Here is a 121,232-nt window from a genome sequence, read left to right on the forward strand (position 1 = left end):
AGAGCACGGACCGCAGGTGGAGAGAGGAGGTGGAGAGGGGACAGGTGAGCCACCATAAAGGATGATGAACCATCTCATACATTAACATTTAGGCCACTACACAGACCCTGTCGACAAGAATTTCACATTTTTGCTTGATTAAGATAAAACATTTCACTTCAATTTGACAATGGAAGACAGGAAAAATAAAATCCTTGTATTTCATGTAAAAAAAACAACAACAAAAAACTGTTTGTTCCCATTTTCAGTGTTTTTTTTTAACTTTAGATATACAAATTTAAATTATTTTCCAGTTGTCTGCACGGCTAACAACTGATAGGTTTCCCATGTTTGCCACATGGGACACACGTGATCAAATGGGGACATGTGGAAACATATAGCTTCACACATTACATCATGAAAATGTTCCAAGACAACATGTTTCTCGAGCAAAAACACACGTGGACATGTGTCATGGGGTCACGTGATCACATGAGAAATGCATGTGTTTTTTCTGTAAGGGTATGTAACCAAATTGGTGGTCGACTGTAAAAATAAATTTAACACCTTTGGAGAAGTGAATATCAGATTCTTAAAATCCATTGAGCATTTTTATGGTTGAAATTAACTCTCCATGTCACCCTCGGATAACATCGACTGGAAAATGTCATGAAGAACTGAGGCATATACCCTCTCAATTGAATTCAGTTTTGCTTTATTGATGTTAATGTTTCAAAATACACCTGTAAGAATAAAAAACACAGTTTATAAAAAAATTGGGACAGTAAACAATAAAATTAACATTTTAAACAACATGAGGATTGATGTCTTCACCCTCTGCCTGACAAAAATATGGGGAAATTTAGTCGTCACAGCAGCATAGAAACACAAAAAAGGTGCACACAATATGAAAGAATTTACAAATACGTATACATGAAATAAAATAGATAAAAATAATTATTTTAGAAAAAAACAAGAGCATTGAATAAATACACACACACACACACTATATACACAAAAAAAACAAATAAAATAACAAGGAATAAATACAGTTTGGGATGAATGGAAAGTGTTAGGTACTATGAAATGAAATGAAATGAACAGTGCAACATTATTTTAGGATGGTGAGAATCAGACACCAACTTCTGTGGTGTACTTTTCTTATTACTGCAAGAGATGTTGGACTCAACATGAGAAACTTCAGATGAGGTGCTCACAAAAGAGAAATAAACAGAAATTTAAATTTTACAATTTTATTTATTGGGAGTTTTTTTTTTCTTTTTTTTTCTTTTTTTTGTAAGAGGAAAAACCGGAGCACCCGGAGTAAACCTCGACAACCTGAGTAGATCACATGCAAACTCACAAAGGTTCAGGACCGGGAAGGATCCATCGTCTTCTGACTGAGCTGCTGACTACTGAGGAGGCCCTAACATCTATATTTTATCTATATCTATTTTTTTTCACAACAAATACAAATCTAAATGTAAATGTTTGTATTCCTAAACTAAACTGAAACATGGCTAAATTTAAATAAACTAATCGGAGTCTTCGTCAAATCCCGGGCAGAACGGCTTGGAGATGAGTTTGAACGAAGCGCGGAGGAACCGTTGCATGGCGTTAAGCTTTTTTGGAGGCGGAGCTAAGACGTTTGTAAAACCGATAACGATCTGGTCTCCTAATCTCTGTTCCTGCAATTCTAGTGAAACCAGAAGGTTTTCTACACAGCCCCAATTCTTACACAGGTCTTTGAAAATCCGTTTGTCTAAGTTTTTGAACACTTTTGTTGGAATAATAAAGCGTTCTTTCTCGACGGCTAATATCATTGACAACAGCCACTCCCTAGTGCGTTTCGGTTGTCCACTACACGTGGACATCTTTGCTTTCCTGTAGACTCTGGAAACCAGCTTATCGACCGTTACTCTGGCGTAACACATCGACTCTTCTATCAGCGCAGCTTTCTTGGACATTTTCTTGTCTGGCGGACGGCGGTTTTTTTTGTTTTTCTTCTGTAGGTTTGTCTGGAACTCAGCGTCTCTTAAAACCACGACCACCCTGCAGCTGTGTTTGGTTTGAGTGTTGAAAAACCATCTCAACATTCCCATTAAAACTTTCACTTTGTCCTCGATGTCAGCATTTATGTTTTCTTCTATCTGATCTGCAGGTGCTGCTCCTGCTTCAGGAACCAGCCCGAGTGAAACGTTGTCATAAATGATCTCACTACATTGTTTTGTAAAATCTGAATCTTTGCCGTTATAAATTTTTGTAAGTTCATTTGTTCCTTTGGTTTTAAGCAGAGAGTCAACTTTTTTTATGAGTGACTTCACTGACTGTTTCCTCTCAACTTTGGTGTCACTGTGATATTTGGCTCTAAGTTTTGCCACGATCCGAAATATTGAAACCTTCGCAAACTGCTTTGTAAAAAACGCATTAATCTTTTTGCCCACTTTTTCATACGAAGTACCAGCATCAGTATTTTTGTCCTCCAAATTCTGACTTGATTCACAAATCTGAACAATCTCATTGGAAAACGATCGGCTCGTGGAAAAAATGTAAGAGCTCACCTCTTCATAGATCGGGTCTGACAGGTCATCCCAAAACGGTTCTGTAATTTCATCAACTGTGGTCTTGATGGATTTGTGTACCGATGACATGTTGTCCGTAGATTCTTTGGAAATGCTCTCCTTAATTTCCGGTCTGATTGGCTGCTCTTCCTCCACATGTTTTCTCCGTCTCATTAAGTTTCTCACCATGTCACAGGCATTTTTAATCATCTTTTTAAGTCTAATAGGGGGAGTGGTACGCCCCTCGACAGAAACATTGGCATCGTTGACGCTCGCGGAAATCTCTTTCACTATAAACTCAGTCAGCTGTTTTGAGCTGTCACTCTTGACCCTCTCTGAGACGTTCAGGGCCTCAGCAAAGGCCTGAGGAACTGTGTTGCCCAGAGAAGATAAAGCGTGTTCGCGGTCAGTCTGAGAAACATTTTCACTTTTAAGAGCTGTCACGAGGTGTTTGGATAAAATTATAACTAATTCCAAAAGCAGCTCTGCCAACAACGTTACCGTAAAGAAGTCCGGTTTACCGTTCTCCATCAGACGCCACTGATCAGATGTCATCCTGTTAAAAAAGGACTCGATCACTGGGCAAACAGCATCCATTGTAGCCTGTGGTGTCTCCCCTGATTTTAAGTTTCCCTTTGTCTGCATTGTGGCTGCTTCTTTACTAAAATCAATCTTCTTCATGTTGAGTTTGTTTTGTAAACCAGCTAGCTTTGTTTTCTGGTACTGCTGTATCAGTTCAACGCCTCCAGAAACAGGAGAATGAGCTAAAAGAATGTGTCTGGTGTAAATCAGTAGGCAGATTGTGGCATCTAAGTAATTCTGCACTGTGACGTCACAATGGACAAGCTACTGATAAGCCCCGCCCTTTGGTGACTATTGCTATGGAACGACAGAAGTGCGCTGATAAGCTCCGCCCCTTTGGAACTGTTGCCAGGCAATGATAGAACTTTGGTGACTGTTGCTATGGAACGACAGACCCGTGCCGATAAGCCCCGCCCCTTGGTAACTGTTGTTATGCAAGGACAGAGTCCCTATCACAATAAAATTCCTGCTTTAATCCCTTTCAAAATAAAACACCAGTGCAACTGTTTGTGTACATTTGGAACTGAATTTGCACCAGTGCCTCCTCCACAGACTTTATATTTCTGTGTTTATATTCTGAATGAGAGTTTTCTTGTTACCAAAACCAATTCTGAAGTTGCCTAAAATTGCACGAGTTAATCTACACAAGACATCTTGTGTCATATGTCGTTTGGTTTATTCTCATCAATTGGATTTTAATATTGAAATGTAATTTTATTCTGGAAATATAAACTGATGCTGTTATCCACATATTTACTCACAGTCTAAAATTACAACTGAAATGAACTGCAGTGCTTTTTAGCAACACCAGTAAAGTTTTCTCACACTAGACTTTAGACTTTATTAATCCCACAGTGGGGAAATTTAGTCGTCACAGCAGCATAGAAACACAAAAAAGGTGCACACAATATGAAATAATTTACAAATACGTATACATAAAATAAGATAGATAAAAATAATTATTTTAGAAAAAAATAAGAGCATTGAATAAATACACACACACACTACATACACAAAAAAACAAATAAAATAACAAGAAATAAATACAGTTTGGGATGAATGGAAAGTGTCAGGTACTATGAAATGAAATGAACAGTGCAACATTTTAGGATGGTGAGAATCAGACACCAACTTCTGTGGTGTACTTTTCTTATTACTGCAAGAGATGTTGAACGCAACATGAGAAACTTCAGATGAGGTGTTCAGAAAAGAGAAATAAACAGAAATTTAAATTTTACAATTTTATTGAAATAGTTGTTACATATAATCAGAAGAGTGTTTTTCTTTGTCAATGCTCTCCTCAGTTTCCGGTCTTCGTGTTTGTTGGCCATCTTCTATCTTTAGATCAAACACACCTTTAAGGATAAAAAAAAACAAAAACAGTTTATACAAAAATTGGGACACTACACAACAATATTAACATTTTAAACAATATGAGGATTGATGTCTTCTCCCTCTGCCAGGCGTCTACTTTTCAATTATTTTTTTACATTTTATATTTACTCTTTGAAGTGGTGAAATAATCAACGAAATGTACAAACCTTTTCCCTGCTTTCCAAAGAGGTCAGGCTCCTATTTGTATTTTCTGCATAAAAAGTTTGATCTGACTGAAACTGAATTGGCTTCAGCAATAAGAGACATAAACAGAAATTAAAACTGCAAGCAGTGATATGCCGACCCTCACATGCTGCACGTCGGGGAGCCGGCGGCCCCGACCCGCTGGATCCTCGACGTGCAGCACGTGAGGGTCAGCATATTCCCGCTTGCAGTTTTAATTTTTTTTCTCGATCTCGTTCCCTATTCTTTTTTTTTTTTCTTTTTTTTTTTTTAAGGCTTTTTTGGCAGCTTTAACATCTTCAAAAACGGTTTGGAGCATCGTTTGACTTTAAACATCAACTTCCTGTCACGGCGAAACATCAAACGTAGCCGCATTGCCCTGGCTATACTACATACTGTATACAAAAATTAATTTTGGGTCACTTTTTGGACGACACGCTATAGTATGACTTTCATATCATATTTTGGACGACATGACTTTTCTTTGAATATTTTGGACAACATACTTTGAATATTTTGGATGACTTTTCATGACTTTATGGAGTATGACCTTTTTCTGAACTGAAATGACATGCATGCTTCAAGTTACTTCTCACTGTGAGGCAACTGCTCTAACACCACTGTGTCATACTATATCATGTCTGAAATATGAAAAAAAAAAAAAATAAAGTAACTTTTGGACTTTTATTTTTGTATTGTTGTTGTTAGTATTACTGCACGTACAAACCCGAACCTGTGTGGCTTACCCTTTGAGGGACTTGCCTTAGGATGTCTCGCCCTCCTTGAACCACGTGGCTTACCCTCAGAGGGATTCACTCTCTGTGAACCTTATTAAGTTTTGAGTAATAACTCTCCCTCAGTAAACCATGAACCTTGCGTGTTACCTCGGCGGGTAAACCATGAACCTTGCGTGTTACCTCGGCGGGTAAACCATGAACCTTGCGTGTTACCTCGGCGGGTAAACCATGAACCTTGCGTGTTACCTCGGCGGGTGAACCATGAACCGTGTGTGTTACCTCGGCGGGTGAACCATGAACCGTGTGTGTTACCTCGGCGGGGTTCGAACCCGTGTCTTCATGAGGTTGTGTCCAGCTCGGAGTCAGCGTTGTAGGCCGCTGGACTATCTTCGGCGCTGAGGAATGAGTCGCGGCTGTTACTCAACAGGTAAAATGTTCTACTTCACCGAGGTTGCTATTAATGGTTTAAATTCCACCTCGGCCTGTTGATGGTGATTCAACTTTCAGTGAAGTCGAAACTTTTGGAGAAATTTAAAAAGTTTTGCATCCACAACACATTATAGGAAGATATTTAATATCACTGCAGACCCCATTGAAAACACGTATATCTACTATCCAAAGAATGTCTGCTGCAATTTTGGTCGCATTTGAATGAATATTTATGGAGAGTGGAGTTATAGGTGTCAGTGAGCCAAAAATTTGTCACAATGCTGTTTAATTCCTGGGAAGATTGGTGGTGCAGTGGTTTGCACTGCTGCATCTCCACTACAAGGTTTGGGGTTTGATCCCCCACCTTTGTCATGACTTTAAAAAAAAAAGAGCAGAATTCATTTTTGACTTTGAAAATGCCAGTAATTTTTTGAATGACATGCCATAGCATGACTTTTGGGTCACTTTTTGGCTGCCACACCACGGGCACACCGATCGACGAAAACCAATTCTTATGATAACTTTTAATTCCAAACATGTTAAGAGGGCACAGACTAAATTTCAAGTCGGTCTGACAAAATCTGAAGGAGGAGTTTGTTAAAGTACATGTGCGAATTGCCAAAAATGGCGACTAAATTCAAAATGGCAGACTTCCTGTTTAGTTGAGGTCATCCTGCCTCAAAAAGAGACTTTTTTGTACATCTCGGTGTTATAAACATATCCAAAAATGTTTCTGCATGGAGGTGAAACTAGGTATCGGGGCTGCAGTTTAGGGGGCGCTAGCGAGCCGTTTGGCCACGCCCACTCACAAAACACATTAGATGTATGGTCTCACCACGCCGGATTAATGTGACACGTTTCGTGAGGTTTCAAGCATCCTTTGACCTTAATCATCAAGTTCCTATGTCACGGTGAGGCATCAAACTTTGCCGCATTGCCACGGCGACGCCCATTGACAAAGTCGAATGAATTTCTCAATATATTATCAACCACATGTCTAGGCTATTCTAACCCAGCTTTAGGTTCATTTGATCAACTAGCTCGATGTAGCTTGTGAAAGTATGAAAAGTGTAATTTTGGGTTGTCAGTGGGGGCCGCTATAACTATGAGTGAATATTACAACAGAAGTGTCTTCTGGGCGGGGCTGTTATCATACCTGTAACATTTGGAGAAGGTCGGTCCATGGAATTTCGTTCACGTACGTAAATGTAGCCACTGGGGCATCTCTTTAGGGGGCGCTAGCGAGCCATTTGGCCACGCCCACTCGTTTGAAGATTAGATTTAGTTGTATTTGTGAAAAGCAATATTTTTATATCCATTATCTTTCATATATTACTTTTTCTGTTTATATAGTCATACTTACTTTACATGCAATGTTTAGTTTGTTTATCACTTTGGGAGGCTTTCAATAAAGTGCTATCTTAGTTGAGTATTGTGTTGTTGTGATGCCAATAAAAAGATAAAGAGAATACATTTGCAAACAAAGTTTTCTTTAATTGAGTAATAGAACAGACTATGTACAACTATGAACAATAAGTTAACTACTTACAGCAGTCAAACTCTGGTGACTCTCTCTCACCCACCTACAGCTACAGCAGCAATTTAGCGACAACAAGCACGTGCTACAGATATGTCCACAACAAGGGCTCTGATTGGCTGATTCTCTCAGTCCGTATAACCACAAGTAAAGTCCTTCAATACAGTAATTTTATTCTGGAAATATAAACTGATGCTGTTATCCACACATTTATTCACAGTTTAAAATTTCAACTGAAATGAACTGCAGTGCTTTTTAGCAACACCAGTAAAGTTTTCTCACACTAGACTTTAGACTTTATTAATCCCACAGTGGGGAAATTTAGTCATCACAGAAGCATAGAAACACAAAAAAGGTGCACACAATATGAAAGAATTTACAAATACGTATACATAAAATAAGATTGATAAAAATAATTATTTTAGAAAAAAATAAGAGCATTGAATAAATACACACACACACTACATACACAAAAAAACAAATAAAATAACAAGGAATAAATACAGTTTGGGATGAATGGAAAGTGTCAGGTACTATAAAATGAAATGAAATGAACAGTGCAACATTTTAGGATGGTGAGAATCAGACACCAACTTCTGTGGTGTACTTTTCTTATTACTGCAAGAGATGTTGGACACAACATGAGAAACTTCAGATGAGGTGCTCACAAAAGAGAAATAAACAGAAATTTAAATTTTACAATTTTATTTATTGGGAGGTTTTTTTTTTCTTTTTTTTCTTTTTTTTTTTAAGAGGAAAAACCGGAGCACCCGGAGTAAACCTCGACAACCTGAGTAGATCACACGCAAACTCACAAAGGTTCAGGACCGGGAAGGATCCATCGTCTTCTGACTGAGCTGCTGACTACTGAGGAGGCCCTAACATCTATATTTTATCTATATCTATTTTTTTTCACAACAAATACAAATCTAAATGTAAATGTTTGTATTCCTAAACTAAACTGAAACATGGCTAAATTTAAATAAACTAATCGGAGTCTTCGTCAAATCCCGGGCAGAACGGCTTGGAGATGAGTTTGAACAAAGCGCGGAGGAACCGTTGCATGGCGTTAAGCTTTTTTGGAGGCGGAGCTAAGACGTTTGTAAAACCGATAACGATCTGGTCTCCTAATCTCTGTTCCTGCAATTCTAGTGAAACCAGAAGGTTTTCTACACAGCCCCAATTCTTACACAGGTCTTTGAAAATCCGTTTGTCTAAGTTTTTGAACACTTTTGTTGGAATAATAAAGCGTTCTTTCTCGACGGCTAATATCATTGACAACAGCCACTCCCTAGTGCGTTTCGGTTGTCCACTACACGTGGACATCTTTGCTTTCCTGTAGACTCTGGAAACCAGCTTATCGACCGTTACTCTGGCGTAACACATCGACTCTTCTATCAGCGCAGCTTTCTTGGACATTTTCTTGTCTGGCGGGCGGCTTTTTTTTTTCTTCTTCTTCTTCTGTAGGTTTGTCTGGAACTCAGCGTCTCTTAAAACCACGACCACCCTGCAGCTGTGTTTGGTTTGAGTGTTGAAAAACCATCTCAACATTCCCATTAAAACTTTCACTTTGTCCTCGATGTCAGCATTTATGTTTTCTTCTATCTGATCTGCAGGTGCTGCTCCTGCTTCAGGAACCAGCCCGAGTGAAACGTTGTCATAAATGATCTCACTACATTGTTTTGTAAAATCTGAATCTTTGCCGTTATAAATTTTTGTAAGTTCATTTGGTCCTTTGGTTTTAAGCAGAGAGTCAACTTTTTTTATGAGTGACTTCACTGACTGTTTCCTCTCAACTTTGGTGTCACTGTGATATTTGGCTTTAAGTTTTGCCACGATCCGAAATATTGAAACCTTCGCAAACTGCTTTGTAAAAAACGCATTAATCTTTTTGCCCACTTTTTCATACGAAGTACCAGCATCAGTATTTTTGTCCTCCAAATTCTGACTTGATTCACAAATCTGAACAATCTCATTGGAAAACGATCGGCTCTTAGAAAAAATGTAAGAGCTCACCTCGTCATAGATCGGGTCTGACAGGTCATCCCAAAACGGTTCTGTAATTTCATCAACTGTGGTCTTGATGGATTTGTGTACCGATGACATGGTGTCCGTAGATTCTTTGGAAATGCTCTCCTTAATTTCCGGTCTGATTGGCTGCTCTTCCTCCACATGTTTTCTCCGTCTCATTAAGTTTCTCACCATGTCACAGGCATTTTTAATCATCTTTTTAAGTCTAATAGGGGGAGTGGTACGCCCCTCGACAGAAACATTGGCAGCGTTGACGCTCGCGGAAATCTCTTTCACTATAAACTCAGTCAGCTGTTTTGAGCTGTCACTCTTGACCCTCTCTGAGACGTTCAGGGCCTCAGCGAAGGCCTGAGGAACTGTGTTGCCCAGAGAAGATAAAATATGTTCGCGGTCAGCCTGTGAAAACAGTTCATTTTTAAGAGCTGTTAAGAGGTGTTTGGATAAAATTACAACTAATTCCAAAAGCAGCTCTGCCAACAACGTTACTGTAAAGAAGTCCGGTTTACCGTTCTCCATCAGACGCCACTGATCAGATGTCATCCTGTTAAAAAAGGAATCGATCACTGGGCGAACAGCATCCATTGCAGCCTGTGGTGTCTCCCCTGATTTTAAGTTTCCCTTTGTGGCTGCTTCTTTATTAAAATCAATCTTCTTCATGTTGAGTTTGTTTTGTAAACCAGCTGGTTTTGTTTTCTCGTACGGCTGTATCAGTTCAACGCCTCCAGAAACAGGAGAATGAGCTAAAAGAATGTGTCTGGTGTAAATCAGTAGGCAGATTGTGGCATCGAAGTAATTCTGCAATGTGATGTCACAATGGACAAGTGACTGATAAGCCCCGCCCCTTGGTAACTGCTGCTATGGAATGACAGAAACACCTTGATAAGCTCCACCCCTTTGGAACTGTTGCCAGGCAACGATAGAAATGCGCAGATAAGCCCCGCCCCTTGGTAACATTTGTTATGCAACAACAGAATCTCTATCACAATAAAATTCCTGCTTTTATCCCTTTCAAAATAAAACACCATGAAAACATTACAACTGTGTCCAGTTTTAGTTTTCCCTTCTCTTGTAGGGAAGAAAAAGCCTCTAGTTTCTTGATCTCAACCATTTGACCATTTTTGGCCCGAACAGCACTTAGGGCCAAATATCAATGAATGAAATGAATAATGGATGAATAGTGAATGAATAAAGAGCTGAGAGATGGTTGATATGCCGTTTACTTCCTTCTTAACGTCTTCCTCCTAGGACAGCTATTCCAGTGCTCATGCAGTAACAGCTTAATGTTTGTGAATGCAGAAATAAACACAACAACAATATTGAGTGACTACATCATTTTTAAACTGCAATAATTCAATGTAATTTTATTCTGGAAATATAAACTGATGCTGTTATCCACACATTTATTCAGTCTAAAATTTAAACTGAAATTAACGGCAGTGCTTTTTAGCAACACCAGTAATGTTTTCTCACACTAGAGAGCATCAGACACCAACTTCTGTGGCGTATTTTTCACATTACTGCGAGATGTTGGACTCAACATGAGAAACTTCAGACGAGGTGCTCACACTGCCAATCACACGTCAGAAGAGACAATAACATCAGGAGTCATATTTTCAAAGCTTAAACGGAGCGTTTATTGAATCAAGACAATTTTTACAAAACATTTTTAATCAGGAAATATTTCTTTGCAAACTACAACTTTGCATGAAGATTGATTTTGAATTACTTTTCTTTTTGTTAAAAACATCTTTACCTCTGGATTAGTTTATAAAACATGACATTTAGACACCTTAAACCATACAAAGTGCAGGTGATGCCGTTAAACACACAAAGGTCCCCATTTCTTCCAACAAACAATGTTTTCCACCTTGCACTTTTTTTTTTTTTTACTAGAAATCTCACAAATACATTGCTTTTCTCAGGAAAGAACAAAATCACACTGGCATCATTTAAACTGTGGCAAATGTAACATTTCAGCGCTCTACAACAGGTCTGCAATTTAACACTTAACAGGTTAAACATGGTAACCATAATCACTGATTTGAGATACACTATGAGCTAAAGAAACAGTTCTTGTGTCATAAATGATAACAAATCAATTACTAAGCACCAGCCCAGACCAATATTTAATAAAGTAGGCTTATATCTATTGAGATGCTTTTAAACTAATTCTGAAAAGCATCTCAGCCAATAAGGTATATTTGTTTTGTGCCTTAAGGTCCAAAATCTCCAAAGTACTGTATCTCTGTTACCTTTGCTCAGTTACTGAGAGCAAAGGAACAAGCAACATCATGGGAGGTGACACATCATATACATAGACGTTGATCAAATATATATATATATGATCAACGTCTAACACAGACTCAGTGATAAGACTTTGTGAAATGTAGTTCAGTAACAAAACCTGTGTCACTTAAAAATACAAAGGAGATTAAAATATAATTAATTAATACTGAAAATTTAAAATAATCTAGAAAAGTTGAAAAAAAAAATCTGTACAAACATAAAGCAACGGGTAACCCAAAAATAAAATTTCTGAAGACTGCTGCGCCAAAAGATTAAAATAAATCCAGTGAAAATATCAACACAAGACACAAATAAATAGCCAGTGTACACATCTAGGAGACCGTTTTTCTGATATACACTCCTTTTCAGTGGTTTCTAACCTTCCCATACATAACAAAACAGAAAAAAATTAAAAAGCATAAATATAAAAGCATCTTCTTTATTTTTCAGGTCAAAAAAAAAAGCACATAAATAAATACAAAATTACTAAAACTGTTCTTATCATTAGTATAAAAACTGATAATAAAAAAGGAGCATCTTCAGGCAGGAGACAAGTTTGTCACTTTCTTTCTCTGTGAACTTTGTTTGTAGAAACTGTATATTGTTTTCCACCCAAGAGTTCGGTCCATTTTACAAGTCTCTACTTGAACTGGTCTGGGATTAGATTCATCTGCGAATGGATACTTGTAGGCGGGCTGGAGATGCCCTCAGACCAGTCGGACATGTTGGAATGTGGGGACGAGCTGGACCACTGGTCGGGGGAGCCCGGGGAGGGAGTTAGAAACGGGTGGTCGGGCACCTGCAGCTGGTGGTTGGGTGTGTTGTCCATGGGGCCTGAATAGCTGTGCTGAGAGGGAGGGGTGAGAAACTGGGTGCCGAGGATCTGCGTCTCCTGCGGCATCACCGTGTGGATGGGCACGGAGCGGCCCGAGCCGTTGTTCTGCTGCATGTCGGGGCCGTTCAGCTCGACGCTCGGGAAGCTCTGGTTGAGGGACTGGCCGGCCGTGGTGGAGTTGGAGTTCTGGTGCTGGAGCTGCCGCGAGTGAGCCTGCTGCATCATGTGTGCAGACGAGCCGAGGTGGCTGGTCTGCAGGTTCTGGTAGCCCATAATCTGAGACAGGGTGGCAGTGCTGACGCCGTGCATGGCGCCCATCATGGTGTGGGTTATGGGCGGCACCTGGGCGAAGCTTCCCTGCTGGCCTACGCCTGGGTGCATCCTGGAGACCCAGTCTAACTGGCCTCCCCTGCTGCCACCTATGGATGTTGTGCCCTGACTGTTGGGGCTGGACACAGGCAGGTGGGAGAGACGGGGTGGGTTAGGGTCAAAAGACATGCAGCCCATATCCTTACCCATGTTCATCTGGCCCATGTGGGAGTCTCCACTGCCTTGTAGGTGATTTAGAGACATGGGTGGAGACTGCTGGAAGGGTGACGGCATGGGAGGAGAGGCCACATCAGACAGGTAGCCATGGGGGGACTCCAGGGAGTCAACTGGGGAGAGGACTGCCGATGTGTCTAGCAAGTTACTCTTCCCATCCAGTGACTTTTTCTTCTTCATCCTGTTATCTTTGCCCCCGTCCTTCCCTCCTTTTCCCCCGGAGCTGAGCTTGCGAACCTTCTTGACAGAAAGGGAGGGCTTGAGGTTGCTCAGATAGTCACTGGGCGAGCAGAGAGGTGGGGAGAGGCTGGAGGTGCTTAATGTGACGCTGTGAAGCCCGGGACTCCGAACTACGTTGTACTCATCCAGAAGGTGGACAATGTCGTGGTGCATGCGCTCCTGGGCGATATCCCTGGGAAGCTGGTCAAGATGGTCGGTGATCTCACGATTGGCAAAGTGCTCCAAGAGAACTTTTGCTGTCTCGAAGCTGCCTTCACGGGCAGCGAGGAAGAGCGGTGTCTCTTCCTAAAAAGTAAAACAACAGCTGTGAGTCTAACAATGTCCATACTTTTCAGAAAGCTCCACCGTAGTCATATCAATCCACATACCTTGTTGTCCTGCATGTCTTTGTTGGCTCCGTTTTTCAGCAGCACAATGGCGGCCTCCACGTTGTTTACCGCCGCAGCCCAGTGAAGAGCAGATTTACCTGCAGACAGAGCAAATACAAAGGATTTGTTATCATATCCCCCGGCACAGGGAGGCACATGTGGATGCGTGGAGATGACAGGTTGATAAAAAAAAAAAAGTTAGCTACCAGAATCATCAGTGGCGTTAGCATCGGCGTGGCAATTGATAAGCTCTTCAACCATCCCCTCAACTGCCAGTCGGGCTGCCAGAATCAGCGGCGTTGTTCCGTCGTGCATGCGGGCGTCGAGATCAGTGGCGCGGTTTCGGATTAAAATCTGTAAGGACACAGACTTTGTTTAGTGAAATGCTCCTGGAAAAACTTTGACAAAAAAAATAACACTTTAGAGAGATGTGGGACTCGTGAAGAGGAGGCGGTTACCTGGAAAACTCCCTGTGCATCTGCTGCCACGGCGGCATGAAGCGGAGTGCGGCCCATGTTGTCCTGAACGTTGGCGTCGGCGCTGGACTCCAGGAGGCGTTTGGCGGCGTCGGAGCGGGCGTAGCGGGCAGCAAGGTGGAGGGCGGTCTCACCCGTGCGGTCAGTCTGGTTGTGGAGGTTGGCGCCCTGGTAAATGAAGTCCGAGATTATTTCCGCAGACGGGTCCTCTTCCTCTTCACTGTTTCCGGTCTCCAGTCCTCCACCGCTGCAAGAGGCGATCATCAGGGGAGTGAAACCATCTGAAAAGGAAAGAGGGAGGAGGAGAGCGGGTTCAGTCATGTGTCTGTAGCTCAAAAGAGAGAAATCTTTGAGGGAGTTTTCAGGATACCGAATGATGTACTGTTTTGTAAAGCACGTCGGTAGTGCCGAGTTTGTCGGTACACACACCTGGTCCTCTGACATTCACGTCCATGCAGTCGTTCTCTATCTCCCCCTGAGGAGGCGTAGGAGCGATGGAAGCAATACGCAGGTCAGCGGCATCCAGGTGCTGCTGCGTCCACTTCCTGTGGTCGGTGTGATCAAAATCTAACATGGCCTGCTCCTCACACTGAAAGACACAGCAATCATCACAGCGTCAGTATCGGCAGCACACATTTAAAAAAAAAAAAAAAAAAAAGGTTGTAAACAATAGAGAGTTTGGTACATTTAGAGTCATATCAAACGTTTCATCTTACCCTGAAGCGCCTGCAGTCTGGATCCTCGTCACCCCATTCGTTTTGATTGTCATCCATGAGGTTGATGTCAGAGTTTTTCATAGGCCTGTTTAAAAAGAGGAGGCAGATTAGACCACATCAAAAACAAATCATGCAAAAACATTAACTGCTGCCAGTCAAGGATATAATAACACAGTTAAAGATTTAAATTCTACAGAGTTTAAAGCATAGCTGCCTCGATAGTCTACTTAAGAGTTTGGGTTAAGGGTTGTATAAAGTCGACTTACTTCAGTCCAACAGAATCCTCTCCCAGCGGCTCTCTGCGTTTCTTTTTGCTCGGCTCCGATACTTTGAATCCCTCAGGGAACCAGAGCTGGCCGTGCTCTCGTCGCCGCTTACGGGACACCAGAACACCCAGGCAGATGAAACCCAGAGCAGCCAGGCCCAGGAAGACCACGTACATGGGGAAGAGCTCGGAGCTGGGCGGAGTTGGTCTCACACCTGGAAAGACAAAAAAAAAAAAAAAAAAAAAAAAAAAAATTGCCATATATTACTCGAGATATCATCATGGGGCCCATTATTAGAATATACATACATATATATATATATATATATACTGTGTGTTTATGTATTAAAATAGGCTTGAGGGCTGGATATAAGTGACATACTTGTGACAGCTTCAATGTAGGGAACGTTGAGATTCCCGCTGGAAGCCATCGCTCCGAGGAACGCAGCAACATCTGTGGCGCTCTGGAAGCATTCAGTCGACTGCTGGTAACACTGACGGTTGTCGATCTCCAGGTACACGACAGACCTACGAGCAGAAACACGTAGAAACATTAACAATGTGCACTTTTTTTTGCAACCCAAATATAAATCATTATACTGCTTAGAAACATTGGGCTCTGTGGTACCCACCCTTTGATTTGTACCGGATCCAGCTCTCTGCGTTTCCGTGGGCTGACCATGGACGACACGCTCTCCTTCACCTGACCCAAAACATTGGCCGGCATCGAAGCCCACTCGGGCCAGCCGTCTGCAGAGCGCTTCAGTACGTTGTGTTTAACCAGGTCTTGCTCGTTGCCGTAGTAAGGGAAGATCATGGGTTCTCCTTTGGCGTCGCGGCGGAACACCACGTTAGTGTGCAGAACACTGCTGATATCTCTGAGGAAGGATGAAGAATGATTTTTAAGCTGTTCTGGGGGGATGTGGACCACCAGGACTAAATGTCCGTCAGCCAGCTTCTCGGGCATGTTGTTGGCACAGTCCAGGCCGTCCCATTCGCATTCTGCGTTGTTGCAGCCCTGGTCACAGTGACCGTCGGCGTAGTGGTCTTTACAATACTGGTCATACAGAGGGCTGGAAAGAAAAAGAAGAAGACTGGGTCAATATTCTGATACATGAATCTATGATAAATTCCCACGGAAAAAAAATCTATGAAACAGATGGACTTTTTCCAGACTTACTTGCACTGTCCTTCCTGTCCTTGGCAATCAAAGCCATCATAGAGACACCCTGGGCTGTTGCACTGGCCGTCGCACTTGCCGTCATTGAAGTAGCGCCAGCACTGTAGAGCAGCGGAGCAGTTTTGCCAAGGATCATCAAAATTAAGCGAGCAGTCTCCTCCGTCCCAGCCGCAGGCGTGGTTGTTGCAGAGCGAGTCGCAGATGTGGTTCCCCGCCCACTCGTCACACTGAGGAATCTCGCAGCTCACCTCCACCTCCGGAGGTGGGGTGATGTCCCGGCCGAACCCTCCGACGAAGGAGTAGTCCAGTATGTGGCACAGCAGGCCGTTGAAATTGCTGGGGCAGCTGCACTGGAAGAACGGAGCGTCCGGGGTGACCTGGCAAGTGCCACCGTTGTAGCAGGGGTTGGAGATGCAGAGGCTGTCGGTGGGCGTTTGGCACTCAGGCCCAGTGAAGGCCGAGGGACACAGGCAGCGTGGGCCGAGGTGGCCCGACACACATGTACCACCATTCTTGCAATTCAGACTCCCGCAGGAGTGAGAATCATACTCGCAGGAAGAGCCGGTGAAGCCCTGCAGCGACAGAAATTGACAGTCTGTGATTATTGTGCTATACTAGAGACAAAAAAAAGGACAGTGAAAGTACTTTTTGGAGAGCAACTGTCTGAGTAGATGTTTTTGTTTTACTCACAGGTGGACATTTACAGATGAAACCATGAGGTGTGTTACTGGCAACAGCGCAGGTCCCTCCATTTCTGCAGGGTCTTCCTTTGCAGCCATCAAACACCTTGTCACAACGCTGACCTGAAGAACAGAGACAAAAAAGTAAGTCCCAGCTACTCTTGCGGAGATTTTAGCCTCTTGCAGTTTTGTTGCTGCTGGAATGACATCAGTACCTGTGTATCCAGTGCGGCATTCACAGCGGTAGCTGTTGGTGAGCTGGATGCAGTTGTAGGACCCTCTGGGGTCACACGGGTCCGACAAACACTCGTTGACATCCCCTTCACAACGCTCGCCCACGTAACCCGCCGGGCACACACACTGATAGCCTCCAATGCGATCCACACACTTGCCGTTGTTGAAGCACTTGGGCTCGTTTGTCAGAGGGTCACTGAAGGGGTTGCAGTCGTCCAAATTGATCTCACAGTGGACACCTGCGGAAGACAAACGTTGGATTAGATATTTATTAGATATCGTGTTTGTTTTGGACACCTTGTTTAACAAATATACTTGATGTGCAGGTACTTTATGTACCTTGTGTTCCTCTGGGACAGGAGCACTTGTACGTGTTGATGAGATCGATGCAGGTGCCTCCATTCTGACAGGGCTGAGACTGACATTCATTGATCTCTTTTGTGCAGTTCACACCGTGGTAGCCAGGGAGACACTGACAGAGACAAAAAAAAAAAAACACAAGTCGAGTTTGTTATTTAGATCACATTTTGTACAATATTTCAAATTGAGTAGAGATTTCAGTCTTAACAAGTGTTACTAAAACAGCAGCCTTGTTGTAAAGCTATAAAAGCTATACTGTATGTGCATTTGGGTGTCTACATGGTGACTATAGTTCTTTTATGATAAGCAGGCTTAGCTCTTAAACCCAATGAAAAGGACCAACCTAAACTTTGGTTGCCAACATTTGAGATGTATCAACAAATACATATCCCCATCTCCCAACATAGCTAAACATTTCCATGTGCTTTATTTTATTTAAACTTTGAATCAGTCTTATATGACCTACCTCACAACTGTAACCTCCGAGATAATCAGTGCAGGTTGCTCCGTTCTGGCAGGGATTGGGTGAGCACTCGTCCACCTGTTCCTGGCAGTAACTCCCAGTGTAGCCGGCCTGGCAGCGACAGTAATGTGTGTTTCCAGCATCCAGACACTGGCCTGAATTCCTGCACAAGTGAGCAACTTCAACACCTGCAATTAAAGACAAAAGATGGAGTTAGACAATGTACAGATCCCACAGCCGACACACCACATAATTTATATTAAAAGCATTTACTACATGATGGAAATGCCTGTACCTTGCTGTTTGGCTGCGACCTCACAGGAAACACTTGGAATGTCACAGTAGAGGCCGGTCCATCCAGTCTGACACTGGCAGGTGTAAGACGCTCCCTGCTGCCAGCAAGAACCTCCGTTTTTACAGGGGGAGGAGTCACACCAGCGCACCAGATTCTGAAGAAAGAGAAAACTTAATATGCTATATATACATTGAGGCAGCGCATGAAAGTCACGACAGGTTTACACCCAAAGAAAAAAAAACAACAAAAAAAACAGGAATATTTCTGCCTACCTGACAGTTAACTCCTGTGTAGCCGTGAGGACAGGTGCACTTGTACGTCCCGTAACTGTCAAGACAAGTGCCTCCGTTGAGGCACGGCCTCGAGTCGCACTCGTTGATATCATACTGGCAGTAGCTGCTGGTGAATCCAGGTAGACAAAGGCAGGTGAAGGCGTTGATTCCATCCACACAGGTGCCGCCATTGAAGCAAGAGCTGCGAAAAAGACGAGAAAATATTTAATTATTATACTCGCTTCAAGGTTAATTATTCAGTGCGTTTAATGGTTAAAAAAAAAAAAGGAGTATTTTGACAAGGTGAGCTACCTGTCAGTGCAGTCGTTGGTGTTGACCTCACAGTTGATGCCACTGAAGCCAGGCGGGCAGGTGCAGGTGTAGCTGTTGACACAGTCAGTGCAGTTGGCGCCATTTCTGCACGGGTTACTCTCACACTCATTTATGTCCTGCTCGCATCTGACACCACGAAACCCGGGCAGACAAGTGCACGTGAAGCTGTTGATGCCATCGCGGCAAAAACCGCCATTACTGCAGGGATCTGAAACACAGAAAAGAGGATGTGAGATTTATTGATGAAGTTTTCAAAACCATAGATGAGATGGCTTCCCGCAATGTTACGGATCTGTTGCTTACTTGGTTTGCAGTCGTCGATGTCCGTCTCACACTTCTGGCCAGTGTAACCCGGCTGGCACTTGCACTGGTAGCCTCCCATCGTGTTATGGCAGAGAGCACTGTTGCGGCACGGGCTCTTTACACATTCGTTGATGTCAATTTCACATGTTTGACCTTGGGATAAAGGAAAAGATAGTTGAAGAAATAACCATCACACCGTCTAGCGGTTCGATAGATTGATGGACAGGTACACACGGAGACAAACCAGAAGTAGATGGATAGATGTATACCTTGCCATCCTTCAGGGCAGATGCAGGAGAAGCTCTGGTAGTCTTCAGACTCCTTACACATCCCACCGTTTTTACAGGGTCTGGGGCTGCATGGGGCCAACAGGGTCTCACAGTTTTCACCTAGTAGCAGAAAGAACACCAGTGTTTACATTTCTCTTTCAGTATGCAGCAGCTGCATCAGCCTTCAATATCGAAATGCCAAATCACAAATAAATCGTATTTCACTATAGTTGCAAGTAGTGTAAAATACTTTATTTTGACATTGACATCAGTTTCTAAAGCCTAGTTTCCATGCCACTTCCTTATCCACTTCCATGACAACTTAGCTAAACAGGAAGGGCCTTCCTGTTTCCTGCTATTATGTGATCACAGACAGGAAACAGGACGTCGCGGAAGTGGGAATACGGCTGGACAGCAGTGTCCAGTGTTCTCCGGCTTATGTATATACTGTGCCATGTTATTCCAAAAAACACACACTGTTATCCCTACGAAGCAGAGAAGCAGATCTTTCCACGCGGAGACGCCAAAACACAAACATCCTTAGCTGTAGCTGTAGGGTGCTGGTTTTTTTTTTTTCTTAAACCACAGAGGATAAATCTGTTGTGTGGAAACTGGAAGATTGTTTTTACTTCGTCAAGACCCGTGCAGGCAGAAAAGACAGCAGCTAATGAAAGTAACGGTCCGGGTATTAGTGGGATTCTTCTCCATGTCGTACCAGTGTAAGGCAGCAAACAGTTGCACTTGTATCCAGCCACGTCGTCGATGCAGGTTCCCTGGTTGAGGCAGGGATTGGAGGCGCACTCGTTGATGTTTGTTTGGCAGTTAGGTCCTACAGTAGCAGGATTAGAGAACACTCTTGGTTAGATGTGGGCCACTCAGTCTCTATGACTACAGGCAGAGGAGAGTGACACGGAGGGTCGTAACTGACCGGTGAAGCCGGCTCTGCACGTGCAGTGGTATCCGCTGGTCATGTCCTTGCAGGTTCCCCCGTTCATGCACGGGTTGGACTCGCACTCGTTGTTATTGATGTCGCAGTTCGGGCCGCTCCAGCCAGAGTCACAGGTACATTTGTAGCTTAAGTAGAAATAAGAAACGACAGATTAGTGATGTTTTTGTTGTTGTTTGTTGCACTTTCTGCTGCTTACTCATCTTAACATTTGTTCTGTTCTCACCCATTGATGAGGTCCTGGCATTGGCCGTGGATGCAGGGGTTGCTCCCACACTCATCCACCTGTGACAAACAGGTGGGATCATTGTAGCCCTCTGGGCACAAGCAGGTGAAGCTGTTGATGCCGTCAACACATGTGCCCCCGTTGTGACAGGGGTTGATGGCACAGTCGTCGATGTTGATGTTACACATCGCTCCTGTAAGACAGTGACGTAGGATTTTAGGACAGTGTAGCAAATATTCCTTTTGATAGATGGCGGTTGATAAATATGTACACTGGGGGGCCGAACAGCTGGATGCTTTGCTCACTGCTGTGGTATTCTTTAAGCCTTTATAAGCTGCGAGCTGAGGTGAACTGTGTAGCTTTTGGACAATAGCGAGCAGAAGCTTTAGCAGCTCCAATGTGTGCCTGGCCTGGTGGCCCCTGGAGGCCCTTTTACTTCTTCTCCATTGATTGAATGAGGCCCTGTTGAATAGGCAGAAGGAGGGCTTCAGCTGGATCTGAGAGAGGGAGGTGCTGCCAGGAGAGAAAGGGGAGGAGAAGCAGGGGGGGGGGGGGGGGGGGGTTGTAGCTACTCTTCCCTATTCACACACACACACACACACACACACACACACACACACACACACACACCACCCCCCATCCAGGGAGAACTAACCTCACCCAGGACTGTTTACAGGGACAGAAGGCCAGACCCATTTCACACACGGCCGAGTAACAATTAAACCCCCCTCTGATCTCCTACCCACCTCCCTCCTCCTCTGCTACTCATCAATCAGGAGGGGAGGGCCCAACTGCCTGATCTTCAGTTACAATAGTCCTCTGTCCCTCTGTGTCTCAGTCCTGCCTTGCCTTCCACACTCACCCCGTCAGCACAAAAAGATGGAGGGGAGGAAGAGGAGGAGGAGGAGGAGGAGGGATGCACAGCAGCCTGCACACACACACTTGTTCCTCCTTCCCTGCCCCCTTTTTAGCATAATCGCACAGCCATTACCAGTCAGAACCGGCTCTGTTGGGCCATGAAAGGGAGGGAGACCAGAGCGGTCCACTTGTTGAGATAAGACTTTGCCACCAAAGCTCTAAATGCCCGCACATGAAAGGTAGATGAGTGACAGCAAAATAAATAAAGTGAAAACACTTTAATCTGAGTGGGATTTGTCTGGCAGTTACGCACTAATAAACATCAGATATGTGATTAAAGGCTGCTCTCTTTTCCTTTTAAAGTATCACCTTACAGAGTCTTTCCAGGATCAACGTCACCGTCTTTTCAAATGGCAAACAAAGTTAGTGCTTTGTGTGTGTGTTTGTGCATGTATCAGGTTGGGGGCTGTGTTCCCTTTCTCTTTCCCTCATCCCACAACAGGCAACCTGACACCATTGTTCCTCAGGAGTGGACCCGCCAGCCACCTGTCCTATCTGCCCCTCCCAAAGCTCAGGGGACCACCCCGTGCACCTGTAAACTCCACCCAGCGCTCACCTGTGTAACCCGGCTCACAGGCACACTCGTAGCCATTGATTTTGTCGATGCACCTCCCGTAGTCGCAGGGCTTGCTCTTACAGTCGTCGAGGTTCACCTCACAATTGAAACCTGTGCATTGGAAGATAAATAGGGAGAAACATAAGGAAACATTTTCACTTGAAGACCTTCAGAGGTTTATGAGGAGAGCGGAAACCTCACCTGCAGTGCCTTTAGGGCAGGAGCAAATATACGTGTTCTCCCTGTCCTGGCAAGTGCCACCGTTCTTACAGGGCTGGCTCAGACACTCGTTGATGTTGGTCTCACACAAGCGGCCGGTGTAGCCGGGGCGGCAGTAGCAGGTGAAGGAGGCCAGGCCGTCCTTACAGGTGCCGTAGTGACAGGGATCAGAGTAGCACTCGTTGATGTCAGTCTCACAGTGCTGCCCTGTGTAACCTGGGAAGAGGGAGAGAAAAGACTTAACAACTGCAACACTTTTTGGACCGGAGAAAAAGGCAATATATTACAGGAGAAGAAAAGTTTGGTGTACCTTCAGCACATTCACAAGTGTACTTGTTGGGACCATCTGTGCATTTAGCTCCGTTCTTGCAGGGGGTGCTGGCACACTCGTCAATATCCACTTGACACAGATTTCCTGAAAAACCTGCACACGCAAAACCAAAAACTCAAGACTTCTCTTTATATTTCTAAACAGATACGTGAGATTTTCAAAATCTACAATGTGCATAATGTGAAAGTGATCGTGCATCTGAAGTAGGTCTGCAGGACGCTGAAAGTCCTAACAGACCATTCCACAACACTCACTTCACCCCCCTCCCCACCCCCCCACCCCCACCCCTTTCTCAGCTCTTACTGTGCAGTGAAATCTCTCTTTCAAACCACAACACAATGGCCTCCAGCTTACCGGCTACCAACCAATCCCTGCCCCCAGTTTTGGCGCTAAGCTCTTACACAAACTCCGGTGCCCGCCAAATATGCTAATGTTTCCGCGGTCTGGGCACCCCTAAAAACCCTTCAGTGACACTATTAGAAGAAGTAAATCATTGACACTCAATCTGTGAACCAGGCGTGCTATACTCATTGACAGATGGGTTAATGATCCACTCGTTTATAGCCTCTTCTCTGTTCCCATTATCGCTCCCAAAAAGGGCTTGAATGAGGCCCAAATGATCCAAGAATCTATTTCTTTACACCGTCATTCATCTTTTTCTTACCTTTGGGGCACTCGCAGTGGAAGGAGTTGATCTTGTCGATGCACTTGCCGTTGTTGAGACAAGGCTGGCTCGCGCACTCGTCTGTGTTGATGTGGCAGAACACGCCCTCGTATCCTGAAATGAGAGATAAAAAAGTTGTTTTCTCATCCTAGTGACTGACAGACTGCATAAACAAAACAAAATCTTTAACAAAATTCCTAAAGATGTGTGCACTGAACGGTCTCTTTCTTTTTGTCTTACCCGGCATACAGATGCAGTGGAAGCCTCCAATCTGGTCCAGGCAGGTGGCGTCGTTATGGCAAGGATTGGACATGCACTCATTGACGTCCATCTCGCAACGAGGTCCTTCGTATCCTTGAAGACACTTACACTGGAAAGAGCCCTTTGTGTTGAGGCAGCGACCACCATGCTCACAAGGGTTGGCACCTGGAACATTTAAAAGGTACAAGTTTTCATAAATCTCAGTCCATCTAGGAATGAATTTGTAACCAAAACCAGACGAAAGAAACATCTGACTTTATAACTTACCCAGGGAGCACTCATCAATATCCAGGTTGCATGCGGATCCGGCGTAACCTGGGGGACAGGTACATATTGCCTTGCCATTGACAGGGTTGGTGTCACAGTTGGAGCCCTTTTGACACGGGTTGCTGATGCAGGCGTCGTCCAGGTGGCACAGCAGACCTGCAGGCACCAAAACGTTACATCAAACTCTCTTCATAAAGACCACGATCCGCCCGCACAGTCTGTCCTGGAAGGGCCACAAATAGTCGTACCTGTGCGTCCGTGAGGACACTCGCAGAAGAACGAGGCCACGCGGTCGTGGCAGATAGCGCCGTGATAACAAGCCGCGCTGGCACAGTCGTCAATGTTCTCGCTGCAGTCGTCGCCCATCCACCCGTTGACGCACACGCAGTGATAGCTGCCGTGCGTGTCGTGGCAGGTGCCTCCGTTCTGGCAGGCATTGGGCATCAGCTCACACTCGTCCACATTTTCCGTGCAGTATTGACCTGAAAGAGTTTGGAAGGAAGTTTGTAAATGTTTGTTGTGTGTTTTAGTTTTCACGTTGTTGTTGTTGTTGTTGTTGTTGTTTTTTTAAAGAGGTCTGTAAGTGAAAGGTCACCTGTGTAATGAGGGGGACACTGGCAGTTGTAGGTGTTCACCCCGTCTACACACACACCAGCATTCTGGCAGTTGTGGCCTGGACAGTCATCGATGTTGTGCTCACAGTGGGGGCCTGTAAAGCCTGACGAACAACAAGACACAAACAGTCGAGGTGTGAAGATGCAGAGTAAGAGAGTGACAGAAAACGTTCTGGCAACACTTAGTTTTGGTTAATAATCACACCTTTCCTTCCTACTGTCATCACTGTGTAGCAACATTAAAAAGATAAGCTCTTCACGTCCTCAAGGCGGAGTGTTTTAATGTCCCGTAGATGACGGTGCAGCTTCTCAGACATCAAAGGCTGAGTGGGTGTTTAACAGGCGCTATAGTCTGATTAACAATCAACCCGCAGCTCTGCAGGTGCCCGTGCAGCTCCGCTATCTAAACGCATTCCAGCACAGACACCCACGAGAGCCACACAGCATGGATTAAACTTTAACACACAACCCTGCAATATCCCTCATTCATCTGCATATCCAAACAACATGTTCTGTGCTGATCATAAGCATACAATTAGACAAAAATGCAGGCGACTGGCAGCTTAAATGAACTATATTTATTGAACCTCTTGCAGAAAGAAAAAAGGGTTCAGTGCAATGTGGTTTTTGGGGGGGGGGAGAGAGTTTCTCCACAGCTTGTGTCCTGAGTAACAGCAGCAAGGAGAGCTCTGCAGCGGCCAACACAATAAATCTGGCAGGCAGACTGGCTGTATTTAGCTGAAAAACAAGATATTTTTGTGAGTTTGTGACCTCGTGAATAGGGTGTGTATATCCATAGGTTTTATGTGCATGTGTGTATCTGTGTGGGTCTGCCGGTGGTTATCAGAAGGAAACGTCTGTGTGACTGCATCCCGCCAGTGGAGGCTGGCAGAGAGAGAGGGGAGGGGGGGTAACCAGAGATTAGCCACCCCACCCAATCAGATTTTACAACAACAAAAGACACATTTTTTTAGGTCAACTGATGTTAACAGTCACTAACTGTGTGCGACTCCATATGTTAACAGAAAGACGTTAACTTGCATTATTCTACTTGTTCATGTGTTGATGTTTGTGTGTTACCTGGAAGGCAGCTGCAGTCGTAGGTGGTGTCTCCCTTCTGGACGCAGGTGCCTCCGTTCTGGCACGGCGAGGGGCTGCACGGCATGTAAGGGGTGTCACAATGCTGGCCGGTGTACTCTTGGGGGCAGCGGCAGTGGTACGAGCCCACCTCGTTCACGCACACGCCACCGTTAAGGCAAGGAGAGGAAATCTGGGCACACTCGTTCACGTCTTGCTTGCAGGTTTGCCCGTGGAAGGCGGGTAGGCAGGTGCAGATGAAGGTGGAATCGAAGGCCGAGCATTGGCCGCCGTTTGCACATGGATTGGAGGCACACGGGTTGGGAACCTGGCAAGATTTGCCTTGAAAAACAAAAAAGACAGTAAAAGAGAGTTAATCATAATGGTTCATGGTTGAATCGGGAACAGGAGAAGTATACTCGTAAAGTTTGTAGCTACATACCTGACCACCCGGGTGGGCAGTGGCAGCGGTAGGCAGTGAGAGTAATGAGATCACATGTTCCTCCATTGCGACAGGGGGAGCTCATGCAGGCGTGGTTGGTGGGCGTCAGGCAGAGCCGGTCGGTGAAACCCAGGCGGCACACGCAGCGGAAGTCAAACGTGTTGCCATGGGAGACGGCGCGGCATTCGCCACCGTTGCGGCAGGGCGACGGGCTGCAGGGGCTCGGATACTGGCAGCGGTTGCCTACGTAGTCACTGGGACACCTGGGGAATAGACAGTGAGGAGGAGGAGGAGGAGCAGGGATGATTAGAAAAAGCAGGATCTTTTTTTTTTTTGTTGTTTGTTTTGTTTAAATCATGGGAACAATTATCGAAACAAAAGGGGAATAACAGGAGGGAGGGTGAAAGGGGGAGGAGTGGAAGGGCACTGAAAGTTTCCCGCCCAGCAAAGTCCCACTGCAGCGGGACTGGGACAGCATGTTGTTCTAGTGTGTCTCTCTGGATTAGACTCCCTCAGAACCTTGAAAACACATTCTGCCGGGACAACAGACGCCACAAAACAGTCTAGCCGTAGCAGCCTGTTCCCATCTACCTTTCGTGCCCACGCTGTCCACACTCATCCTGAATGACCGGAGAGATCAAGGGGACTGTGCCGCCTATGGATGTCCCATATTGAAGCTCTGCATTCAGGCCCTAAGCCCTCGGCTGCTTCCCTCCCATCCAGACCGAGGACGGTTACTGCTACCCTCACATACCTCAGACCGGCTGATCAGTGAAACAACAGGTTAGAGATGTTTGAGATGATCATCCACCTCTTTTAATAGTGTTACATTTCCAAACAAAAAATGAGGAATCACGAGGAATTTCACTAAATCTGATTTTGCCAACTGCTCAGACATCATTTGATTTGCAGCTTGTACCTAACAGTGAAGTCCCATCTGTCACGTAAAGGAGCATTTAAAGTCAGCAGAAAAAAAAGTGTTTATGTTTGAATTGGGGGGCTTGTGTGAGTGTGTAGTTGCACTGCACACGAGCGTGAGTGTTTATGTGTAAGGGAAGGCATCTGTTGGCCTCCTAGTATCTCCATAGGGAGCAGGTGCGCATGTTAATGAAGGCAGCTGTTGGACAGGACTCCTCCTCCTCCCCCAGCCTCCTTTCTCCTCCTCCCTCCCACCCCCACCCCTCCTCCTTCTCCTCCTCCCCTCTGTCCCCTTCTCAGATGGGGGTGCTGACAAGCCAACCTCTCCTCCAGGGACATAAAGAACCCATGTGAAGTCAGCTGTTGCAACTTCTGTCTCTTCAATTCCTCCTCCTTTAACCATACCACTCATTCTTAATTCCTCTCTTCCTTACCTGTTCCCTTTTTTATTTCCCTTTTTTTTTATACAATTTCTGCCCCTCTAGTTTCATCCTTTAACATACATTTAGGCTTTCATGGCTCTATTTTCTCGTTTTGCACCAGCATGGACTTTTTATATGTCGGAGCAGTTTGTTTTTTACAGCGTTCCCCCTTATGTTGCACGGCACTGCGGAAAACTGTTGTTGACTTAGTTAGGTGAGACCAATCAGGGAGTTTTTAACAGTCTCGTGTGCTCCACAGGGAGTCCAGACAGTTGCAATTGGCAGAAGATTGTAAAAAGCATTTGGGGTGGGTTTTGAAGTTTCCCTGTTTCCTGTGAAAACACACTGAATATTCACAAAGGCAAGTCATTGTTGTAGTATAAAAACCCCACCCGGTAGAACGAAACGGAGATGTTACTCATGGATTAACGGCGCGCGTACTCGTGTGTGTGTTTGTCACCCCACGCTAACTAACTGTAATAGATCCTCTTTGTCCTGAAGTCAGTGCAGTCTGAGATAAAGATCCACCCACACGCTGAAAAGACCAGCAGCACACAACACGGCAACAGGTCTCTCCCAGCGCTGCAATGTCCCCTCAGGCCAGAGCAGATGCTTCCCCGACCTCTGACCCCGAAACACTTTTGTGACTGTGGGATGGCCTCTTTGCCTTCTCTCCCCGCTGGGCCCGATCTACCATCTGTCACTCTGGGGTGACTTTATCCTCCGACACAAAAACCAGCCACACTGTGCGCTGGAAATGCCACCGCTGAGGAAAATGTTATGTAAAGTGGTTGAGGGGTGCATACAGTAATCGTGCATGTGTGTGACTTTTGTACTCCTGGTGTTTCCTTTCATGCTGCTCACAAAAGTATTATATGATCACCATCTCCTCTCTCGCCCCCCACCCTCCACCCACTTCTCGCCTCAACTTTCACTCCTCCTTTTTTCTCTCTTTGGTGTTTGTTTCTGCCCCGTCCTCCTCATTCATTTTGTCTGGTTAGCTGATGTTCCCTTGGATGTGTCTAATCATTAGCCAAGATCTGACCCCTGCGGTCCACATCTGTTAGTAGGACCAGAACAGAACAATGTCGCTCCGCTGGACAAAATGAAAAATGTTCTGAATGTGGAGGGCTCTGAAGTCCCACTACAATTAATTTACTGCACAATACAATGATCAATGGTGTGTAATAGTCATACTTACAGTGAAGTTTATTCATCGCGGCCTGGTAAAACTGCTAATCGGATATTTTGTAACATGATTGTCAAACTCAAAACTTAATTACAGACTAAAAGCATCACTAAGAATCCCACTAAGAGACGGCTGAACCACAGCTGAGAGTGGTAGTGTCATAATAAACCGTATTTGTGATAAGATCATTTCATTTTTGTCGGAAATAAACTCATGCATGAGATTTCTTCCACAAACATTTCCCTTGTTCTACACCAACTTGGTCTCTTAAGTTGTACTCTCCTGACATCATTGCGTTTCGTGTGTATTGTACTGTGTCTGCTTTGTAAAAGACAGCAATCAAGCCTCCTGCTTTAAACAACTTTCCTAAACTGTTATTAGGGACAAATAAAGATGACAAGTCCCTACGATATCCTGTCTCCCCGTCTAAAATGAGTGAAGGTGGAAGATTTACGAGGGTCAGTCAGGGTGACAAGAACTGAGGACCTGCTGGACAAATGACCGTGAGATCACTTCCATGCACAAAATGCCAGTTAACAAACACCAGGGTCACAACTTACACAGGTTGTGTTGTTCTGTCTGTGTGTGTGTGTGTGTGTGTGTGTGTGTGTGTGTGTGTGTGTGTGTGTGTGTGTGTGTGTGTGTGTGTGTGTGTGTGTGTGTGTGTGTGTGTGTGTGTGATACAACACCTTCTTTTACTGGGGGCAGATTCATTCACTCAGTCCCTCATCCCACCTCACACTCAACCTAGAAAAAAAACACCTCCCCGCCACTTCACTTCTTTTGATGGTTATTAGTGCAACAAATAACCTCTAGCCTGGAGTCACTTACTTTGATCACCATCAATCAGCTGACTACAGAACATGGCAGCACAGCGTCCTCAGTCTGACACCATTATTTCTCAGATTTTCTTGTTTCTTTTGGCAGGAATACCAATTTGTACGGTGACATGAAACACATTAAGGGGCTCCAACATTTCCTCTCATGCTCTTGACTACAACATACACATGTAACTCGTCATATTGACATGTAGAAGAGCTTGACATTTCTACTTCTGACAGCCTGTGCTGATAAATGTGAACTTTCAGCACCCACTAGAGCGAAAATGGCTTCTTATCCGTCTCCTCCGACAGCCCAGCTTTGATTGCTCCCCTCTGAGGATCTCCAGATCGGTCTACTCAGCGGCCACGCCACCAGTAAATGTGGGAAAATAGGTCTTTGTGTTAAATATTGTGAACATTTATGAGGGTTTCCTCAAAGTTTGAATGCTGACTTTGCTTCTACGTGGGGTAAAAAAGATTGAACCATCGCCCCATCAACCTTGTTTCACGCTGTGTCAGAGGGGCCCTGGCATCTAGGGAATGGGCCCAACCAGGGGAGTGGCAGCCTTAGAGCTTAAACCCCGATAAAAGCCCCAACCAGCAGGCACACTTAACCCCACCAGGCACTTGTATGCTCTTGATTCGCTTAAGCCCAAATGGAGCTGAGCCTTCACAGAGACCTGCCTGGTAATCCTATAGGAGGACAAATGAAGAGCAGCATTCCTTGAGGGAGAGGGTAACATCTTTGTAGCAGTGTTGGACGCGCTCTGGACAGTCTTCACGGCCGACACATTTTATCATCAATATGCAACACCAGACAGCTCCGTGCAAGGTCAGAGGTCTGATGATCGCACCGACCGCCGCAGACTTTCAGCCGATTCTTGCTTTCGGGTCTATTTCTGTCAAGACGTCTTGTGGTATTTGAGACACGTAAGGAGACAGTTGAGATGTTTTCTGGGTTTATTATTAACAGTTACCTCTGACCAAAACAGTGTCTATTTCAGCAAAGCCGCATCAACAGCCAGTGAGTCGTGCAAAGGCAGGGTGGAGGGCAACAACCTTTCAACTCCGCCGTGCCCTCATTACTGCCTCACAAATGGAAACTAAATTTGACTCACAGGACCTTCCCTTGCATGCTTTCAAGCTGCCTATATAACAAGATGACTACAACTCCATGGGAAACAGGAAGCCCGAGACCTTCAGATAACCCCTTACTTCACAGAATCATGCCCGAGTGCTTCCTCGTTACCAACACTTGTTCTTGTTTCCGTGTGTCTCGTGCAACACCGCCACTTTTTACACACTGATTCTAGATTCTGATTTCCCCCAAAACTGAACAAGAAAGCTCTTGAATCAAACTAATACAATTTCTCATGGTCCCTCTTTGTCTCTTTTCAAATTTCTCCATGTACACCTTTACAAAGAAATGCTGTCCTAAAGTGGCTTTAGTGAATTAAAACAAGAGTCCAGCTTGTTGACACTTGTTTTAATGTATGATTTTTTTTTTTTGTATTGTCATATTAAACAATATTCAAAATTGACCAACTAAAGCAAACCTAACAAACTATATAGTGAGAGACCTGCTGAGGTAGCCACTGACAATGTAGTCTGCCTGACTGTTTCCCGTCAGCTTGTAATTACAAACATATTTAAAATTTGTTTTCCCACATAGAGCAGACTATGTCCAGTCTATACCAAGCCTAACCTTGTTTTCTATGCCGGCTTGTGATTTCACTCTCACACTCGTGGGAACTGTTCTGAAAGCGGATTTAAATCTATCTTGCCACTCAAATCTGTGCCCCCATATGTTTACACGCCGCTGCATAAACCACAACACAGAGCACGACTCGCTCGACTTCAATGGCTGCGTGCGTGGGTCTAAAGCAATTTTGCATTTTATACCTTTGCCCTACCATTCAGGACCTTGTGAGGGAAACTAGACATCTTAAACCTATTCAAGTTGACATCTGGGAAACTTCTTTCACGCAGACATCCTCGCTGTAACCACGAGTGGACTTTCCACCCGTATCATCAACACAAAATCAATCTGGCAGCGGGAAATGTGACGTAGAAATTGAAAATAGGGATGATACAGACGCCACACTGTGACCTTTGAATCTCCCAGTGCGCCCTGCGACTGAGAGCTGCCTGGCTTGGCAGGGATGAATGATTAATGAGAGGAAAGCAAAGGAGGAAGAGTGAGCGCGGGTGGGTGAAGTGATGCTCTTATCCTGTCTGTTTTTAATTGGGCTGAGCAGAGATGGAGTCCACAATAACAGCTTTGTGGGGGCGGAGGGAGAGTTTCTGCGAGCCAGTGTGTGCACACGTGTGGAGATCTGTGTGTGTGTGTGTGTGTGTGTGTGTGTGTGTGTGTGTGTGTGTGTGTGTGTGTGTGTGTGTGTGGAGTGTGCAGATTAGACATTGTGAATTGGCGGCCCTGGGCTAGAGGCAGAGGCTCTTCAATAGCTCCCCCTTGTCCCCACAGACCAGAGAAGCGCCTGCCATGACCACATGCCCTGAGGGTAAACCAGGCCACCTCTGAGTTTCTTTACAGATGTAGATACAAAAAAAAAAAAATACAAAAAAAAAATACAAAAAAAAAATTCTGAAGATTCTTCAGCTGGAAATCACAATTCAAATTTTTCATCTGTTTCAGTCTCAGGATTGTCCACGGATAAAATCTGAAAATCGACGTCCTCTTTTCACCTCATCTTTCGACACATTCAATCAGCAAGCTCACGGATTTACACGAAGGTCAGCTGATGGGAATATGTTAGCGTATCGAGTTTCTCACCCACAAACTATTACCATCAATCCTTAGTCTAAACAAACAGCCCACATCTGCCTGTCTGTCTGTTCCCACTTGTTTGCCTTCGAATTTCTGCACTTTATTCCAATTAATCTCACTCTCTCGACATCCAATCCAATTACATTTCACAGCCATCTGGCTTTCAAATGGAGATCACAAGCGAGTGAGGTAGGGGGGGCGGGGGGTGGTCTATCCATTCAGAATGAAGAAGACAAGCCTTTTGGAGGAGGGGGGTTTAGGGCTGGAAGGGGGAAGGGGGCGGGAGGGTTATTGCAGGGGTTTGGTGTGTGTTATGGTGTTTGGGGTGGCTGTGGCATGATGGGAAGCCCCACTCAGATTAGTCACACAGCATTATTCTGACTGCAGGACAATGGGTGACGGGCGGCGGGCGAGCCCCAGCTGTCGCCCATGAAAGGGCAGAAAAACAAGATTTAGGACTGGACGCGTCCTCTCACTTTGCCGGCGAAGGGGTCTTGCATTCATTAACGGTGCTGCTGATGGAGGAGGAGTGGGGGGGGGGGGCCTTTTGTCCAGCTTCCCCTCTCCAACACTCAGGAGCTGCACTCTCTTTTTTTATTTCTTCACTTTTTAAAAGTCTTTTCTTTATGGAGAATGTGTGCATAGAGCGACGCGGCTTCTCGAGGGGTACAGCAGCACACCGGCCCAGCAGAAACTCAAAGGCCCCCGGTTGCTGGGCACAGGGCCCGCTCAAAGGCTGGAATGAAAGGAGGAATATGTGTCCCCTTTTCTTCCCGACCAAAAAGCACTTTCAAGTACAAAAATTACTCTACAGTGCACTGTGAAGGCCACACAAATTCAAAGTCACACAAAAAGATAGCAGTGAGTGTTAATGCATTATTCCGGTCTGCAGTGCAACATCTAGTGCATCACGTTGCTGCTTTTTACTTACTTGCATTCTCCATTTCCATTGGACGTGGCTTCACACCTTCCTCCATTAAGGCATGACTCAGTGGGTAAGGAGCATTTTAGACCTGTTGAGAGCATGTCAAATATTAAAACACATCTTTAATCCAACATGAACTTTCAATGCATTCGGTGCAAGAGAGATCTGTGCAGTTAAACTAGCTGCTGGGATTAACAAGGATTAGTCTGTTCTGAAATAATTCGGAAATTATTCATCAGATCGATTTTTAAAATTCATCTTTATTCACAGGAATTTCAATTTTAATGCACACACGCGCTTGCACGTTGTGATCTTTTAATTGATTGGTTACGCGAGTGTCCGTGGGGGATATTGGGATGCCTGCTGTGGACACCGGTGAGGCCACGAGCGCCTGGTGCGTGGCTTTGGGAGCGCACGCTTTTTTGCGGGGAGAGCGCAGCAGCTGCGGGGCTCAGATGCGGAACAAAAGAAATCAGAGTCCAGCACGAGCCATAAAACACTCTCCTCGGGCATTGTTTACCGGCAGACGAGAATAACAGCGCCCCCCTCCCCCCACACACACACCTCCATCCTCCACCCAGCACTCACAACACTCTCCCACACATGCAGACAAAAGCCCCCCCCCCCCTCCCGTCTTGCACCCCCCTCCCTTTCGCGTCCCCCCCGCCCCAACACACGCACCAACTTCTATTATCTCCAATGTTATTTAAAACCACTTCTCAGAACAATTCAAAAGAGCCCAACAATCTACTTTTATAACCAAAACAAAAAGTTCTGACAAGAAAAAACATCTAATTAGACGCAGTTAAAATACGAGTTTCTGTCCAAATATTACGTTTTACATATAAGTTACCGTTGAACCAAAAGTATGAGGCCAATATTCTGTTAGTATGACCGGTCTGCCTGCGCAAACTAAACGATTCGTGCATCTTCCACAAGTGAGCAGTGTGGAAGTCAGCAGACAAGCGCACTGCAGCGTTTGGCACCTTCACTTGTAGTAAACTCGTTCCCATGACACAGAAAAGCTCGTAACAGCGCGTCAAGTTTCTCTGAGATTTAAAATGCTGTGATCACTTTCTAAAATGTCACTAGTCATTTCAGGGGTGGAAAGGTGTTCTCATCAAATCAATCTAGCTTTTTTACTGATCGCTCACTAACTTCTCCAAAGCCTGCATGTAATTGCCCCGAGTTTCCCCGCTCAGTCTCAGCCCGGCGACAAATCTTGTAAAAGACTGTTTACCTTGTGAGATGACGATTGCCGGAATCAGAAATGTTAGTTTCACAAAGAAACGATACATTCCTCCTCTTCAACTTCACAAATGTCGTTGACTCCCGCGTTGGGTTCGCATAGATCCGCGGTTTGATACTCCAGATGTTGGTTTGAAATAAATATCCTTATGATAAAAAAGGAAAAGAAAAGGTAAATCCAACAGAGAGAGTAAAAGAAAAAAGTCTTGGACGGGACTCAGTTCATAGATGTTAACTTGGTGCCTTCCGAGTTCTCAATGAAATCTAGAGGCAACTCTGCAAGTTCCTCCCACTCCTCCTTCTCTTCCCCTCTTCCCCCTCCTCTCTCTTCTCCTCCTCCTCCTCCTCCCCTCTCTCCTCCTCCTCCTCCTCAGGCCAAATTGTAGCTTCCTCCCTCTCCTTATGCTCTGGAAGGACCAAAATCCCCGTCAATGTTCAGCAGTAAAGTTATTATTATAAGACAGGGGTGTGAAATAAATAGACACAAGTAAAGTTTAGAGGTATTTGTACTTTATTATTTCCATTTTCTTCTCCTTCATACATCTCTACTCTGCAGCCTGTCAGAGGGAAATATTGTCATTTTGACTCTGCAACATTTATCTGACAGATGTAAATACTATACTTACAACACAAATAAAGATATTAGACATACATTTATTAAAATAAATATTTTTACATATCTTCACATGGATCAACTGTTTTAAGGCAAAACGCAATTTAAACACCAACAGCTAACAATGATAAAACCCAGTGATAATGCAGTGATATTATAGTATATTTAAAGGATACATTTTCTGTATGCAGTGCTTTTTGCATTTTTATCTTAAATTACATTTTTTGTTGAGTATGTTGTTAAGTTCTGTTTAAAGGACTTCACTGTGTTAAGTGCCCTGAAATAACCTGTTGTGTTGTAATTTGGCACAATATAAGTACAAATTTAAATAAATCAGTTTTTTTTTTTAGTGTTGCCCACCTGATAAATAAATCTGAGTACTTCCTTCCCCACTGAAAGAAACAAAGTACACGAAATGAAGTAATGTACTTAAGAAGTGTATTTGAATATTTCTGTTCTCTTTTACGTTTATTTGACATCTCAAGTCACTTATAAAACATTTGATCAACTTACAAAATAAAATACATTTTAACAGATTAAACAATATATAAATGAGCTACAACATTACCATCATCCTTGCTCTTGTCAGTATGTTTGGAAATATGTGCTGATAATAAGTATCTCACTCCTATTATACTATAATTCAGTCCCGTTTCAGAAATCACTGCACTGATGAAGAATCTGAGCTCGGATTCAAGTCAAACATGGAAAACTATGAACAAAGTAGTGCTCAACCGTATGGATTGTTTGGTTCAGTGGATCAGATCATATCCTGAAGGCATATTTACTGTACGCTGGTGATCATAAAGCTGAGTGGATCCCTATGAGGTGTGGAGTCCCCCAGGGCACGATTCTTGGGCCGCTGGTTTTCAACACGTAAAGCTCCGTCGACGTCACATCACACATGACAATAATGTGACTTAGCCATGCATATGTCACTGATTTGCTTCTAATTTTTCCCCATCTTTGCTCCAGTACACTCACTCTATCAATGATCATAATAAGCAGGCAAGTTTGACCTTTTACTCCTTCAACTAGATTTAGCCGATATTCCTTAATTTGTATCAGTATAAGTAAATCAAAAACAAACAAACAAACAAACAAACAAAAAGACTTGAATACTTTTTTCCACACAGCAAATAAAAGTATATATAAATTCAGATGAAAAAGCTGTCGGCTGGAAAAAAAAAAGAAAAAAAAAGTCCATTGTGACTTCACATTTGTTCATGTGATTAAAGAATCACACTCCTTGTGTATCGTAGCTCCTTGAAACTTAAAACCAACGTGACTTTGTTTAATAAGGACACATTGCAGTTCTTTCACTGCCTTGATTGTTGTTTAGCAGGATCTTTGAGGCACGCGATTACTTGCAGTCTCTCTTGTTGCACACAGCATGATATCACACTGTATTTGTATCAGCTACAACATACAGTATTGCGCAGACATTGAGCGTGCATGTCTGTGCCAGATTCTAATTATTCCTCTTTTGACTCTCTCTCAGGGCAAGTGAAACTGTCAGAGAGTATCTGCAGAGTTTCAGCACCCCAGGGCAAAGATTATTTTATTATGAAGCCCACGCACATGCTGGTCCCTCCGTTGGTGCGACTGCCAAATGGATCCACGCCAAAAGGGGCTCGGTCTCTTGAGGTGGATACAGTGTGGGAAACACGGGGAGAACAGCGAGGGAAAGAGGGAGTGTGAGCAATCATCTACACATGTATTGCGTAAGAGAAAAGTAAAAGTGATGTATGAAACTAAAGGGATGTGCGCGGGCATGCCGAATGAAAGTCGCAAAAAACCTGACCTACCGTGAGAATTGATAAATCCAGCAGGCACACGCTCGACTCAAGTCGTGGTATACTGTTAACACTTGCCATCCTTGCTTCTCCACTTTACATGTGATTTAGTGTTTAAATCACAAAGTGCTGATTAATCAGAAACACCGGTAGAGCGTGTTGTCTTTTATTTGGCATGAAATCAGAGCTTTCTGTTTGTGCTTGAAGCTCTCTCTCTGATTTGAGATTCGTTTGGGGGTAAATTTAAGGCCATGAGAAAATGCTCTGTAATGGATTCACAAGGTTTAGAGAAGGGAAGACTCAAAGCTAGGAAAACAAACTCTATCAAAGCTTAATATAGAAACAAAACCGAGAGGTCGGCGCAAAGGGTGAGAAAACAGAGTAATTTCTTTGAGATTAAATATAAACGCGACCCCCCCGCTGCAGTGTGAACAGCCGGCTGCTCAGAGTCTGACCTGCAGCACCTGAGTTCCTTCAACTCAGACTCCCTTCCTTCCTCTTATGGGAGCAGGAATGGAGCGAGGTCATAGGTTGCGATAAAAAGAAGATCTCTGACAAGCACTACATGATGTCATCCTACTATCGGACCTCAGTGTCTGACCGGAGCTGGAGATGTTACTCTTGGTTCACGGCCAACCAGTTACAACAAAGTCTTCAAGACGTTCGGTGACACAAGAGTGCAAGCAGTGACAGAAAAATCTCAATATTTCCGTCCTCTGACTAAATTCAACGTGGTTATCTTCACTTTAACATTTCTGACTGTAATTTTCGGTAAATGGCTCCGAGTTGCACTGCTTTCACAGCGAGTTACCGTTACTATTGTACTTCAATACCAGCTGTAATTTACTGTCATATAACCGTAACCTGCTAACCGCAAAAATTATTGCATTGAACATAACAGCAAAAATGTTCCTTGCAAAAATGTGCAGAATTTTTTTTGCCAACTGATCTCCCAAAAGTAAGATTTCCTAAATTAAAGACCAACAGTTTGAAAATCAACGCTCTGAGAAAACAGGCTTTGTGCCTAATCTTCTGTCGCTGAAGATAGTTGTCACCTTTGTCTTTGCACATCTGATTCCTTGTTTACTGAAGGGCTCCGGCTGAATTGGCCGTTGTTTGTAGGAAAACAACCCCTTTGTTGGTTATTTGAAGATAAGTGATCGGAAAAGCACATTGAAGAGACCGTTCTCCCCAGTGGTGCGGAGCTTGTTTGTTTTTTATCTCTCTGGATTATCACAGTCTTGGATCAGAGAAAAGAGGTCCTCAAGTGTCCCAATTATCACCTTCCCCCGATGGCCTTCACATGCAGTTTTTCAAAGAGCTTGTCATTTGTATGTATGTCATGCTAATGTCAAACATGCCCAGACACTTGGTAATGAGACGTGTTTCAAATCAAGCACTTTGCCACATGCGCTTCATATCTAATCCCCAGCGGCAGGTTAGTACATGAAGGCGAGCTTATCGTCGCGGAGACGGTACGAGACAATAGGAGGATCCCACTTATCTCATGGGAAAAATAAACAGGATGGTTTGTCAATGTATACTTCACATAATCACCAGATCGGACTAAAATACTAATTTGGGAATGTCCAAAGTTTAACTACACCTTAAATTTCTCTTTCAGGTATTTTGGGGAAATTGGGATGCAGTGCTGGTCTTTTAATAGCTGCTTAAATATAGATGGCAATAGGTACGTGTGTTCACATGTTTTCTGAAGGACAATGGAAGACAGGAAGGTGCTGGCCCTGTGCTGTTCATGTAGGAAAGTCACACTGGTTTTGTTTTCATGGTCCTTCCCCCACTTATACGGCCCAAAGTGAGAATAGTGCAGGAAATGGTCTCTAATTCACAGCCTTGTGACAGAAAGGACAACTGGGGAAAGAGACACACACACAAACGTTTGTTCTTCTATAGTTGTGAGGACATCATTGACAGAATCCATTGTCTGCACGGCTCCTTATCCTAACCTTAACCATCGCTGTTAAAAACCTTCACCTTAAAACTAACTCTAAATGTGCCCTTTAACCTCCATCATTCACCCTCGTTTTTATGAAAAAAAATAAAGGCTCCAAAACAGTTTGTTTATGATTAAAAAAAAAATTATGTGATTTAACAAGTTAATGTCCTCATAGGCAACCACTCTGTTCATGCGTATGCACTCCAGTACAAAATTAGGATTTCTGCTGCTGCTGCAGTACTGGTGTCCTAAAATGGGTCAAACAATTGAAATCATGAAGCAATAATTTGCATCACATATAGACATGATAACATTTGAGTGAGTCTGTTTGTCATTGAAGTTGACGCTGCCAGACGTTGGAGGTGCTTTGACTTGCACATGCTTTCTATCAATGGCGCCCAAACATAGAAGTTCGAAATTCCCCAGAAATCCTGCACTATGTCCGCCTACTGTGCTTGGGACAGGAAGGCAACAAACTTCAGCTCGGGTCTACGTAGCAGATCGCGGTGTACCCTGAAATGTAGCATGAATGGAACCATGTGTGCGTCCGCTGTCCTCATTCAGTCCTAATTGGTCTGAGAAATGTTGATTTGGCCTTTAAAGGGTTAAAGGCTTGTTCCAAAGTGGAAAATGACCAAAACACATCCCCACCCGAGGGTCCAAAACTTAAATTTGTCTTCACAAAGATAAAAGACACAAGTTAAACACACATAGGAACAAATAGAGAAATCACCTGTATCAGCAAATCACCAGAAAATAACACAAATTAGATTTGCTGCTCCACTAAGCAGACATTCAAGGCCTTTAAAGAGGGACATTACTTTGGCTGAAGGCTGGAACAGTGCAGCAGGCCAAGCAGTTGGTCTTTACAGGCCCAGTGATCCGGACCTTAATAGCTGCACGAATGGGTCAGGGTTGCACAGTTGGAAGTCTCTGCCCTGCTCTGTGGCTCACTAACAGTGACCTAGCAGTCCCTGTCTGTCTGTCCTTTCATATCCACCCCCCCACCCCACCGCACCCGGAGGTCTCTCTTTGACCAGCATGTCAGCCAAATGCTGCAGCACTCAACAAAGATACTCGTTATCCCTTCAGTGCAGCCAGTCTGTAACTGGGTCTGACTTGTGTTCTCAACTTAGAAGAAATGAGGAGAAAGAGGGAGTGAGACTCAGACAGCTGAAACAAAACAGATAATAAAGGCGAGAAGTGAGAACGTGACTTCCACATCCATTTCCTGCTGACGTGCTGCTAGTCAACAGCAGAGAAAAAAACAAAGAAGTAAACCAAAGGTTTTCAGTGAGGAAACTAACTGTATCCTGAAGTTGTGTGTGTGTGTGTGTGTGTGTGTGTGTGTGTGTGTGTGTGTGTGTGTGTGTGTGTGCGTGCGTGTGTGCGTGTGTGCGTGTGTGTGTGTGTGTGTGTGTGTGCCAATGTGAAAATATGAGAGCAGATATTTGTTCAACTGGGAAATTTACTGATGAGATTAGGTGCTGGATCTCTTGTTAGGGGCTTTGGAATGTAAACAAGAGGCAAGCGAGGAGAAAGACTTTGTGAGAATATTCAACCACCCCGACCCCTCCCCACCACTCCTACCATTATTATTCCCGCATCTATGGCTCCAAACACCGGTGGGATTCAGGGATCCGCCCTTGTAGCTTGTGTCAACTTTATCAAGTCAGATTTCTGCAAGAGTTTGTGCCTGAATTCCTGAATACAAACGTGCAAAAGTTAGACAAGGGCAAAAACAATAACTTCTGTGGTGTGTTGTGCACGGATGGATTATTGAAGGCACAGCTGGACTGTTTATTAGTCTTGAAAGATTTTTGAGTTCAGTCATAGCCAATCAAATGTTAGTTTTTTGTCCCACACTTTAGAGATTAGTGACAATGAATAATGATGTCCCTCTTTCGCCTGCTGTTACTAATGGACACTAATGGATACAAGCAGGCTTTCTCCCTGAGGTGAAGCCAAGTTTGGGGCAACACAGAGAGTGTTCATGTTGTGTTAATGGCAGAGAGAACCAATCAGAGTGTCAAAGCAAAAAGATATACTGTATCTGGACATAGCAACAAGGTTTGACAGTGCAAGAAACAAGCAAACTGATTGTTAAAAGAAAAAGTCAAGAGTGCAGTCACATTATTTAATCTACTTTATGCAGTGGTAAAACTGAAAATGAGCATACCTGAAATATGCTACAATAGTAAGCATGCTGCTGCGCGCTCCATTTCATTCATACCTCCTTGCATCCACATGCTGGTGCTGAAGGCATTTGTGGAACTCGTTGGGTCCCATTTGGAGATGAAATATCTGGTGACCAGAGAGCCTCATTCCAGTTTCCCCTCTTTTTTATTTTAGGGCCCACCTGATATGCAGCCTGACCGTGGTGAAGGAAGGAAACATCCACCAAAGGGGCTCTAATCCCAATCCAGGCCCCAGAAGTGCATGGGTGGGGTGGGATGTATGCAGGAGAGTGAAAGGCCATGCCCCAGTAATTATGATTGAAAGAGTTATGAGCACCGCATGACTCTGTGGTTACAAGACAACCTCAGGAATTTGTATGTGGCCTCGAGATGGTGACTGTAATTCAGCGTGCGTGTGTGTGTGTGTGGAGGAGGGGGGGGTAAAGAGACACAGATGCTGAGATTTCTATTTACCCCCCAGTTCCACGTTCATTACAAATCCGTCCAGAGCAAAGTGAATGTTAAGACGCTCCAAATTAACCCCGAGACTGACAGAAGCAGCTTCAGCTGTCTGTGGTATCACTTTCCATCCAAATGGTATGGATGGGGGTCTGACAACTGTCACCCTGACCTTGCGTCTCTCCACCACTCTCCCAAGACTCAGGGGCAGGGTGGGACGAGATTACCAACATTCACAATCTCCCCCGTCTCTCTGAAAACACAGCCAACTGCCAATCACAGACATGTACTGTGGTCACGATGGAGTAAGACGTCACTAACATGTGAGGATCTCCGAGTATGCCCTCAAGTGGGTTTATATTAAGATAATTGTTTGTGTGTGTGTGTGTGTGTCTGTGCCTCTCTCGCATATCACCTTCAATCACAGAAGAAGGTGACAACTAGCCAGAAATTGCTGACTGGTTTCTTGGCTGATTAGCTCGCTCCATTTGATTGGCAGAACTAAATGTCACAGAGATAAGTCACATGCTTTCCTCTTTCCACTCTACATCTTAACATGTAACTTCTCTCCAACCATCTTCCCTCCAACTTTATTTCCATCTTATCATCTGTCCGCATTTTGCGCTGACCTTCTCACATGGAAAAGATTTGCCTTCTTATGTTATGTGAATCTCACCCGAGCTCTTTAAGGTCTTAAGGACTGTAGTGCACTATATCTATATTTACTGCCTGCCAGTTTATTTAAGTGTCCGAATTTCAACAACAACAAAAAAAAAATCTAAAAAAACACACACAGCTACCTTTCTTTAGTGTGTCAGCTTACTAACATTTCTTAATCAGCAAAAAGCATTAAATGATCTAATTATTGATTTTTGCAGGTATTCGTTCATAAACCAAAGTATTGGACAAATGAAAAGTTTGACCTGAGTAAAGCAAATAAGTAAAGTTTAGGGTAGCATCTTTCACAGAGCAAATTTTAGAAAATATTAAATAAAGAACAATAAAATACAGCAACAAATAGAGTGAATAATGAACAACTACAATTACCGCCTTGTGGTTGTGTGCCTCTGCCAACCAGTCAAGTTTCAATTTACATCCGCTTTTGTCCGGACTCATATAGTACACGCAGTGAAGACTGAAAAAAAAATCCTTATGTGTTCACATGCTTGGCCAATAAAGCTAATCACAGTAAGAAATGCCTCATAAATGGATGTTGCTGCAAAGAAGCTACGTATTCACACACATTTCAACCCAATAGCAAAGACAATCTATACAATCATCACAGCTTTGAGGTGGACATCCAGGATTAGTGTCACCAAATCAGCATCTGGTCACGTGAAATATGGTCACAGTCTCCCGTTCTGTTCCTGAGATATTGTGTTGAATAACAGCCGGGAAAGTGTTTTCGCAGAAACTTTTGATGTCGCAGCAAAGTTGACCTTTGACCTTTTGGGTATAAAATGTCATCCCCTCACCGTTATATCATCTCAGACATTTGTGTGAAAGTTTCGAGTTATGGCCGCAAACGATGGTTTTGCGAGGTTATAGTGACCTTTGACTGTTTATTCTTGAGTGAATGTTTGTGCCACATGTGAAGTACAGGATGGACGGACAGACAAGCCAAAACCATTTCATTATATTACAGATTTCTATTACATTTTTAAGGCATGGCAAAAAAAAAAGAAAAGAAAAAAAAAGCGCCATATAAGAACTTAAGGTGAAACTTTCTACTGGATTTTTCTTTGAGCCCTCCTGGTAGTTACAGTTGTCTAGCCAATCAATGAGAGAGGTGACGTGGGAAACGCAGTGACAGGAGCTCTTAATCCTGCCAATGACAGACGTGACATTAGCCGTCATGAACTAGAGTGAATATGGTCTGTCCATGCCCGATACTGTATACTTAGACTGCGGATCCCCCTTGTTAACACTGAATGTACTTTTCCAAGTTCAAGCTACATTCTCTGCAGACTGTGAGTACCAACCGCAAGCCATCAATTAGAGCCAGAACTGTGTCTTCACATTAAAATGGTATCCGATACCCGATCAAGGCTACTGGTTTCAGCCAAGGCCAAGCGAAGGGGCGAGAGGAGGGAGGGCACGGTCCTCAAGGGGATGCTGGAGGGTGTGTGAAGCAGTGGCTTGCGTGCCGTCGGCCAGCCGCCCGAAGGGGAGGCACATGGTGCCAACAGCTGCCACGGTGAAACGCTAACCCCTCTAAATGCTCAGTCCAGTAAACAACGCTGGGCTGAACACATGCCAATGGGGGAGCGCGGGTGAGGATGGGGTGAAGAGGGTGAACGGGGCGACCCAGCTGACGCCGTGGAGAAAGGAGAATTGACCCCTGTGAAATGGCTTATTAAAGAGTGGTGGTCACCATTCTGGGGGGCCAAAACAGGACATGACAGGAAAAGAAATTCAAAACCCTCCTTGGCAAACTGAGCATGGTCCGGGCCACAAGCCGCAGACAGGAAGCCCCAGATTCAGGACATACTTTGATTGGAAGTATTTACACAGGCAGAGCGCACCACGTGCATGAAATACTGACGACAGATGCTTTTATTTTCTTTGCCGTTCCCAAAGACTAAACCACGCTGAGTTTATTTTATCTCACAACTGGATGCTTGGCGGAACAGAGCTCGCAGCATTAATCTTTTACCACCCCCGTACAAAGCAGTCAAGACCCCTGTATGGCTTCATTTACCTTTTAAATTGATAAATGAAACGCACTTTACAAAACCAGGTCCAACCATTGGTGCTGCCGAAGGTTCCCATGCTCTCAGGCCCCCCGAGGGACTGGCAGGAACAGATGTGACGTCTGCCTGTTCCTCCCACCTTCAGTCTCTCCCTCTGCTGCTTGTAAAACTATCCATCTTCCACTTATAAAAACATTACTTTCTACCGCCATCGTCTCTTCCCATAACTCTCACTTTAATCAACACGAAAACAAAATTATCCCTAATTTTGTAACACAGTAATTGCATTCCAGTCCTAACTGATGGTTAAATGTGATACAGGACCGTTAGCGTAATCCAATAAGTGCCTTTCAAGCTGTCATTTCATTTCACTCAACGTACAACACTCGATGATGCACACTATCGCACGCACAAAACACACTCCAAAAAATTCAAATAAACAAAACAATCAGCAATTTTCAACTTCTTTTTCTAAAATTCCAAAATGAAACTGCTCACAATGAAAAGCAAAAATAATTCTGTATTGCCACCTTTAATATTTGTTCGAATATTTGTCAGGTACTTCTCACGTGTCTCTTTGAACGTCAGCTGAATTCACCATTGTCTTATGAATAATCACCTCAGCAACAACTCCCCCATCTGGTGGTAATCTCACGAGCTATATGGAGGCTCAGTGTGTCGGCTGCTGGCTGATTACTTTCTCTGTGGTAACTTACATTCAGTAAAATCATATCATATCAGATTTTGAATGCAGGACTTCCACTTGTAATAGAGTATTTCTAGATGTCTGTATTCCTACATTTCCTTAAGCAAACAATCTAGGTGTTTCTTCCACCTCTAATTATATAAACATCATGTTTGGGACAGACTCTGTGCTTCATTTTGATTCCTCCTGAAAGACTGCATCCATGATGGATCTCTTCTGCAGCTAGAGCTCTTACAGGAACACTGGTCTATTATGAAGGGATGCGAAAGATTCTCCGATAGGAGATGTTCCACTATCATCCTCATCTTTGCATCCAGCAGATTGAAACCAGGCCCACACCTGCCCGTGCAATCTCTTCTATCACTCTATTAACCACAACTGTGTGTGTGTGTGTGTGTGTGTGTGTGTGTGTGTGTGTGTGTGTGTGTGTGTGTGTGTGTGTGTGTGTGTGTGTTACTTGTAGAACTATCTTTGTGACAAGGTCATCACTTTCTGGCACCTTCAAAGACTGTTTGAGGGTGAAGATTTGGGTTTTAGGGTTATGGTTAGGTCCAGTTTAGGATTAGGGTAAAGGTTGAGGTTAGGCCTTTAGCTGTGAGGGTTAAAGCCATCAAACCATAGAGATTAACAGAGACTAAAGAATGAGGGTGGCGGTCTAAATATTTGTTATTACCTTTTCTATCTATCCAAAACACATCTCTGTGTGTAGCTCCTATCGCAGTCATCACACACCTGCCAAACTTGACGGATGAATACAAGCTTACGTGCCTCAGTAAGGATGAACTGACTGCCGGGCAATTATCTGGAGATCCCGTGCCATTAAGAAACCGCAGGGCACATGTTGATATTCAGGGTCTTATCAGGAGTTTAGACTGTGGTTAACCAAACATTAACCACTCTCCTGGTTTTCCTGCAAACACGACCATAATGACGGGGTGGCCAGAGTCTCTGAGGACAAAGACGGTCAGTTTCACAATCACTGTGTACCCACAAAAAGTCACAGCCACAGATAGTGCTGATTGGCCCTGGACACAGACTGCCTTCAGTTTAAGGTGCATCTGAGGATTAACCTCAGAAGAAGCAGCGTCCCACCGGTAGGTCTGACATTACAAACTTATCCTCTGCATCCACATCTTGTTCAGTTTCTCTAACTGAAATCATGATATGGTAGATTTAATGAAGCTGATGCTGTCAATCAATGGGGAATAAAATAATTTAAACAACTTGAAAAGCTGCCTAAATAAAAATGAAGAGAGGGAAATATATGCTACTATGGTTCCTTTACAACTAATTTGAAATAGGGTATTTCTTCAATTTAGGCTTCTTTTTTTTTTTTTACAAGCAAACGTGTGACTTTTAAATGATTACATACACATTTTAACTGAAGCAAGCACATCTAGTTTCCACAATACTGACAGGATTTCATTCTTTATCATTGTGTAAGAGCAGAGATAAAACTGTCTGCTGCAAACTGAGCCGGGGGGGGAAGAGGAAACATGAAATGACAAGCGAGAGGTTGTGGTTGTGGTGTTCATCTACTGGTGGGGGGGTGCAGATGTTGTTCACTGTGGTGTGTCTGTGTGAGAAGCCGAGTGACTGTAATGTAAAACCTAAAGGGCAACTTCAGTCCCAAGAACTACATCCTAAGTTATGTGGTTTGACACTACATTTAGCCTTTTATATGCACCATGTGATCATTTTATAATTGTTTGTGTCACGGTTTGTCAGAACATTTATTCGTACATTTGTCATTGTGTGTTTATACAGAAGCCTCATAGGAGCCAACGGGAAGAGTTTTAGTTGTTGATAAAGACATTATTAAAAATGTACCACTGTGCATGTACCTACAACTGCATGTAAGAATATAATATAAATAGTATAACATATACAGTATTATTTAATAGTTCTTTACTGCTTATGAAGCAGTTTTTTTTATTTATTGAGATTGAGTCTTTAAAAGTGTTAAGCAAAGTTTGATTTATTATTTAATTCTTGGCAGTCCAGATGAATATAGAGTAGATTAACAACGAATGATGCAATACAATGAATATATGGAAAACCTGCCAATGACATGAATTAATAATCTCGTTGCCATGTGTTCAAACAGTGTCACATGTTCCAAGTTTGAGGCAGCAATTGCACAAAAATTAAATACTGCAAAGTAATCCTTTTAGCAAAATTTAACATTAATTGGATTCATTAAGTTTTATTATGTTATTTATAAATGTTCTCCTTTTTATGCAAAGACATTGAACACCATTTTAACAAGTTGTTACTTCAGCAGCTGAGGTTTCACACAGGTGGCACTCACATTACTCACGTCACTCTTCCTGCACCACGAGGACGAGCCAGCTAGAGGGTTTTAGGTGTAAACATGGAGGTCTGTTCCAACCTGCCTCGTAGCCTGTAGTCTCCAGTCACAGTCCAGTGGGAGGGTAAGTTTCGGTTGACAAGTCTGAGCGAAAATAGAAAAAAAGGAGGTGTGTAAGCAAGATTTGTGGTTGTATTTGCGTCAGGAGTGTTTGAGCTCTGCACTGACAATGTGGGATTTCTTTCATTTGTGCTATATGACCACAACTTTTCAGATTGTATTTTTCCATTTCCTTTAAAAGCAAGGTTTTGCACAAGTAGATTGCTGCATGTCACATAACTCCAGGCCTAGTGGTGAATGACAAGTGGTTGCATTGAAAGTCACAGTATATAATGCGTTACTATTTCAAAGGTGGATGTTATTATATATATTAATACTACTTTCATTTTGTAATGCATATAGATAGAATGGAATACAGTAATATGTTAGTTTACCTGAGTAATGTTTTTTTTAAAATAAATAAATCCCACTTATGAAGATTTACTGTATCTTAAATTCTCATTCTCTCCGTAACACCCATTTCACTCGGTAGAATACAGATTTAATGTTTAGTTTATGTTTTGGACCAGATGATAAGGTTCGACTGATGGAGCAGAGTGGTAAATTAATGAACCAAACTCAGTAAGTTCATAACAAATGTTGCATCTATTGAAAGTGTGGCAGAACCTGTCACCTTTAAACTGATAACCAAACACAGCCACAATAAAGCAACCAAATAACAGAACACAAAAAGAAAATTGGCCCAGAAATTAAATACAATATATATATATATACACATACATTTACACACCAACATCCCCAGGGGATTTAATTCAGTCTCTGTGTAATTGTAGAGTTTCAGTGAATCTCTAATTCTCACCACTCAGCAGAATCAGAAATGTTCACAATCCAGCCGAAGAACTTTCAAACTCTTCTGACATCGGTCCTCATCACGATGGATCCCGGTACGGTGGCTCGCCATCTTTGGACTGGATCTCATTCACCACAACAACAACAACAACAACAACAACAACAACAAAACCTGACCTGTGTAACACAGTCCGAGTCACATTCAAAAATCTACATTCAACTCTCTCATTTTATCATGATGCATCACATTATTTATTATTATTCATTCAGAGTACACAAACATATAAAACAGACCAAGAACATTGCCTCTTACTAAAAAGGAATAAGAAAAGGGGCTCTCCTGAAGCCTCATCACCTAGCAACCACAGAAAAAACAACAACACTTTTTTCAGCCCTTTGCATTGCAGAGTATTCAGTCAGACTCGGTGCATGAAGCCTCTACAAAGTTATGTTTGTTATTTACGTACAAAGTTAAAGCAGACTAACTACAACTCATAAAAAAACAAATCGGGCCTGTACAATTTTACATGTAATTTGCTCAGGTAGCGGTAGCTACCGTTAGCACACCACCAACGGGAATTTAGCTCGACAATATTTAATTCTGACTCAAACAACTTGTCATTCAGAAACAATTGAACTCACCGAGAAAAGTCCCAGTAGTTTCAGAGGTCTTTTTATGGCGTGTTTCTTTTCGTTTCACGACACTCTACCGCAAACAAGCATCCATGTTCAAGTTTGGAGGACGGGGATAAAAGTTTCAACGCGCGCGCTTCGTCGCCTAGCAGCACCCACGAGGGAGGGGGGCGGGGGCGGAGCTCATTCTCTTTCCGCTTCAGATTTTCAAAATAAAATTCACCCGCCTTTTTAAATTAATCAACAACAAATATAGTTGGCACTTTTTTTTTTTTTTTTTTTTTTTTTTTTTTTTTTTTTTTCCCAAATAAACACAGTTCTTTTATGCAGGATTATGAGTTATAAGATCATCTTAGTAGCCCTCTATATTTACAGGGTTACGTCTCTCTATTCCTTGCTTGCTTGTTTAGAAACACGACACTATCAAAAGGGTGTCTCAAAAATCATTTAAATCTGGAAATATGAATGTTTGTCACAAATAACGTCAGTCAACTTGTTTCCTACGTCATTTAGTTAACAGTATTTACAGCTCTTCTCTCCTTCACCCACACACGGTTATATTCCTTCTTCACATTGCTGTATACATTTACTCCTGCATACATTTGAACTGCCCATAACTGTGGAATAGCTATATAATGTATAAACTCCGATTTAAACTCCTATGTTGCTGTATTCTTTATCGGACAGCCAGTGAGTTATCATCTCATTAAAAGTGAGACACACTGATAAATCAAATTCTTTAAGTCCAAAAGTACAAAGTCACAACGCAGCATGTTGCATTTTTCATGACCTTAATGAAGTTAAACTACACAAAAGAACACGAGATTTTTCTTGCAATGCCTTCAATGAGCCGATGTATCATGGGTGGGTAATACCTTAGCGCCCCCCAGTGGACAAATGTCTCGTGAACTCTGCCTGCACTCATTAAATTGAGACTACAAGGCATCATTTAATAGTTTATTATAGTCTGTTGATGCACATTTCTGTGTAGGATTTGTGTACTGTTCCAATGTATGATTTTTTATTTTGTTGAGTTCTGTTACCTTATTGTTTTTACATATATTATTAATACCAATGATTTAACACTTTAATGACATGTATATGTATTTATCTACATGCTAGATGATATTTGCACATTATGCAGGATTATGGTTATAATATATTCAACTTTACCTATATCTATTTTAAATATATCACCTATCTAAGTATATATGTATAGCTTTCCAAACTTTCGGTGTGTTTGCATATTCTTTTTTTTTTTGTTACCCGTATCCTGCTCAATCCAAGTAATTCTTCATTGCACAAAAAAAAAAAAAAAAAAAAGGATTTTGATTGAGAGAAATTGACAGAAAGCACCTTTAACAAGCTCCGCCCTCTTATGACGCAACCGTTGTTTGGCCCGTGACGCGGCTTGTACACGTCGCCTAGTAGGATGTGTTCATTGAAGATGGTGGCGGTGTGTCAGAGCCGCTGTCCTGCATATTTGTAAGAATTTTTTTGTTCATATATATATATGTACACATTTCCGACATCGGGTAAGAGTAAATGTGTAACCCAACTGACAAAGTTGAACTCTGAACGTTTTAATTTGGCATCTAAAGAAAGTAGGAAACTGTTACCCTGTAAGTTAGCACAGGGCTAGTTAGTTAGCATTGCTAGCTATGCTAACGCTAGCTGACCAGGCAGTGAACCTGTTAAATTATGCTCGACGAGATATATATATATATATATATATATATGTGTGTGTGTGTGCGCGCGCTCCTGTCACTGCTGAATCAGTACAAAAGGGATAAGTCTTACGTTTTACTTTTTCGATATCGGTGTTTGGCGTCCGGGACATGTCGCGTTCCCGTTAGCCGTTAGGCGAAAGCACTCCGGACCTTTTCACTTAATGTGGTGCCGGGGGGCAAAAAAAAAAAGAAGAAGAAGAAGAAGAGCAGCAGCCATCGGTTAGATTACCCTCCGTTATCACATATTGGCGTTGAAGTCGACAGTTCATGTCTTAAGTTTTTGGAGACTTTTGTAAGTTGGTTTCGATGCTAACGTTAAGCCTGCGAGGTCGGAGCAGCTCTGGGTGGATTTATAACCTTTTTTTAAAGATCCGGGATCACGTCCGGAGAGATCATCTTGACCGAGACTGTTGGGTTACTACGTTAGCCCTCTTTCTAACATTTCAAATGCTCAGTGTTGGCTCCCCCGATGTGCAGTGTCAGTACCTGTCAGATGATGTTATTTCATCTTGTGGTACAGTTATTAACCTCAACTTTAAAAGCAAGGATTTGACAGTTCCGTCAGTGTTTTCCTTTTTTTTTTTTTTTTTATATACAAGTTCAACCGTAAATATGTGTTTTTTGTTGTTGTTTTGTTTTCATCCTAAACAAAATTCATGAAACGTCTATAATTTCAATGGCAATTTGCTCAATTGTCGGTCCTTTCTAGAAGCAGTCAGGCTCTTTATGACCTTCTTGCAAAAGCTGTCTGTGATCCAAAACCAGGTGCTTTTCAATAAGTAGTTAAGCTGCTTAAACATTTCTGTGTTATTGATATTAACTTAAGAATGTGATGTGTTTTTTATATATATTATAATATGACAGATATTATTCTTCACATATGTGACATGCTTCGTCACAGTTGTGTAGACTTGCATGTGTTCATATGGTTGTGTTTATAATGTTTGGAAAAGACAAGCATCAAGTATTTGACAAACCATTTGACTCAGATTGGATGATGTAATTAAGGTCGGCCTTCATTACAATTGATCAGGTATGTTGTACTTAGTGTCGTACCATATTTATCCGTCATAAAATCTTAGCGCTGATGCAGAACTTGCCACGTTTTACCCTTTGTTTAAATAGGAACAGACTACAACACAAATAAAGGTGTGGTAAAGTCCATCAGTAAGGCATGTGTAACTTTTTCTTAACCACTCCCTCTTTCCTCTTCTCTACCCAGCTACGCCTGACTTCAGTCTCTTCAGTTATATTTCTTAAAGTGAACTGGTCCTCGGACCTGTTAGCTCTGCAGACATGCAGCCCCCTCCTCGGACTGGACCTCCAGGATCCTCTGGCCCTCCTCCTTCTGGGTCCAATATGTTCCGCAGGACCAGGCCTCACAAGCATGCAGCAGCAGCAGCAGCAGCCGCTCCTGCCGCAATGCCTCCTGCTGCCCAACCCATGACAGACCCTTTTGGTTTTGGTAGAGCTCCCCCCCCTATGGCTGCGGGTGGACTCCCAACGATACCTAACAGCAACCCTCCACCAATGCAAACCCCACCTAACACCATGTACTCTCAACCTGGCTCAGGGCTGCCTCCACAGCCACAGACACTGGAGGGTGTCCCCGCTGTTTCGTCTGGTCCCTCACCATCCTCTCTGCCAGGGATGACCCTGTTCAACCCTCACAGTACAGCACCCCCTGGTGTTTTCCCAGCACCAGGTGCCCTGGGATATGCATCCTCAAATACTGAACTGAGCTATTTGAATTCGAGAGAACAGACATCATCCATGTCCACAGAAACACCACCTATGGCTATAGCTATGGCCCCAGCACTTAGTCAGACACATTTTACCCAGGAATTTCAAATGCAGGCTCCAGCTCCTCCTGTTCCCTTTCAGCCACTGCCTCCCACAAGCTCATCCTCCCAGTGGGCTCCTGATCTCGGAAGTCGCCCTCCATCAGTTCAGAACTATTTCCAGCCTACGAGTGACCCTCCACCACAGCCTTTTAATATACCTCCGCAGGCTCAGATGTACCCCGCCCATAGCCCATCACCCCAGCACAACACCTCCACCCCTCCAGCACAACCTGGGCATCCCCAGAACCCGGCTACTCTTCCTCCTCAAAACCCTGTAAGATCCCCTAGTTCTCACTGGCCAGACCCAAATGGACCCCAGCAGCATAATCCGCATTTCCAAATGCAGACTTACTTCAGTCAGAGCTCGGCTCCCCAGGACCCGTGGTTCAGCCAACCTCCACAGGACTCAGGCTACCACCAAATGGGTACTGGCCTGGGCCATCCTCAGCCCCCGCCTGACCCTGCTGGATCTCAACAAGCTTCCAACACCGGTCCCGGGCCGAGTTCTGCCCCTGCCCCAGTTCCGTACTGTCAGGAGTCTGGTACACTGCCAATGTTCTTCAAAGACAATGATGTGGAAAATGAGGAAACGCTGGCTGGGGAGAGAAAAAAGGCAGTGAATGGTATTGCTGTGTCATTTCCGCATCACAGCAACCCACAAGCCCACAGCGGCCATGCAGATGTTCCTTTGGATTACCAAGGAGCTTCTCTTCAAGGTCATTCACACCTACCTTATATGAATGATGACAGTCATCCATCACAGGGAAGTCCCCAGAAGCCAGCTGATACCCAGTTTGACCATGTAGAGAATTTGGAGTGTGTCCCGAACCAGGAAGTATTACCCAGTGAAACTCATGGCAGTCCTGCTGCTCCTGCTCCTGCACCCCATGGAGCAGACCAGTTTGAAACTGGACCCAACCTGGAGACCCCAGATTCAATTCCAAGACCAATGAGATCTGCCAGTGTGTCATCCAACTATAGCAATATGAGCCATGGAAGTGGAACTGGCTCCCGTCGACACCAGGGAGTAATAGGCACCTTTATTCAGCAGGAAAGCCCTCGTCTAACTGATGACGCCAGCCTGCCTGCTGCCACTGGAGGCTACTTTGAGCAGATTGACACTTCTCCAGCTGGAGGTATGGGCATGCAACAGAGCTCCCTGGAGCAGACATGGCCTCCTACACCAAGCCCTCCCAAACCAACGGGGATTTTTCAGGCCAGTGCTAACAGCTCTTTTGAACCCGTGCGCTCACATGGAGTTGGGGTACGACCTGCTGAAGTTGATAGGGCCAAAATGGTAGCGGAAGGCAGAGCAGATTGTACACCTGGCAACATGGAGCAGCCACCAGATAACATGGAAAATATTTATGGCCCCGGACACCCGCTGCCAGCTGGGGCTGGAGGTGGCGCACTTCATCTAACATACCCGGTGGTTCTTTCTCATTCTCGACCTTCGTCCCGTGCTTTTGGGGCCAGTCGGCCCTGTGAAAGCCCTGCCACTACTCTGTGGGCTCAGAATGATACCGCAAGCTTAAGCGCTAACATCCTGCTTGCCCCTGCTGCTCCAACAGTTCTTGCCCCTTTACGAGAGCCCAGTGCCGATGTCATCCAACCTCCAGAGGATTTCCCACTGGACCTGCAGCCCTCCCAGAGAATCCAGCCAACACCTCAGCAACACTCAGAGAATCTAGAGAACCCACCAAAGGTGAGTGAGGCAGAGCCAAGTGACTCTCAAGGCAGCCTGGGCTATGCATCTCTCCTCGTGTCCAGCTCGCTCCAGCAGCCTGTTTTGATTGCCCCACCAGTGTCCAATTACAGTGTGATTCCCCCGAGTACTCCTGCTCAAGCAGCCAGTCAAAGTAGCCTTAGGGAGGTGACCCCACCTGTGAGATCATTTGCACAGGTGCAGGGTGCCAGTACTTCCCAACCACCAACAGTAACCTCTAATCAAAACCCACTCTTTCCTCCCGGACCTATGACTTTCTCTCCTTCAGCTCCTAATCAGGGTGCGCTCAATCTGACTCGAGACAACCCGTCAGAAGTCACAGCTTCGCCGCAGTCTCAGCCAGTCTGCCCTCCTCTTTCCAGGGCCCAATCAATGGGTGGAGACAGCCACTCTGCTCTCCAAGTTAATCCGCAGGCTTCTCTCGTGACTGCTCCTGTCGCTAATCATAATCAGCCGTCAAATTATGAACTGCTTGATTTTTCTATGCACCAATCACAAGCCCAAAGCCAAGCATCTGGCCACCCGCCCTCACATGAGTCTCCACAATCTAGTAATGGATTTTACCTACAGGTCACCAAAGATTCTCAGCAGGGGGTAAGAATGGACGGGAATGCCTCTTTGTCTGCCTCCCAGGTACCTCCAGCACCCTCCCAAGCAGCTGCAAATACCCAGCAGCCCCTAGCTGAATCTCCTAAGACATCAGACTCTCAGGCTGCCCCGCAGGGACAAAACGACGCTCCTCCTGTTCCTGTGAGTGGAGCACAACCTTCCCTTGACCAGTATCCAGCTCCAGCTCCAGCACAGGGGCCTGCTGCCGGGAGCGCTCCTCCTCCTGCCACTGCATACCCTCCAGGGCCTCAAGGACCAGCACCTCCAGGGGCACCCCAACCAGCTCCCGCAGAACCACCTCGCCCACCCTCCTCTGCAGGCAGCCATCAAGGTTACGGGCCCCCTGCTCCAGGGCCAGGGCAGATGTATGGTGGCTATTATGGTAACTATGGAGAATACCCGGATGGCAGAGCACCGTATCCTCCTGGCCAGTACCCACCTCCACCCGGGGATCCGAGAGCACAGCCATATTATCAAGTAAGTGTAAAGTCCTTTATTCTATGCTAGCTTTTGAATATTCATCTGCCATGTTTTTGTGAAGTTGTACAATCCTCGGTCCTGATGAAAGGTTCAAGCATATGCAGCTGTTGCAATGAAATATATGAATTTCAATGGTAAATTCCCTTATTTGTGCTTTTATTTTTCAGGATGGTTCATACAGGGGCAGAGGAGATCCTTGGTATGGTAGATATGATGGGCAGACCGCAACATACCGTGATCCAAACTACCAGTATAGAGAGCCTCAGCCAGACCGACCCAGCTCTAGGGCCAGTCAGTACTCTGACAGACCCTCGTCCAGGTCAGTGAGACTCTCTCCGTCTTACACCATCATTTACATGGGAGATACTCCTCGTAAAGTTACACTGAGTTTGTAAATATCTTACTTAAGAGAATATCGAGAACTCGGAAATCAAGCTTGGTTTTGTTTGGTGTATATTATGTAACCATCTTTAGATGGATACCTGTAAATCTCACCTTTTGTTTGCTTTTCCCCCAACAGGCAAGGTTATCCTGAAGAATACCACAGAGCAAACCGAAGTGCCTATAGTGAATATTATGCAGATTATCAGAAGCAGTATGATTACGCAGGTATGAGCCGCAGCGTGGAAAGCTTTGACTCATTTCCCCCTTTTTTGTTCCCTGAAATTGTTGCAAGGTTATTAGTTAACAAAACGTATTAATCCTTCTGTGTATGTTCATGTTTTTTTTGTACATATTAATCACCCTCTCTTTTTCTCCATATTTTTTGTGGGAAGGATACAACTATGGACAGTACGACCCACGATACAGAGGATACTATGATCAGGCCTACTGGGCTAATTACGATGAAGCCTACAGAGGCAGAGAAAACTACTATAATCCACAAGCGTATCCTGCCAGGTATGCAGAGAAAACCATTTGCACACCCTGAGTGCTTCATGTCAGTGAAATTGTTGTTATTATTTAGCAATAGGTGATGTGAGGCAGTGTTGTTGTAGTTATCTGCTGTAACGGTAAACCTTGTCGAATCATGTGTCTGATTGGAAAATAGATTTAAAGCTTCTACATAGAATTTGTCAGATGATACATACTGTTAGCTTTTTGTTACGATGGTTGCTTCTGCTGGGCTTTCATGGATTACATGATCCATCGAATAAGCAGGCAGTACGGAGTGCTGCTAGATTTACAAATGCTGTACGCTCCTCTCGCAGGAAAGAAGGCTACGATGACCAGTGGCGGTACTACCCCGGTTACGATGCCAGTTTCGACGATGACTACCGTCGTCGTGGAGAAACGTACACCGACGACTTTGACCGCCGCAGCGTCCACAGCGAGCAGTCGGCCCACAGCGTACACAGCTCCCACAGTCACCACAGCAGACGGAGTAGCTTCAGCTCACAATCACAACAGGTGAATGATCTTTCTTTTATGTTGGTGGTAGTACTTTTTTCTACTTTCTGGTTCAACCTTAGTACAGGGACTCAGAGACGGAGCCAACATATTACAGTAGTACAGGCCAGTGCTGCTTTAATGGTGCTCCACCTTCTCTTGATATCACCTTGTGGCTCTCTTTAGCATGATAAGCTTATTAAGAAAGACATAAGCTGTTGTGGAAAAGTGGAAAATATGGGACCTTTAAAAGCTCAGAAGTGAGGTTTCATTTGTCTTATTATTTGATAATATGCTCTTTTTTCCTTGTCTCCTCTTGCAGAGTCAGGTATACAGGAGCCAGCCTGACTTAGTGTCAGCAGTTTATGACACCACAGCATCCACTCTGGCTGTGGACTACTCTTATGGCCAGTACCCGAACCAGACTGATGCCTCCCAGAACTACAGCCAGTACCTGTACCCTTCTGAGTACACCACAGACGGCACCTGGATCGCCCCCGAGCAGCGTAAGTACACGACCCTCACTTTCAAGACAGTTTACAGTTTTCAAGGATCACCCGTTTCTAAATGCCAAAAAGATCCCAAGCAGAGTTCAGCCACGTACTCCAAGTCTGACTCCTTATTTTTTCCTCCAGCTCCCCCTCGTCCCACAACCCCAGAGAAGTTCACCATACCCCACCGCTGTGCCCGCTTCGGACCTGGTGGTCATCTGGTTCAAGTTCTGCCCAATCTCCCCTCAGCTGGACAGCCTGCCCTAGTTGATATCCACAACATGGAGGTGTGTTTATTTTAACATTTAACATCACTGTTTTGTGGAAAGCAAGAATGAATATGAGCGTACAGGAGGGAGTTCACAAAAGAACAAGAATGCAATGTAATGTTTATAAGAACATAATGAATACTGGCAAATAAATTCACTTTAGTGGACTCTGAACTATATTTAAAACATTAAATGACCTGTAGAGACAAGTTCAAATGGAGTAAGCTAAACCCTGTTACCCGTGAACTTAATCCCACACCTGTATTTCCAGACAATGCTGCAGGACACCCCGGATCAGGCAGAACTACGAGCTTTCCCAGGACCCCTCGTCAAGTAAGTGTGTTCTGCCTTCTTTATCCGTCACAAATAGTTTTTAGTCACTAACCTATGAAGCGCTAGGTTGGTTTGTCTGACGTCAACGTGTTGCCGGTGGCTTTTTCTGTTTGAATAGAGAAAAATGAATAAACAGTTTCATTTTGTTGGCACTATGATATCATTATTATTATGGTGTTACTACCAGCTCTTACTTTGCTGTCAGAAGTTTTAAGTTTCAACATTGTTATGCATTTTTTCAATTTTACTTTTAATTTCCTCGGCAGACCAAAGTACAATTACAAACTTTGTCTCCTCCTCTCATCATGTGTAACTGATCCAAAAGACCGAACCAAATGCTTGTGAATTTGCACAAAATAGGTCTTTCTTTTTTGCTGCATGTGAATGTCTGGATATCAGCATATGTAATTGGCAGAATGGGTTTGAATAGTCGCTGATATCCCGTCTCACGTCTTGCGTCCCGCTGGCAGGGAGGAGACCCATAAAGTGGACGTGATAAAGTTCTCCCAGAACAAAGCACTGGAGTGTTCCCGGGATAACAACCTCTTGGACAAAGACTCTGCCCGCCTGCTCTGGGACTTCATCATGCTGATGTGTAGACAAAATGGGGTAAGACTGTTCTCACATTGCTGAGAATCTGTCAGACATACTGTAGAAGTTGTGGTGGAAATTCTTCTGAGCTGCTCACCTCTCACCGCTCTTAGTATTCCAAATCAAACACAGTCTTCAGAGTCTGATGCCGTGTAGGTTTATTGAAAATCAAGAGTCTCAACAAACCGAGTGGAACTGTTGAACACGGCCTTATAAACTGTTTAGGTCCCATGTTCCAGTAGGGCTTTCCCGAGGAACGCACATGCCATCACATATCACTCAGGAGTCCTATTCACTGTAATTAAAAGGCATGCTACCCCCCATCAGCTGCTGCCACCTCTGTGCTGACACGATAGGTCTTATCAGGACATGTCACTGCTGACCACTGACTCACGCATGACTGACACTTGGTACTGTAAATTAGATAAAACCAATACTCCCACTGACTAAGCATTAAAATTAATATTTAACTATAGAGATATAAGTGAAAGCAGAGATATGACTTTTTCACTGTCACACTCTGTTCTTTAAGACTGTTGTCGGCACAGACATCGCTGACCTCTTGCTGAAGGAGCATCGTTCTGTCTGGCTTCCGGGCAAGAGCCCCAACGAAGCCAACTTGATTGATTTCAACAATGAGCCGCTGGCACGAGCCGAGGAAGAGCCGGGAGCCGGACCACTTTCCCTTCTATCCGACACCTTCATGACTGTCCCAGAGAACGTCGGCAAGGAAACCGAACGCTTCAGGGAGCTGCTGCTGTTCGGCCGCAAGAAGGTAAGAAATGCACATGATGAGTGTGTTATTGTCATTTAATTTGGTCTTGAGATCTGAAATGTTCTCCACTTTGTCTGTGGGACAGGATGCACTTGAAGCAGCCATGAAGGGAGGTCTCTGGGGTCACGCCCTGCTGTTGGCCAGTAAGATGGACAACAGGACTCACGCACGCGTCATGACAAGGTAAAGTACCAGTAATATAAGGCTGTGACTCAACAGCCTGTTTTGCCTCTTTATTCTGTGATACTTTTTACAGATCAGTTGACTTTTTTTTTTGTCTGTCTTTGTTGTTTAGGTTTGCCAACAGTTTGTCCATCAATGATCCTCTCCAGACGGTGTACCAACTGATGTCAGGAAGGATGCCTGCATCAGCCACTGTACGCATTACTTCCACCTTCTGTCCTTAATCGCTCAACATTTTCAACTGTGTAGACCTGCATGTCAATTTTTTTTGCCATCTTTGTTGAGAGATGTCTTGTGTGCATGCAGTGCTGCGGAGAGGAGAAGTGGGGCGACTGGCGCCCTCATCTGGCCATGGTGCTCTCTAACCTCACACACACTCTGGACCTGGATACTCGCACTATCACCACCATGGGCGACACTCTCGGTAGGATTGTAGCAGAAATCCAGTAACTACCAGGACTCAGCTGTACCCCAACAAACACAATCCCTCAAACTCTTTTCTCATTTTGTCTTGTGGCAGCTTCGAAGGGGCTCATCGATGCCGCACACTTCTGCTACATGATGGCCCAGGTTGGTCTGGGAGTTTTCACAAAGAAGAGCACCAAGATGGTTCTGATTGGCTCCAACCACAGGTGAGTGAAAGTGTGGGATGAGTGAGGATTTACCCAGTTAATATTAATTATTGCCCCTATAGCAGAATGATATATGGGCGCAGCCAGTTGTACCACGAGTGGAAAATCATTTGGCTGTGCCACACATGTAACTTTATCTTTGTCTCTTTGTTTCAGTTTATCCTTTTACCAGTTTGCGACCAATGAAGCAATCCAGAGGACTGAGGCGTATGAGTACGCTCAGTCTCTGGGCTCCCAGCCCTGTTCACTTCCCAATTTCCAGGTATGTTTTTATTGTTATGACTAATAAACAGACAAGTACATACCAAGAACCGAATAGCTGAAAGAACTGATTATATTAAATAGGTCTGGGCTTAAAAATGAAGAAGTGGTTTACATTTCCTTACCTCTGTGGCTCAATACATGATAACTGATGTGTACAATGGAGATATTACAAAGGAATAACTCGGGTCTCTGTTCTTGATTGTCTCTTATTAGGTGTTCAAGTTGATCTATGCATGCCGCTTGGCTGAAGCAGGCCTGAGCGCTCAGGCCTTCCACTACTGTGAAGTTATCTCAAAGACTGTCCTCATGCAGCCTTCTTACTACTCTCCTGTCTTCATCAGTCAGATCATACAGGTATGCACTCATTCTGTTGCTCCTCTGTAGAGTCATTATAAATACAGCAGGTGCCAGTTTGTGCCCTCTAACACGTGTCATTTTACGCTGTTTGCTGACAGATGTCTGAAAAGCTGCGACTGTTCGATCCACAACTGAAGGAGAAGCCGGAGCAGGAGCTGTTCAATGAGCCGGAATGGCTGATTCACCTCCGGCAGCTGGACGGACAGATCAGGGTGAGGAAGGAAGGAGGAAAAGTGGTTTTAGTCAAATGTGCTGATTTTACAGGATTCAGAAAGGACTTGTGGAAACTTGTCTTTGTTTTGCTTGTTGTTAACTCCTAATAAATCACGTTTCCATTTGATTTCTTCAAGTTGTAGTGTGTGAAAATTCAAAGGATTAATTTTATGAAATGGTTTGGATCATTTGTAAACATGTGACAAATGTTTAATGCTTTTCTTCTCTTTTTTTTCTTAGACGGGTGTGATTACGTACAACGCAGACAGAACAACTCCCTCACAGTTCGACTGCAGCAGCCCGAGCTCTGAGGACCAGCCGAGTCCACTTGAACCTTACAGTCTGCCGCTGGAGATGGATGGCCCAACCTCTGACAACCAACTCATGAGCTCGTTACTGCCTGGACCTCCACCACAAGGTGTGCAGTTGATGCCTCCAGGTGTGTGTACAGTTCAAACTCTGGTGGTCTCATTTTCAACCTCTCTGTACTGTTAGATTCAAAATGAGTCTCATCTCATCTCCTGTGTTTTCTTTCAGCTCCCACCTCCATCCTCCAAGACGGGATGGCCCCTCCTCCGCAGCACTTACCCCCCAATGATGTGCCCCAGTTCTACCCAGTAACCCCCACTGGACCACCAAGCCAGATCCTCACCTCAAACTACCCTCCACAGGATCCTGGCTTCGCCCCTCCCCACTTCCAACCTCCCCCTGAGCAGTCAGAAATGTACCCAGGAGCTCATCAGCAGCCTCCACAAATGGGCCAAATGTCACCCCACATGCTCCCTCAGATGCCTCATTCACCCGTGCAGATGAACCATCCGCCACCTCAGATGCCTCAGCACATGCCCCCCTCTCCTGGGCACATGTCACACGTAGAGCAGCCGCCCGAGGCCCACCAACTGGAGATGCAGACCGCTCAACCAATATCGACCTCCCCGCCCAGAGGCTCCCACACACCTCAGAGGGACTTCTACGACCACATGGCTCACATGGTCAGTCCATGATACTTCTGGGGTTTTTTTTGGCAAGTGAACTTCCTTTTGTGCCGTTAAATGTTCTAGATAATGCTTTTAACATTGTCTTTGCGGTGTTGCAGGGTCCCGGGAGACAACGGACTACTTCACAATCTTCAATGCATATGGTGCGTTTGTGTGTCATGTGTAAACTGCTAACTTCTGTTTAATCAGTCCGGTGGTCTTTGCTTATGTGCCAAGAAATAAGGCATTTATTATGGAGCTGCACAGCCAATCATAAGTTAGACATGGTGTTTTAACTTGGCTTCAGTTTCCAGAAAATGCCCTTAAATCTTAGTTTATTGATTTAGCGTTGAACTTCTTTAACATTATTGGACTTTGTACCAGTTTTAGGCTTGTTTTAGTAGCAGCTACTGTCACATCAAGACGCTAGCAGTAGGCAGAGATGAGTAACCTTAGTAAATCCGCACTTTTATAATTTTCAAATTTGTAGTCTTCTGTGCCGAGGAGAGCTGGCCAACCAATGCAGTGAAGTGTTTTTTTTGTTGTTGTTTTTTTTTTACTTTATTATCCAGTGGATTAAAGGAAAGATTCACCTGATTAGTTTTCAGGATCCAATTCAATAATGTAATACGAATTACTACTTGTAAACTGTTAAAGAAAAGGAAATCTAGGAAGTCTGTCCTTGTCAAGTCATCCCAAAAAGAGGCTCCTTCTACAAGAGCCTCAGAAGACACATTCGGTTTTCAGTATATATTTTATGATGAGTGTTTTCTGTTGTTCAGGGACTGGGACGACGCTCTCGCACAACCTCCGAGTCCTCCACTCACTCTGGGGGAAGAGAGCGGAGCAACTCTGCGGTGAAACAGGCCTCCCCGCCTCCGCCCTCTATTCCCGAGCAGCCGCGTAAAGAAGAGGCAAAGAAAGTCAAGAAGGACTCTCCAAAGAAGGTTCATAATACATACGGGAGCTCTCGGATCTTCAGCTGGCACTCCTACAATGTTCACGAGTGTTCAGTAAAAATGGTTCCTCTTCTTTTCACACACAGAGGGGCGGCGGTGGTGGTGGCGGCGGCTGGGTCAACTGGATCTTTGGGAAGGGGAAGAATGAGGCTTACTTGCCAGATGACAAAAACCCATCTGTAAGTGATAGTGCATGTCTTTTTACTTTCTACACAGGTTTTTTTTTTGTTTTTTTTTATGTGAGCACTGTGATCTTTTTTATCAGATTGTTTGGGATGAGAAGAAGCAGAAATGGGTCGACTTGAACGAGCCTGAAGAGGAGGTAAGTAATGGTTTAAAAATCGGTCGACGATCCAGATTTATATTTTCCAACAGGTCTGAAAGCTTCATAGCTCCAAAAAAAATTGGACGGTTTTCTTCTCGTTTGTTAGAGTAAGCCCCCTCCGCCGCCTCCCTCTGGCTTCCCCAAGATGGCGCCGATGCCTGGTCCAGGGGGGCCCGCTGCACCGCCGGGTGCTGGTCCTCCCGTCAACATGTTCTCCTGGAAGGCAGGTGAGATGAGATGAGGCTCACTCACAAACACTAACACCACACGTGACCGTTCATAATACCATGGTAGAATTACTTCCTGTGTTTCTTGCCACTCAGATGTGTTTCTGTCTCCTCAGGCACTCGGAGCAGATACGTGGACTTCCTGAACCCCAGCAGAACTGCCAAACCGGGCGGATTGGCCCCGGCTCCAGCGGACATCTTTGCTCCTTTGGCGCCCATGCCCATGCCCGCTAACCTCTTTGTGCCTAGTTCAGGTGTGTGTGTGTGTGTCTGCTGTTAAAATACATCAGGGTTGTAGAGTAGCTTTGGTTTTCCAACACAGGCACAAACAACAACCCTCGGTGGTTGTAGATGAGTCCTGTTTGATTTTGGAAGGTGGAGCTGCAGAGCGAGTCAGGACTGAAGTAACAAATTATTTCTGTGTATCCCGGGGTGAAGCGCCTGACGATCAACAACCTATGGAGGGAAGTGAAGGAGGAAATCAGGAGCAGAATTCACCAAACACCAGCGCTGCTCCACAGGTGTGTAGTATTACATCTGTTTTGGGATTTAGTCTTTAAAAAAAAAGAAAACTTTTCACATTGTTGCTTTGAAGCTGGAAATACATTATTGTTTTAAACATATCAGCATTTTGACCTAATTTTCATCATCTCTATAATTCAAACAAGTTACGACATCAAAATTTACAAGGGAGCCTTCATAACATTTGTAGGAGGACGTAGCACGTTGGGGAGGGCGAATCTAGCAAAGACACATGATGTACAAAGCCAAAGCTCTTCTCATCCACAGTCTCCTCTGTTGTACTTTAATCTGTTCAGATGTTCAACCCGATGTTGTTACCGCCTGCCGCAGAAGGTCCTCCCGTGCCTGATGGCTCACAGTCCGGGGAGGTAAGACCTGTCTGCTGCTGCAGCACTGTCACATGATGCCTGCCAGCTCACTGCCAGCGCGCGCGGTCTGCTTATTTGTACGACAAAGTTTAATGTAAGAAGGAAAAGGCGAGAATGCACGCATGTCAACTGGAAATCTTACCTCATAATCACGCTAAATGCCTCGATATGTAGTCGAGTCTCTGGTGCGGGTGCTGCTATAATATAATTCTCTCCATGTCTGTTTTTCAAGAACCATAATTTTCTAACTCTTGATTTATCCATTTTCATTTGGAACTGGTAGACAGTGGAAGCAGATCTAATCCACTGCATGGGCGGTTATTAATATGGGTTTGTGGTTTGTGTTTGTTTTTTTCCCTCCTGCTGTCTTCAGCTCTCACGTTCTAGCTCAATGAGCTCTTTATCACGCGAAGTGAGTCAGCATTTAAACCAGGTACCTCTAGCTGGACCTCACAAGGTCCACTCTCACCCCCGCCTCACCACCACCACCACCACCTCCTTCCACCTCCTTCCTGCTCACTACTTCACCCGTAGCACACTTCACCATTTTGCATCCCCCCCAAAAAAACTTCGCCGCCACAAATCCAAGCGAAGGTGTCTGCCTGCTCACCGGCCTGCTGTCTCCAGCATCACTAACTAAACTCTGCGTCTGTGATAAAGAACACAAATTAAAACTAATTTAAGAGTTTATTTTTCAGCGACATTTAGCGGCGTCACTCTGTGGATGGGAATATCGATCTGCAGGTCCAAACTGAAATATCTTGGCAACTGTTTGATGAATTGCCATGAAATTTTGTACAAACATTTACACCCCTCTGAAGATGAATCCTACTGACTTTTGTGATCTCCTAACTTTGTCCTTAGCTCCCCCATGTGGTTGATATTTTTTGTTTTTAAGTGAAATCGCTCAAGAACTAGATAATTTATACATTCCCATCGGCCTCAGCTCTACTGAGTTATGGTATTGTGAGGTTGCTGATGTCAGCATTTACCTGCGTCACAGAGCCACAGTCTTGTTTAAAGTAGTGAAACATTTATTTGGAAAGTTGAGATCACAGAGTGAAGCATGCTGGAGACTGCTGCAGGGGAGCGCCCCTCCTTCCCCCCCTCCCGTGCTTGTTGTCAAGGGATCTCACCGCTTCATTAACCCACCATAAAGCTTGCATGGCTACTAAAATAAGTGTCCCAGTGGTTTGTAATGCTGCCTCACTGTGGATCCTCGTCAACATTTACCTTTCCACTTTTCTTCTGCTTGTGTTTTATAATGTTGTCTTATCTCGGTGTAGTAGGAGTTCACCCCTGTTACAGTAACTCTTCAGTAACTGTGTGTGTCCTCGAACAGAGTCAGCCTGCCCAGGCAACTGCACCTACTGGAGGCGTCACCTTTTACAACCCTGCACAGTTTGCACAGGTACGAATTTAAAGAAGAAAGTTTGTATAATTTTGAAGTCGTAAAATTCCCCTTATATATATATATATATATATATATATATATATATATATATATATATATATATTTTATTTTTTTCCCCCTTCCTGTTGTAATCCTCTGTGTTGTTGTTTTTTGTCCCCCAGACGAGTGCACCATCGGGAGGTGGACTCCGCTCCGGCCGCCTGGGCGGTCAGCGGCAGTACCCAGTGATGAAGTAAACATGATCCCACAGAGAGATTGTGTGAACAGACTTGTTGGATAGATCCTACCTGGGAGTAAATGAAGTACATGGACATACTGCTCTTTGTCTTAAGGACCCTTCTTTCTCGCCTGCACCCAAGAAGACCTAAGAAGTGATCACAGTCTCCATCATGTCGGTGTTCGTCCAGCAGTTTAACCACTCTGTTCTTTGACTTCACTTCAGTAATTGTCACTGGTGTGTTTTTAACAGGCGTTTCCGTGAAGGGCTTTATTCCTGCATCCAAACAGACAACAGTCATATAATGGATTTTAATGCATTCATACACAAAGTGTACGTTCATGTAGACATAGTTTAGTGTACAATAAACACGTTGCTCCTCTAAAGCTGCCGTTATAGTATAACACGGTTAACAGAACGATCGTCCCAGTTCCCGTTTTAGGTTTCCCTTTTGTCTAAACGTCTGTGATCGATGATATGTGTGATGGACAGGGAGAAAGTGGCACCTTTTTAATTTCATATTGTGGAGTCGTGCGTGTGTGCGGCTCTTCTGTCTTCATAAGATAGCATTTTGTGCAGAATGAATTGTCGCTTTTGTCTGCCGTGGTTGTTCGCCTTTCCTCGAGTCGCCCTCCGGTAAAGGAAGCATGTCGAGTGACGCGGGAAGGAAAGAAAAGTGTGCAGCGTCAGGATGCTGCTCGTTTCAGATATTTATTTAAATGTCCTCCTGCCCATCACCTCTTCACTTTGAAAGATGTGTCGAGGTCTTTCGTCCAAGTCGAGCTCAGAGTTTCTCTTCTGAGAAACTGAAACATCGAATCGAGGGGTGGTCTTCAGAACAGCAGGAACCAGGAATAAAACTGCATTTTCGCTAAAAATAAATCTATCCAAATATTTGTATATCAGATTGATTGTATTTATGGGCTGTAGGCATAAAAGTGTGTGTGTGTGTGTGTGTGTGTGTGCGTGCGTGCGTGCGTGTGTGTGTGGAGAGAGCAACTAATTTTTTCTGATAAGCTTTGAAAAAAATGTGTTTGATGAGATGACGAGATTCATATTCTGATCATTTTTACTGGCCGCTTCCGCAGACAAATAAATCTTTATCTAAATTGTGAACTAAGAGCTAATTGTACTCCAACTACTTATTGCCATTTCAGTCAACTGATGTGGTTTTAATTTCAGTCGTTTGTCATCCCACGTTTTCTGATTCAGTGATTTTTTTTTTTTTCTTTTTGATTTTTCTTTGTAGATGTCAGTTTATGATTTTAAAAGGTCCCCTTCTGTTTGAGAGAAGCAGATGTTTCCCCAGATGTTTTAGAACTCATGTAAAACTTGACAGAAAAACATCAAGTACAAAAGGTAGAAACAAATGGTAATAAAGGTATTTTTTCTGCGCTCTGTAGCACTTTGAACGACACGTGTACTGGTTTCATTTATTACATAAAATAGTGTTTTAAAATAAAGTGACTGAAGAAAGTCTGCCCGTCGGTGCAGATGTGATTCAATCCTCTAGTGACAGTAAATAACATTAAAGGCATTGTTGAAGCTTACATGGATCTAATTAAGGTCCGCATAGCCAGTTTTAATTTTTTTTTCTCGATCTCGTTCCTTATTTTTTTCTTTTTTTTTAAAGGCTTTTTTTGGAGGCTTTAACATCTTCAAAAACTCATGAAAGTTGGTGCCTAACGCGTGTTTCACGAGGTTTGGAGCATCGTTGGAACTTAGTAGTTTTGACAACATGCCACAGCACGACTTTTGGGTCACTTTTTGGCCGCCACGCAACGGGCACACCGATCGACGAAAACTCATTATTTTGATAACTTTTAATTCCAAACATCAGGATGAAGAACTGAGCTTGTTTCTCTAAAGAGTCAATAAGAAAATTCTTGATCAGGTGCTGTTTTTACAGGGTCAGTGTGCAGCGTCCACCACCAGCACCGTGTTTTCTCTCATGACGCTCAGGTTGAGGATAAAACCTGATTTCGCCAGATTCTTGTAATTTGCGCTACTTTCCGTTTACTTTTTTTGTGTGGTTGTTTTTTATACTGTAACATGAATGCATACCATACCATTTTGTATACCAGGTTAAACCCTTGCTTACCAGGTGACGTCAATTAAGTCAGTTAATTATTGCACTTTGGCCTACTAATTAACATGATCAACAGCTGCAGCAGTGACTCACAGCTCATGGAGGCAATTAGAAGCATTTATCCACTGGTGAACGCGAACATCTGCGTAAACATTTCATGGCAATCCATCCAATAGCTGTTGAGATGTTTCAGTCCAGAGAGCCACACTGATAACAGGTACAAAAAAAATATGAAGCCTCCTCAGTTAATATATAATCTGTTATATTTTCTGTTTGCAAATACATTTCACCAAGTTACAGTTACAGCTACAGAACAAAAATCAAACCGCACAACAGTTTGCAACACTTAGATAAAGATTTTCTGTGGAGCTTTACAGCTCAATGTAAACATTTTCATCAGGAGACAATGACTCCCATCTGTTCTGGTGGAGACACGCTAATGCAGGGGTGCCAAACTCATTTTAGTTAAGGGGCCACATACTGCCCACTTTCATCTCAAGTGGGCCAGACCAGTAAAACCATAGCATAATAATGCATACATAACAACAACATTTCTCTATGTTTAAATCATTGAAGGTTTTTGGATGATAAACCCTATTTTAAAGGTCTTTCTACAATAAACTAGAAACATAAAGAGCAAAAACTCAGACATCAGCCCACTGTTTATCTGCCTGGGCTCTCCTCTGCAGATTTAACGGGTCACAAAGCCAGCAGCAGCTTCTCCCTCCGGAGCAGACGTCGCATTTACGCTGTTTCTGAAGCAATTACTGGATCGATTAAAAAAACAATTACAAAACGTTTGTACTCATAAACCTCCATATTCTCATAGAAATGCAATGTATGTCTTTCTGTAATTTTCACACTTAGCAAAGTCATCTGGCGGGCCGGATCCGGCCCACGGGCCGTATGTTTGACACCCCTGCGCTAATGGATAATTATTTTTCATTAGACGATAGAACGTGTTCAGTCATTTTTATCTATGCAGGATAATCAGGTATTAATGAAGCTCATCAGAGACGTACACTTTGTTTCAGCTTCTCAGACACTTCAAGTCCAATCAAACTTTGTCCTCAGTCCACTCATCAGTCAGCGTGAAACAAAGAAGAAGAATTATGGAAGAGGTAACTTGTATTTCCAATATCTCCGGGAGGGATGCGTCAGATCTTACCAGCCTTGTCTCATCAGTCACTGATTAATTCATGTGTTATTTTGTCTGTAAAGTGTAGTTGTGTTCTTCTGTTGGAGTAGAAAAAGCTCAGGTCTAAGTGTCCAGTGCTGCTTGTGCTTTCTGAACAGCCACCTTCAGCATTGTGTGGTCACGGAGCAGCTGTTGGAGAGCAGCCGGGTCCATCTCCAGCAGCATACCTACACAGAATACCACCGACATATAATTGGTGCTATTTATCCTTCAACACCGTTTCAGGCATCTACCAAAAAAAAAAAACTTTCAAATATATTAAATGTTGGTATTTCTCGTCTCAGGTCACCTGTAATATCATTTGCATGAAGTGGATCCATTTTCTCCACCAGTGAGAAGAGCTTCTCTCCCAGCCGCTCTGAGTCATCAGCCTCCGACGAGTCACTGACGTCCGTCTCCTCTACGCTCTGCCTAAAGGGAAGCAGGAGCATTATTACTAGTCCTCATTAATAGTTTTAATCTTTTATTACATAAATCTAACCCAATGTTATAGACCTGTAATGCAAATTAAAGGCTCAGTTAGAAATGAAAAAAAAAAAAATTGAACATGCGCACAGAAAAGAAAACAAATATGCCCTTAAAAGCTAATATAAATATATTAATAAGAAACCTACTCTTTTAGTGTGTTCAGGGCGAGCTTCACCTTCTCCTCCAGCAGTTTGGGGTCTGAAAGAAGGTTTAAAACGACATCGTTGTGCAGCTCCAGAAGCATTCCTGCAGAGGAAAAGTGACGGCACCCTCAAAGTTATTGATGATTAACGCAGTTAAACATGCACATTTAAACAATAAACTGGAAAATCAATATTCTATATTGTAATTTACGAATGAAATAAGAAAACCAATCAAGAAAAAAACCTAGGAAAACTGAATTACAGACCATTATGACGAGAGGTTACTTTGAAGGTGTAAGCTTATTGTAAATTTGCTTCAGCTGAACATATGTTAGATGTATCATAGAAATCACCTTAACTTTAGCTGCTTCATTTCTACTTTGTGTTTCCTGAGTCGAAGGGCATTTTACATACCTGTGATTTTCTGTGAGTGGCCGGTGTTGTAAACATCCACCAGCTCAAACAGCTGGTCCCCCAGAGAGTCAGAAGACACGGACACGTCGTCCTCATCCTTAGACGTGACCCTGCTGTTGTGCAGAGACACGAGAACTCACACAATTTGAAAATGCTTTGATACTCAAATAAAAGTCCATGTCATTATTATTTTTTATTTTTTTAAATCTCAAATAAAGCTTAACACACATGTATTAAAAACGACACACACAGGTTGGATGTTTAGTTTATGTTTTAGAAATCTTGTTGTTTTTTTTTATGGCTAAAAGCATTTTCACACCTGAAAATCTGGACCAAGTCGAGTCTGAACCATGTTACAGTTTGATCCAAACTTAAAATATCTGAAGGTCTGGATCAAAAAGGCATCAAACAGCACACTCAAACCATCAAAATGCCTTCAAAGTGTGTGGAATTAATAGGAAAGTAACCGAGTACGTTTACAAAAGTACTGCTGGGATGCATCAGGCTCAGGACGTACTAGCACCACCCTGCCCACCACCACCACCACCAACCACCCCCACCCTGTACCTGGGGTCCTGCGCCAGCTGCAGGGCTCGGAGGGCTTTCTCCACAGCTGCAGACAGCATGGCTTCGTCTCGCAGCATCTGGCTCAGGACAGGACGTGGCAGCTCCAGTAACATCCCTGAAATACGCAGGCGGGCTTTAAAAACGTGGTTATGCGGATTGTGCTGACGGTGGTAACATCATCATCATCACCATCACCATCATCATCATCATCACAAAACAAAAAGCGCACGTGCACCTGACCTGTGAGTTTCCCAGCCCTCTCCGTGTGTTTGGGGTAAATCCGAGAGTACAGTTGTTCCCCGAGTGTCTCCAGATCTTCTTCCATGCTCGGCGTCTCACATGAATACACCGCTTCCACCTGCCATGTTGAACCACACCGTAACTTTAAACGGAGCAGCAGTTTCCCACATGACTTTCACCTCGGACAACTTTTTTTTTTTTTTTTTTTTTTTCTCCAACATCCCAAAATATTCACATGTCCCCCACAGCGGTTGTCTTATATACTTTCTGTGTTGGCACCACGTGCACTTGTGTTTTTAAATAAGAAATTACACTCCTGGTTTTGGTCGTTAAAACAGCTGATACCTTTCTGACGACTATCTGTGTAAACACGCGGCGCACATCGATGACACGTCGGGAGTTTACAGCGAGCGGCGAACGTGTTCCTCCGCCGGTCTTGCAAATAACTAGTTCTCCATAAAATGTACACTTAAAATTTAATATAGCGTCATAATAGTTCAAAAAATACTACTGAAAATATAAATCCCATTGGATTTATGTCCTTTAAAAGTTCAAGATATGGTTTAGTTGTTATTTTTAACAAATAATTATCGTTGTGTGCGGAAGGATCGCAGTTAAGGGGGTTGCGTGAAGCGGCTTCCGGCCTCTCCGGTCCTTTTCCTCCGCCAGAAGGTAACGTGGTCGTTTCGGCTGCTAATAGCCGGGGCACTAAACTACACTTTTCCCCCTCTTTTTAATCGTATATATCCCCGTAAAGTAAGATATTATTCTTGTGTTTACGGTTGCACATCACCTGTGGTAGTAAATGCCCCTGTTGCGAGTAGAAATGAGCAAATAAAAGCGCGTCGCCCGGTTAGGCCTCGCCGCGCTCCGTCGGGCTGAGCAGTGTGCTAACAGTGTGCTAACGCGCTAGAGCAGCTTATAAAACCTTTATTTTGTATTTATTTTCTTTCTCGGTTGACCAAACTCATCCGGTTCATGTCGTGACATTTGAGCAAATAGCCGGCGTTAGTAGGAGAAAAAAAAAAAAAAGTAAACATGAGCTGTCAGATGTAGGCTGCCTTTTTTAAATTTATTTATTTTAATATGAATTCTTCAGTAACATCCGAGTCCTTTTTTGTTGTTGTTGTTGTTGTTGTCGTCCAGGTTCTTCATCATGTCGTCCAGTTTGCAGTGGATGGTCATCAGGAACAACTCCAGCTTCCTCATCAAGAGGAACGGACAGACCTACAGCACCGTGAGTACACATGTGGTCACACCTGAAAAAGGATTCAATGAAAGTGTCCCAGGAAGATCATGTTTAATTATAAATAATAAATAAAGATGCTGTTGATGACTTTTTGATCCAGACCTCCAGATCTTTCTTTTAAGTTTTTTTTATTTTGGCCCGACCAATCTCGGTTTGGATCAAACTAACTATAAATAGCTGTTAAAAGGTTTTTTGTTTTTTTTTAAAAACATAAATTAAACACCCAACCTGTGTGAGGGGTGTTATTTAGTTCTCTTTGAGTTGTCGTGGCTTTCCTTACATAATTCCTACAGTTAAGCGACGACAAAACGACCCACTACTGAAGGCGCACTCTTCAGCCCAGTTCAGATGTTGGAGGGGAAATTCCTAACACCTCTCCTCTAAACGTTGCCGCCGGTTATCTGAATTTCATCCGTTTTATCTGACAGGAGCCCAACAACCTGAAGGCCAGGAACTCTTTCCGCTTCAATGGGCTGGTGCACAAGAAGACGGTCGGCGTGCAGCCAGCGGCCGACGGCAAGGGTATCGTCGTGGTGCTGAAGAAACGTGCAGGTAAAATATCTTGACGCTTATTTCTTCCTAATCTTTTGACAGGAGATCGAAACCGTACAATCTGTCATCTGTTTCTCACTGAATTAAAGGGAAAACAATTCTGAAGGCGAAAAATGACCGTAAATTGTTGAAAGCGATTCTTCTGTGTCAGTGATGTCATTAAGGACAGCAGCTGTGTTTTTTATTGTTTTTTTTTTGCGTGTAGATATTTTTGAGTCGGTGTGCTTCCTCAGTTCCTTCCTACTTATTTCAAGTCGAGTCTTTTTTTTAGGCTTTAAATTAAAGAAATTCAAAGCAGGAATTATGACGGCAACCCTCCTGTAGATTTATCTCTCAACTGTCTTTGGATTCCTGAGTTTTGAGAACAGGAGACATGTCGCGTGTGACTCAGACGAGGTTGAACAAGTTTACATAACTCGACGTTTTTTCTGATGTGAAATCATTTTATTTTATTTTTTGGGGGGATCTATCAGCTTCTGTGGGTACATGTTAAAGCTTTACTTTGTTTCCTCCGTTTCACAGGTCAGCACAAACCTGTCAACTCTTACGAGAAGATCACCATAAACAAGAACTCCCGTGCCACCCTGAACAGCCTGAGGCACATCATCCGCAAGAACAAGTACAGGAAGGACCTGCGCATGGTGAGTTCAGCATTTATCCTTCGAAGGCAAAACAAAACAAATCTCACCGAGTAGTTACAATTTTGACTTGTCAAAGTTTCAAGAGCAATATTTAAAGTGTGATTTGTTTCCCCAGGCCGCCCTGCGTCGTGCCAGTGCTATTCTGAAGAGCCAGAAGCCTGTTGTGGTGAAAAAGAAGCGCACCAGGGCTGCAAAGACCGCTTAAACAGATACACATGAAAAATAAATAAAAGCTTTTTGTTTGGAAAAAAAAAAACCACGACGCTGTCTTGAGTCTTAATTTTAACCCTCAGATCTTTACTGCATTTGGGATTTCTCAGGTGCCTGACAACACTCGCTTAGAAAAGTGATAAATGTAATTATTCCTAAATTTCATGCAATTATTATTATTATTTTTGACTTTAAAGTGTACGCCAGACAGTTCTGTGAAATGTAAATGGAGACGACGTAGAATCGGTTCATTTAATGGCCCAATTGGGAAAAAAGTTACATGTATATATATTACATATATATATATATATATACTGCACAGAAAACATAATTTTTTTAGACTAGATTCCTGACAAATGAGGTGTCACTTTTTATAAAAGCAGTAAAAATATTTACGCAGTTTGGTTTTGGTTACTGAAAATGTATAACTGATTTTTAAGAGATGTGCACTCGGCATCCCACAACCTGACGCAAACGGTTTTGTCATGACTAGAAATAGTTCAGTAAGTGACCACTCAGTTTTACTGACCTATTTTCGAGTTCGTGTCCTCCACCTCTGCATCACCGGGCGAGTTTAGAGGCTTAGTTCACTGTTAAATCCAGACGTTTATTCAGGGACGAGAAGTGCAGCAGTGGATTTTATATTTGCTAAAATATTCTACCGGTTTTTGTTCATCTGTAAACATCTGGCTCCAGCGTGTAGTCTTGACCTCGCTGCCCCCGTGCACACGAGCGGTTATGATAAACATGAACTACATTTGGCAGAAATGAGCTGCAGCTAATTAAACACCGGGAGGATGTCGGTCTGCATTGATTATCCGTTCACCCGGTCTGGACATTGTTTTTGTTTTATTTTTTTTATCTTTTATTTTTTTTAATAAATTTGGCATGAATCCTTGAACAGATTAAAACCCGTTCTCTTTGCTTTGTGCACACGGTCTATGTGGAGAGCATATCATTTTCAATAGGACGAGATATTGAAGCGAACAGTCCCCCCTCCTGCTGTACTCACTGATGTGGAAACATCGGATAGATTTTAAAGCAGCCCACTGGCAGATTTCCACCCGAAGGCTTTGGAAATAAAGAACAAACAGTCATCACCCTCCACCCCCTCCACCCCCACTCCAACCCCTGTTGAGTTTAATCTGATCAGCATCCTGCACGAATTGTTTCTGCACTGAAGCGAGTCTCTTTCCCAAGAGGGAGTCGGACAGGAAGGCCGTGCGCCTGTGAAGATGTGATAGGAGGCCGAGGTCGGACTATGAGGGGTCTAAAAAGGCCAGCGCTTCTCTTGGTGCCTCTGACTCTGCTGGTGCTGCAGAGTCGGAGCTTCGAGCTGCAGGATACGATCCACGCGCTGATAGAGGAGAACATCCACCTCCATGATCAGCTGGAGAACCTCACCGAGGCCCTGAGGGAGCTCAAAAGGATTCTGTGGCATCACCCCAATGGTACGGAGCCCTTCTCCTCCTCCTCCTCCTCCTCCTCCGCCCCTCCTCCCTCCCCATTTATAGTAAATGTACAGTAAAAACAAAAGGGGAAGTTATTATATATGAAAATCATTATATAAGAGCCCAATCAAACAGAAAACGAGTAATAATTAAAGGATTCCTTAATTCTTTAAACACTGATCGCAACATTAATTCAAAGTTAGATAAAATAATTTTGTTCGTTTTTTCTAATTTTACAATGGAATTTTTTTTAATTATATGTTGTTATGTTATATATTATATTTCTGCACAATACATGCATGAAGAGTCAAAAAAAAAAATCTGTTTTTATCCTTTAAATTGATTCTTTCTGAGTCTGATGTTTACTTTTAACATTTTTAGAGTATTTAAAAAATAATAAATAAAAAATAATTTTGTTTGTTTTTACTAATTTTACAATGGAAAAAAAAATTATATGTTATGTTATATATTACATTTCTGCACAATACATGCATGAAGAGTCAAATATCTGTTTTTATCCTTTAAATTGATTCTTTCTGAGTCTGATGTTTACTTTCATTAACATTTTTAAGAGTATTTATCTACACATATTATTTTTGTATGTTCCAAATAAAACCCTTAAAATTAATTTTAAAAGACTTCATTACACAGAAAGTGATCTCACGATGCAGGATGTCAAATAAACGCCAGGAGCTCTTTTTCAAACACGCAGAGGGGTTTTTTAATCTTTCAAGGTCAAATCAGCTGTTTCATTTACTGTTTGTGTTCGGTCTCTTTTAATCCTTTAATGCTTGGTTTTTTTTTTGTTTTTTTTACTCCCTCAACATGCTCAGAATGAACTACTCAATCATGTTTTTTTTGTTGTTGTTTTTTTTGGTCATTTCTTGTCCCTCTGGGCCATAAGCGTGCAGAAAGAATAACCATGTGTTTTTAATTGCAGACCGAGATGATCAAGAACATCACGACGAGGACGTTTTACATCACTGGGATGAATGGTCCCAACACGGTGAGTATCTGTACCGACAGGTCGGGCAGCAGCGCGGGGAACACACCATTAGTCGGCATCGATTTCACAGTCATGATGGCCGCAGTGAGTCTCAGCAGCAGAGGGACGAACGGAATCTTTTGTAAATGAGTTTTCTAACGTCACGTCATCGGGTGCTAAACACTGCCTGCGGGTCATGTGACTAATTTTTGTTGTTGTTGTTGTTTTTTTTATTCTGCCTTGCTGGCAGGCATCAGTGCAGAAACCCATCTGCTGCTGGAACACGCCTTCTGCGGACAGTACCTGCCCGACTCCGCTGCTCCCCTCCACGAACAGACAGCCCTGGCGCTGGTGGTGTTGTCCTGCCTCGGCCTGCTGCTGCTGACCAGCTGCCTGTAGGGCCGCGTCGGTCTGACGTCACGCAGGTGCAAGCCGCCCGTCACTCGTCAGGTTTTTGTTCAGAGCGATCATTGAGCCGACAGGACCGGATGAGTTGAGCTTTCAGTCTGCTGTGAAGACTGATCAGCTGATCAACAGCTGACTGAAGTCCCTGAAGTGGAAAATCAATGCCGGTGCATCATAACAGAGAAAATGTAACTGTGGCAGGTTTACACCAGGTGACGTGTCTCTTTTATAGCCATTTATTATATGAATTGAATACAGTATGTGGCTACAAACAGGATTGAAAAAAAAAAAAAAATCAATATTTAAACTGCATTGGTCTATTTTTGTATTTCCATTGAGCACAGTAGAAGCTGACCGTCATCGCTTTATGATGACAGAGGGGAACCGTGTTGGCAAATAGTTGCTCGCCAGTTATTTAGCAACATTAGTGCTGACGTGAAGTTGTGTTTCCAGCTGTGTTACAGATGTGTACCGTGTTTAGTCTCCTGTAGCCGCTAGACGCTCCGCTGTGTGTCTGTCTGTCTGCCGGACAGTGTGCAGTGGTGCTGATTTATTAAACTGCAGAGTCTATCACATACTCTCATTTGAGCCACTGTTCATGAACAAATAAAAAAAAATGTATAATTTTTTTTTTTTTAAATAACAAATAAATATCCAACAAGCAGCGAGTCCAAACACTTTACAGTTTATTTTTTCCCCCCACTAAATGTTACAGCACATATAAAAGATATAAAATGATTTAAAGGTCAGTTTGGCTGAAGGTTGTATATTCTGCAGAGGGAAAACGCAGATAATAAAGTGGAGATGCAAAACAAATGTGTCTTCACACGACAAATAAATCAGTCAAACAAAACATCGACGCTACAGCGTTCATCACAATATAATTTAATCATAGTAGATAGTATTTACTTATTAACCAATGACGACCGTTTACTAAGGAATGATATGATAAAACTCATTGGGTTGTGTGTGTGTGTGTGTGTGTGTGTGTGTGTGTGTGTGTGTGTGTGTGTGTGTGTGTGTGTGTGTGTGTGTGTGTGTGTGTGTGTGTGTGAGAGTGGTAACATGTCGATCCCGGCTCAGTCCGTCATCACTACGGGGGGTCCACACATATAAATGATCTATCGTCCATGCAGCCTGCGTATTCCCGAGCATACGAAGCATCGCGGCTCTAATCTATATCGAGGTCCGAGTCCTCGTCGCTCGCGACGGACTGCACGATGGCGCCGTTGCGGACCGCCTTCGGGCCGACGGGGGACTTGTCGGGCAGCAGGCCGTACTCCTGCAGCAGGGCCTCCACGTCCACGGCGAAGAAGTCGTCCCCGAGTTGGTCCGTGAGCCGCACAAAGTTGCCGATCAGGTCGCCCGCCTTGTAGACGAGCAGCGCCGGCAGAGCGCTGTCTCGGAACAGCGTGCTCGTGCTGATGGCCGAGCTGCGTACGCTGCAGAACTTCACCAGCGGGTACTCCTGCGCCAGACACAGCAGGCTGCCGCTCATGGCCTCGCAGCCCGGCACCTCCGGCTCGTAGATGTGGATCATGACCAGCGTGATTTTGTCCTCCTTGTCGAGAGCCTCCAGGAAGTCCTCTCCGCTGACGAGCTCGTACACCCGCTCGAAGCGTTTGCCGCGGCAGAGCTGGCGCCGCATCTCTTCGATGCGCTGCATGCGGTAATGCTGGAGGAAGTCTTCGTCGTCATCTTCCTCCTGCAGCATGTTGTACTCCTTCATGGTCATCTGTGGAGCAGACGGAGCGAAACACGCAGTTAAATAGGAGAATTGTTAAACGCTTCAGAAGCATGCTCATTAGCGTGTTTGCCACAAAAAAATAAATACATTTGACGCCGTTTTCATTTCTGGCGATTGAATATGAATCTACAGCCGGCAGAGAGCGAACTTAGCTTAGCACAAAGACTGGAAACGGATGGAAACAGCTAGCCTGGCCCTGTTCAAAGGAAACAATATCCAACCGTAGGAACATCTACAATCTATTAAACATGCTGATAATTTAATCCGCTTGCAGATTTAAAAAGGGATGTTTAAAAAAAAAATAAATAAAAGTAAACTGTAAAAGTAGAAATTATCATCAGGCTATCAAATTTCCGACAGTCCTTGAACTACTCACGGGCACCAAATGCTTTACTACACTGGCAAGTGCTGCACAATTTCCAACAGGACATTGAAGCTCCGTTTTTTTTTGTTGTTGTTTTCATAATTTATTCGTTCCCCATCTCACTTACTTTGCCTTTGATTTTTTCCTGCAGCTCTTTCTGTTTGTCTTTGTCCTTTTCCAGGTCGAGGTCGGAGCGGCAGGTCATCGACAGCTTCTTGATCAGTCTTTCCATCTCTTTCTTCTGCTCCTGTTTCTGCTCCACCTCCAGCTGCTTGTACTTCCTCCAGTCGTTGATAACACCCTTTGGTCCTGAGACAGAAAAGCCCCAAAAAAAAAAAAAGTCACTGTCGCCACACGACATAATCTGATAGACGATCGATTGATTATAGTGAGGCAGCGCGATAGGAGACTTTTTTGTTGTTGTCATTTTAGAACAAATAAAAATAATCAAAAGGCAAATATTGAGTGAAATAAGTTTAAAACATTTGTATATATTTTTTTTTAAATGTATTGTCTTATAAAGAGTTTACTTTGTCTTCGGTTTGTCTTTTGTTGACACTAAAAAATAATGACGATTAAAAAGATAAAGACAATTACAGCAGTAGTTTTAGTGGGAACGCGTCAGCTCACCCGTGTTGACAGCACTTCCGTCTGCACTGTACTCTATCTCGGGCTGCTTGACGTCGGCCTCCCGTATGGTCTTCCTCTCCCCGTCCTCGTCTTCATTGTCGCTGCCTTCATCCTCACTGCTGCTGTAGTAGTACTGCAGCTTCTCCCCCAGTATCTTGTCATCCAGGGTAGTCATGACGACGGCTCACCTGTGGGGAGCAGGAAACCCACTTTCACTCTTCTCGTTCACAGGCTGCATATAAATAGACGTGGACCTCAAATCCTGGTGATTTGACTGATAATTTGCAAGTGACAACAACAACAACAAAAAAACAACAACAACGGTGCAGCATCACTTGCTTAAAAACACCCTCAGATTAACCACACTTTAGTCTGGCGGAGCACGTAATCCGGATTCACAGGTCAGATTAAAGGGTTTACTTCAAAATCAGGACATCCACACTAAACATAGCTTTTAGTAAGTGTGTCAGTTTATTAATTTGGGCTTGAAAGGCCTTTTATGATGCACTCATCCGTATGTAGGCCATCCTGTGTGCACAGATGGAAGAGAGACACTCCTCACAAACCACCACCCCCACAATCACATTTAACGTTTTGGTTTAGTTGCAATTTTCGTGACAATAAATGACATTTACACATATTTATTTATTGCTTTAAGAACATAATCTCTCCCAATGGGGCCTTTATTTAACCAAGACCTAACTCACCTCCGAGGATCTCTAGATTACTGATCGTTCAGCAAACTTGATGACTATCACGGTTATTTCATCAGCTGCTGACACTTTACTAAAAGAGGACGGAGACAATCCGATTAGTTTGTTTAATGTCAGCAGGACGAGGGCCGACTGGCGTTTGTTAAAGTCAGCTGGGTTAGCTTTAGCCAACCGAGCTGGCCGGGCTGGTTCCCCCCCTCCTCTGAGTAGACTTACCCGAAATGAGGTTGAATAATAACCGCGTTATAAACTGCTGTGAAACCGTACAAATCATTCTCCGCACGAAAACACTTTTCTTACCTTTTATCCAACCGACGTTATTAAAATGCCTCCAACGGTTTAACTTCAGCTTATCTTGCTCGTTTAGCTTCCCTCCCGACGGGCTGTGATGCCTTCACTGACATGTCGTAATGACGAAAATTAAAGCAATGCAAAATGTTGTCGGAGTTGCGATTTAAGAAATGTTTACTATATGTATGTACTGTAAAAAATAATAATAATAATAATAATAATAATTACTTGAATGTACAGCTCATTCTATTATTATATCCCGTGTTTAAATGTATATTATGTGATCGGTGTCCGCTTCCGGAGACATATTACTACGAAGATCCGACTTTACTGAAAGCACTTAAAGGCATCAGATTTGACGTATAAACATGGGGAGATGCTGGAAGTGGTGAGTACAGCTGTCACTCAAAAAGGAGTCTGCTGTTTTTATGGATATGCAATCCCTTCTGGACTAATAATGCGTGGTTCAGATATGTTTTCTGCAAAGCGAAAACATTTTTTTTTTTAGTATTAATATTATTATATTTGAAAATTAAACTGAGTAACATGTCAGATCTATTCTCTGCTCCCAAACTAAGAAAGCTATTAAGACACTAAATTTGTGCACCTCGTTGAACATATTTGTTTGACTGTTGTCATTTATTTGTTTTGATTTGTTTTTTTGTTTTTTTAAGCGTCATTTTGCAGTTCCCACTTTCACAACAAGGGGGCAATGTGACTGTAGTTTATACTACTGCCAAAATAACCACCGCTGCCAGCCCTACATATGCCAAGTCAAACATTTTGATCGTATTACAGAGAAATTAAAATATTCGCAAAAGGTTCCATAGCAGTAATTACAGGATATGGGTTCACCCTCCCTTCTGTTAATACGAATTACTGCAGGATTTAAATCATCTGGGAAGACAGATATTGTCCAAATGTATGTGTTTTTTCTGGACCTATATAATCTTTTATATATTCCAATTCCTAAACTAAAATGATCCAAGCTATGAGGTAACTGTGCTAAAATGTGGTTTTAATGTTTGTTGAAAAAGCAGCGCTACAGTCAAGGGTGAGTTTTTTTTTTCTTTTTCTCAACCATCAGTTTTCAATTTTGAGCCAAAAAAACCCGACAAAAGTGGGTGGGAACATGGAGGTGGGAGAGGACACTCAGGAGAAGAATAGAGTAAAAAAGATTTGAGTTGCTCCCAATTTAAATAAATGTCAATAATCCGCTTTATGTCTATAGTTTTATTTTAGTAAATGTTTACATTGCATTTCAATAAACTCTTAAAAAAAACAAAAAAACAAATCTAGAGACAGGACATACCTTTTATTATCAGACAGTGTGAACATGTATTTAATATTTCAGTTTTCAGGCACAAAGCATTTGACAAAAACACAAAATATGCTGATGGTGTGTTTGTTCAAGTGTGAGAGAGACAGAGATCAAGTAAAGAAAAAAGGTGAGCTGGATTTCATTGTGAGCTCTGAGTCCTTTGACTCTCCAGTGCTGTTCAGATCCGAATGGTTTCCTTGACACTCGTTTGTTGTTTGTCACCCGCCTCTTTTATTTACTTTCATTTCGGGATTTCATAACATAATCTTCGGGAGTTGGTAAAGGGTCATAGCTCATACTTCCATCCCTCATCGCCATCTTTTCCACTTTGTGAGTTGTCCTCTGTTGGGACTCTGAAAGCCACGTAAGGACACGTCCTGGTGTTGAGACAGACCAGTTTCTTGAGGGTGGCAGATTTCACTATGTCAAAGCCTATTTCGCCTCCGAAGGTGCTCGGCTTCCAGTAAACTGGAGAACATATAGGATTTCCCAGGAGCCCTTTGAGGGAGAAGGGGGCTCCCATCTCAACCATGCTTTCTCCAAATATGGACCCCGGCCGCGTCCTCTCCAACAGCAAGCCAGGATAAAATTCAACAGCGTCAATGTCACCGTAGAACTCTTCAAGCGCGTCGGCTATCTCCTCGTTATCTGCAAAAGGGATTCACAAGTGTTGATGAAAACATCTTTTATAGAGCGAATATCGTCTCCAGCAGGACTCCTGGAGAACACAGCTGTACTTTTACTTTTGAATTTGGTGTAAATGCGATAACAAAATACACATGTTGGTGAGAAATACAGCCTACGCAGCATATTTAATAGAGCTTTTGGCAGCTAAGAAAAACATGAATGCTTCTCTGGATCAATACTTTCTTCTCAGGTGTGTCAGTCATTTAAAAAAAAAAAAAAGTCTTTAAAGTCCTTCCAAAGGGAGCAGATACCGGTTTTCTTTTTTCCAGGAATGTGTGTTCAGCTGCTCACACGGAATTTTAAAAGCCGTGACTCACATTCGTTGAAGGCCGCGCTTGGCGTTGTGCGAGGCTGCACACAGAGCCGTTTGTCTTACCGGTGAATTGTTCGAATGACGTGTACGGCTTCAGGTTGAAACGCTTCCTGTACTCGTTGAACGGCTGCATGCGCAGATGGCGGGACTCCTCGATCGCTCCCACGGATACTTTGGTCATCATAGCGTGGATGTTGTGGCCGCCGCCGACCTGAAGGGCACAAGTGTGAGAATGAATGAAGGAGCTGACTTTTTTTTTTTTTTTTTGCCTCACAACGAACAAATTGTGCCATTCAAAGTACAATCTGTGCACACATGCTGGTTTGTACACAGAAACACACACTGAAAGGTCTCCTCTTACATCTGCAGTTTGGCATGCACACGCAAAATCACAGCTGAACCAGTAACCAGCAATTTTGTATTTAACATTCCATTAATTTGTTTCTAAGGATCTTTTCATTGCTGGTTGCATCCTGTAACCCAAAGGACAGGGAGAAAGGCACATCCACTGTATCGTGCTATTTGTTGGATTACCTGTTGGATTGTATGTTCATGTGTGATTGTAAAATATATACAATTGAATTTGAATATACATCTGAATTTTGCAAGTGAATGAATGACCTGATAAAATGTAATGAAACGAATTCCTCTTCCAGCCGAATCGTACATTTCATTCGATAATTATTATATAATATTCTGTTTCTGTTCAGTATATAAAACACGTTTGTAGCCATTAGTGTTAAATTTTATGACATCGTCTTCCTTTTTTACTTTAGATCAGTGAATATGACGATCCTCAGTTCAACCAACAGTTAATCCCACAACAGCACAAAAACACCATCGGTCACTTTAAACTGTCAACTTGTAATGATGCTAGTCACATCCAGGCCACTAATTCAGCACAACAGGAAACCTTAGTGCGAATGCCAAATACCTCTTCACGCCGATATTTCAGTCTGGCAATACTTTCGGTTCTGACAGTTTGAGTATCAGTTGTAACGTGTTGTCATTCCACTGTGCCCGTGGGTCGGTACCTGGCCGGCATTTTGCCGAGAGAAGGCATCGACCAGCTTCTCTATGCCGTAGTGCGTGAGGACAGACGTGTTGAAGAGGAACTGCGTGTACGACAGCTCGTCTCCGTCGATGAGGAAGCTGTCGGGCATCAAAGGGTGCCAGTGGTAGAGCTGGACGAACTCCAGAGCGATGCGGTTCCCGTACTGGAATTGAGTCTCAAACAGCATGGCGGGATCGAACTTGAGATGCAGCAGGTAGCCGCTGAGGTGCTGCACGTACTCCTCGATCACTATTCGTATGGTCTCACCTGAGGGGAACGTACGGAGACACAAAGAGGGAGAGCAGACCGAATTATTGTAATTATTATACACCTCACCCCGACATTGAATCGCGTCTGAACAGGTTCCGCCTAAAGTTTAGTCACACAAAATGTAGGCGTGCAGACGTACACTATTATTAAAAAAACAAAACATCAAGGACCGATTTTATAAAAGCACTAAATAAACTGATCTTTTGTATGTTAGATCAAAAGATTGATGTCATTTGCCTTTCGGAAGGTAAATAAACTGCAACGTATATTTGCATATTTTTAATACGCAAGTGAGATGTAGTAGTAGTTTCTTTGTAGAGTATTTTACATACATCTTAAAACATGTTTGGAGGGGATCTTTAGTGAATAAGCGTTGCAAAGAGAAAATCCACCATATATCACTTCATAATGGAGTATAAAAATGTATTACTGAGAAGTGATGGTTTTTGCGACGAGCCTGGCTAATAACTCTTTTACCTGGAGATGGTGGTGTTGGCTTCATTTACAAACAGTGCTACGGATCTTCTCGTGTAATTATCTACAAGATAAATGAACATATTTCCAGCTCACCGATGATGATGAGCCGTGAGGTCTGGAAAAGCTGGTCGTCGTCCCAGGTGGGATGTTCTGCTTTCAGGATGTCACAGACTCGGTTATGCTCCCTCAGCCACAGCGTGGCGAACATTCCCAAACCAGGAAGAAGTCCGAACACTTCCTGACCGATGGCCATCTGACGCTCCTCAGGGACCCCCGGAGGGTAGCTCATCTTAACGGCGGCATCGGCGACCGAGGGGGGGAACATCTCTCCATCAACTAACTGATGTGGAAAGATGAGAATGAATGACGACACTTTTACAACTCACTGCACAATCTGCTTGACAAAATCTTTTTCTAACAGTATGCTGTATGAATGATTTTAAAAAAGCACATTCAGCACATTTACATCTATGACAGTCCTCAGAATCAGTAATTACGGCACGAAGCGATAACATCAACTGCACTGAGTTACAGATTTGGCTGACGTGCTTGTTTGATAAATTACAAACGACAGTATTGTTTCACTGTAAATAATAAATTACAAGACCGCAGGTGCATTTTTTTTGTTCCTCTCTTGATCAACATGCTGAGATAAGATTCTTGATATAACTTTCTCCGCTCACTCTTTTACCTGATATTTCAGTTTTCCATCTTTGTGAAGCCGGAGGTGGAGCTGACGTTCCAGGCTGTCTCCGTAAATGTGCCCTGCATCCACCTGTGGGCGTCCCAGGATGAGACAAAACTAATTGTTGGTCAGGAATAGTAACTTCTTGGGAGTTTTTCTGCTCGTTCCCTGCCAGGGGGTAGAAACACTTCCAGCATTTTTAAGGATTGAATGAGACGCAGCCTGTTAATTCAGTGGATTATGTGACCTAAAACAAAGCCAGGTTAGCTGCTTTCCCCCCGTTTCCAGCTACCTAGCAGCTATTGGTAGCTTCACAGATAGACATGACAGTGGCAGCAGTCTTCTTAGTCAGCTCTCACCAGACACCAGACTGTTGTAGCTGTAAAATGGTGGATAAACTATTTTGAGTGTCGCAGCCATAAAAAAACTCCATTCAGTCCGATAGTATTTGGAAAGAGTCGCATGATTGAATTATTTCCTTCCAAGTTAACATCGGGCTGAACTGGACGTTAGCCATCTGAGCAGGCGGAGGTCTGTGCTTCACATGCTCTGCCAATAGAGCATGCCCAGCATGTATTCATCCAGCCATGACAACAGCGGGAATGTCTCACCAAACGCCAGATTTGAAAGCTCCATATACTGGAAATTACAGAGAGATGTATCTGCCGTGTGATCTGCAATATGTGATCTCATTTGGCCAAACAGCTCGAAAGTAACGTCCTGCACTATTTGGGATAACAGTTTAACTCCTCCTTTGTTTTTTTTCTTTTCCACGCAAAGTTTGAGTATTGTTGTTTGGAGAAAAAAAAAAAAAGAAGCTGTAAATGAACTAACCCCATGTGCCAGAGCCTTCGTGAAGCCCAGGCCCATGCGATTGTAGGTCTTAAAGAACTGGTGGGTGAAGTGCTGCGCGAAGAAGGCGAACATGAGGTTGGAGCCCTGGGGGTCAGGCCTGAACGTCCTTCTCTTCAGCAGCCTCTTAACCAGCAGCTCAGGGTTAGGCAGCCTATTGCTTCCTGAACAGAAACACTGTGACGTTACACGCAACACGAGGAAAAACACAGATAAACCTCGCATCTAGTCATAATACTGACGTTGTTAAAACCGGACTGATACAGTTAAACACAATTCAACCATTCAGGGTCAGAGCTCTGCATGTCACCGCGGGCAAAGGTTTAGCTTCTTGTAAAACAACGCTGATCGAAGGAGATGTTAAAATTAGACATATTTACTCAAGTACAGTACTTCGGTATAATATTTGGTACTTCATGCAGCCTTATACTTCTACTTCACTACATTTCAGAAGAAAATATTGTCCAGAAGATACAGATAAAAAATACAGACTACTTATTATTTAACTAATAAGATTAATATTTTATTAATATTCTGATTACACAAAATCATTCATAAATATAAAAATAAATATGAATACTCATTCCACCAATGAAATGATCATAGCATTACTATTAATAGGAAGAGTTGTGTAATATTTGTGCATTTTGGTACCAGAAAGCAAACAATGATTTGCATTGTGATACAGAAACAATACTTGTGTTGATACTTTACTATGACAAGTATCAACATGTTCTGCCTCAAAATGCCTTTTCTAATTGACAGAGGAGGCCAAAGTTCCTAAACATTTAATGTTGTTTGAAGATGTCTGGCCAATCTTTGCACAAATAAAATCTAATTTAATCTCTAATCTAATTTTGGATTTAAATCAGAAACTATCTGACCAGACATTAAATTTAGTGTCTGCTGGCAGATGTTTAAAATCGATTTCAGTTGCCACCAAAAAGGGTCCAATACTCTGGCCAATAAAAAAAGACGTTTACACTTTCAATTGTACTATGTATGATACGAGCAATATTATAATTTATGTGGAGTTGTGTTTCTGTCTACCTGATGGATGCAATTCCAACATTGGAAAAAAGTGGCTCCTTAAATCTGACCTTTGACCCCCATCAGTGTAGGGCAGTCCTCGGGCACCGGGGGCAGCAGCCGAGTGTAGTAGCTCAGATTGTAGTAGGATTCCCAGCTGAGGTAGCCATATTTTGAGTTGAAAGTCGGAGGTGTGGGTATTAAGGTGGACCTCGCTGTCGGTACAAGAAAAGAATTAACAGATATGTTGGGCACGTGACAGTCCAGAAAGAATTTCTCAGAAAGAACTGCTTGACTATGGACCTATTAAAACAATCCGCATGATGACATCCCGCAGGAAAGTGCAGTTGACGATGTCCCACAGCCATTGGAAATGGGTGAGGATGTAATGCAGCACATCTGGGCTGGGCTTCAAGAACTGACGCACCCTGGTCCTGAGCTCAGCTTTGGTGGGACAAAAAAACAACATGAAAAACAATCTCATTGTTACTGGAAATCACGGCACCGAGGGATTTAGAGTGGAAATTCACTCCACATAACAAAGTCATTATGTCATGTCGTTCACCAGAACCATGAGCAAGCTCAATCTTGCTTTCACAGCCTGTACGGTTCCAGACTTCTGAACAGCCACCCACGTCTCTGGATTCTTTGATTCACTGAATGAAGTGAAACGAAATTACATTTTGCTTTTATAATCAGGCCGGGCTGCACCAGGGTCCCAAAGCTGGCTGCGTGTTGGCTGGTTGGTGCTAATTAAATCAAAAAATTAGTTTGAGAAAACAAACCTCTGAAGCACGATATCAACATGAGGGTCTCGCTGTATTCTCATCAGCGGCTGCTGCGTCAAAATGAATAGCTTCACTTTTGGAGTTTTGTACTTTATGTCGTATTTCTCAACTAACTTGTATATAATTAAATCAAAGTTAACTCTCAACAAGAATACAAAATAAACATATTTTACAAAATGTGGAAGTGTTCCTTTGACATGGCCTGCAGCTCCATAACGATGTTTCACAGTTGATTCTGGAGCCACATATGTTGTTCTACCTTATGCAAGAAGTGAAAATATTATTTCAGGACTTTCCCTCAGCCACAGCGTGGCGAACATTCCCAAACCAGGAAGAAGTCCGAACACTTCCTGACCGATGGCCATCTGACGCTCCTCAGGGACCCCCGGAGGGTAGCTCATCTTAACGGCGGCATCGGCGACCGAGGGGGGGAACATCTCTCCATGTCTCCATGTCCATCTCTCCATGTCCAAAAGTGGACTGAGTTATAACTAACTCAGTCCACTTTTCCTGTTTGACTTTGCTTGGCCTTTCGTCCCTTCTTTCCCTCCCTCTGGTCTTTCTTGATCATCCGTTTGGTTTTTTTACGCACAATGCGACTGTCTGCCAAAGACTTCACATGTGAATAAGGACTACAGCATGTTTGGTTCTTCAATGAGAAGCGAATCAACAGAGATAAGTGTCTCAGTGATGAGATAGGCAGAAGGAGCAGCTCTGATCCAGCTGCCGTTGCTCCAATTTCTCTAAATATTTGAGTCTAGACAAGAGGTTTTAACTCTGTGAGCCAGGAGCTTTGCTGCCAATATATCTGGGTTTAACAATAACATGAAATTGTCCTTTTCAACGACTATTTCCGAATAATATTTCAAATTCCTCAAAAGTGCAGGAGCAGCAGAGGATATGAGAACTGGCTTCATGAACATGAGAGGACTCACGGATGGTGCAGTTTTCTCCGTAGAAGCCGGTGCGAGTGCAGTCACACTCATACGTGTCCTCACGATAGCGAACACACACACCCCAGTGCTGACAGGGGAAATAACAGCATGGGTTCACTGTGGGTAACAGGAAGGAAAACTCATGTCAAATATTTATAGAAGGCAGGCAAGTGGATCATACATGAAGCTGGGGCATGGGAGGAATCTAAAGAACATATGTTGAATATTATATAATAGTATAATAATGGCTTCCTGCAGATAGATTTACTTCCCACACAAAAGCATCTGTCTATGCTGCAAAAAAACAACAACAAAAAAATTCTGTCTTTTAGCCAGATCTTAAGTCACAGATGGAGTTTTCAGGGTTTGCTTTTATTAAATAGATCTGCCAATAAAGCAAGATAGTCCCATGTTAATTCTTACTCAGTACAATTCTTGTTTTTTAGGAAGTATGTAGAAACTATTGTAAGTATCAGCCACATTAGTACAAATATGACAGTATATTTGAGCTGGAAATAATCTCAGCCTTTATCATACAGTGTGTGTTATTAACACTTCATTTTACAAGGCCATCTTGGTACATATATAAATATATATATATATATATATATATATATACTTCCCAAATCATTTGTCAAAACTGTCCTTGGGAAGACCTGTTATTTAATTTATTTAAAAAAATAGAGATACAGTTCAGAGACCAGTGTTCAGTTTAAAATCTATTGTTGGTTTCCAGAATACCACTAAAACTGTTCCAATTTAAACCTTAGAAAATAATTATTCCCCATGTACTACTTACTGCACAAACTTCCTCAGAAATCTTAAGAAAAGGACTGGAAATCTTTTTATCAAAAAAATAAAATGTTACCTCATACACTTTTACTTGTTTTAAAGCAAAAGTTTGACATTTTGGTAAATAGTTTAGCTTAGCTTAGCACAAAGTCTGGAAACAGGTTCTCAGCAACAACAGCAGAATGATTTGTACACTTTGGTTTTTGTATGAATTACACTGAGATATGATGTGTTACTAGGTGAGGTTAAGGAAAGCAGGCACACATACTTTGTTCCCTTTAGCCAAAACAGGGTCGATTGTTTCCTCCCATTTCCAATCTTTATGCTAAGCTAAGCTAACCAGCTGCTAACTGTAGTACCACACGAGGCCTAATGGACAGAGAGACAGAAAGAGAGTCTTATCATCAAACTCTTAACTACAATCCAAACGGTGTACAAAAGATACGATATTTATATATATATATATATATATATATATGTATATTAGATATATATAAAAACAAAAAACTTTACAAGTCAACAAAATGAGGGTGGGAAGAAAAACAGCCACATGTAAGAAGGCCTTTGTTATTGTTATTTCAGAAACGGTGTACAAAAGATAAGATTCATGTTAAAAAAAAAAAAAAAAAAACTTTACACATGAGTGTGGGAAAAAAATCAGCCACATGAATGAAGGCCTTTGTTCTTTCATACACAGAAACAGAGGAGGGTTAGGAAAGGGGGGGGTGGGTGTTAACACATTGACAAGATACAAGCAAGTAGCAAGATGAGAACATAAATCCTCTCAAATTACAGCATGACGACAGATAACGCAATACTGGGCTTTCCTTCACCTCAAGATTTATGCACCAATTAACTCCCAAGTTTATAACAGATTAGTTCAGGGTGCAGCAGTGCAGATATGCACGTCATGTGAACTGTGTGATAAACTTTATAAAAACTTCCAGGCTGCCACTTCTGATAAGCATTGCAGTAAAAAAAAAACTTTTATATAAATCCCTGCACAAGCAGAGATGCCTGTGCCATCCTCCTGTCTCCCTGCAGCACACGCACATCAGCAATCACATCTGACAGCTATGTAAACAACATGGATGATGGAATTTAAAGAGTGAAAAAAAGTTCAAATCTCCCACACGGTTTTTCACCTTGCACGAGATTAATTACTGACTGAGTCAACAGTTTATGGGAAAAAGTTATTCTTCTGTGACGCAAGTCGAGTAAGTAAGTCTTCCTGTGTGGGCAACGACCACCATCAGTGATGTAACATTTCAGTCTGAAATAATAAGACTTTGGCTGTGGATCAATTCTGAACTCAGATGTAGAGAATGAACCGGGAGAGACACCTGTGAGGGGGTGATAACCTTCGCCCTCAGGGCTGGATGGTGTACTGTGTATGTAAGAGGTGTGATGGGATGAGACGTGGCCCGACAGGAAAAGTCTGTTCGGGGGGGTTTCAATGCAAGAAATACATCCATCCAGAAATGTGTTGGTGCTGAGTGTTGAAATCGTATATGGACGTGAACTAAAAGATCAAATACTTTGTATTTAAGTAATTACAGTACTGTAATTACAGTAATTAAACTCTGAAACAAGTTGGTAGGCCTCATTATGCTGTGTGTCCTTACAGAAGAGCGATAAAGTGACATACATGTCAATTATTATTTTTTTCTAGCTCTTGATACAATGTTAAAGTGCCAGGAGCCGGCCTGCCAGGGCCCGTCTTTGTTATCTGTGTTACAGGAATGTCTAGTGGCTGCTTAACCCACCCTGCTCAGAGGAAGACCTGAAAAACCCAGAGGGTTAATGAAAACACACGCATGCACGCACTGTGATTCAAACCACGCATGTGTTTGCTGCATCAGACTAGGCAGCTATACCTAAAGCACCCAGTGCCAAAGTGCAGGATGAAACCCACCTGTGACCTTTCACCTACCTATGCTGGAGGTAACTTCATCACCCCTGCAGGCAGGCTCCCGCAGCAGCAAGAGGAGAGCACAAACTGATCCTAGGACGGAGGCTTCAGGAAAAGTTTCAAATCAATGAGAGCCTGACAGCAGATGAAGCAGTCACACAAAAAGTAAGCAAAAAAAAAAAACAGTCAGTGCTTACCTCTCATTACAGCAGCCTCTGTTCAGGAGAATTTAATTCCATAAAACAAAAGGGAAAAGTAATCCAGACTTTAAGCAGGAGATGCGGGCTGGTTCAGAGCAGCGAGGAGGAGATGCAGCTGCTGAGGGACAGCCAGAGAGACACCTTGAGGGACAGAGCAGCAGGACCAGCTGTCCAACAGATTAATTCCTGTCTGTGAGTGCTGCAGCCCCGCCGCACTGCGCCTTCACCTTCTCACGGCGAAAAACAAAGTGGGGAGAAAGTGGGACGGTGGCTTCAGCCAAGTGCAGGTTGTTTCCAGTTCTTTATCGCCTCCTGCTGGTCCTTCCCGGCTTTCTTTATATTTCTATATATCAAATCAGAGCCTTGGCAACAAGGGACTTTCCTCACCTACTCAAGGCACCATTCATTTTAATTGTTTGAAAGCCTTTTGATCCATATACCCTAGGGGTATCTGGTCCGGTAACATGTGATACACAGGCTGAACAGCACTGTGGATCTGTGGTTCACTGTGGATCAATGAAGAAACATACGATGAGAAGTCTTCATCAAGCCAGCGCCATTTTATTCTTACTCTATATCAAAATATGTTCCTATACTACACTCGTACATTAGTATTCAAAACAATAGGAAAATACAGAAAAGTGCAAATAAAATATCAGTCATTAGAACAAAATAAATAATATTCTTTCTGTTACTCAAATAAAATGTGTGACTATCAAAAATACCAGATTCACAACAACTCGTACTCCGTTGGCAAAAAGCACAACATGGCGGTTGGTGGCGGCAACGGCTGAACAGCAATATAAAAGAAACTCAACATTTTATGGTGAAACTCATTTCTAAACACTGACAGCTGTAACATTTTATGTAACATGAAAATACGTATATATGCATATGAAATAATTTCTCAAAGTTACGCAAAATTACATTCACAACCCAGCTTTACGACATGTAACGGCTAACTGGTATCTTAACGGCGGCCGTTACTCTCAAAGTCACTGGGTTTAACTACACACTCCGACATCACACATCTATCACAGTCATCTCAAAACACAGCAAAAGTCGTTCCTGAAATATTCAGCTTAGTGTGACAGTGAACTTAAAGAGTCGTAAACTTATTTTACAGTACCTGTGGCTCAATGAAGAAACATCCGATGAGGTAACGTCTTCATCAAGCCAGCGCCATCTTGTTCTGACTCGCGCTACTTTGGGCTCGAAGGGAAACTTCACGATGCGTTCAAGTACATCCGGTTAGCGTAGTTTCTTCAGCGGTATCTCCAAAAAATAAGACGGGTGTCTGTTTCATAATAATAATAATTATTAAAAAAAAAATTTGCGACAGCGGTTTCAACCTATTACACTCTCCCCTGCTTCAAGAGATGTCTCCGGACATCCAGAACCAAACTAACACAAGTAATGTCTAGTAGTCAAGAAAGTTTGATGGTCAATGCAGTCCTTGTAGGAGTGCAGGTAAATGTCTTCAGTGTACTTTAGTGTCTTTGTCGTCACAAGTCTAACATGTCCATAATGGTGTAGGGTAGTAAACACGGCCCATGAACAGCTGGGTAATCGTGGCATGGGGGTACAGGACACGGGCAAACATCAGGTTTGCTCCCGGGCCTCCAGGGCTGATATGGCGGGTACATGTGAGCATTTCTCGAGGTTTCCTGGCTCTCTTCCCCCCTCTGATGGCTCCGTGACAAGCCCACTTGTGTCCACCTGCTCCTCTGAACTCACCTCCTCCATACTGCCATCCCTTTGCTGGTTCCTCCCGTAGTTCCTCTCAGCTGGGTGGTGCAGCCGACGGAATCCGCGTCCGGTACCGCAACCGGGTCAGAGTCAAGCAGCTGCTGCATTTGGGCCGTCTCTGTTGGGCCGTCTCCCGTCAATCGTCTCATTGGCTGAAACTCCTGGAGCACCGAGTTCACGGTTCATCTTTGAAGCGTCCTGTTCAGACCCGCAGCGGGAGACTCCCCTGCGGGGTGATAAGTGGGGTTTGTTGGAGGGTGACAGATTCCTGCCAAATGTTTTGGAAGTCTTTGGAAAAAGTTCTCGAAGTTGAAAACCTCGACGACAACAACGGTGGACTTTTTCCCGTCACCTACTCAAGGCACCATTCATTTTAATTGTTTGAAAGCCTTTTGATCCATATACCCCAGGGGTATCTGGACCGGTAACGGCACTGCGGATCTGCGGTTCACTGTGGATCAATGAAGAAACATACGAGGCGGTAAAGTCTTCATCAAGCCAGCGCCATTTTATTCTTACTCTATATCAAAATATGTTCCTATACTACACTCGTACATTAGTATTCAAAACAATAGGAAAATACAGAAAAGTGCAAATAAAATATCAGCAATTAGAACAAAATAAATAATATTCTTTCTGTTACTCAAATAAAATGTGTGACTATCAAAAATACCAGATTCACAACAACTCGTACTCCGTTGGCAAAAAGCACAACATGGCGGTTGGTGGCGGCAACGGCTGAACAGCAATATAAAAGAAACTCAACATTTTATGGTGAAACTCATTTCTAAACACTGACAGCTGTAACATTTTATGTAACATGAAAATACGTATATATGCATATGAAATAATTTCTCAAAGTTACGCAAAATTACATTCACAACCCAGCTTTACGACATGTAACGGCTAACTGGTATCTTAACGGCGGCCGTTACTCTCAAAGTCACTGGGTTTAACTACACACTCCGACATCACACATCTATCACAGTCATCTCAAAACACAGCAAAAGTCGTTCCTGAAATATTCACCTTAGTGTGACAGTGAACTTAAAGAGTCGTAAACTTATTTTACAGTACCTGTGGCTCAATGAAGAAACATACATGAGGTAACGTCTTCATCAAGCCAGCGCCATTTTATTCTGACTCGAAGGGAAACTTCACGATGCGTTCAAGTACATCCGGTTAGCGTAGTTTCTTCACTGCTATATATATATATATACATATATATATATATAGCAGTGGGTACGGAAAGTATTCAGACCCCTTTAAATTTTTCACTCTTTGTTTCATTGCAGCCATTTGCTAAAATCAAAAAAGTTCATTTTATTTCTCATTAATGTACACTCAGCACCCCATCTTGACAGAAAAAAACAGAAATGTAGAAATTTGTGCAAATTTATTAAAAAAGAAAAACTGAAATATCACATGGTCATAAGTATTCAGACCCTTTGCTCAGTATTGAGTAGAAGCACCCTTTTGAGCTCGTACAGCCATGAGTCTTCTTGGGAATGATGCAACAAGCTTTTCACACCTGGATTTGGGGATCCTCTCCAGTTCCGTCAGGTTGGATGGTGAACGTTGGTGGACAGCCATTTTCAGGTCTCTCCAGAGATGCTCAATTGGGTTTCGGTCAGGGCTCTGGCTGGGCCAGTCAACAATGGTCACAGAGTTGTTCCGAAGCCACTCCTTTGTTATTTTAGCTGTGTGCTCAGGGTCATTGTCTTGTTGGAAGGTGAACCTTCGGCCCAGTCTGAGGTCCAGAGCACTCTGGAAGAGGTTTTCTTCCAGGATATCTCTGTACTTGGCCGCATTCATCTTTCCTTCAATTGCAACCGGTCGTCCTGTCCCTGCAGCTGAAAAACACCCCCATAGCATGATGCTGCCACCACGTTTCACTGTTGGGATTGTATTGAGCAGGTGATGAGCAGTGCCTGGTTTTCTCCACACATACCACTTAGAATTAACGCCAAAAAGTTCAATCTTGGTCTCATCAGACCAGAGAATCTTATTTCTCATAGTCTGGGAGTCCTTCATGTGTTTTTTGGCAAACTCTATGCGGGCTTTCATATGTCTTGCACTGAGGAGAGGCTTCCGTCGGGCCACTCTGCCATAAAGCCCCGACTGGTGGAGGGCTGCAGTGATAGTTGACTTTGTGGAACTTTCTCCCATCTCCCTACTGCATCTCTGGAGCTCAGCCACAGTGATCTTTGGGTTCTTCTTTACCTCTCTCACCAAGGCTCTTCTCCCACGATTGCTCAGTTTGGCTGGACGGCCAGGTCTAGGAAGAGTTCTGGTCGTCCCAAACTTCTTCCATTTAAGGATTATGGAGGCCACTGTGCTCTTAGGAACCTTGAGTGCTGCAGAAATTATTTTGTAACCTTGGCCAGATCTGTGCCTTGCCACAATTCTGTCTCTGAGCTCCTTGGACAGTTCCTTCGACCTCATGATTCTCATTTGCTCTGACATGCACGGTGAGCTGTAAGGTCTTATATAGACAGGTGTGTGCCTTTCCTAATCAAGTCCAATCAGTTTAATGAAACACAGCTGGACTCCAATGAAGGAGCAGAACCATCTCAAGGAGGATCAGAAGAAATGGACAGCATGTGAGTTAAATATGAGTGTCACAGCAAAGGGTCTGAATACTTATGACCATGTGATATTTCAGTTTTTCTTTTTTAATAAATTTGCACAAATTTCTACATTTCTGTTTTTTTCTGTCAAGATGGGGTGCTGAGTGTACATTAATGAGAAATAAAATGAACTTTTTTGATTTTAGCAAATGGCTGCAATGAAACAAAGAGTGAAAAATTTAAAGGGGTCTGAATACTTTCCGTACCCACTGTATATATATATATATATATATATATATATATATATATATACAAAAAAAAAATTACAATTTTTTTTTTATTATGAAACAGACACCCATCTTATATACCAGTATATACTTATATAATATATATATATTATATATGTATATATATATATATTTGAGATAATATATATATTATATATATATATAATATATATATATATATATATATAATATATATTATGTATATATATAATATAAATATATACTGGTATATAAGATGGATGTCTGTTTCATAATTTAAAAAAACGTTGCTACAGCGTTTTCAACCTATTACACATACAAAATAACTTTATATTTTTGTTAATTCTAATTTATCTTTCAGGTTATGTTCCCTAATCCAACGGTTAAATGGTTATTTATTAGCTAAGCTATATATATAGTATAAATAAATGTTGTATGAAGGAATAATTCTAATGTCCTAAAAATGTTTAATACCACATTTAAAAAAAAAGTCTGTGTGGAAATGTAAACCTCCAGCTGAAGCCCCAACATTTTTATTCTAATCTATAGATTTCAACACAGATTTGACAGCAACCCCGTCAACAGTACAGGAAACAAGAAGACATGTGGTACAAGATTTACAACCTTAAAATGTGAAAATCAGGAGGACTAGTTTGGCAGCGCAGAGTAGAAACCCTGCAGCAGGTATGTTGAGAAATACTGCAGCTGCAAATTCATTGCAGGTTTACCTTAAAGCAGAACTCCCCCTGAAGACCTTGAAGATTTCTGGTTGAATCTCAAACATGCCTCTACAGATAAACACGAGCACCACCTCTGACCTACCTTAAAGCAGAACTCCCCCTGAAGACCTTGAAGATTTCTGGTTGAATCTCAAACATGCCTCTACAGATAAACACGAGCACTACCTCTGACGGCCGGTTTTCCTCGCCGCGATGCCTCTTCGGGCAGTTTCCAGCTGCATCCATAAAACAAATCTTTGGACTCACTTGTAAACAAACGGTCTCTCCAGATTTCAGCAGTTTGGCCCCTGACAAATATTTAGATTTGTTTTGTCGTCGAGGATTTTTTCCAAGCCACAAATTGCCTTTTTACTGAGACACGCTAGGCAGGAGAGGGTGTTTGGTACAAACTCTGGGCAGCTTGAAAACAATTCACCCTCGACCATGGGGGAGTACGTCTACATTCAGGGGCCCCTCGGCACCTTTGGGCCCCCTGAATGTAATCCTCTCCCCTTCATCACATAACAATAACACTGTTGACTGTGTTTCTTGGTTGTTTGTATATAATATATATAGATATATACTGTACTGTATATACTGTGCATTTTATATTTAATATTTTTTACTATTTTATCGCTTTTCTATTATTCTATTATTATCTTATTGCTTCTGTATGCTGCTGTAGCGGAAAAAAAATTTCCCCTCAGGGATTAATAAAGTAACTTTAAGCAGCTTTTTAAAGCAGCTGTTGGATAAATATACTGATATTTAAACAATGCTGTCAACAAATGACTGTCTCGATCAATCTGCAGTGAGACATGTTTGAATCCAGTTAGAGGAGCGAGATCACACACACACATTAAAAACAACTACAAACTGTGCAGCTGCAGTTTGTTGTCACTTCATGTCTGTACTTTTTTTTTTTTATATGGATTTGTGGTCATTTCGTCTCTTTGTATTATTTCCAATCTTTTCGAGGTTGTTTTAAGACTTTGAGGTCATTTTGCATCTCATTTGTGTTGTTTTGTATCTCTTGTTGACATTTTGCATGTGATAACGACAGACCCAAACACAAAAGGACCAGAAAGGACCCTGGGACCTCGAAGGCCTGATCGGGAACATGCCCGTTACAGTATGTTTGCTAGTGTAACCATTTAATGAGGCGTTTATTGATCATATGACATAAATGGAGCTATCCAGTGAGAATCGTTTCACAGCATCGTGTTGCCACATTTTAATCCAGTGATTTAACAGAAATTCTTAGTTTAGCAGGCAGATTAGATCGTTTGTATGTTTGTACCCCAGCAGCTCAGATCCCATCACAAGACCTCCAGTATTGATACAGACACTTGTGTTTCTGAAAACCTTTTATTTTAGGTTTCTTTACTGTTTTGACACAAATACCCAAACCCATTTTTTTTTTTACTGGAACTTTGTACAAATGAACAAAGTGTTAATAAACGTCACCCTGTGCATTTTAATCTGTTGATAACATCAATCACGAGACAAAAAAAGCTTTAAAGATCAAGAGGCAAGACAAACTCCTGTTTAACATCACATTTATTTAACCAAAAATGTGTCTTTTAGGAAGAGCTGGAGGCGGCCACGGCAGCACGTCGGGGTTTTGGAGTGGTGCCTTCCCGGAAACCATTCCTGGAAAATGAAGGAAAACAAGAGATAATGCTACCGACAGTAATCTGATTCAGGTAAACATGGTGAACAACTCAGTGCTTGTTATTCCACATCAGTCATTAACATCTCAGATTTATTCACAAAATAAAATCTTTACTTTATCGCTCACTGTTTATTTCCCTGTCAGTAGTTACAGGCTGGTTATCCAACTGGCTGATGATTAATTCTCAACTGTAAATATTATTTCTCTTACTTAACTTAAGCAGAAGATAAACAAGTGGGCAGCACTTTCTCAGAGTGGATTTCAAGTTTAATGTCACTGATCTCATCTTAAAATGCCGCTTACCTCAGAGAAAATACTGATATCATGTGAGTTCATTTGTTCAGACATTTTTTTCTTCACCATCATTGGTAAGCAGCACAGACGAGTCTTAACAGTGGCTATAAACAGGCTGTCAAAGGACTTTTAACTTGGCAAAGAAAAAAATCTAAACATGTTGTAATACAAACTGATTATGGATGAAAATGATCTTTTAAATTGTTTGACAGGAAGCAGGAATCCTAAACAGTTTTACAGTCTTCACCGCAAAATGAGTGAGGATGGAAAGAAAACTCTAGTTTTGGCCGACCTGCAGTCGATCCATCATGTTACCAGATATTTAGTTTACTATTGTGTTTCTAGTCTCCTGATGAGAAGCTGCGGTGTTGGGTACTTTCAGTTCGGAAAATGTTTCATAAACGTTTGTTTAAAATTGTTTATACCAATATTTGTTGCGCAAACACCATATTTTCTTCCCAAACTAACAGAAACACTAATAATCATATGGTCAAAATAAAAAAAGTAACTAAATATTTCTGTCTAACTTCTCATTTTTACCCACTCGTCACGTGTGGACATGAACATATTCTTGCAGTTAAAATAAGCAGGAATCTTGCTTATATTTATTATCATTATGTTAACACAACTTGCTGGCAAATCCACTGTTAGCATTTGTAATTTACAACAATCAAGTTTTAGATTTACCAATTATTGATTTACAGCAAACAATGTTTTGTTAAATCAATTACATATTCTAAGTCCTGGTGTCGAGATGACCGTATTACTCATAAAATGGCAACGATAACCCGTTTCACCAGTCTGACATAAGGAGCCCAGCAACAGCAAACAAACTTTTCACTGCAGAATTAACAGACCAAGTAGCATAACTACAAACACTTGTAGTCCTGCTCTGATTTTTTTTATTATCGCCTGACATCTAACATCAGCGCATCTCACCTGAATCTACGGTAGACGACCTTCAGGTGTCTCAGACGGCCGGTGCCAGTGGTGTTCCTCCTCTTGGCCTTTGCGCTCCAGTTGTCTGCAAAACAAAACCAAAAAAAAACAACAAACGTCTTTATGAATTTATGATTCACATCAGCGTACAGCTGGATGTCGGACCCAGTGTGTTACTGTCTGAAGAGGCCGCCGGCTAAGAGGCTGAACTGAATTGAGTTTTTGAAATCTTAATTCTACGCTGTGCACTTTTACATTTTATTTATATTTAATCTTATTTTTTTTTATCGCTTCTGCTGTAACGAATAAACCCCCCCCATGCACATCACTACACACATATTCTCCCGCCTGTTTTTAGGTGGGGGTCAGGGGTCACCACCATCACACCGTCGTGCAATAAGTTTTTGAAAGTCTTTCACCATCTTTAGGCTACTCACACTTTCTCTTGCGCTTCTCGGGGTAGCCACACTTGCCGCAGGAGGACTTCTGCAGGTGGTAGGCCTTGGAGCCGCAGCGACGGCACAGGGTGTGCGTCTTGTTCCGGCGCTTACCGAAAGATGATGTTCCCTTCGTCTGAGAGGCGAAAGGAGAGCGAGAGGGTCAGAGACAAACTCTCAAAACACACCTCGGTGTAAACAACAACAACAACAACAAATCTACAGCGGTCTTGTCTCAGTTAAGAAGTATGAATCACAGAACACTCATTTGTTCAGACATTTGTGTTTGAGAACATCACCGACAAGACAAAAAAAAAAAGCACCGTAACTCACAACCACCGAGCTAACATGCTGTCCTCCGACCTATAAACAGTCCCGTGTGTTTCCATTGACCACTGTGGAGAAAGCTAGTTAGCAATTTCCCAAGCTAATGCCGCAAACTTAAACATTATATATATATATATTAAAAAAAAAAAAGAGTCCGGAATTCAGTCTTTCGCATTTAAAAAGGTTACAGCAGTGTGTATTTTAGTGACGTTATGTGGTCTTCTTCCGGCTAACTTAAGCCTGATCTGGACGCTGAACCTCAACGCTAATAGCAGCAAACCAAATGCTGGACGGCTGAGACCGGGAATAACGTTAAATTGAATTAAAATGAAGTTTCATCTTAAAAATACTTCAACCAAACGATAACGGAGTTTATCCGACAGCGGATCACCAACAGTGCGTGTCAGATGAACGACGTATTAAACAGATGTTTAGCGATTTCTGTGCGCCAGCATTGCTTCTCACCATCTTCGTCCGGTGGCTAAGGGAAAAGAGACCGGAAGCAGAGCCCGCGCTGCATCAAATTACATCCGTGCTGCTTCCTGTGTAACACAGAAATGTGACCTCTTGTGGCATTTTGCTTGTGAAAACGTTTGAAAAAGCACTGAAAATACTCATTGAAAGGTAAAATGAGTTTAACTTTTTTGATACGTTCATTTGAGTGTATTTACAGAAAAATAATCTCTTTAGTGCATTTCTATTCATTTATATCTAAATATCTAAAATGTTTTATTATGAAAATACAAACCTACATGTGACTGGGCAGTCCAAAAAAAAAAAAAATTGTTTACAGAATCTTTAGAATTGATCATCCTGTCATCATTGATTCTGGGAATTTATTCATTATGGATTCAGATGAGAAGGTAAACAAACAAAACAAAACAAAACAAAACAAAACAAAACAAAACAAAAAAACCCCACAAAAACAATACCTACTTAAAGATTTTTTTTGAGACACTATCTTCTGACCTAAGGCAATTAATCATGGAGTCGAGAGAGGTCTTTTGAGTGGCATTGACATTTTAGGATGGGCGTCTGAAAGGAAACATTCAGTGCAATGGTCTGCGTGCATTGGCCTCCTGTACAGTACTCTGTTCATGCACAACAGGAGCACTTTCAGAGCTTTTTGATCCACATCACAAGCTGTGGTTACGAAAAGAGTAAGATTGCAGAAGATCAAACAAGAGTCTTTTGTATTGCGTCTGAACTCAATCGTAAAAAAGGGCTCAGATATCTGAAGGGAGCAGAGAGTCAAATCGTGCTCTACTGCATCAAGAGAAGAGATCAGCCTCTCTTTTTTTGGAGATTTTTTTGGTTAAGTCCAACCGGGTGGACCCCCTGGGCAGACCCAGAACGTGCTGGAGCTGCCAGGACAACAAATCCCATCTGGCCTGGTTTCATCTAAAGAGCTGCAGGCCTTGGCTCGCTTTAAGGTCATCTGGGCTGTACTTTGCTCTCCCTGTTGGCACTCAGACCTAAACCCAGATAGAGAACAGATTGAGGAAGGACTAAAAATAAAAATAAAAAGCTTTCAGATGAGTGTTTTCATCTGACTTTTAAAAACAACCATTGCAGGTTGCTGGAAAACATGTCTCCCTTGATCAATATGTGTCTGTCTGAAGAGGGCTCAATAGAGGCCAGCTGGTCACTTCAGGCTAGTTTTTCAAATTCCCACATATCAGGTAAAGAAAGAAAAGATGCTCACACTCTACCATAATATGATGTTCTAATCAAAAATGAATCCCACCAGATAGACACGCTGCTGCAGTAACTGGAAACAAGGAGAAAATCAAATCTCACAGACACTGACCAGACAAGTCCTAAAGACCTTGACAGCAGAGGATTCCATCAGTTTGGCGTGCCTGCTTTGTTTGGCTCTGCAGGTCAGTCCATTTCTGAGCAGCATGTGACAGTTCATCGGGTACTTCTTCAAACATCCATTAAAGTTTGAATGGATACGTGCTGCCCAGACTGGAGCAGATGGACTTTGATGACATGATCACACCGCAGTTGAAGTGGACTCTGGCAGAAATCAATGGCAGTAATAGTCATTAGCTCCAGTGTTGAAGGATCCACTCTGTCAGGAGTTTTGTTTGGAGACACAATGTTGTGGTCAAAGTTTGAAAATGTCAGCCCCTGAAACAATTAACTTCATGTAAAACCATCACACAGAAGGAGCAAAATAAATGCAGTGCATAAAATCTTGTCTGTGACTTTGACATAAACTCCAAAGACAAAAAAAAAATAAAAAAAAATAACAGAGGCAAATACTGAAACATAAAACAGCTTCAGGAACCAATGATGCTGCAAAAACATGCTCATGGTGCTGCAAGTGGCAAACCGTAGAAAGTCCCGGGAGGGCCGGTGTGTTGGGCAGTTGTAGATGTTGTGGGTGTGCAGGTGCATCCTTGAAAAGCAGATCATGACCTTGGGTTTTGGCTGAGTAAGGAGCATCCGAATGAAACGCGGCGCGCCCCCGGCTGCCAGGCTGAGAAAAGGCGCATCCTCCTCCTTTTGCATTTCAGTCACGCAGTTTTGCGATGAAGCATGAGGGAAATGTGTGTCTGTGGTTTTTTTTATCCTCTCCAGCTGCCATCAGCAATTTAAAGACAGGAACCGCATTTAGCGTCGATGACTTTGCTTGCTCTGATTTAACATTTCAGGATTTATAGACGCAGAGTCAATTGAGCGCGATATTTTGGATAATCTGCATTGCTTGCATGCGACCGAGCGACTGCACCTCGTCGAGGCGAGTAGAACGATAACAGATAGAAATCGAGAATTTCCTTTCGGGACCTTTAATGTTTTTGTTTTTTTTTACCGGTGCGTTTGTAAAAAAAAAATACACAGATAAAGAGATTATTTTTGAATTGGACGCGGTGCCATTAGTGGTTTGGAACTGAGATCACAATTAGCGATAAATTGCGATGCTTCTCCTCCACCATTAATGATGCTGTGGTCAGAGAGCAATAAAATAGCCTAGAAAGGTGATGGACAATGTGCAGTCCAGCGGGTACAAGAAACCTGCGATCCTGATCCTGAATGCAGCGGAGAGAGACACCTAACCGGGTGTCACCGTCCTGCCCTGCATGCTGCGCCGAAGAATGGGATACTCCGACCCAACGTCGGGTAAAGATATACTCGGCAATAGATCTCTTTGTTTCATATTTATTTGCGCATTTGGGCTCGTCACACTTTTGCAACAGATTCTCTATGGAAAAAACTACATTAAGAGGTAAGTGTTGATAATTTTTCCTAAATCGTCATTGAGACAATTAGAGCGCAGGCCTGCTATTCATTACACTGTAAGGATAATATTCAGCCCTAAGAAGCATGCCTTCATAGCTGTTTTGATACTAAATATAGTGACTGAATGGTGTAAGGTAAAATATGAGTGATAAACTGAAAAAAAAAATGCTCAGTATAAATGGGAGTAGTCTGGATGAACCACATGTGGGGACGCATGGGGGAAAACAAGCTTTAGTGGCTGAAAAGAACAATAGCAATTAACCATCCATCTTTTTTTCCTAGTGGCATAGAAACAGTTTCCATTGAATTTGTTTTTTTTTGATATTTTCAGAAAATTAAGCATCACATTCATACCATACACAGTGCTTCAGCTGTGTATGGTGATGTTTTCCCTTTCTTTTTCCAAAGATCTTTATTTGATTTTATGTTTCAGCCTTCTTGACTGGTCATAGCCTACATCTTACAGAGGCATCAGATTATCAGAATGCATATGAAAGCTGATGATTATAGGTCAACATGTTAAAGATGATGTGTATTTCTTACTGGTCCCTGTTAAATAATTAATTTCCACCAGACTGCACTTAGTGCACATTGCAGCCACTGCAGAGCCTTGTTTTATAATACCTCTGCAACATCTAACTCCCTAACACAGGTTCTTGAGCTGGACCCTGGTTTGTAGTCTCCTGTAAACCCATTCAAAAGACCTTTTATTTACTAAATTGCAGGCCGCTTTCCTTCACATTCGGAGAAAAATTCAGTGTGAGACGAGCAGATGCTGAGAAGCTGGGATATTTGATCTTAAGGTGGTTTGAAACAAATCTCATGAAAAACACCAAATCTCACTTCAAAGAAATAAAAAAAGAAGAAACAATCCAAACACCCCACCTCCAGATATTTTACAGACAGCACATATATGCTTACCTCAAGGCAAACATAAACGTGCTGCAATCTGAAAGCTCCCCACGGCTAACCCCTCCCCTGCTACCCTGCTGGGCTGGTTTTGATGATATTCAATGTGGATTCATGGCATCCTGACCGCTGCAGTGTGATGCATGAATTCAGACCTCACACACACACACACACACACACACACACACACACACACACACACACACACACACACACACACACACACGCCTCTCTTCGCCGCCTGTGCCCTGACTTTACTCCTAGCGCTCAGCCTAGGAGCGAGAGAGGGGGGAACAAGCCACACAACAGAAACCGGTGGGCACAGCGGCAGCCATTTTGCTACATTCTGTCTGCACACACACCTCAGTGCAAGTGGGGGAGAGGAAGGAAACGGAGACAGCGAGCGACTGAAAGGAAGTGATAAAATGAATGTGTTTGCATGTGTGTGTGTGTGTGTGTGTGTGTGTGTGAAACAGAGAGAGAGGGAGAAGACGTCATCTTCTGATATCGCCTCAAGCATAAACTATCTGAAGTCGTCGTTCACATGGGTCTGACCACACCCATCCTCTTCCCCCCCATCGAAACCCAGGCCTGAAAAACATGTAGGCAGGATGTTTATCGAGCACTCATGTGTTTCAGCGCATCACAGAGAAGAAAAAACAACAACTCTATAAACTGCCTGAGGCTGTCTGCAGAGGAGACATTTGGGTGCTTGCAGACTGAGTGAAAGCTCAGGGAGTAACAGTTTAGATGTATCATCACTCATACGCCAACTCGCTTTCTCTATACATTGATCCCAGAAGACGAAAAAGGGCAGAGGGCTCTCCTTCAGATGTGTGAGGAGGTGCATTAAAGTCAAACTGTGCTGCAGACATTGTTTTACTTGATAAATCTAGCCATTGAGTTTCCAGGAAGTCCCATTATGGTGTCGCATAAATCAGCTCCCGGCCTGCCTTCACTGGCATCAGGGTGAAGTTGTAGAGGATGTTGGATGGTGAAATGGCAGCGCAGGAGCATGGAGGGAGCTTATTAAACGATCACAGTGAGTGACACACTTCTGTGAAGGAACGCTTATTAACTTTCAACTCTGCTTGACTTGAAGAGGTTGCTATCTAAAAATACTCTCAGAGAGCGCAGCAGCGAAGCACTCAGGTTTGATTAGTAAGCAGCAACATGTAGATTTGACTTCATCGAGCAATTATCCTCATTATAAGTTAATCAGTCTATTATTTGATTAATCATTAAATGTAAAAGATAAAACATTAAAAAATAGTTCAACGTGTCAATCTAATTTTCTCCAGAAATGAAAGTGACTGTTGACAGATGTTTTGTCTGATCAACAATCCAGCTCCAATTTACGCTGAAACCCGTTATCACGCTGATGCGTGTAATACACCCGTCAGTCCACTAGAGGATACCGTGTCAGTGTCACGTTTCTGCCTTGCCTACGCGTGAAAAGTACACGCAGGTGGTTGAGCTATCACCACACACTCTGTTAAGTTTAGGGAAAAGGGTTCAAATAAGTAATTTTAGGTAAGTAAAGGGATGTATATTACGTAACTTACGTAGTGTATATTACGTAAGTTGTATTTGGAGCAATATATACGAAAGTTACGCTTTCTCACAGATTTGCATCTCTTGGATAAAAGTTTTATTTGTTCAATTTATCCACCCATGACCTCGTCCCTGCTTGGACTTTATCACTACTTCGACGCATGACCTCAGTCACATGACTTTTCGGAGCCTAGGGGGCAAAACGTGTCACTGACGAGTATATAACAAACTTTTCTGTGATACCGGACTGTACAGTGATATAAAACAGTAAAGCAGCTGATATTCACATTTAAAAAGCTCAAATTTGGCATCTTTTGTTGTTAAATGATAAAACCAGTTATTCACTGATGAAAATTATTTTCAATTCTGTCAATTCGTGTGACTCTGTTCTTGATGCATTATGTAAGTGGGCTGTATCTCCCTGACACGCTGTTGTCAGAGTTTACAGTAAATCTACTGGCTGTAGCAAAATAGCGGAAAGTCACAGCACGTAAACTAACTAAAGTTATAAAGTCTGAATTTCCTATTTTGGTACAAACAGTGAACTGCTCATCCATCCTAATCATTAGAGGAGATAACACTGGACAGACGGGACTAAATGGCCATCTGGATCAATATGCCTCGGCCGCCCTAAAAAACCCAAGTCACAGAATCTAATAGTACTGAAGTCTTTCCTGCTTTCCAGTCTCATTGCCTGCCATGCCTGAAGGTACAGTCAGAGCACATTAGTGCTGCAGAGCAACTTTGTGCTTCTTGTTTGTCTACTAATGCCCAGATTACTGTCTGAACCTGGCTCTTAATTGAGGCAACGTCATGTTTGATTTCAAGACGTTAATGTGATCTGTGAGTCAGAAGCAGTCACATTAGATTTTGGGTTCTATTTTTAGCTACAATGTTGGAAAACATCATGTATGAACCGTATGTAACCATCCCAGTGCATTTTAGACTGAAATCATGCCTCAATAGGGATGGTGTTTTGGTGATGACTAAGAGCATTAGCATTTGTCCTGCTGAGTCCTAAAGAGAGGAACAAACGTCTCTCTGATTAACGTGCGCTTGGTTCTGCAGCCGGTCGCAGAGTGTTGTGGAGATGTTGAAGTGGCACTCAGAGGAGCCGAATGGGCCTGGAGATCGGTATTGACACGAGTTCCCGTTGATGACCGCTCGCTCACATAATGCACCCAGAAAAGGCTCTTTGTGTTCAATCTCCCCGCTGAAATTAGCACAACACCCACACAGCACTCACAGAAATGAGTCACACATGAAAGCTTGCATAATAATCAGCCAGATAAAAAGAGACACGGATATGTGGATCTATGGAAAGTAATCAGTCTGTTCACAGATGTATCTCCTTCAGCAATATGCAAATTTAAAAAAACAAGTCTGCTGGCAAACATCTTGAAAAGACCAAAACCAGTGCAGTTAAACATTTGACTTCAGTACGACTTCCTCTGAATTGAACCCCATATACTCTACTCTGTGGCAATGCACCAAATCTGCAGCTGAAAATATCCCCAAACAAATAATTTCCTCCTGTTTCACTGACATTTTCTGAAAACTACAGTGCCCAGCTGTTTCAGGATGTTACTGATCTTCTTTTAGATGAAAGCACACATTTGTTTATTGACTTACATTTTTAATTGGAACCAAGTGGCTCGGGGCTGACATGCAAGGAAACCACCCAATTCCAATTTGATCAGCCTATTTAACAGCTGTTATAAGTTGTAGTCGCTTGCATAATCCTGGTTCAAACTGGGCAAACTGCACCGAATATGCGACCTCCAGTGGTCGTAGTAATTCTGACGGGAGCAAAAGAGGATGTCGGTGGTGGTTTGATGGTTTAAACACAGGAGTTACAGGGCAGATTGTTGTTCGTGTCTTGTGTGAAACAGGTAAAAGTTGACTTATTTTAAGTTACATACGCAAGTTAACTTACATAACATATGTAACATAACTTATGTAAGTAACGTATCAAAGTAACCCAAACCTTGATATTCTACTAAACCTTACCAAGTAGTTTTGGTACCTATGAACCTAACCAAGTTACAAGCGTGTCACAACATTAACCAACTACCTGCCATATCTACGAGAGATGACAACTGGTAACGTTGTGATGGTTTTGGTCTTTTTATTAGATTTATTGCCAGAATACTTCCAGTGTTTACCTCTAATTAAAAATGACATATACCCTGATATTGTATACATTTTTACTTGTTTTCCTGCGAAGAAATCCATCACAAACAGGGCTCCCTTTAATTCCTGTAAACTACTTTCATATCTGTAGAATTAGGTGGTTTAGTCAGGGTGCATTTATACCATCCCTGTGAAGGCTCTGAAAGCACCAAATAGCCTCCTCTGATAGATTCACTGTGATGGTCATGAACAATATTAATCAAGCTGAAGTCGACATGCCCTCACTTTTTGGCTGCAGTACCAGATAAACTGCAAATACTGAATCCTGCGATCCAGAGGATCTTTTATATGAACCTCAGACTTGATGTTTTTAAGTTTTAGTCTCCAAGTCCAGGTCCAAGATGAGATTCTGCCAAATTACTGTTAATTACATGACCTGGGTTAATTTCTCTGACTTGAAAAAAATATCAGACATGAAGGGTAAAACTCATCATTCTGTGTAAATCCCAAAATCTGGACGAAAAGATGGTCTAAATTGGCAACTTTATAGTATCCTCAGTACGTTTGGCAAATCGGTTGGTGTCTCCTCCTCAGATGTAATTTGACATTCGCAGCAAATTGGCACTGAATATTGTTCCTCCCTTAAATCAATGTGACTTTAATATATTGACTTACAAGTCCAACACTTGTGCAAGCCAATACTGCAGAGTGTAAATAATTGAATCACATTAAGGATAGTAGCAACAGCCCAGCAGAACATAAATTAACCATTTAACACCATGGTGTCATTAACTAAAAATTCATTCTAACCATGTTTGGTGTCACACTTTGATTGTTTTTCTTGAGCCAAAAAGCTGGTCCCCCTTTATGTATATCTGTGTATGTGCGTCGGTATGAATGTGCAATGTTTGAGTGAACATATGGGCTTGGTGACATGTGTTTGACATTTGCAGAATAAGGACCATAAATCCCAAATAAACTGACTCATTTTCTTACTAGTGCGCAACAGTTTAGCCGACTCAAAGGGGACGAGACAGGAAATTGGACCGGTCCCGTTAATTTCTCCGATGACGGATCTCTGAAGCCGGCAAGAAATGGAAGGAAAAGGTACATTTTCCAGCGTGACTGACTGCACAACACCTCTGAGAAAAGAGAGTGTGAGAGAGAGAAAGATAGAATGAAAGAAAATAGAAGTTTAAAATCCATCTTTGTAGTTAACGACCCAGCCCTGCATGCGTGGACTGGGATCGCTGATTCGCCCATGAGTCTCCTCAGTTGCTGTAGAAAGAACACAAGTTGCCGTACATGTACACTTTTCCTTCTCTACTTGTTTTGAAATTTGCAGGTGTAGGAAGTTAGCAGGGGTGGTGGTGTGACAGGACTACATCACACATTTAACTCTAACTTAACCTGTCTGCATGTTGACAGATGTTTCCGTCAGAATTTTCAGCCAGATTCACAGATCTCCGTAATAGTCACACCCTGCCTAGCCGATATTAAGAAGAAAAAACGTTCTCAAAGGTAGGCCAGTTTGAAGGCATTTTTAGTATTTTCACAGAAACCCAAGAATGCCTCTTTCTTTTTCATTAGTCTGAAAGGTATAAACTCTCATATTTTTTCAGTGATGGTTGCACTTCAGATTTGCTCTTGCATGTTGTCTGATCCCGTCCACCTCGACCCCAGACCCCCCCCCCCTCCTCCCCCCCCCCCCCCCCCCCCCACTCCACCCCTCCCTCCAGAAGTTGGATGAACCACGGTCTCCTGTTGATGTACTGGCTTCTCCTTGTACCTCTGTGTCCCATCCAGCACCCATCTCCAAATGCCTTGTCCTCCTCAACCTGTGTCTCATGTGTTCTGCACAGCTCTGTGTGTATGCCATGTACATAGTGTGGACACTTCTCTCCGCTCCCTCTATCTCCCCTTCTCACATCTGCATTGTCTCTCTCTGCAACCTGAATTTACCCCCTTTCCCACTTTACTTTCCTTGTTACAAGAAGACAGGAATGATTTTTATTTTCCCCTCCTCAAAAGCTCCAAATTCTCATTTCACTGAGCAGTAGATGTCAGTGTCTGTGGTAAAATGCTGGTTTCGCTTTCTCATCCTGGATTGGTTTTGAACCAGCATTGTGCAGTTAATCTAAGATGCCACAGGAGATGAATTTCATCTCATGAAGTGAATTAGTGTCTTGCTTTTAGAACTGAACATAGAACACTTGCAAAGGTTTCATCATCTTAGCTAAAACAAGAACAAACAGCCCTATTCAGTGTGTCAAATATATTGTGTAAGACAGACGCTCCTCTCAGTAGAACCTCAGAAATACACTGCATCATCAGGTGGATGTAGACAACCAGTTCCATTGTTCCTTATTTGTACAGTTTCATCCCAGCATCTTGTTCCTTTAATGCATCGCTGCATTGTATTGCTTGTTGTGTTCTTTTATTACTATTATCTTTTTATTTTAAACTCATCTCATTTACCTAAATGTCACAATTTTATACACCTTTCAGAACACCACACTCCATTCAACACCTGACAAATACCAACATTCATTCTAACAAATATATGTTACGGTTGCCACCAAATCCCCTCATGCTACCGTGAGAGTTATAAGCATCAATTTAAAAATCATTTTACAAGATTGAGGGCTTTCCAAGATTCAGATGTAGCTCAGAAGGGGAATATTTTTAAACCGATCACTTTAGATGTTGTTGATTTTAATAAAAGTAAAATTCCTGGTATAAAATGCTACACTAGGTGGGGAGTTTCCCCCCCCCAAAAAAAAGATGCTCTGTAAATCAATATCTTTTGTTATTTATATAAAGCAGTTCTGTTAAATGCATCCAGAAAGAGGCGAGTCTGTCAGTTCAGTGGCTCACTGCCCAAACCTAACAGGAAATTTATGGATTAGGCCTAAAAAAGAGCAACCGTCTCGAGATGAGAGTATTTACAACTGCATCATTTGGCTAAAGTAAAACCAGGATGTACATTTCTCACATTTAGTGGCTATTTATTGCCATGACTGTGACGCCTCCATAGCTTTATATATTGAAACAATGTAAATTCGAATGCAAATAAACCAAAACTATTCAAATGCTATTTAGAAATCAAAAGCCAGTCAATTGCACTAATGCATTTAAATGTAATAATATGAATGGACAATATTAGCCATACAAATAAATATTTAACATTTCTCATCTGTTCTCTTCTATTTAATTTTCCAGAGAACTTGTTTTATATCAATTGGAGATGTAAAATGGTAAAATCATATGAACAAATTTAATAACTGTAGAACTGAAACAAGGTCAAGCAAATATTTTGTTCTGCAACATCCATTAAACAGAAAATACCAAATTCAAACTGGATCTAAACCATCACTAAAACAAGACTACGTAACTTTTGCTCAAAAGTGATCAAAAAGCAGTCGCAGCAAACATACTGATTAAAATAAACAAGAGGAAGAATGTTTTATTTTCTTCCTTCCGAAGTTAAATTGACTCACTTTAACATCCAATACTCTAAAAAGCAAAAAAACAACTTCAAATTCATTCATTTATATCTCAAACTCTCAACCAAGTCCTTAAACTAAATCGCTCCATATAAGCAAGTCAAGTAACCTCAGAGAAGTCTGATAAGGGAACGAAGAACATTGCAGCGGTGGTTTCCTCTTCCTCGCTCTTCCACCTCCATCCTAACCACCCCCACTCCATCCCAAAACACACAAAAACACAAATGCACACATGTATTTGGTCCAGACTGCACTCTGAACACATTTAAATGAAAACGCTGCGCTGCAAGAAATGAGGCATCAGTGCACAGACTAACGGCAATTTATCGACACCTAACTGCACAACCAGCACGAATCCGTCCAGCTTCCTCTGCAGAACCATTCTCTCAAATCCACCGACGCACCACAGTCACACCACCATACTGAAGACATTATTTCTGTGTGCTTTTTGGTTAATGTTGCCATTTCAATGTAATGATTGTTTTATGTGTGTGTAAAATAAATTTCCCTCAGGCCTAGATGAAAAGATTATTTTCCAAAAACTATACTTGTTAATTAAACCCATGTCATGATTAATGTTTGCATGACAACTGGTGTATGTGTTTATGCTTAAGAAATCAGCCTTATGTTAATGCAGCCAGCATGACTGTCATACAGCGACATGCAACCCATTTCCCCTTTCAAACTGTTTTCTGTTTATCTTCTAAATTGATATATATCATAGAACACCAGTACTGTACCATTGCAGTACTCATCATAACCAGTTAAAGAAGTAAAAATATGAGAGGTATTTTTATCTTCACTTAGTGTATTCCATTGGTTTAGACTAAGATGGAACAGAATCTGGTGCAAGTGTCCAGTAAACAGTATGTTAACTATCCTGTTTGTGACGCCGAAAATCAGTTGCATTACTTCTGTCATTTGTCATCCCACAATGCTATACTGATATTGTAGTATTTCATAAAGTCAAACCATTAGCATTTTGTAGTGAATATGAACTATTTTGCTTTACTGTGTCCTTTCAGCACACCGTTGCATATATTTATTGCATTTTGATGTCCACAGTTTGTTGTTAATTCTGTTGATTCTCTTGTGTGTGCAGAGGTGTAGGCAGAGCATGACTGTGTTTATCCCTCCAGGTTTCTTGAAAACTATGATGGCTCCTTTGAGTACAACTCCACTGCATGCAGGGAGCTCAGACAGGAGATTATGGATGTCAAAGTCCTGACAATGTGAGTGTTCATCTATAACGTGGTCAACACTTAACGTGGAAAACGATGCGTTTTTTTTTTTTTATCCCTCTAGAAGTGATCCTCGCTCATATGTCGGGTAAGCAGAGAGATAATTTACCACCAAGTGTACGCGAACTGAGACAGCCTGAAAACCCAAGAAGCAAATGGTTGTTAGTTTTGCCAGTATTGAGTCAAGAAATAAAGTATCTGAAAAAAAACAACTATAGATTTGATGCCATCCCATCCAGAAGTTGAGAAAAAGTCATTGGGGCTGATCCTCTGGAGACAATGAATGTCTGCAAAAAGGTTTATGGCAATAGTTACTACAGTCAAAACCAAAAGTGGGGAACCAACCAACCTTAGTATTACTAGAAATACACATTACAAGAAGTCCTGTATTCTGAATATAGTTTCAATATATAAGTGGTAGCATATTAATTTGTGTACTTTAAAACTTCTGGTGTTTATTTTAGAATTTGATATTGAACTTATCCATTTCCAGTTCATGTAAAACTGACCAAAGAAGAGAAGTAATGCAATCTAATGTTTATGCAGATTAAAGAATAAACATTCAGTTTAAAATATTTATATCAAAATTGTAATTTATTGTGTGTCATTTCTAGACTTTGATGGCCATTCTGTTGCATATATTTCCCATAAATTTGTATTAGTAACACGTCATTAATAGAGATTTAGTCTGTTGAACATCTGAATAAGTAATTTCACTCAGTTGATTTGTATAATCATTAAATTATTATCTAACAAACAGTAAGTTGCCTACTGAAGGTCCAACAGGTAAAAAAAAAGATGAAAAAAACCTGAAGCTGAAATTGAGGAACACTTCAATCTTATAAATGTCCCATTACATCCATTTTATTGCCAACACTTAACAGCTGAGTTGTTGATCTCCACTTTTATTGTCAGTTTCACTGCAGCACACTATAAATGACATGTTTTCACATCATGCAGTAGATGATTGGCCAGATTCATTACACCCTTCAATGAGCCAGTTGTGCTCACAGCAATCTGAGTGGCATATTTCTTCTCCTATGAATATGAACATTGTCCAGTGAATTTTTTTGCGCGTCCCTCATGCTGCGAAATTTTTATTGTCAAATGCATTCTGGGCACTTGATGAAGGGGCCTTGACCCACTCTGACTGTGACAGAGAGCAGCTGCTGTCACTCTGCCAGCCAGCTGAATAATGGCTCGGGCCTGCCTCCCAGAGAAAATCACATCACCCCAATCATCTCTAAGGAAATGTCAGTTCAAGGACATCTATTTACAGACATGCTTGATGAGGTCCTTCTGCCAACCAGTCTAGATCCAGCGGCATCAGTAGAGCCATTACAGAGTAATCACTGCAATTTCTGCCCTCCTCGTCTGTCTGTTTGAGTCTTTTTTTACGATGTTTCTTCAATTTACCACTCTTGTAGAAACATGGTTAATCGGAAAAAACATGGCCATGGGTATCCTTCCTCATTCCACAAGTCTCTCTGCCTGTCTGCCAGGGTGAAAACCTCAGAGCTGTTTGAGAGATGGCGAAACCTGCAGGTGTGTAGGTGGGAGCAGAACAAGGAGGAGACCAGCAACTTTAAGTAAGCATTACTCATTCAGAGCAGAAGAACTGAAAAGATTAATGACTAGATTCCTTCTAAAAAAATCATGTATTTTTAGACTGGACACCTTTTGTATTTTTGTATGCCTCTGTTTCTGAAGTGCATTTTTTTTTTTTTTTAATCTGTTTGGGGTGTTATGGAGTCTTTAAACAGCTTTAAAAAACACATAAGAACATACATGTATATACATATATAACACTCTTTGGATTTGCACTGCTGGAGTTTCATTACTGTTCTTATGAGGTTTCAGTAGCCTAAAACATAACTAATCCCCATGTAGGATAAAAACTGTTAATTTCTTTAATAAAATATAAGGAATGTGTATTTGTTAATAATTTTATGACATAAAGCTTGAAATATTTTCTTACTTGTTTTTTGGTGTATCACAAATTAACCATTTAAACTCTAAATGTTGTGTATTAATGAGGAAAAAAGAAAAGAAAATATATAAAATACATTAAAAAGTTGATTTGTAATTATTATTTACACAGGTTGAACTACTGTTGGTCTCGATGCTGCCACGTATTCTTCTACAGTGAAACTAACTTTGGTTTTTCTGTGGCGTCTTCCTGAAGGATGTCTCTGTCTCGCTGCTGTAATGCTCCATCCTTTCTGTTCACCACCAAGAAGAACACTCCTGCAGGGACCAAGCTGAGGTACGAGGTTGACACCAGTGGTATCCTTCCCATTACCACCGAGGTCTATAAAATGTTCCCTGATGTGAGTTCATCGCCTCTTCCTGAGTTTATGTTGCAGACTATCTGCTGTTTTATTCAGCCGCTGGCCTGACGCTTCCCCACCCGATGATACAATTGTTTTGCTTTCATGAGCCCCTCTCTGCTGCCTGTCTGATATTAACGCACCGTGTCTGTTTCATCCAGGATATGCCCTATTCCAAATCACAGTACAAGAAATGTGCTGTCATTGGAAATGGTGGTATCATCAAGAACAGCAAATGTGGAAAGGAAATTGATGCAGCAGATTTTGTTTTTAGGTATACAGGATATAATCCTTCAGTCTCTGTTATGTGACGGTTGCACAATGATCATGAGGATTTTGTGATTTGAGATTGGGGTTATTTACTATGATTATACCAATTTTGTGGAATGGGATAGAGCTATCGTACTTTTATTGTACACAGATAATAAATAATAAATGTTGGACTCCATTATGATGCCAACATGACATGCAATCACGTACAAAGACCCTTAGACATAACATTCTGTGACATTTCACCTGAACTTTGGGGTGGGTGTTGTTTAATGCTCTTATCCATGATTGACTATGATTGGTCTATATTTTATCTGTTCGCTTGATTTGCACCTATTTGGCTGTTGCTAAACTTGAACTTTTCGACAATTTTCAATCATGTCAAAACAGCTGATCCTTGTTTTCACAAAAAGGTGGCTTCTCATTTCTAGTCGGGACCGTCAGTGTGCCGACTTAAACGATTGCTGTTGCTGATTGAACAAAGTCACTGAAGGACTTTTTAAATATTTCAATAAGAATCCTGTTAAAGGGTCTGAAATGTGCACTTGACAGATCAATATTCTTCTATCTAATTGTTGGTTTTTGCCTATTTTGTTGTCTGTTCTCTTCTAATGAGAATCCACACTCTAAACGTTTTTTATAACTTTGCATGCTGTATTCAGCGAGTCTATTTTCTCTGGTAATATTGGATAAAGCTTTTGGATAATCACCGCTCAGGTTTAGCAACATCCAATTATGTTTAATTTATGGTAGAAGCCCCCTTCCTGATCATGAATATTATATGATTATTGTGCGGCTCTTCATTATGTCTCACCAGCATGCTTATTATGTCAAAATAAAATAAAAAATCGACTCCAGTGAACTTTTATTTTCTTTTTTGCAGATGCAACATCCCACCCATTAATGAGAAGTACACAGTAGATGTTGGCACTAAAACAGATCTGGTGACAATAAATCCGAGCATTATTACTGAGAGGTATCGTAAAAAAGGGTCTGAGCGAGAAGTGCTGTCTCCTCATCTCTCCGTCTGATTCTGCCTCTGGTCTTCTTCTCTTTTGTCTTGTGTCATACGTGTCACTGTCTCCTTAGATTTCAGAAGCTGGAGAAATGGCGGCGTCCGTTTTACGAGGTCCTCCAGAATTACGAGAACTCCTCCGTGGTGCTACCCGCCTTCTACAACACCCGCAACACCGACGTATCTTTCAGAGTCAAGTACATGCTGGACGACTTCGACTCCCAGAGGGGCGTGTTCTTCTTCCACCCGCAGTACCTGCTCAACGTGCAGCGTTTCTGGGCCGTGCAGGGCGTCCGAGCCAAGCGGCTCAGCAGCGGCCTGATGCTCGTGACTGCCGCCATGGAGATGTGCGAGGAGGTCCACCTCTACGGTTTCTGGGCGTTTCCCATGAACCCCTCCGGCATCTTCATCACTCACCACTACTACGACAACGTCAAGCCGCGGCCGGGCTTTCACGCGATGCCCCATGAAATTTTCAACTTCATTCACATGCATACACGTGGGATCATCCACGTACATACGGGGCAGTGCACGTGATCCCTCACTGCTGTGCTTTGATGTGTTTTTAATTTGTTCTTTTAAGCAGATTTACCTGTTGTAGTTTTTTTTTTTTAATGTCAGTTCAGTTCACTAAGTTCACAGTTAAAAAGAAAGTTGGCCATGAGAGCACACAAGTTTCCACTCTCATTACTTCAACTATAGGTTGAAGATTGCTTGCTTTAATTGCCAACATAATTCTCTTTTCAACATGTACTTTAAGTTTGTTACTTAGCCAGTCAAGTCACCACGGCTATCTCCGACTCTGTCACCATAGGATGCTTGTTTTTAATGTGAAAAGTGGTCCTCATAGTGATGTAGTTTCTGTGAAGTTTTCTAGTGGCTCTGCTGTACAGAGGTGTTGTTTTCTACTCAGTTGCACAGATATTTATGCTGAAACGGGGCAGCAGCGGGTGTCGTTGTGCCACTTCTCTCCTTCTGTCTTTATCTCAGACACTCTGTGGATGTGGCAGCTTTTAATGTTTGTGTAAAACAAAGCCTGAACCTTGATATTGAGCTAATGTTTAAAAAAAAAAAAAAAAAAAAAAAAAAGATAAAATTGTAACATCCAATTGTCTACTTTTGTAATCTATTTCCTATTCACCCGATTCACTGGGTGAATATTTAATAAACACTATTGAAATGGCCTGTTTTCAGTGGCCTACTTTCTCCCGCTAAAAAAAACACCTCCAACAGGTGAAGAAAACACAATATACAATATACAATAGGAGGCAAGATTTTTCTTTCCCCTTTTCGATTTTGGCTTGTAATGGTTTTGGAAAAAAAGCCCTAAAAAATATTTTACAAAGACACCGTCTCAACAAAACTTTCAAGGCAATCCGATTTGTAAAGCATCAAAGCACCGCTGAGCAACCCAACCGTTCGCTGTCATTCATGTCTTAAGCCATATTGCCTTATGAGGTATCAAACCCCTCTGTATGATATGCAAAGCACCTGTGTGTTTTGCTTATCTACAAATACATTGACATCAAGCTAAAATCTTAATTTGTCTCTTGAATTAAAAGACATTTAAGACTTGCTAAGGTGTAGAAATTCATGAGCAGTTCTCAGCTTATTATCTATTGGAAGTACTCCTTGTAAAGTCCATCCATAACCATGTAATGCTCTGCATGACTTTACTCTACTTGGCTTTGTGTGTGCCTGCTTCAATGATCACTGAAATATGTTTACACTTAAGCCTCTGCTGAAGCTCTCAGTGCTTTTGGAGATGACTACACGAACCTTTTCACAGAAAGATGAATGGAGATGTTGAAGTAAATTGTTTAATGCAAGTCTCACTGATTTAAAATGCAAGAATGAATACGGTTGCTGCCCCTGTGTGAAGTGATACAACACTTATTTTTAATGTATTATTTCACCTTTCACTTTGAACTGTGAACATTTAGTTTGCACTCCAGACAGCGTTGTGCATTTAGCTACTGGAAAGCTGTGAAGGTTTTTACTGTTTATTTTTGTTTGCGAAGGGTTTCAAGAGACTAAATTAATATTTTGTCACTGCTCTGTTTGTGCTCGACTGTGCACTTTTCCATTATTTCTCTTGTATTTTGAAGGATGCATTGCTACTAAGATTTAAACATGTTATTTCTTTCGTCATTAATACGGACTCTTTGTGTGTTTATGCACAAGAGATTTGACTTCAGCGAATATGAACACCAAAAACGTTTTGGCTTAACCGCTAAATTCTTCTACAGTCACAACTGAATCAAGAATAAAAAAGGAGAGGAACTGGTGTGTGTACTGAATGAAGGGAATATATAACACAGTGCTTCTTTACTGACTCTGGATCATTCTTTTTACTAGTACTGTGTTTGTAAATAAACTTGTTTGGATTTTCTCACTTGTATGTTTATGGATAAATTATTATGTGTGTCTGCATGTGAGTGGGATTGAGGAATGCACTTCAGTATGTATTTTATAAAAGAATACATTTGCCACAGATAATAGCAGGAATTAACAGGTTGGCTAATTTACAAACTTTCTTGATTTTTTTCACGTGATCTATAGTTTGCTGATCAATACATAGGCTTTCAATTATTAGAGTAACAAGACTAGATTAAGAATATGGCTGGATCTTATATGATTTGGGCTTTTAATTTGAAATGAGGGCTTTAGGAAGTTGAGGTATTCCGCCGATCAATGTTGACTTTCGTCATTTTCTCATATGAATGGCAACATACATTCAGTGAGCATGAACAAACAGCACTATTATTCGTAATAATATGTTCAGAAATGTTTGTTTTGGATTGAAACTGACTTGTAGCCGAAAGTATTTTGCTGAAGCTGATGTAACATCAACAGCATCTTCATTGCCAGCAGTGGTGATAACATTCAGGGGCTGTTCCTGGACTGCATTTTATACTTGTTGGGTAGGATTTGACTTTTGAAGCTCTGCTGTGATCATCTGACAGTTCCTGTTCTCTTTGTGCCCTCTTGGAGCCAGGCTGACCTTATTGCAAGGTTAAAGTTATAGTGTGGCACGTTTAAATATACTGTAAATTAATGTCCATTACACTCGTTGGAGCTGATTAAGCCTATCACAGCCAGGTAAACATCTGTATTTCACAAAATATAACGCTTCAACCTTCATGTTGTCCTTGGGTCAAAATGACCCGCAGCTGTGTTCAACCAAGTTCTATTTTATTTCTATATTTTCATATTTTGTGGGATCATTGGTGACAAGAATGCTGTGAGGGTTTCTTTAAACCACAAAAATCCCCAAAAATATAAAAATATAGAAATAAAATAGAACTTGGTTGAACAAAGCTGCGGGTCATTTTGACCCAAGGACAACACGAGGGTTAACATCTGTTGTCTGACGTGACGTTCCCGCACTGGCCGTTTAAATTCAAACTGGCGCAGAGGCGACTTCCGCCAGCCGAGCCGGCTTACTTCCGGTTTGGCCCTACCCTAACTTGATTGGAGGCAAAATAATTCAGGCGGCTCTTCCAGAATTTCCAAATGTTGTGTGACAGAGTTCTGCAAAATGTGAGAATAAAACGGGCCATTTCGCGGGGATTGTGACCCCTTTTAATTAATTTATCCATTATTCTTTGTTCTACAGACCGGCTAACTTCCGCTAGTAGAAGCCAAACTAATTCAGTCATGGGGCTTTTTGTATATCATAAATTATATCACCATTATGATATGGATAAACAGTTTAAAGTGTTCAAAGTAGTGAATGAATGGTTAAAATAGCAGTTAATAGCCCGGCTAACTGTTAAAAAACAGTTGAAATGGATATCTTACTGCAAAGGTAAAAGATGTTAATAGAGATATTTTTGCAATAATTTGGTTAATGTAACAGACAGTTTGTTAAGAAATAATGGATGAACTGTTACAGTTTACTGTAAAAAAAAAAAAAGAAAGAAAGAAAGAAAGAGAGAAAGAAAGAAAGAAAGAAAGAAAGAAAGAAAGAAAGAAAGAAAGAAAGAAAGAAAGAAAGAAAAAAAATATATTGGTGGGTCAACCAAGCATTAAGACAGGACCACAATGGAAACACAAGAAAATGGATTATACCTTACATACAATATAATGTATATAAAATAGATTAAATTATTATACAAATGATACTGACACTAAATAGCGTTCTGTTCTTAATGTTGGGGGACGATTCCCAGTGCAAGGAGTCAAATGAGGTTTGACTGTCGGGTAATCTGATGTTGAAAGATCAATATGACCAAACTCTGCCCTTCGCCTTGATGCTGACATTATCAGGTGTCAGATGGCAGCAATAAGGCTAATGGGATGATTTGGCTCTTAGTCAGGTGCAGATGTGTACACTAGTGTGACAGTATACGGCAAGGAAAATGTGCAGAGGGGAATTTATTCTATTATAAAACTTAGTCTTTCTAAATAAAGATGTGAAATATTTCACATATTGAATATTCTTATATTTAACTTAATCTAAGATATAAATTATGATACCTACTAAATTAAGTACTGATTAATGCTGGTCATTTATGAGTTTGTAAAAACTCCACCTATCAGCATCCCCAAAACACACATGATGTGTTTTGTTTTAAACCTGTGAAAAGAACAAATTGTGGTTTTGCAGGTTTTATAGATTACAGAAAGAAAACATTACACAATGCTTGTGAGTCTAGGTACTTTTTTTTTTTTTTTTTGACAGGTCTTGGCGAGTTGTTCCCTGTGTTTCCATAAATCTTTAGAGACTTTGTTGTCAGTCATGAGTTTCTTTTCCTCAGGATGTGTGATTGCTACCCTCTGTGCTAAAATAAACAAAGAGAAGTAGTAATATATACGTGTGTGTGTTTGTCTGTCTGTCTGTGTGTCTGTCTATCTGTGTG

At 42.5% G+C, this 121,232-nt stretch overlaps 7 protein-coding genes and 2 non-coding genes across 18 annotated transcripts; 3 read left to right on the forward strand and 6 right to left on the reverse strand.

The window, feature by feature from the left end:
- Positions 1-11,023: 11,023 nt before the first annotated feature.
- On the reverse strand, positions 11,024-34,577 carry notch1a (notch receptor 1a). Its single transcript, XM_069169379.1, has 34 exons — positions 34,356-34,577; positions 33,122-33,203; positions 26,053-26,315; positions 25,614-25,952; positions 24,515-24,637; positions 24,168-24,401; positions 23,920-24,075; positions 23,632-23,817; positions 23,392-23,505; positions 22,707-22,820; positions 22,379-22,612; positions 22,178-22,288; positions 20,704-20,896; positions 20,460-20,605; positions 20,247-20,360; positions 19,532-19,651; positions 19,263-19,415; positions 18,939-19,167; positions 18,627-18,828; positions 18,355-18,508; positions 18,063-18,247; positions 17,576-17,708; positions 17,218-17,475; positions 17,013-17,125; positions 16,323-16,894; positions 15,775-16,215; positions 15,525-15,670; positions 15,144-15,357; positions 14,878-14,962; positions 14,591-14,750; positions 14,144-14,442; positions 13,892-14,039; positions 13,686-13,783; positions 11,024-13,602 (listed from the first exon to the last, which is right to left on the reverse strand). Exons 1-34 carry the CDS (start codon positions 34,411-34,413, stop codon positions 12,340-12,342), a joined length of 7,440 nt encoding a protein of 2,479 aa, XP_069025480.1. The 5' UTR covers positions 34,414-34,577; the 3' UTR covers positions 11,024-12,339.
- Positions 34,578-50,052: 15,475 nt separating this feature from the next.
- On the forward strand, positions 50,053-66,924 carry sec16a (SEC16 homolog A, endoplasmic reticulum export factor). 4 transcript variants are annotated; one of them, XM_069169403.1, is made up of 31 exons: positions 50,053-50,102; positions 51,570-55,003; positions 55,174-55,325; positions 55,527-55,615; positions 55,783-55,906; positions 56,218-56,416; positions 56,718-56,901; positions 57,031-57,173; positions 57,427-57,488; positions 57,959-58,097; positions 58,612-58,854; positions 58,940-59,037; positions 59,150-59,231; positions 59,344-59,461; positions 59,558-59,669; positions 59,826-59,931; positions 60,147-60,287; positions 60,389-60,502; positions 60,744-60,942; positions 61,041-61,495; positions 61,600-61,644; positions 62,263-62,427; positions 62,526-62,618; positions 62,705-62,761; positions 62,871-62,991; positions 63,108-63,245; positions 63,430-63,512; positions 63,810-63,881; positions 64,255-64,314; positions 65,224-65,292; positions 65,457-66,924. In XM_069169403.1, exons 2-31 carry the CDS (start codon positions 51,644-51,646, stop codon positions 65,529-65,531), a joined length of 7,098 nt encoding a protein of 2,365 aa, XP_069025504.1. In that variant the 5' UTR covers positions 50,053-50,102; positions 51,570-51,643; the 3' UTR covers positions 65,532-66,924. The 4 variants fall into 4 exon arrangements, with proteins under 4 accessions (XP_069025504.1, XP_069025521.1, XP_069025513.1 ...); XM_069169420.1 differs by having other exon boundaries at positions 64,255-64,293; XM_069169412.1 differs by having other exon boundaries at positions 60,744-60,921.
- A 922-nt stretch (positions 66,925-67,846) lies between these two features.
- Positions 67,847-71,010, reverse strand: LOC138210363 (polyadenylate-binding protein 1-A). Its single transcript, XM_069169465.1, has 6 exons — positions 70,632-71,010; positions 70,392-70,506; positions 69,825-69,937; positions 69,414-69,513; positions 69,089-69,210; positions 67,847-68,966 (listed from the first exon to the last, which is right to left on the reverse strand). Exons 1-6 carry the CDS (start codon positions 70,714-70,716, stop codon positions 68,863-68,865), a joined length of 639 nt encoding a protein of 212 aa, XP_069025566.1. The 5' UTR covers positions 70,717-71,010; the 3' UTR covers positions 67,847-68,862.
- Positions 71,011-71,238: 228 nt separating this feature from the next.
- rpl28 (ribosomal protein L28) lies at positions 71,239-73,329 on the forward strand. 2 transcript variants are annotated; one of them, XM_069169478.1, is made up of 5 exons: positions 71,239-71,303; positions 71,778-71,868; positions 72,309-72,432; positions 72,955-73,073; positions 73,189-73,329. In XM_069169478.1, the coding sequence occupies exons 2-5, from the start codon at positions 71,788-71,790 to the stop codon at positions 73,276-73,278; spliced, it is 414 nt and encodes a 137-aa protein (XP_069025579.1). In that variant the 5' UTR covers positions 71,239-71,303; positions 71,778-71,787; the 3' UTR covers positions 73,279-73,329. The 2 variants fall into 2 exon arrangements, with proteins under 2 accessions (XP_069025579.1, XP_069025587.1); XM_069169486.1 differs by lacking the exon at positions 71,239-71,303 and adding an exon at positions 71,310-71,387.
- A 3,464-nt stretch (positions 73,330-76,793) lies between these two features.
- pdcl (phosducin-like) lies at positions 76,794-91,412 on the reverse strand. The gene is made up of 14 exons (XM_069160496.1): positions 91,182-91,412; positions 91,006-91,089; positions 88,281-88,397; positions 86,861-87,001; positions 86,629-86,772; positions 85,511-85,692; positions 84,683-84,766; positions 84,085-84,331; positions 83,225-83,511; positions 82,254-82,401; positions 81,484-81,838; positions 78,866-79,050; positions 78,363-78,544; positions 76,794-77,859 (listed from the first exon to the last, which is right to left on the reverse strand). Exons 1-14 carry the CDS (start codon positions 91,186-91,188, stop codon positions 77,296-77,298), a joined length of 2,727 nt encoding a protein of 908 aa, XP_069016597.1. The 5' UTR covers positions 91,189-91,412; the 3' UTR covers positions 76,794-77,295.
- A 6,618-nt stretch (positions 91,413-98,030) lies between these two features.
- On the reverse strand, positions 98,031-100,689 carry rpl37 (ribosomal protein L37). Its single transcript, XM_069169514.1, has 4 exons — positions 100,626-100,689; positions 99,834-99,969; positions 99,397-99,481; positions 98,031-98,141 (listed from the first exon to the last, which is right to left on the reverse strand). The coding sequence occupies exons 1-4, from the start codon at positions 100,626-100,628 to the stop codon at positions 98,072-98,074; spliced, it is 294 nt and encodes a 97-aa protein (XP_069025615.1). The 5' UTR covers positions 100,629-100,689; the 3' UTR covers positions 98,031-98,071.
- Positions 98,460-98,538, reverse strand: LOC138212591 (small nucleolar RNA SNORD72). Its single transcript, XR_011179467.1, has one exon. It is a non-coding gene; the product is annotated as a small nucleolar RNA SNORD72 (small nucleolar RNA).
- Positions 100,061-100,141, reverse strand: LOC138212596 (small nucleolar RNA SNORD72). The gene has a single exon (XR_011179470.1). It is a non-coding gene; the product is annotated as a small nucleolar RNA SNORD72 (small nucleolar RNA).
- A 1,953-nt stretch (positions 100,690-102,642) lies between the features above and the next one.
- On the forward strand, positions 102,643-118,762 carry st8sia5 (ST8 alpha-N-acetyl-neuraminide alpha-2,8-sialyltransferase 5). Of its 6 annotated transcripts, none has more exons than XM_069169525.1 (9): positions 102,643-103,395; positions 109,005-109,112; positions 109,434-109,526; positions 112,651-112,743; positions 114,180-114,341; positions 114,938-115,082; positions 115,244-115,356; positions 116,236-116,328; positions 116,442-118,762. In XM_069169525.1, the coding sequence occupies exons 1-9, from the start codon at positions 103,250-103,252 to the stop codon at positions 116,902-116,904; spliced, it is 1,416 nt and encodes a 471-aa protein (XP_069025626.1). In that variant the 5' UTR covers positions 102,643-103,249; the 3' UTR covers positions 116,905-118,762. The 6 variants fall into 6 exon arrangements, with proteins under 6 accessions (XP_069025626.1, XP_069025661.1, XP_069025642.1 ...); XM_069169533.1 differs by having other exon boundaries at positions 102,651-103,395; positions 114,255-114,341; XM_069169541.1 differs by lacking the exon at positions 109,434-109,526 and having other exon boundaries at positions 102,650-103,395.
- The last annotated feature ends 2,470 nt before the right edge of the window (positions 118,763-121,232 follow it).

The sequence above is a fragment of the Embiotoca jacksoni genome, unplaced genomic scaffold (assembly GCF_022577435.1).
Source record: "Embiotoca jacksoni isolate LCO1_2020_lvr unplaced genomic scaffold, fEmbJac1.0.p SCAF_10, whole genome shotgun sequence".
NCBI lineage: Eukaryota > Metazoa > Chordata > Actinopteri > Embiotocidae > Embiotoca > Embiotoca jacksoni.

Bases quoted from the DNA above. Each gene is read 5' to 3' on its own strand.
- notch1a (XM_069169379.1), bottom strand. From the start codon at position 34,413: ATGTATCGTTTCTTTGTGAAACTAACATTTCTGATTCCGGCAATCGTC. The intron at 24,638-25,613 runs GTAACACACAAA...GTTGTTCGTCAG, and splicing joins CGACTGCAGCTGCCTTCCAG to GCTTTACAGGCCCCCACTGT. The intron at 18,829-18,938 runs GTAGCTCACCTT...TCTTTTTCGCAG, and splicing joins ACCAACGACTGCACTGACAG to CTCTTGCTTCAATGGCGGCA.
- sec16a (XM_069169403.1), top strand. From the start codon at position 51,644: ATGCAGCCCCCTCCTCGGACTGGACCTCCAGGATCCTCTGGCCCTCCT. The intron at 55,907-56,217 runs GTATGCAGAGAA...CTCCTCTCGCAG, and splicing joins CCACAAGCGTATCCTGCCAG to GAAAGAAGGCTACGATGACC. The intron at 59,462-59,557 runs GTAGGATTGTAG...GTCTTGTGGCAG, and splicing joins CACCATGGGCGACACTCTCG to CTTCGAAGGGGCTCATCGAT.
- LOC138210363 (XM_069169465.1), bottom strand. From the start codon at position 70,716: ATGGAAGAAGATCTGGAGACACTCGGGGAACAACTGTACTCTCGGATT. The intron at 70,507-70,631 runs GTCAGGTGCACG...TGCGTATTTCAG, and splicing joins GAGGGCTGGGAAACTCACAG to GGATGTTACTGGAGCTGCCA. The intron at 69,514-69,824 runs GTATGTAAAATG...TTTCCTCTGCAG, and splicing joins CCACTCACAGAAAATCACAG to GAATGCTTCTGGAGCTGCAC.
- rpl28 (XM_069169478.1), top strand. From the start codon at position 71,788: ATGTCGTCCAGTTTGCAGTGGATGGTCATCAGGAACAACTCCAGCTTC. The intron at 72,433-72,954 runs GTAAAATATCTT...TCCGTTTCACAG, and splicing joins GGTGCTGAAGAAACGTGCAG to GTCAGCACAAACCTGTCAAC. The intron at 73,074-73,188 runs GTGAGTTCAGCA...TTGTTTCCCCAG, and splicing joins ACAGGAAGGACCTGCGCATG to GCCGCCCTGCGTCGTGCCAG.
- pdcl (XM_069160496.1), bottom strand. The intron at 79,051-81,483 runs GCTATGACCCTT...TCCCCACAGGTG, and splicing joins GATGAGGGATGGAAGTATGA to AGCCGTCGTCATGACTACCC. The intron at 78,545-78,865 runs GTGAGCTGACGC...TTTCTGTCTCAG, and splicing joins CGGAAGTGCTGTCAACACGG to GACCAAAGGGTGTTATCAAC.
- rpl37 (XM_069169514.1), bottom strand. The intron at 99,482-99,833 runs GTGAGTAGCCTA...TTTGTTTTGCAG, and splicing joins CGAGAAGCGCAAGAGAAAGT to ACAACTGGAGCGCAAAGGCC. The intron at 98,142-99,396 runs GTGAGATGCGCT...TTCATTTTCCAG, and splicing joins GTCGTCTACCGTAGATTCAG to GAATGGTTTCCGGGAAGGCA.
- st8sia5 (XM_069169525.1), top strand. From the start codon at position 103,250: ATGCTGCGCCGAAGAATGGGATACTCCGACCCAACGTCGGGTAAAGAT. The intron at 109,527-112,650 runs GTAGGCCAGTTT...TTATCCCTCCAG, and splicing joins AAGAAAAAACGTTCTCAAAG to GTTTCTTGAAAACTATGATG. The intron at 112,744-114,179 runs GTGAGTGTTCAT...CCACTCTTGTAG, and splicing joins GATGTCAAAGTCCTGACAAT to AAACATGGTTAATCGGAAAA.